The sequence below is a fragment of the Gymnoscopelus braueri genome, assembly GCF_963280865.1.
Source record: "Gymnoscopelus braueri genome assembly, chromosome: 13".
Taxonomy (NCBI): Eukaryota; Metazoa; Chordata; class Actinopteri; order Myctophiformes; family Myctophidae; genus Gymnoscopelus; species Gymnoscopelus braueri.
The window spans coordinates 5,589,555-5,691,288 of NC_137615.1; the positions used below are offsets into that span (position 1 = coordinate 5,589,555).

General features: G+C 43.6%; 2 protein-coding genes and 1 pseudogene across 3 annotated transcripts; 1 reads left to right on the top strand and 2 right to left on the bottom strand.

The window, feature by feature from the left end:
- Positions 1 to 10,417: 10,417 nt before the first annotated feature.
- grid2ipa (glutamate receptor, ionotropic, delta 2 (Grid2) interacting protein, a) lies at positions 10,418 to 98,713 on the top strand (the record flags this gene model as incomplete). Its single annotated transcript, XM_080448106.1, has 26 exons — positions 10,418 to 10,499; positions 19,892 to 20,145; positions 24,726 to 25,064; positions 25,967 to 26,121; positions 44,262 to 44,564; positions 47,584 to 47,669; positions 48,461 to 48,530; positions 51,993 to 52,310; positions 53,203 to 53,357; positions 54,163 to 54,336; positions 55,299 to 55,405; positions 56,848 to 56,998; positions 58,305 to 58,639; positions 59,671 to 60,036; positions 60,070 to 60,233; positions 62,098 to 62,702; positions 62,790 to 64,177; positions 65,969 to 66,056; positions 77,601 to 77,690; positions 79,573 to 79,769; positions 81,188 to 81,343; positions 82,120 to 82,206; positions 83,107 to 83,236; positions 83,619 to 83,737; positions 97,291 to 97,455; positions 98,633 to 98,713. 26 exons carry the CDS (start codon positions 10,418 to 10,420, stop codon positions 98,711 to 98,713), a joined length of 6,165 nt encoding a protein of 2,054 aa, XP_080304232.1.
- On the bottom strand, positions 66,973 to 68,853 carry LOC308098572 (NAD-dependent protein deacetylase sirtuin-1-like; the record flags this gene model as incomplete). The annotated part of the gene is made up of 1 exon (XM_080446983.1): positions 66,973 to 68,853. The coding sequence occupies one exon, from the start codon at positions 68,851 to 68,853 to the stop codon at positions 66,973 to 66,975; it is 1,881 nt and encodes a 626-aa protein (XP_080303109.1).
- On the bottom strand, positions 70,550 to 72,621 carry LOC308098573 (alpha-1,6-mannosylglycoprotein 6-beta-N-acetylglucosaminyltransferase A-like; annotated as a pseudogene). Its single transcript has one exon. The product of its transcript is annotated as an alpha-1,6-mannosylglycoprotein 6-beta-N-acetylglucosaminyltransferase A-like (transcript).
- Positions 98,714 to 101,734: the final 3,021 nt, after the last annotated feature.

Sequence of the window (101,734 nt, forward strand, 5' to 3'; positions counted from 1 at the left end):
AAGTTTTTTATTTGTATTCAAATATTAATTTTCAAATTCGAATATACATATTTCCCCCATATTCGAGGAATATTTTAAATAAATATTAATTTGCCAGCCCTACCCCACAGAGATCTGTGTACACACCGTGGCTCCCGTGGGTCTCCGTGGATCGTCAATATAAGGTAAAAAAAAAACCGATGTTTTAATGCTGGCAGTCAATGTGTTAAAGAGTTTTAAGCATATTTTGATTATCGCGATGATATCGTAAATCGCTGTTATTTTTTGTTCACGATAATCGTGACATGAAATGTTCACGTCGTCTCGTCCCTAATTAATAATTACCATTACCCCCCCAAAAAAACCACACGATATCTGGTCTAATCACGATATCGATAATCGTATGGATTTATCGCCCAGTCCTATACCTCCTCCGGGATGAGGAATGACTTTTAACGACAAAATGTGCACCGTGGAGACTGAGCTTATGGAAGGATTATGACGATGAACTGTGAAGATAGATGAGCTGTAGATTCTCTTCAAAGTTCTTGAACCGACGTTTTTCATTTTTAACCCTTCAATCCCGGGGGACGCTGCATCTCTGTAATTTTAAGATTTCTTTGGGCTATTCAAAAATAGCAGATCTACAAGCTCATAGCGCGGCACTCGGTGCCGCGCTATGAGCTTGTAGATCTGCTATTTTTGAATAGCCAAGTAAATCTAAAATGACATGGATGCGTTCCCGGGACTGAAGGGGTTAAAAAGAAAGAGGTCAAAGTGTGTATGACACATTTGTATAGAACAACCTCAAAAATAAACTTATTTTTGTGTGAAATGTTGGGGAATGAGTGTGTGTGTGTATGATCACCCCATTCGGATGCTATCAAGGCATTGAATGGGACATTATCACGTTTTATCAGACCATTGAATGGGCGAAGTAGGCGACATACTGACCTACCCGCCATTTATCAGACCATTCATTGGGTGCTATCAGGACATACTGACCTACCGACGGAGATGACTTAACTCTCTCAGTGCCACGCCCCGAGATATCCCGAGTTTTTCCCGAGTACCCTCCGTGCCAGCACGAGAAATCCCGAGTTTTTACTTTTGACTGCTATTCTGTTTATTTTTCATGATCACTTTAGCTTCCTGACTCCTTCAGACTCATTGGGTTCCGGTTTCTTGACGCAGATTCCGTTTCCGGTTCTCATTTTTTTCCCGCTGTCATTTTTGGCCAGAATAGGGAAAGTCACGGTTTTTCACACAGTATAAAAAACGAACGGAGAGGTCCACGTCTACTCTCTTTGGTCTGGGTGACGATCAGTCATCGTAGTCGTGTATCGCATCGTAATTTAGCCCGATCAACGATTGTCGAAAATGTCAACATCCGGTTATGACCGGATGTGACGTGAGCCTGTTTGGGAGGGGGCGAGTGAGCCAGCGAGGTCATCAATGTGTCGATTTGTTGCTCTCTACTGGTAGAACTGTATTATGGGTTTAAAAACCCAATCAGATTATTTATTTGAATGAAAAATTTAAAAATAAAAAAAACGCAAATTTCTGGCACTGGGGGAGTACTTTATGAAAATACTCTTGGCACTGAGAGAGTTAAAAAGTTACGTTTTGGTTTCCGACCATGGCGGAGGCGCGCAGTCTCAAGCAAACTGGAAGCACGTAAGTCGTAAGGGACCACCGAGCGAGCTAAAGCGAGCGAGTTGCCGTCCTCGAACGTTGCGACGTTCGCTTCAGCCTCCTCAGCGCCGTTGGAGTTATGTACCGATAGGCACAGAATCATAAATCATGTTGTGGGGACTGCTCTGCCTCCGGTATAGGTCAGTATCTCCTGATTACGCCCAATGAATGGTCTGATAAATCACAGGTAGGTCAGCATGTCGCCTACTTCGCCCATTCAATGGTCTGATAAAACACGATAATGTCTCATTCAATGCATTGATAGCATTCGAAGCCGGTGGTATGATTGTGGAGTGGTTCGGTGTGTGTGTGTGTGTGTTTGTTTTACTGCAGAGTCTCAGATAATAGTTGCATACTGCTGAAGAGTCCATGACTGACACATGCATACATTTACATCAGGGGTCTTCAACAGGGGGTCCGGGACCCCTAGATGGGGTCCTCAGAGTTACTACAGGGGGCCTGCCAAATCTTTGTGTGATTGGATTTTTTTTAATTTTTTTTACATTAACCACTTGAACCCTATTATTCATATTCTGAAGAGAACTTGAGCCAAAAATAGCAGATCTACAAGCGTGTAGGTCGGCTATTTTTGGTCTATGAAAACTATGAAAATACAAATGTGTACAGTATGTATGCTGGGTATTTATTTCTGAACAGTGTCACATCAGTGTGACACCGATGTGACGTTTCTGGCCGATAACGATGTCAACATTGCTGTTATGGTCGATAAATGATATTATGTTGAATATCTGTATAAGAAACGTTAAAAGTAAAAATGTTGTCCTTTCTGGAAAAAGGCATATAAACACTGAATTCTTTATTCCAAAACTAGGGATGCACCATATTGACATTTTGGCCCATATCCCAACATAAACGGTGTGAATGTAGTGTTTCTATTTGAAAAAAAATTCCCACCCTTTTGAAAAGCTTCCCCAGAAAACACGCCTTCATCACAAAAGGCTTTTTCAGCTTCTCACTTCAAACATAATTATTATAAAATTAAATATCGGCTTCACCCATTAAATCCGGTTGAATATCTTTGGCTATTCAAAAATAGCAGATATACAAGCTCATAGTGCGGCACCGAGTGCCGCACTATGAGCTTGTATATCTGCTATTTTTTTTAAATCATGAAACTTTGTGCAAATCTTTTTTCTTTTTTTTTTTTGCAGACATTTGTAACTCAAATCTTTGCTTCTGGGGTCCCTGGAACTAAATATTTTACAAATTTTCGCTTGAAAAAAATATATATTCCAAGATTTGCACATTGCACATTAATCGTGAAACTCTGCAAATCTTTGTGGAACAAAAATATATTGTTCCAGGGACCCCCCTGAAGCAAATATTCGAGTAAATGTTTTAAAAACAAATATATATATATTTAAAGATTTGCACACATTTTCAAGATTTTTCAAAAATAGCAGATCTACAAGCTCATGGCTTGAGCTTGTAGATCTGCTATTTTTGAATAGCCAAACTAATCTAAGATGACACAGATGCGTTCCCAATGTTATTGGGTTAAGTATGAAATGCTTTGATCTGTGGACTGACTGACTGAACCAAAGTGTGTGTGTGTGTGTGTGTGTGTGTGTGTGTGTGTGTGTGTGTGTGTGTGTGTGTGTGTGTGTGTGTGTGTGTGTGTGTGTGTGTGAGCAAGAGAGAAAAGCACACACGTGTGTGATTGCCTGGGCACTTTGTTGTCATTCTCAGCCAACGTGGGTCTCCCAGGCAGCATGACAAGTAGGCCAACACGACAAGAACACTCTTACTGCTGTGTGTCCGTTCACCCTGACTGAGTTTGCATCAAATAAATACTATTTTCTAATGATTCCACTGGTCTTGTGTGCAGTATTATGCCTAGTTTATACTTTGTTGGCTCAAAATGACAAATTTTTCGTTGAGCCAACACTATAGGCAAGGCAAGGCAACTTTATTTATACAGCACTTTTCATAAACCAGGGTAATTCAAAGTGCTTTACAGAATGAAAATACAGAGTGCAACAATGCACTTTAAAAATAAATGGAGATTATAATAGATACAATTAAAATAAGATAAAGAAGCATATAGATTATAACAATAAAGAACAAATACTCCCACCTTGGATACAAAAAAAATAATAAAAAGTGACAGCACAGCTCATTTAAAGCCCAGGCAAGACCTAGCTGTTCTTATAGCCATCATTGGGTAAGCAATGTTAAATAAATATGTTTTTTAACTTGGCTATGGTTGGGGATTGTCTAATGTAACCTGGAATGTTATTTTTGGGACAGTATATAGCTAACCTGACTGTCAAATGGAAGAAGCTTGCGACACACATTTTGTTTCACAGCCTACTTTCATCTGAGACTCCTGAAGCAGAATCGATGACAGACGGGCGTTTTCATTTTTTCAAGCTATTTGGCAGGTGATTGGATGATCCCGCCCCTAGCAGCCGCTGATTGGTTCTAACACGCAGCGGACCGGGCAGCTTTACTCCCTGAGCGATCCCAGACCTCCTTCCTGAAATCAAATGCAAATTAGATTTCCGGAGGGAGGGGGGGTTTACCAGGCTACTATACAGCACCACAGTGGTTCTAAAGTGGTTCTTTGGGTGGTTGTGGCACCTCAGCGGTTCTTCAGTGGTTCTTTGGGATAGTTGTGGTGCTATAGAGCGTGCCAATGTGTCATCACCACGGCCCCCCCGTGGCATTGGGCGTGGCATTGGGCAATGTTAAGTCAACCTGGTTTTTACCCCTCAAAGATGTCCACCGCTACCAGAAGACACTTGTTGACGCCCCCTTCAGGATTTTTGGCACGCTCTATATATAGTACCTCAGCACAATTACTGAAGTCCTACATAGCCCCCACACTGTTCTCAAGCACACTGGTTGAGAACAGTGTGGTTCTCAGTCCTTTTGCCCTGCATGTCAATATGTATTATTTATATGTATTTGTGTGAGTGTGTGTGTGTGTTTTTTTTACGAGTGTGTGTGTGTGTGTGTGTGTGTGTGTGTGTGTACGTACGTGTGTGTGTGTGTGTGTATATATATATATATATATATATATATATATACACACAAATACATGAGCCATTTTAGTTCATCATCAATAAGTAGCTTATTAACAGGCTACAGCCCGAGATGTATCTCCTGGAATCTCTAGGAAACTGAAAAAAAAACTACAAGTGACGTATAACTCTCAGTGCTTCTTTCCTATTGGTTGGCTCCCAAGTTCAAAGTTCATCATGCGGGGTGTCATGTTACAAAACGACAGATCTACAAGCTAACAACGCCTGGCATCGCAACGCGCTGCGACCTTGTAGATCTGTCCTTTTTGACAAGTGACACTGAGAGCAGAAGGGACGCTGGACCACAGCGCGAGCTTTGAAGTTGGTCGCGAGCGGAACGGTAACAATCCTCCTGAGAATAAAATAATATAACTGCGTCATCGTTGATTCATCAAGAAGATAGAAGAAAGCAGCTTAAAGAACGGGGCATTTTTTGAGGTGAGTGTTTAATGGCAAAGAATGTGGCTTTTGACGTTAGTAGCAGGGAAACTTTATTTGGGTAATTTGCGATTTTGTACCGTGTTTTTGTCGTGTATTCTGGTGGCTTTGGAGACGGTGATAATGGCTGTTATGGATATTAAGTATGTTAACAATATGAGGCTCCAATGTGGCAAAAACACAGACTTTAACTAGACGTATCTTGATGGGCACAGTTGCCCAAATGATAGTATTATTACAACCATTTTGTGTCTGTGTGTCAACAGAGTTTAAGAACCGTCAACCTGGCGTCCCTATTTTGGACATGTCAAGTGAAAATAGGGAAAAAATACCCTATTCAAGATCACAGCAGAGTATGTGACATGTGAGCAAAGATTTGAGTAACAAATGTTTGCTTTAAAAATTCAAAGATTTGCAAAAATGTTCACAAATGTTCAAAGTATAAAAGGTTAAAGTGGTTAAAATGATTGTGATGCTATATTAACACATTTTGCTGGGTACCCCCTGGAACCCCCCTCAAGGACCCCTGGGGGTCCCCGGACCCCACATTGAGAACCAATGTACTAAAGTATACATGGCATACACTTATGTATTCAAAATTCTGGCCCCACAGTGGTGGAATGAACTCCCCACTGATGTCAGGACAGCAGAGTCACTGCCCATCTTTCACCGCAGACTGAAAACCCATCTCTTCAGGAAACACTACCCTTCCTCTTCGCCTTGTCTGCTTGTTGTTAACTAGTTGTACGAACTCTTGTTTTATTATTGTATTGGATCTTGTTTAGTCGAAACACACTTATTTGTTTTAGCTCTTGCTCAATCTTTTTTGTCTCATCTGTTTAAGAAAGTAGGCAGCTGATATATTGCACTTTTACCTTAGCGCTAGGTTTACTCTTAGTTGCTTGTTTTTGCAGGAAATGCACTTAAGACTTCTGGTGATTAGTAGTTTCGCTCCCTACCTATGTTGAATGCACTTATTGTAAGTCGCTTTGGATAAAAGCGTCTGCTAAATGACTAATGTAAATGTAATGTACACAAAACGTCTTGAAGGTGGGGGGGGGGCAACCTGTGTTAGAGGGGAGTGGGGTAGCTAAACAGTGGAGTGGTCCTTTAAGAGTGGGGGGCGGGGAGTAGCTACACAGATGGAGCGGGGGTGGATTCATCACCAGCCTGGTGGCACATTCAGGTCAACGCTCACCTTGCCCACCTTAAGCTGCTCCCCTCTCTTCTTCCTGTGTGTAAATGCCCCCCCCCCACACACACACACACACACACACACACACACATACACACACCATAAGCCATTTATCTCTGCTGGCTATGATCAGGCCTTAATGTGGAACAATCTCACACATTGTTTATACCAGTGCTAAGAATTGAAAACACTCCCCAAGACCCCCATGCCCGTTAGAGATGTTTGTTTTTCAAAATGGAAAAGATCGTCCTAATTATAAACTGGCCCCTTGCTTTATATGTTGTGTGTGTGTGTGTGTGTGTGTGTGTGTGTGTGTGTGTGTGTGGGGGGGGGGGGGGTGTATGTATATGTGTCTTATAAAATCCTTATGATAAAATTAATGAAGACTGGATACAATGTATTAGGGGTGTGCCGATATATCGTCCCACGATATATCGCGATACGTTTTCGTGACGATATGTATCGTTTTGGGGGGGAAAAAAATTCGTGACCTTAAATAATGTCGTGACCTTAAATAATAATCAGGCATGCAAACAGCCCAGAGGTGAAAAGGGTGACATGTTTTTTTTTTTGATTCAAAACGGCTATTGTAGCTGAAAAGCTACAAGTTTGCATGTCTGAATAATGCAAAACAGAAATTTTTGTTTGCATTTGCTTCCCCCCCCATATATTTTCATAATAAAAAAAGTGCCATATATCGTATCGTATCGATGTCGTGAGCCCAATATCGTATCGTATCGTTTCATGAAATTAGTGTATCGGCACACCCCTACAATGTATGCGTTTAATTTGCGAACAAATTAAGTGCTGATACATTTTTGTCCTTCATCAGAGCATTGCAGGTCAACCCAGAAGGTCAACCCAATCACTGGTCGACCTATCACAGCGCAGCTTTTCATTATTACCCATCAAAATCATGTAATTGTCTCTTTTTTCATGTGTTGATTGATAATAAATGAAACCTGTTTTGTGATTTGTCAACCAGTGATTGGTTTTAGGCTAGTGGTGATGAAGGAGGTCTGGTTGCAGACAAATCCCAAATTAATTCCAGACGTGAGTGCTTGTCTGTTTCATTTTTTTTTACGATTATCTCTGTTTTTGACCATGTTTGTCTGTGTGTGTGCACAGCTAATCTTGTTTGTATTTATTTTTCATTGGGATAGTGCTAGTGCCGGTTTGCAGTTGCATGATCATCGTTTTGGCGTGTACGGTTGTATACGAATCTTCAGGCACCAGCAGGTACAATCACACACACCTAGCAGATCAGTCAAACACTATAACCGAAATAACAACCTACATTGAAACTGTAGGATAAACAATGAACCTAGCATCTGTTGAAATAACATGCGATCTAGATTACATTCTTAACAGAGTGTTGTAGCTACTTGGTGTGGGCAGCCAATGGAAGGGGCGAAAAAATCTGTAATTTCTTTAGATTTCTTTGTGCTATTCAAAAATAGTGAACATTTTTGAAAATCTTTTAATATATATATTTTAAAGCAAACATTTGTCCTTTGTCAAATGTTCATTTGTCAAACATTTGACAAAATGTCTTCTAAATCCTAACAGTTTTCTGAAAAAACTATTGTTGCTATATCAGGTTTTTTTTGACCGCCGATCCCCATCCCAGAAGCAAAGATTTGAGTTAAAAATGTTGTTTAAAAAACAAGGTATTTGCAAAAAAAAAGATTTTTCAAAAATAGCAGATCTACAAGCTCATAGCGCGGCACTCGGTGCCGTGCTATGAGCTTGTAGATCTGCTGTTTTTGAATAGCCAAAGTATATTGCCAATGGAAGGGGTGGAAAAGGGGGGGGGGAGATGTAACAATGTTGGCTGGTTGAAGAACAGGCGTGCTGTGGGCATTCTGGATCATTTGGAGGTGAACATGTCCAGGATGGCCAGCAAGCAAGGAGTCAAAGTTTTAGATGACTGAGACCCGGATGAGGATCTGCATGGGCTGACTCCTGTGTGAGGAAGGGTCTGATGAGCCTTTGAATGCAGTGGTGTAAAGTAACTAAGTACATTTACTTCAAGTACAATTTTGAGGTACTTCTACTTTACTGGAGTATTTCCAATTGTCTATATTTTTTACTTCTACTCCACTACATCTCAGAGGCAAATATCGTACTTTTACTCCACTGCAATTATTTGAAAACGTACTAGTTACTTTGCAGATATAAATTATTACATTATAAAACATACATTAACCATTTCAGCCCTATTTTATACCTAGGCTATTTGAAAATAGCAGATCTACAAGCTCACAACGCGTCGCATCGCGACACGTTTGTGAGCTTGTAGATCTGCTATGAAGTAGATTGTAGATCTGCTATGAAGTGTAAACCTACTGAGCGAGTGAGCACTGCAACGTGTGCCTTGAATGAGAGCTGACTGGCAGGCTCTTGGCCTGTTGGAACAGAAGCCACCAGGGAGTTGCTTGTAGATCGGCTATTTTCAGAGCGCAACACCCGAGCGCAACCAAGCATAAGATGACGTGTCTTTTAGTTCTATCTCTTCTCCAATAGTCCCCCACTAACATTTTAGTCTAGTTTTTATTTGTTGACTAAATTGTCAATATGTTTAGTCGACAAACATTTTTCGTCATAGTTTTGGTCGACGAAATCCACACTGGTGTCAGTGTGTGTAATGTATAACCTTGAGCGCATCCGCGGGGCTGTGTGTGTGTCTCTGTTAACTGGTGCGCCGTGCGGGGGGCTGAGGGAGGATAACACACAGAGCTCTATATTCAGAGAGTTCTGCGTCCCTGGCTGGTGCACACTCCTCACTTTCTGGGTCATGTCAGAATGAGGGCCCCATCCAGAAGAGCAACAGAGGGAGAGAGAGAGAGAGAGAGGGAGGGAGAGAGAGAGAGGGTGGAAGAGAGAGAGGGAGTGGGAGAGGTATTTATAGAGAAATGGGGCTTCGCAGTACCTTTTTCTTGCGAAAGAATCATTAATCCATTACGACCGGGAACGCATCTGTGTCATTTTTCAAGATTTCTTAGGGCTATTCAAAAATAGCAGATATACAAGCTCATAGCGCGGCACCGAGTGCCGCACTATGAGCTTGTAGATCTGCTATTTTTTAAAAAATCATAAAAAAATTGTGCAAATCTTTGAATATATATATATTTTTAAGCAAACATTTGTAACTCAAATCTTTGCATCTGGGGGATTCTACAAATGTCTTCTAAATCCTAATCCTTTTTTTTTTTTTTTACTGTTTTTTTTTTACTGGTTTACTGTTATTATCAGTGGTTCTCAAACTTCTTCATGTCAAGGACCCCCGAAATGATATGTATTTGGCCGCGGACCCCCATCTGAAAATATGTTGTTCAAGGGAACCCCAGAAGCAAATATTTGAGTTCAAATTGTTCACTTAAAAATATGTATCACGATTTTTTATCATTATCTTTTAATTTTCTGCTACTTTTGAATAGCCAAAGTATAAAATAATGGTTATAGGTCAAATCTATAATGACACAGATGCGTTCCCGGTCTTAACGGGTTAAAGGACCAAGTGGAGCCTGTGTCCCAGTTTTTTTGTGATCAGCGCGTGGCGATAGGTTCTGGCTGTGGGGCTGGACCATCTTTTACCAGGATGGGGAGTCTGACTTTCAGACGCTCTCCTCCTCCTCTCTCCTCCTCTCTCATCCACAGCTAGAGACCACCGCTCCTCTAGATCCAGGACACAGGGTAATATAAGGAGGAGGAGGAGGAGGAGGAGGAGGAGGAAGACCTACATTCAACCCCACAGATGTGACCCACGGAAGCTAGGCTCCATTTGCCCCGTTTCGACCGGGTTCGACGCGTGCTGCGGTACCGGGTACGCGTGTGGGGGTTACCGGCTACGCGTGCTGCCGGGGGGTACCGGGTACGCGTGCCGCGGGGGCTCTCGTAGGAGCCTTGTGAAAAGGCCAAAGGGCCTTGGGTCGGGTCAGTTGCCCCTCTCAGTGAGGTCGTGGTGGGGCGGCGGAGGGGTGTCACCTGGCACCCTTTGGCTGCACGGGGCGTTTAGGGAGGGAGGCTGGCTGGAACGTGCCCCGCTGCCAACCGGGCCAGGATGAGGCGCTTCCTGAGCAGGAAGGGACGCTTCTCGCTTCGTCAGAGCAAGTCCGGGACCCGGAGCGCCGCCAAAGACTTCTGTGAGTCTCCCTTCTTTCTTTCTTTCTTTCTTTCTTTCTTTCCGTCTTTCTTTCCAGTGGTGGAAAGTAACTGAGTACATTTACTCAAGTACTGTACTTAAGTACAGTTTTGAGGTATTTGTACTCTACTTGAGTATTTCCAATTTCCAATACTTTTACTTGTACTCCATTACATCTCGGAGGCAAATTTTGTACTTTTACTCCACTACAATTATTTGAAATCTTTAGTTACTATAGTTACTTTATAGATTTTGATTATTATTACAAAAAAAACTACATTAACCACTTCAGCCCTATATACATTTCGGCCATTTGAAAATAGCAGATCTACAAGCTCACAATGCGTCGCGATGCGACGCATTGTGAGCTTGTAGATCTGCTATTTTGTATTTTCAAACGATTTTTATACATTTGAAAACTTTCTGCATAATGACATTCTGCATAATGAGTACTTTTTTACTTTTGGTACTTTAAGTACATTTTGATGCCAATACTTTTGTACTTTTACTCAAGTCAATTTTGAATTCCGGACTTTTACTTGTAACAGAGTATTTCTACATTGCAGTATTGATACTTTTACTTAAGTAAAGCGATTGAGTACTTTTTCTTTCTCTCTTTATTGTGCATCCAGTTTTGACCTGATATTTGATGACCTTCTCTAAGGCTGTGTTCAGATCGGTTACAGCCCCAAATCCTAAAGTCTGGCCTAATAGTCCAGATTTGAATCAGATGTTTTTTTTTATCAAGTCTAAACCATTGGTTCTCAAAGTGGTGGTCCGGGGACCCCTGGGGGTCCTTGAGGGGCTTCCAGGGCGGTCCCTCCCCATGCAGCAAAATGTGTTAATATATTTGAACCCCTTCATCCATAATTTTATACATTGGCTATTCCAAAATAGCAGATATACAAGCTCATTTCGAACATTATCGAAAAAATCTTGAGAGTGTTTGAATACTTTTGCATTTATTTAACACAAATCTTTCAGATTTGAACCACCTGATAGGTGGGTTTTTGATTTCTAACGGTGTGTCTCTGGGTCTGGGTCACTCTGGACACTCTGACAACGAAGCCTGACTTTACTGTAATATACGTCATACATGGGCAACGTGCGGCCCGGGGGCCACATGCGGCCCCCACCATCACTTAATGCGGCCTGCAGGTTAATATCAGAATACTGATATATTATTGATTTCAGCTGTTTACAATTCCAAACATGCAAACATGACCCGCTTTAATTACTTCACTCTATATTAGTAGCTTAATGACTAGTATTAACATTCTATTGTCTTTTTTTATGTCCAATTTCTTTGTATTTAAGTTAACACAAGTATAACTAAATGCATTTGAAATTAAATAAAAATGTTACCAATTGAAAAATCAGGATTCCAATTCAAAAATAGCAAAAATAGCCGATCTACAAGCTCAAAACGCGTCGCACTGCGACGCGTTTTGAGCTTGTAGATCGGCTATTTTTGCTACTTTTGTGTGACATAGAATGGCCCAAATATAGCGGCCCTCTCCATCATCAAAGTTGCATCACCCCTGGTATACAGTACGTCATCATACCGCGGCGTCGCTCGCCAGAAATAGCAGATCTACAAGTGGCGCCGTCATACGAACAGAGCATAAGTTAAAACCCATTCAACCCGGGAAAACATGAGCTTGTAGATCTATATATCTATAGATCTATATATCGATATATATATATATATATACAGTATATATATATATATATATATATATATATATACTGTATATATATATATATATATATATATATATATATATATATATATATATATATATATATATATATTATTTTTTAAGCGATTTATTTTTACTCAAATCTGTGCTTCTGGGGGGTCCCTGGAACAACATATTTTGAGATGGGGGTCCGCGGCCAAATGCTATTTCACTTTCAAAAATACTCTTGGTCATTTTATCATCTAATCAGGCTTTTGTGAGCCCCTCGGACAGTTTTTAAGTTGCTTGATTCAGTATTTAGATATTTGATGTTTATTTTATCAGACACGCCCCCTGCCTAGACAAACCCATTGTAACTTCAAACTCCATTTTAACCATGTTAGATTCACCAAGAACACCTGTTCTTGGTTCTGGTGACTCATATCGCCCTCCTAATACGTGAGGGGGCCGTGTTTTTTCAATTACTTTTTTCATTTATTTTTATCATTATATTTAAAATGTTTAATTAAAAAAAAAATGAAAAAAAGTAATTGAAAAAACACGGCCACCTCACGCATTAGGAGGGCAGTATGAGTCACCAGAACCAAGGACAGGTGTTTCTGATGAATCTAACATGGTTAAAATGGAGTTTGAAGTTACTATGGGTTTGTCTAGGCAGGGGGCGTGTGTCTGATCAAATAAACATCAAATTACTTAAAAACTGTCTGGGGAGCTCACAAAAGCCTGAGTAGACGATTAAATGACCCCAAAGATGTTTGAAAGTGAAATATCCCTTTAACATAATGGTGACGGCCCTGTTTGCCTGCAGTCTGAACAAAGCTAAGATGTTCCATGTAGAAGTGAAAGAGGCTGAAGGTGTGGGCTGGCATCTGGGTCACAGGATTCCAGAGTGTCTTTAGGTTGGTTGTGAACAGAGGAGAGGAGCCGTAAGCAATTTGATATTCAGCGCTGGAAAGTAACTAAGTATATTTACTCAGGTGCTCTACTTGAGTAAAACATTTTGGTACTTTTACTTATTTTTTCCAATTTTCAATACTTTTACTCCTACTCCACTGCATCTCAGAGACAAATATTGCACTTTTACTCCACTACAATTATTTGAAAACTTTAGTTACTACTAGTTACTTGTTTTGATTATTATTAGAAAACATACAGTAACCACTTCAGCCCTACAGTATATACATTTCGGCCATTTGAAAATAGCCGATCTGCAAGCTCACAATGCGCCGCAATGCGATGCATTGTGAGCTTGTAGATCAGCTATTTTCAAAAGATCTTTTATACATTTGAAAACTTGTGAAATGGGACATTTCTGCATAATGAGTTTCTACTTTTGGTGCACCTTTGCACTTTCACTCAAGTAAATTTAGAATTCCGGACTTTTACTTTTAACAGAGTATTTCTACATTGCAGTATTGATACAGTATTGATACGTTTACTTAAGTAAAAAATATGAGTACTTTTTCCACCACTGCTGATATTTGTGTTCGTTGTTCAAGACCTTTTACCGGACCATTCCACTGTGTCCTGATTTGACCTAGTATCAACAAATTCATTTGTTTTTTTACGTTTCTCCAGCTGGCTTACTTACGTCATTTCTTTCTCCAGTTGGTTTACTTACTGTAGGTCATTTCTTTCCGGGGCTCTTGGGAGTTTGATTGTTAGATTTTTTTTAATTAATGTTTTTTCACTCCGCCACTAATCATTGATACTGATATAAATGGTAAATAAAAATGGTAAATGGTGTATTTATATAGCGCTTTTATCCAAAGCGCTTTACATAGATTGTGCAATACATTCACCCATTCACACACACATTCATTCATACGCCGATGGCGGAGGAAACCATGCAAGGCACCAACCTGCTCATCGGGAGCAATTAGGGGTTCAGCGTCTTGCTAAAGGACACTTCAACACTAACTTTGGGGGAGCCCGGGATCGAGCTGGGAACCTTGCGGTTGCCATCCGGCAACTCTACCCCTGAGTCACTGCTAATATAACTTTATTCTGTTGTGTGATCCTCTTCATTTTATGGCGGTTAATTCTGGTTTTGCATTCTTTCTACATTTACCCCCCTATTTCTTTCTTTCTTCAACACCTTGATAACAAGATAAGATAAGATAACACCTTGTCATTCCTGACAGGCAATTAAAAGAAGACAAATAGATGACGAGGGCTGTGAAATGCAAATTAGTGAGCTTCGGGCCATGTATGTCCAACATGCCAACATTTTTCATCTCATTTTCACAACTTCAGTAATTCTCCACAAAAACAAAACCTTGGGCCTATACTCTGCAATGGTGTCACTCTGTCACATGATAAAACACGCTGTCACATGGTAAACCACTGAAATGAGTTCTGTGCGAGGTGTTTATGAGGGCTGGGAGCGTGCTGATTTTACACTTGGTTACATGTTGAAAATAGCCGATTCACTGAGCTTGTAGATCGGCTATTTTCAGAGCGCAACACCTGAGCGCAACCAAACATAAAATGACTTGTTTGCACCACTGGCAAGGGGCCAGGGGCGCACAGAGAAATGATGTAAGAGTACTTATAATTGTATTATTTTTTAGCAGAGGGAGGGAGAGGTTGCAAACGAAGAGGCTGGATTTTAGGAAGGGAGTTTCTAGCACTTGTCTTGTTAGGAATTGACATCATTCTATATAAACTGACCCAGCTAATGGCATATCTCAGAGGTGGGCAACTTTGATGATGGAGAGGGCCACTATGTTTCCACACTCACTATACTGTCGGGCAGACACCTCTGCCCGACACCTCATGTTTGCATTTTTGGAATTGTAACAGATGAAATCAATAATATATCAGTATTCTGATATTAAAGTAATACTAGGTAACGTTTTCAACAAAACTAAAGTTAAATTGTATATCTTTTGCAAGTGGCAAAAGTTTCACAACACCCACTCCGTGAATTTCACCCCCGGAAGCCTTTTATTTATATATTTTCTATTGAACGTGTACGGGGGGGACTTTCCCGGGAAAATGACGTTCCTGGCCAACGTCATGACGTCGTGGCCGACGTCCTCAGGAACTACCGCAACGGTTTCCTGTTTGGCCAGGAACTACCGCGCTATTAACAAAAAGGAACCTCACGCTGATTTTAAGATAATGTAGGATTGGAAGATCGAAAAAGAACAGAAAAAGAAAGCACAGCTCATGGTAACTAATGCTCCACTGGCTAAGAGAAACGATCCGTAGATAGTATAAAACAATTAAAAGATCGCTTTTTGAAACGCTTCCGGCTTCCGGTGAAAACGAATGGAATTCTGGGTAATCGAGGACTAGGGAAATTGTATGCAGTGACGGTAGTGACCAGCAGAGGTTGCTAAAAATCGTTATTTGTGATTCTGCATTGTACAACTTTAACCTGCGGGCTCACAATGCGTCTCATCGCGACGCGTTGTGAGCTTGTAGATCGGCTATTTTCAAACATCAGCACTTTTACTTTAGGTATACTTTAAGTATATTTTGATGCCAATAATTTTGTACTTTTACTCAAGTAACATTTTTGAACACAGGCCTTTTACTTGTAACAGAGTATTTTTAATCTTGTGGTATTGCTACTTGTACTTAAGTACAAATATCTGAGTACTCCTTCCACCACTGGAGGAGGAGCATGGCAGTAGGTCTGTGTGCAGATATAAAATAAGTGTCCCAGTCTTCGGGGACACGCCGCAGCGCAACGGTAGGTTCTGCGGTAAAGAGAATGGGGACAGTGACCAGGGGACATCCAGCACAGTGGACCGACCAGGTGCCAGCGTTCCTTCTGAAATAACCTCCTCTTGTTCCGTCCGCGGTTTTGCTCTTACAGTATGTAAAACAAAATGTGGTTAATATAGCATCACAATAATTTTAACCTTTTACACTTTGGGCTATTCAAAAATAGTGGATCTACGAGTGCCGTGCTATGAGCTTGTAGATCTGCTATTTTTGAAAGATCTTGGAAATTTGTACAAATCTTTGAATATTCAAAGATTGCTTGTACATCTGCTTTTTTGAATAGCCAACATATAAAACATGGATAAAGGGGTTCAAATGTATTATCAAATTTAGCTGGGGGCCCCTGGACCCCCCCGCCCCCCCACTTTGAGAACCAACCGCCTTATATACTTGGTCTTGCGACATTGTCGGCGCAGAAATAATGAAAAGAGCAGATCTACAAGCTCACGAGAGACGGTATATTATGCAATGTGGCGTGTGGAAATATAGTGGCCCTCTCCAGCATCAAAGTTGCCCACCGCTGCTCCGTGGGGTGAGTAATCGATAGAGAACTAGAAAAAGTGCTCCGCCATGCAGGTCAGGTAGGTTATTGTGGCCTCCTGGTGGCGCTATAATAGGCCAATGTGAAAAGGGTGCCATTTATTCTTAGGCCTTTCACGGCAATCGGACACTGCATTCATGATTTGTGTCATTTTGTTCCAAAAAAGTGTTTTTGCTAAATTAGACCTGCTGGTGGCGCTATAACAGGCCAATGTGAAAAGGGTGACATTTCTTCCTCGGTCTAGTGGGAATATGCGTGCAAAATTTCACTGAAATCGCATGCTGCGTTCATGATTTGAGGCCTTTTATTCAAAACGGACCAATCCTGCAAACTTTGGAAGCCAACCTTAGGCAATCAGGATGGAATATGGGAAATCGGACAGATCCGTGTTGATCACATGACTATAGAGATACTGTGTACCGATCTGTGTGATGTTTGGACAAAATCAGTAGGAGAACTGTCAAAAAATGTGTTTTGCACAAATCGGCCTCCTGGTGGCGCTATAACAGGCCAATCTGAAAAATGTAGGTCAGAGTGGCTGAAATGGCATCCAGGGAGTGTGTGTGCACAGTTTCGCAGTGACTGGGCCAACGGTGCCGGAGATTAGCTGCTCACAGACAGAAGGACGGACACACGGACGGACAGGGTGCAAAACATACTCTCTCGCCATGCCTTTCGGCCTGGCAGACACAAAAAGGCATTTTGGGGGTGAACTATCCCTTTTAATGTGTTGCAGTGCCACTGCCAGCGTACCGAGGTCTATGTGTGATTTGGTTCTGATTTATTTAAGGCCTATTTCTCACCGCTGCCATGCATGGCCTGACAGCTTGTCCCATCTTCCAGCCTGTCCTATTTAGACCGTTTGGCCTCCATTTTGAAGCTCACATTTCGCTAAAGGTGACACACAGGCAAATAACAAGACACGGTTGCTTACAGTGGTGTAAAGTAACTAAGTACATTTACTCAAGTACTGTACTTAAGTATAATTTGAAAAATATATTTTCTGTTTATTAAAGAGCTGGGGGGGGGGGCATAATAGCACTGTTTACAGTAGCAATGGTTACTATTGAAATATAGAACTGACTGTATCACTTGCAGCCTCATTAAGGGCACATCTTGATCATAATTTATGACAATGTCTCCCCCCACTGGACAGGACCTGTCACTGTACATTAACATTATTGGGGGTCTTTCTGCACTCTTCAACCAGTTTACGCAGCAGTTGCCATGTCTGCTTATTGTAAGCGACTTTGGGCTTGTTTTTCTGTAAAGTCGCTTGTAAATATTGGTAGTTGCAGCCCAGGTTGTGTTTCTTTTGGGCTTGTTTTCAAAGTGTGTAGTTGCTTGCTTCCTAAACTCACAACGTGTCGCATCGCGGTGCGTTGTGAGCTTGTAGATCGGCTAATATCAAATAGCTGATCGATGTGTATAGGTTTAAAGTACTCTTGGCCTATAGGTCGCTTCTTTTGGCCTTGTTTTCATAAACACAGGTTGCTTATTTTTCTCCCAAAATCTGACAACTTGCGAAATAATACACCAAGAGATAGAACGTCCTGTTAAAGTCATTATTGTTCTAGAAGTATAGAACAAGATGTGCTTATTCTGCAGTTTATTGGTCACTCAGTACTATAGGTATAATAGGACACTTTACTCTGCTGCTGTCTTTGTTTTGGCAATACACAGTCTTAAAGGAGCAGATTCTAAACCTCACAAATAAGTTGGTAAAAAGCAAACAAACAGAGGAATTATGGATAACTTAGCTTAATTGTGGCAGTTGCCTATAGTTTCCTCCAATCTGCATTTACTCACAGTTGTGCACCTCAAAACCCACTGTGGCACCACATTGCGGGTTTGTTACCTTTTTTGGGCGGTGTAGCCATACTGTGATTGGCTCATTAGTACACCCCTAGCTGTACTGTGATTGGCTGACTCTATTGGCTGACTCTATCCAGCACTGTGATTGGCTAGCGAGACACATGATGACATTAATAACTTTAAGTGAGCTTCCATCACTGTGATGACCACACCGCCCACTTCACACTGGGTGTGATTTTTTTTCTTTTTTTACTTTAATGCGGTTAATTTGGTTAATTTGGTTCAAAAAATGTACTCCATGAAGTGTAGATGTCGGAGGTTTTTTATTTTTATTTTTTTGTGATGAGTTTGTGATGGCCGCTCGTCATTTCTCCTGGGTGCTTTAGCCCCGAGGCACCCACAGTATGGGCGCCCTTGCAGTGATGGTTTCACTACATGAAAAGGGGGATAAACGTGAACAGTCAACATAAATGTTGATAGTGAATGAGTATACGGGAATCTGCTGTTGATGATTGAGTGGGTCTTGGTTCAGTGAGGTGGTAGAAAACACTGTTTAGAGTTGATGGTACAGCGTCAGAGATATGCTCACTCCCTTTGGGATTTGGGCTGACTCGCAGTGTTGATTTCGTCGACTAAAACTATGACGGAAAATGTTGGGCGACTACCTTTTTTCACTGACGAAAACTAAATTAAAAACTAAGCTACGATGACTAAAACTAAGACTATAAATATATTGACAATTTCATCAACAAATAAAAACTAGACTAAAATGTTAGTGAGGGATCTAGTGGAGAAGAGATCAGAAGTAATTTTATGTTTGGTTGCGCTCGGGTGTTGCATGCTGAAAATAGCAGATCTACAAGCTCACAACGTGTCGCGCTGCGACGCGTTGTGAGCTTCAGCATGCAACCAAGTGTAAAATCAGCCGTCAAGGCACCGCCAAAATACATTTTAGTGGACTAAATCAACTGTAGATTTAGTCGACTATAATATTATGATATTTAGTCGAAAACTACGACTAAAACATTTCAGGTGACTAAAATATGACTAAAACTAAATGGAATTTGATTCAAAAGACTATGACTAAAACAAAATCAACACTAAGTCAACTGCTGTCAAATTCAACACTACTGACTCGTCACGGGGGACATTTTTAGATGAACCATCGCCAGAAGTTTAGCCTGGCATAACCAGACTAATATCACTGCGTAGATATTAGTCTGGAATCTCTGTGTGGAACCTGCATTTCCGAGGGGCAAATAAAAAAAATGCCTCTGGTGAAAAACCCGCCCCATATTTGCATACTGGTCAGAGGAGGGCTTGTTGTCGTGGCAAGCAATGAACTCCTCTCTCTGGACACAAACAGCAGTACCTGTTCACCCATTCAATCCGGGAATACATCTGTGTCACTTTAGATTTCTTTGGCTATTAAAAAATAGCAGATATACGAGCTCATAGCAGATATACAAGCTCAAGCGCTACGAGCTTGTAGATCTGCTATTTTTGAACAAAATTGTGACAATGTGTGCATCTCTCTCTCCCTCTCTCCCTCTCTCTCCCTCTCTCTCCCTCCCTCCCTCTCCATCCTTCCCTCAGATCTGGGCCTGCCCGCCACCAACCAGAACTGGCCGGAGGAGTTCGGCTTCCGGCTGGGCGGCGCGGGCCCCAGCTACATCCTGACGGTGGTGGAGGGCAGCTCTGCCTACCTGGCGGGCCTGCAGCCGGGCGACCAGGTGGTGGACATCGAGGGCCAGGACGTCACCAACCTCAGCACGCCCGCCCTCATCGCCCTGGCACAGACCCTCAAGACGGTGCCGCCCAGCATCGGCGTGGTGTCTCGCATCGAGCAGGTACCGATCCATTGATTGATTGATTGATTGATTGATTGATTGATTTGATTGTTTGTTTATTTACTGTATTTACCGGGGACTCAGTGTTGATTTTGTCGACTAAAACTATGCCAAAAAATGTTCGTCTACTACCTTTTTTCACTGACGAAAACGAAATGTAAACGAAATAAAAACTAAGCTACGATGACTAAAACTAAGCCTAAATATATTGACAATTTCATCAACAAATAAAAACTAGACTAAGATGTTAGTGAGGGACTACGATACGATAATACGATAATACTTTATTGTCAGTTCACACTCGCATTTGTCTTGCGACGCAGCAGCCATGTATGCAACAATAAACAGTACACACATTTTGACATGACACAAGAAAACAAAACAAAATACATTCATAAAGACATACAAAGACAAGAGCAATGTCCACCTCTCAGCCTACCCCTGGCCTATAACTCCTGATTAAGCCTCAATGTCATCTGATGGACAAAGGACCTCTTCAGTTTGACCTTATTGTATGAAGGAACACTGTATCTCCTTCCTGAAGGCAGCAACCTATATTCTCCATACAAAGTATGGCTAGTGTTTGAAGTGATATTCCTTGCCAACCTTATCATACTGTCATTATACGTAGATGTATAGAGCTTCTGAAGTGGTTGTCCAACAATCTTTGAACAAATGTTCAGTTGCTGCAGCAGTTGTGACTTTAAGGCTACAGACAGACATCCATACCAGGTGGTACTACAGTACTGCAGAACACTCATAATAACAGAAGTGAAAAACAAAAGAAGAATCTGTCTACTAGCACCAAAAGATCTCAGACGGCGAAGGAAATAGACTCTTTGCTTTGTCTTCTTACCCACTGATTCAATCTGGTCTTTCCATGACAGAAGGTGGTCAATTACTACTCCTAGGTATGTATACGAACATACCTGGTTGATCTGTTAGTGTTCACTATGAATAGTAATGGGGGATCTGTGTATCTCTAGTGGGGCACCAAAAACAATCTCCTCTGTCTTTTTTGTGTTAATGATAAGAGCGTTGTTATCACTCCACTCCACCACCTTATTTACTCTGTATTGGTGCAGTCCAGGATCACTGGAACTATCCAAAAGAGAAATCAAAACTGTATCATCAGAGTACTTTAGAATGTATTGGTCTGGTTTGTCAGTGCGACATTCAGACAGACATTCCTCAGTACGACAGCTGTCAGTATAAAGGGTGAAAAGTACAGCTGAGCTTACACAACCCTGGGGAGCACCAACATTAGTAGTTAATGCTGCGGAGAGGGTTCTGTTCACTTTCACCCTCTGTACTCTGTTAGTAAGGAAGGAAGCATAAAAGTGAATTAAGTATGGATTCAGTTCCAACTGTACCATCTTTGACACCAGAATATCAGACTGTATTGTATTGAAAGCTGAAGAGAAGTCTAAGAACAGCACCCTTGCATGATTCTTATTAGACTTATCTAGGTGTTTTGTAATGAAGTGGTCCAGTGTGACAACCGCATCCTCTGTACCGCAACCTTTCTTATAAGCAAACTGACAGGGGTCGAATTTGTCTTTAGTTATACTCACAAGATGTTGCAACAGTATTCTTTCCAGTGATTTCATGATCACTGAAGTGAGAGCTATGGGTCTATAATCCTTATGTTCTTTTGGACATTGGATTTTGGGTAGTGGTTTTATGTGTGAGGTTTTCCAACACAGAGGAATTGTGTGTGTGTCTACAGAGGTTTGAAATATTGGTTGCCACACAGGAGCCAACTCAGATGCAAAGTTTTTGAGGAGAAAAGCACTGCACTCGTCCGGCCCATTAGCTTCCCTTTACTTGTTAGTACACCGAAACACTTTTCTGACATCCTCTTCAGTGATGACAATTCTGTCTGAGGGGGCAGGTGTTGTATTTCAGTGCACTTAGAGGAATCGCCTAATGATTCGAATCTGGCAAAGAAAGTATTTAGGTCATTAGAAAAGCCAAGTACATTATCTGTCACAATAGGTTTGGTTGGGGATGACATTCCTGTCATGGATTTCATAGTATCCCATGCCTTTTTGTGATTTTTGGCTTTAAACGCATCCTCTAGATGCTGTCTATGTGTCAATTTTGCCTGCCTCATTTTTGTTTTTAGCTTTTTTTCCGTCAATTTAAGTGCACCGAAGTCTTTGTTTATGAAGGCTATTTTCCTTTCATTTATTACATCTTTTATGTCCTTGGTCACATATGATTTATTGTTCGGATAGATTTTAATTTCCCTTGTAGGAACAACCAGCTGTACACAAAAATTAATATAATCATTTGTAATTGTGGTTATTTCGTCCAATGGACCATCTCTAAAGGTGTCCCAATCTGTACAGTCCAGGCATGCTTTTAGTTGTTCCTTGCTTTCATTTGTCCATGTCCTAACTACTTTCTTCTCCAGCTTTCCTCTCTTCAGTTTTGACTTATAAACTGGAGTCATGCACACAACATTATGATCAGAGGTCAATATAGGCGGCCCAACCGTGGCAACATATGCGTTTGGAATGTTCACATAACACTTGTCCAGAATGTTATTTTTCCTAGTCGCATCCTTAAAGTAATACTAGGTAACGTTTTCAACAAAACTAAAGTTAAATTGTATATCTTTTGTGAGTGGCAAAAGTTTCACAACACCCACTCCATGAATTTCACCCCCGGAAGCCTTTTATTTATATATTTTCTATTGAACGCTGTCGGGGGGGACTTTCCTGGGAAAATGACGTCATCTGGCCGGAAAACGGAGGCGGAAATGCACTGGTTTCCTGTTTGGCCAGGAACTACCGCAACGGTTTCCTGTTTGGCCAGGAACTACCACGCTAATAACAAAAAGGAACCTCACGCTGATTTTAAGAGAATGTAGGATTGGAAGATCGAAAAAGAACAGAAAAAGAAAGCACAGCTCATGGTAACTAATGCTCCACTGGCTAAGAGAAACGATCCACAGATAGTATAAAACAATTAAAAGAACGCTTTTTGAAACGCTTCCGGCTTCCGGTGAAAACAAATGGAATTCTGGGTAATCGAGGAATACGGAAATTGTATGCAGTAACGGTAGTGACCAGCAGAGGTTGCTAAAAATCGTTATTTGTGAATCTGCATTGTACAACTTTAACATACTGTTCAAATCCCGGAAACACGGTGTCCAGATAGCACTGATTTAAGTCTCCAAGCACGATTGCTGGTGTCTCTGGGTACTGCAGTTGCAGTCCGTGCACACAGTCAGCAATGGTTTTTGCTGCTTGTGCAGCTCTTCCTGGCCCTTTAGGAGGCACATAAACTAGAAACAGTAAAATGCACCCAAATTTGCGGGGAAGATAGAAAGGTCTTAAAGTCATGCCTAGGATCTCCACGTTGGGATCGTCGCATATCCTAAGTTTGACGGAGAAGGATCGACACCAGAGATCATTTATGTACACACATACACCACCTCTGTCCAGTCGTACCAGAGTGAATCCGGGGACTTCATAGAGTGAGTCTGGTTTTGATGGCTTTAACCAGCTCTCAGTGAAACAAAACAGTGATGCCTCACGAAATTCATGATTGTACCTGGTGTATGTCCGTATCGTGCCTATTTTGTTGTGCAGGGAACGCACGTTGGCCAGAACGATAGAAGGGAGTGGGGGGCGGGTGAATCTCCTCCGTAGTCGGTTCCGAATTCCCCCTCTTTTTCCTCGTCTCCTCTTCCTTTTTCCTCGGATCAACTCCACGGGGATGTTATCCAACACCGGTAGGTGGACGTGGTTTGCCGTTGTGTTCGGCTCCGGCGGCCGTAATGCCAGCAGTGCAGCTCGGCTGTACACACAGGCGATCCTGGTCGCGCCGTCTTCACGCCAGATGTTTGTGTTGAGTTGAGTCTGTTCGACCGACAAGCAGGAGTTGATAATCCATAGGATCAGCAGAGCTATTTCTACTGCTCTCATCTTGTATATCATGACATGTAACGGACATGTAGGCACACGGACAATACAAATAACTAAACAATAAGGCATACAAGGCACTCTGAGGTCGCGGTGCTGCCGCAGAGCAGCGCACACGGAAGCTCCAGCAGCTCTGCAGTGCAGAGCAGGGCAGAGCAGGGCAGAGCAGAGCAGAGCAGAGCAGAGCAGAGCAGAGCAGGGCAGGGCAGGGCAGGGCAGGGCAGGGCAGGGCAGAGCAGAGCAGGGCAGGGCAGGGCAGGGCAGGGCAGGGCAGGGCAGGGCAGGGCAGAGCTAGTGGAGAAGAGATCCAGTAGAACTAAAAGACAAGTCGTTTGTGGGTTTGCACTCTGAAAATAGCAGATCTACAAGCTCACAACGCGTCGCGCTGCGACACGTTGCGATCTTGTAGATTGGCTATTTTCAGCATGCAAACAAGTGTAAAATCAGCCATTACGACGCCATCAAGGCACCGCCAAGATACATTTTAGGTGACTAATCGATAGAAAAAAGGATTTTGGGGGTGAACTATCCCTTTAACAAAATCTGACCATATCTGACTGATAATTCACCCTAAAAACCCCAGTCAGCTTTGCTTTGACCACCACCTCCTCCTCCTCCTCCTCCTCCTCCTCCTCCTCCTCTCAGACCAACATCAACCCGGGGCCGGACGGTCGCTTCGGCTTCACCATCGTGGGGGACAGCCCCCTCATGGTGGAGGACTGCTCGCCCAGCGGGCCGGCGGGCCGCTGCGGCCTCAAGGCCCAGGACTACGTCATGGAGGTGAACGGCGTCCCCGTCAAGCAGCACGAGGCGGCGGCGGCCATGATCAAGGCGGCCCAGGGGCGCCCGCTCCGCCTGGGCGTGCTCAGCATGGCGGCGCGGCGGACCAAGCGCCTGAGCAGCAGCATGAGGGTGCTGTCCCAGAGCGTCCCGGACCCCGTCCGGGACAGCCGCGCCCAGAAGGCCCTGGAGTTCAACCAGAAGGTATATGAGCTATATGTGTTCATCATGTGGTGGGAAAAAAATACTCAAATGTTTTACCTTAAAGGAGAATACCACTCATTTTCACGTCTTTAACACATCGAGTGCCATAAACGGTCCGGACCGTTTTTGAGGATACAAACGAGAAGTGCCGAAAACGGTCCGGACCGTTTTTGACCCAATTCTATTTTTATACGAGTGGCCCACGTGGGGCGCTAAAACGAAACTTTGACATCACCCAAGGAGTTTCTGAGAAGAAGAGGCTGGATGTGGCTCCATGTCAAAAATCCTTCCGGTCGGCGTTTTCAATGTTATCTCCTTGACTAAAAGCTTAATATCTCCATTTCTTTTTAACGTGGTGGAAACGAGCCGTTTTCGATCGGCGATCACGCTGTAATGGAGGATCGCGTTGGAAATATTATTGTTCCAGGCGTTAGTCGGGACCCTCCGCCGTCTCGCACGCACGCTTTGTTTACATGCACTTCCGCGTCGGGGCTTCCACTGCACGAAACGTATAACGCAAGTGGATGGAAGAAATGCAGGCACTCAACGTATAATATTTTAATAAACCTCTGGCACCCAATGTGTTAATACACCTTAGAGCTGTTGTGTGGAAATAAGAAAAAAGTGTCCCCCCCCTCCTTCTATGTTGCCTAGAACTGGAGAATTGATTGAGGTCATGTGATCAGTGACATACGCATGGTGTACTTTTGGCTCCGCCCCCTCAGCCAAACCTGAGCCAAACGACATCAATCAAACCTGACACACGCGTGTGTGTGCGTGCGGCCGTGCGCGTCAGGTTTGATTGATTGAAAACTTTATTAGTCAAACATGCAAACAGCACGGAGGGCTAAAAGGATAACACAGGATGTTTCCATTGTGGTCCTATGTACTCAACCAATCAGGTGGAGGAGGTGCTGGGGGAGGAGCCAGACGTGAAGGAGGAGCTGTTCGAGGTGCTGAAGCAGTACGCCACAGAGAGAGACGTGGACAGCCTGGCGGACGCTCTGCCAGACATCCTCATCTCTGACCAGCACCAGCAGCTCATCGACAGCATCAGGTATGACCATAGAGTTATAATAATATCTAGAGGGCGGATTGCCCCGCCCCCCAGCTATTGAGGCTATGTGTGTGACATCATCGTACCTGGAAGTTATGCTGGAACGCCTACTGAGTGGCAAACAAATACTTTCTGGCCTTGACAGCCCATACATCTAAACAGAAACGTCCTATCTGAATTAACCGATGTAAACTCACCAACATGGCAGCTCTACGGAAAGCTTGAATTATCCTCTTTCAATCTGCAAACACCGTAGAGATGTTCTGAGATACTTTCTGTCAATACATCCTGTGCAGGTGATTATTTTGTGTCAGAGTTTGGAAGCGCTTGTTTTCAATAACACAACGTCCTGCTTAGGGGTGGGACGATATGGGTACCTCACGATACGATATGTATCACGATATTAGGCCCACGATAACAGTATATATCACGATATCTGAAAATGCCGATATATTCCGATATCACGATATATTGCATGAAATTTCACCAACGATATATCACGATATCTGAAAATATCGATATATCGCGATATCACGATATATTGCATGAAAATTCACCAACGATATATCACGATAGTCCTTGTATTCAATTCATAAACACATAAAATAGCACCAAACAGTTCAAAATCATCATTACACAAATACAGAGACACAAAAACAACGTATCACAAACTTTAATTTTTTTTTTTTTAATATCGATATTTTCCGGGAGGATATCGATTATTTATCGCGGGAGAAAGTATCGCGATATATCGATATATCGATATATCGTCCCACCCCTAGTCCTGCTGCATCCTGCATTATGTGCAATTTAGAAACAGGTGGTACGCAGGACCGTTGAGTGATTTCCAACGAGCGCTTCCAAACTCCAATGTTCCGTGTTGCTCAATGTTTTGCCACTCAGTCTAGATGATGGGGCGTGTCCCGGTGGAAAAGTGATGCATGTGCATACTCGCTATTCATTTCTATGAAATTGCTCGGTGGCGTTTTGAAGCATAGACATATAAAGGTAGACGCCTCCTCCGGCTCTGAGGCGTCTGTATCTCGGGCGTGCACCAGCTTCCGCAGGGCAAGCGGGAAGCTTCTGCGTGTGTCACAGAAGGGGACGTTCGGTAGGCCAATCAGAAGCCGGTGGGGGCGGGTCTTTTCGTAAGAGGCAGCATTTTAAATGTGGAAGTGTTGCTATAGTACGATTTCCCAACACATTGTGTGATGTCTACACTTATAGCAACCTCTGATGCATCCAGAACACATTTAGCTTCATTTAGGCAAATGAAGCTCATCTCTCTTTCTCCACTATCTTCTCAATCATGAGTCGATCAACATTAAAACACGGTAAATTTGAATATTGTTTGACACAAACCCTAACCCTTTGTTCAAAAGTAAAGGGTGAAATATATATATATATATATATATATATATATATATATATATATATATATATATATATAGTGTAACCGGAACGCTCGCCCCAAAACACGCTCGCCCCCATTTTTCCACGGACCGCCCGCCCCCAGCGGTTCTTGTTTTTGTTTTACTGAGTTTAAGGTTAGGAATACGTTTAGGGTTAGCCGGTTAGGCCTAGTTCTACTGAGGTTACGTTTAGGAATAAGGTTAGGTTTAGGCATAGTTTTACTGAGGTTAAGTTTAGGAATAAGGTTAGTTTTACTGAGGTTACGTTTAGGAGTAAGGTTAGGTTTAGACATAGTTTTACTGAGGTTACGTTTAGGAATAAGGTTAGGTTTAGACATAGTTTTACTGAGGTTACGTTTAGGAATAGGGTTAGGTTTAGACATAGTTTTACTGAGGTTACGTTTAGGAATAAGGTTAGGTTTAGACATAGTTTTACTGAGGTTACGTTTAGGAATAAGGTTAGGTTTAGACATAGTTTTACTGAGGTTACGTTTAGGAATAAGGTTAGGTTTAGACATAGTTTTACTGAGGTTACGTTTAGGAATAAGGTTAGGTTTAGGCATAGTTTTACTGAGGTTAAGTTTAGGAATAAGGTTAGTTTTACTGAGGTTACGTTTAGGAATAAGGTTAGGTTTAGACATAGTTTTACTGAGGTTACGTTTAGGAATAAGGTTAGGTTTAGCCATAGTTTTACTGAGGTTACGTTTAGGAGTAAGGTTAGGTTTAGACATAGTTTTACTGAGGTTATGTTTAAGAATAAGGTTAGGTTTAGACATAGTTTTACTGAGGTTATGTTTAAGAATAAGGTTATTTAGACATAGTTTTACTGAGGTTATGTTTACGAATAAGGTTAGGTTCAGGCATAGTTTTGGGGCGAACTTTCTTGTATTCATATACTATGCATATTTAAAAAATGATATAGGCCTACTGTATACAGTAACTTGCCATTAATATTTTGCCATGCCATCATAGAGTTGGTCGATATGATGTTTGCATATCTATACTAGTATACATACTATATACGATACAGTATGTTTATGGATTTACTGTACATCTACAATCATGTGTTTTTTCTAAAACACAAACCTTCCATTATATCGTGGAAACCTCATATGTCCAAAACTGTTCTTTTCAGGATTCAAATTCAAAAACATCAAAAGTATCAGATCTACAAGCTCAAAACGAGCAGCAGCGATATGATTCTGCACCTCCAGCTCTGTTTGATTGTGGTGTGAATAATAATCCTTTGTTTACTAAAGACCCCCCCCCCCCCCCCCGGTTGGCATGGTGATGGTGGCACCTTTCATCACACGCTGTCTTCATGACATTTGAAGTCAGAGCCACAGGCAGGCAGGCAGGCAGGCAGACAGGCAGACAGACAGACAGACAGGCAGACAGGCAGACAGGCAGACAGGCAGGCAGGCAGGCAGGCAGACAGACAGACAGGCAGGCAGGCAGGCAGGCAGGCTGGCAGGCAGACAGGCAGACAGGCAGACAGGCAGACAGGCAGACAGGCAGACAGGCAGGCAGGCAGGCAGACAGACAGACAGACAGACAGACAGACAGACAGGCAGGCAGGCAGGCAGGCAGACAGACAGGTAGGTAGACAGGTAGGTAGACAGGCAGGCAGGCAGACAGGCAGACAGGCAGACAGGCAGACAGGCAGACAGGCAGGCAGGCAGGCAGGCAGACAGGCAGGCAGACAGAACATTGTGAGCTTGTAGATCTGCTATTTTAAAATGGCTGAAATGTATATAGGGCTGAAGTGGTTAATGTATGTTTTGTAATAATAATCAAAATCTACAAAGTAACTAGTAACTAAAGTTTTAAAATAATTGTAGTTGGAGTAAAAGTACGATATTTGCCTCTGAGATGTTGTGGAGTAGAGGTAAAAGTACGGAAAACTGGAAATACTCAAGTAAAGTAAAAAAAGAATACCTCAAAAGTGTACTTAAGTACAGTACTTGAGTAAATGTACTTAGTTACCTTACACCACTGCTGTATACAAACACTTTGTTGCTGGTGGTTTTTTGAGGGACGCATGCATGCACACACACACACACTCTCTCCTGACACACAAACACGCACGCACGCACGCACACACACACACACACACACACACACACACACACACACACACACACACACACACACACACACACACACACACACACACACATCCTTTGATTTGATCTGCGCAGGAAGCAATGATGTGTTGCTGTATCAGGTGAGTGTAATCGCTCAACACAAAACACTCTGTGTCTCTGATCGCATCGTGCAGATTGCCTCTGTATAATATTCCTATATTAACACATCGAGTGCCAGAGGTTTTTTAAAACAAGCCACCACGAGGACCCGGATGTAATCAAAAGGTGGACTGGAACAATGATATTTCTAGCACGATCCGCCATTGCGGACTGATCGCTCGTCGAAAATGGCCACGGTAAAAAGATATGGAGATATGGACCTTTTTCTCAAGATCCCATCATTGGAGAGGACGGAAGTGACGTTTTTTTTTGGACTGGATTCACATCCGTCCATTCCTTTTTAAAGGGTCCTAGGATGATTCCTAAGTTGCGTTAGAGCGCCCCCTTGTGGAAAATAAATATAATAAAAAAAACGTCTATAGCCGGTTTCGGCACTCAATGTGTTAACTGTGGCGTGATGATGTGGCAGTTGGCTTCGAGACACGGTTCCTCTCTCTCTAGCATCGATAATAATGTTTGCAACTTTTTTGCTATTTTTGTGAATTTGAACAGTTTTGGACATATGAGGTTTCCACCCGACAGAGACGAAAGGTGTTGTGTATGATAGACGGTACATCAGTGTTTGGGTATCGCTCATGGAGCGGTTATCACTTTCATACTGTCATGAGAATCATTGTGTTTGTAATACCATGCTGGACCATGTTGTGTTCCCTTCTGGTCCATTCTGGAGCACAACCTTCATAATTATGACAGTGTTGTCTTGCCTGGAAAGCTGCCTGTTAAAAAATGCATTGTAATGTTTGTTTAGCGAAGGAGGCGCGTGGTGAATTATGCATTACAACGGTGCTGAGAAAACAACAACAACAAGGATGAAATGAATGTTGGTGCAGTTTCATTTGGGTGTTATCATCTCAGATAGATTTCATCACATCCAAGGGATATTTCACTTTAAAAATCATCACACGCTGTCTTCATGACATTTGAAGTCAGAGCCACAGGCAGGCAGGCAGGCAGGCAGGCAGGCAGACAGGCAGACAGACAGACAGGCAGACAGGCAGACAGACAGGCAGACAGGCAGACAGGCAGACAGGCAGACAGGCAGGCAGGCTGGCAGGCTGGCAGGCAGGCAGACAGGCAGGCAGGCAGACAGACAGACAGACAGACAGACAGGCAGGCAGGCAGGCAGGCAGGCAGGCAGGCAGGCAGGCAGGCAGGCAGACAGACAGACAGACAGACAGACAGACAGACAGACAGACAGACAGACAGACAGACAGACAGACAGACAGACAGGCAGGCAGGCAGGCAGGCAGGCAGGCAGACAGACAGACAGACAGACAGACAGACAGACAGGCAGGCAGGCAGACAGACAGGCAGGCAGACAGGCAGACAGGCAGACAGACAGGCAGGCAGACAGGCAGGCAGGCAGGCAGACAGGCAGGCAGACAGAACATTGTGAGCTTGTAGATCTGCTATTTTAAAATGGCTGAAATGTATATAGGGCTGAAGTGGTTAATGTATGTTTTGTAATAATAATCAAAATCTACAAAGTAACTAGTAACTAAAGTTTTAAAATAATTGTAGTTGGAGTAAAAGTACGATATTTGCCTCTGAGATGTTGTGGAGTAGAGGTAAAAGTACGGAAAACTGGAAATACTCAAGTAAAGTAAAAAAAGAATACCTCAAAAGTGTACTTAAGTACAGTACTTGAGTAAATGTACTTAGTTACCTTACACCACTGCTGTATACAAACACTTTGTTGCTGGTGGTTTTTTGAGGGACGCATGCATGCACACACACACACACTCTCTCCTGACACACACGCACACACACACACGCACGCATGCACTTTAAAAAATATATTAATATATATAAATGTATTGTCTACTCAGGCTTTTGTGAGCCCCCCAGATAGTGTTTAAGTTGCTTGATTCAGTATTTAGAGATTTGATATTCATTTTATCAGACACACCCCCTTCCTATACAAACCCATTGTAACTTCAAACTCCATTTTAAACATGCTAGATTAATCAAAAACACCCGTCTTTGGTTCTGGTGACTCATCCTGCCCTCCTAATACGTGAGGGAGCCGTGTTTTTTAATTGTTTTAATTAAATTAATTAATATTTTTTCATTGTCCCCAAAAAATATAAAAAATAAATGAAATAATAATAAAACACGGTCTCCTCGTGTATTAGAAGGACAATATTAGTCACCAGAACCAAGGATGGATGTTTTAGATGCATCTAACATGGTTAAAATGGAGTTACAATGGGTTTGTATAGGAAGGGGGTGTGTCTGATAAAATGAATATCAAATCTCTAAATAGTGAATCAAGCAACTTAAAAACTGTCTGGGGGGCTCACAAAAGCCTGAGTAGACGATAAAATGACCCAACTGTGTTTTGAAAGTGAAATATCCCTTTAAGTGCAGGCGCACCATGACCAAGTTGAGCTTTAAGTATGTTTAGTTTAGGTAAGAGCTGTTTATTGTCTGTGACTTTCTTTGACTTTCTCCAAGCTGTTTTTGTCACTTTTGGTGGTCATTGGCTGCAGTTACATGGACATATGTATTCATTCAGAATGAACTCATTCCGAACTGTTTACATGGAACCTGAATAAAAGTATTCCTCGTTTACATGAGCCAAAGCATTCATTCGGAATTTAACTTTTGACATGTGCAAAGTGGTTTCTCGCCCTACGCCCGGGCATGGACCAGGTGCCGCCCGACTCCACTGTCCGGGGCGGAGCTTCCCCTGGTGGGCATGGAGAGGAGGCAATAGCCCCCTTGTGCCTCTGTGGCGGAGGTTTGCCGGCCGTAGGCAGGCTGGGAAGCAACGCACCGACTCCTGCCAGGCAGCGTTGTATGCGGTGCGAGCCTGCGTTCCTTTGTTTTCGCCGTTTTAATGCGAAAGTAGCAGATCTACAGTTTTTTTTTGTATTGGTAAAACTTAGGCTAGCCTACTACTTGTCACATTTATCATGTAGGCCTTTTTTTATTTAAAAGGCGTTTCATCTGACTGAATAGGTAAAGATTGTTCCTCCATCACAGGCTCAGATCCTCGGAGCATCCGTTCTCCTGGACAAGTCTGGGCTTAACCATTACAGTATAAGCTTATTAAATGACACTATTAATCATTCATTTTATCCCGCAGGAGCGAGCGCTTCTCAGCACCAACCGTGGCCGACGCATACAGAGACATAAATAGACTTATGCAGTCTTTGAATTAAAGTTAAAAATTATAACAATTTGAGATTTGATAGGTAATTTTCGGCGGAGGAGCGTTCGGAATAAAGTGTTTATATGGTAAATTCCGATTGGTATATACCGATTCAAACGGTATATACCACCCCTCCAAACCTGAATGAAAATTCATTTAGATCAGACTGGAATGGAATATTCTATTCCCATTGAGGTGTTTACATCAACATTTTTATTCTGAATGAATTCATTCATTCCGAATATAAGTGGAATATACCTAACCTGTCCATGTAACCGCAGCCAATGTGACCTGTTGTAAGCTTGTAGATCTGCAAGTTTTTGGTGAAGGGATTTTGTGTAGATAGCTTTGGGGGACCCCGGCCTGTAGATTTGATATTTTCGCTGATTATTTGCCCCAGAATAGTCATGCTATTTTACTCAAGTCAATTTTGATTTCTGGACTCCACACGCTCTCACACACACACACACACACACACACACACACACACACACACACACACACACACACACACACACACACACACACACACACACACACACACAGTCGGAACACACCTCGTAAACCTGGACCGGCCTGGTCCTGCCTCTACCCCCCTCCCTCCACAGATCTACCCCCCACCCCTCACCCCCCTCCCACAGGATGGGTTTCTATTTTTAAGCAGCCTACTTCTTTTAATAAATTCTCTCTTAGGTTTCTGACGCACTCGCCGACTTCTTAAATGGCTCAACAAACCCAGGGGTTAAAAGCAAGTGCTGGAAACGTTTGAAAGTATAATGCAGCAAAAATAATACTGCCTTAAATATAGTTATGCTTGGAATGTCATCATCATTACAGCTCGTTAAGTCAGTCGTTAGTTTAGTTTGTTCATCTGGTACGACTGTTGGTGCTGATGTGGACATGGTTCTAGCTGTTCTATTGGACTGTGGGGGCCTGATGCTGATGTTGCCTTCTCTTCAGTGGTGGAAAGTAACTAAGTACATTTACTCAAGTACTGTACTTAAGTACAATTTTGAGGCATTTCTACTCTACTTGAGTATTTCCAATTTTCTATACTTTTACTTCTACTCCACTACATCTCAGAGGCATATATTGTACTTTTACTCCACTAGAATTATTTGAAAACTTTAGTTACTAGTTACTTTGTAGATTTTGATTATTATTACAAAACATACATTAACCACTTAAAGGGGAATTTTGGACTAAGGTTTTCTTACCTTTTCTATGACGTTATGATATCTTAGGATGAATGGTACAGTAGAAAAATTTCATATAGTATAGTGTTCATAGTGACTGAACACTATACAACCAAAAAAAAAAAAAAAAAAAAAAACAGAAGTCTCGCTAGACGAGATTGAAATCTCGAGATTTCAATCTCGTCTAGCGAGACTTCTGTTTTTTTTTTTTTTTTTTTTTTTTTTTGGGACAGTGTTCGGTCACTATGAACGTCAGATCTCACCAAAAAAATATACAAAAAAAGCTATTAAAATATGTGATCTAACCTAAGGCCTATCCGCGCACCTTTTAAGCTGTGGCGGCTCAGGGGTGGAGTTATGAAATTTTTCTACTGTACCATTCATCCTAAGATATCATAACGTCATAGAAAAGGTAAGAAAACTTTAGTCCAAAATTCTCCTTTAAGCCCTATATACACATTTCGGCCATTTGAAAATAGCCGATCTACAAGCTCACAATGCGTTGCGATGCGACACATTGTGAGCTTGTAGATCGGCTATTTTCAAAAGATTTTTATACATTTGAAAATGTGTGAAATGGGAAATTTTGCATAATGAGTACTTTTACTTTTGTACTTTAAATAAATAAAATTATAATATCGGGGGGGGGGGGGGGGGGGTGATATTATCGGACATCTCTACCAGTGCGTCCGGTTTGGCCGAATGTCTTTACGGACACAATTGGCCGTGCTCGTGGGGAGGGAAGGCGAGGGAGCCATCTTTGTGCCTGTGCTATAGCGACTCCTACTGGCTGGGGGTGGTAGCCTGTCAGTGCGGGTGTTGAATGGGGAGAGTAGGACGGAGGCTGTACGTCCTCCCGGTTGGGGCTCCTCACTGGCAGGTGGGCCAGTAGGGTGCAACAGCGGCGGCAACACAGACACATGTGTGTGTGTGGGGAGGATGACTGGCTGCTCTACTGCTCCACTGTGTTTTATGTTTGGCTTTAAAAATACAGTGAAGCTGCCGAATACAATTAGACTTTGTTGATTGATGAGCTCGTTTGAAATAGTTTGACTGGGAGGTTCTGGGTGAGGATGACGGATGAGTTCTGCTTGCGGAACGAAGGGCTTTCTCTGCTTGTCATGCGCATGGAGGGTGTCAGTCATCTGGTCTGTTCCGACACACACAATTCAATTCAAAGGGCTTTATTGGCATGAGAGAAACACACACACACACACACACACACTCACACTCACACTCACACACACACACCTCAGTGGATCCCCACGTGCACACATCTCCAGAGCTGACCTGCCCGTGTGAATCCACTGGGACTCCCCTCCTCTCTCCTCTCCTCTCCTCGCTCCTCTTCCTCTCATTCTTCTCTCCTCCTCCTCCTCTGAGAGAGACGAGGAGGAGCCAGCTGGTCATTCACCGGCTCCTCTCTCACTATGGAATGGTGGATGAACTGAATGACACGGGTCGTACCGCGTACCGTACGCGCCGCATAACCGTAACCGTAACAGTAACCGCAAAGCCACGACGATGACCGACGTCTGGCGACCTCGCCGTGGCGCCCGGGCCGATGATGATGATGATGAGGAGGAGGAGGACGCCGATGAAGAGGAGTGGGCGCAACAAGCGAGTGTCACCGAAAAGGATGGAGCAACATCTGTCACAGCTGCTGCCTGAGGAAAAGAAAAGGGATGTGAGCCGCAGCTATTTGCATCCCTCTCTCTCTCTCTCTCTCTCTCTCTCTATCTTTCTATCTCTCTCTCTCTCTCTCTCTCTTTCTTTCTGGCTGCCTTCTGAGTCTTCAGCAAGTTTTTTTTGTGTGTGAAATCCAGGACACACTCTCTCTCTCTCTTATCTCTCTCTCTCTCTCTCTATCTCTCTCTCTCTCTCTCTCTTTCCCTCTCTCTCTCTCTCTCTCTCTCTCGTCTTTCTTTCCTCCTCTTCTTCATGTCCGGGAGAGTTGTGTTCTTGTTCAAACTAAATGAGGACTTGCTGAGGTATTATATATATAAAGCGGGGAGGAGAGGAGAGCGTTTCCATCGCTGAACCGAGAGCTCAGGCACTTCCTCGGAGCCCAGAGGAGAACCATGCGAAGGTATTATAAAAGCCACACACACACACACACACACACACACACACACACACACACACACACACACACACACACACACACACTAGTGTAATACTTTTCTTTTCCCTTTGATCTCCTCCTCCGCCCGCGTTCGGCATCGCTTCAATGCTGCTGAGTTGAATCTCAGGTTTGCCCTGTAGTGTAGACTGTAGACTGAAGACTGTAGTGTAGACTATAGACTGTAGACTGTAGACTGTAGTGTAGTCTGTAGACTAGACTGTAGACTGTAGACTGTAGTGTAGACTATAGACTGTTAGACTGAAGACTGTAGTGTAGTCTGTAGACTGAAGACTGTAGGGTAGTCTGTAGACTAGACTGTAGACTGTAGTGTAGACTATAGACTGAAGGCTGTAGTGTAGTCTGTAGACTAGACTGTAGACTGTAGACTGTAGTGTAGACTATAGACTGTTAGACTGTAGACTAGACTGTAGACTAGACTGTAGAGTATTTGTTGTGCAAATGATTTTTCATGTCGGCAAGTTTCCTTTTGTAAAAAAACAAAAAAGATTTAGAATTCAACTCTACCAAACTTCTTTGATTTCATCCTGATTGTTATGATTTAAATTGAAACCGTTTTGTAACCTGCACTGCATGTCCAAAGCATTTTGATCACTGATTTTCTCAGCAAGACTCCTGTCTGCCTCCCAGTGGTGGAAAGTAACTAGGTACATGTACTCCAAGTATTTTGAGGTATTTGTACTTTACTTGAGTATTTCCAATACTTTTACTTCTACTCCTCTACATCTCAGAGGCAATTGTTGTACTTTTACTACTACTTTTTACTACAATTATTTGAAAACTTTAGTTACTAGTTACTTTGCAGATATACATTATTACATTATAAAACATACATTAACCTCTTTAGTCCTATTTTATACCTAGGCTATTTGAAAATAGCCGATCTACAAGCTCACAACGCGTCGCATCGCGACGCGTTGTGAGCTTGTAGATCGTCTGTTTTCAAACATTTCACAATTTTACTTATGGTACTTTAAGTATATTTTGATACTACATTGCAGTATTGATACTTTTACTTAAGTAAAACATTTAAGTACTTTTTCCACCACTGTCCATCTATTAACAACAGATACATTGTCTTTGATTGATCTCTAACACCTCTTCTCCAAACATTTACTCTGTTGCTGTTTACTCCACAATGCTGCCTTACACGGTCTCTGTTGTTGCATAATGTTCCCAATTAATTCACTCATGGCTAATCAGAAGTGGGTCTTCTGCTGAATAACGGCTCCCAGCTGATTTCCATTGTATTTCATCCCTCTGTGTGTGTATCGTCCTTGAAGCACCCCTCCTCCCGTCCTCCTAATTATAGTCTCCCCTCGCCCTCCTTCCTAATTGAGGCCGTCCCGGAGCCTACATACATCCAACTCCGGTGGAGGAGGAAGCCTGGATGTTTTCTGCGGGCTCTGATCTGGCAGAGGGGACACAAATGTAGATGTGTGCCCTTGTTACACACACGCGCACGCACACACACTCTCAAACACACACTCACAGAGTTAAATTAACACACCGGACTTTGCTGTGTGAGCGTGTCCTTCAGTCAGCTGGCATGCATGGTGGCATGACGATGGTTGAGAGACTGTCGTGATGAAGACGTAGTTAAAGTAATACATTGCAGGTCCACAAATTTCGATCTTTAGCAACCTCTGCTGGTCACTACCGTCATTGCAGGGCTGTAGTGGATGCCTCATTACCCAGAATTCCATTTGTTTTCACCGGAAGACGGAAGCGTTTAAAAAAGCGTTCTTTTAATTGTTATATACTATCTGTGGATCGTTTCTCTTAGCCAGTGGAGCTTTAGTTACCGTGAGCTGTGTTTTCTTTTGCTGTTGTTTTTCTTCAAATCCTATAATCTCTTAAAAACAGCGTGAGATTCCTTTTTGTTATTAGCGCGGTAGTTCCTGGCCAAACAGGAAACCGGTGCATTTCCGTTTCCGTTTTCCGGCCGAATGACGTCATTTTCGCGGGAAACACGTCCCTGTCAACTTTCAATAGAAAATATGTTTATAAAAGGCTTTCGGGGGTGAAATTCATGGAGTGGTGTTGTGAAACATTTTGCCACTTTTAAAGTTACCTAGTATTACTTTAAAGGGATAGTTCACCCCAAAAAAATACTTTTTTTAAATGCGATTAGTCACCCCTAGGAGACTTGAATTCATGGATATTTTTTTGTTTTTGTCACATTCCTAAGACAATAATTTGATGTCCAGCGGACCGGTAGGCAGAGGTTCCGGTAGGAGACACAAAGGAGACTCTTTGTGTCTCCTACCGGAACTGCTGCCGGTCCTAGTTCATTTTGGGGGTGAACTATCCCTTTAAATGTTCCTGTTCCTGTTTCTGCGTCATCAGTGCCCATACCCTATAGGTGGGGTTGGCAAAAGGGCCTACTCTGTGTGGAGTTTGCATGTTCTCCCCGTGTCTCTCAGGGTAGTTAATACCCTCACATGTAGTAATCCTGGTCGCTATAACGCCGCCCCCCCAGCCGGGGTGCCTGATGGAGGAGAAGGGAACTGGTTGGAATAACATGTTCCTTCCACACGCTACGTCCAACCAGGGAAACTCCCCCCCCTGTCAGGTGACAAGAAGGTCAGTTGGCTCTCATGCATTGAAGGAGGCATGAGCTCGGTCCTGGCCTCCCTAGGCTGGTGAGGGGAGTGTAGCGCCCAGGATCGCTTAGAAAATTGCCACGGGTGAAAAATAAAGGTTACAATTTTTTTTTTTTTTTATGTTCCCGTTTCTTTTAGCGTTTCTTCAACTCTGCTCGCATGATGATGTATGTGTGTTCTTCCGTGGCCTACATAGCCTTTTATTATAAAGCTACACTAGTTTTCCGACAGGTACATGACCCTGGCCTAGTTCTCCACTCAAACTCTCTCTTTCTCTCTTTCTTTCCGTTTCTCTCTCCTCGCCTCCCTGTCTATATGTTTATCACATACAGTATATAGGTTTGTTAAGCATTCTCTCTCTCTCCTTCACTATCTCACTGCTTCTGTGGGTTTCTCTGGGCCGAGGTGGCAGACCACCCACCCACCGTTCTCTGCTAGTAGTTGACGCTGGTGGAAAAAGTACTCAAATGTTTTACTTAAGTAAAAGTATCAATACTGCAATGTAGAAGTATACTCTGTTACAAGTAAAAGTATTGGAATTCAAAATGTGCTTGAGTAAAAGTACAAAAGTATTGGTATCCAAATTTACTTAAAGTACCAAAAGTGAAAGTACTAAAATATTTGAAAATAGAAGATCTACAAGCTCACAACGCGTCGCAACGCGTGGCGATGCGGCTCGTTGTGAGCTTGTAGATCTGCTATTTTCAAATAGCCTAGGTATAAAATAGGGCTAAAGTGGTTAATGTATGTGTTATAATATAATAATTTATATCTGAAACTTAACTAGTAACTAGTAACTAAAGTTTTCAAATAATAGTAGTGGAGTAAAAGTACAATATTTGTAGTGGAGTAGAAGTAAAAGTATTGGAAATTGGAAATACTCAAGTAAATGCAAATATCTCAAAATGTTACTTAAGTACAGTACTTAAGTAAATGTACTTATTTTCCACCACTGGTAGTTGATCTGATCTCTGGTCTGTAGTAGAAACCGTTTCAGTTTCTCTCCTGCTATACAAGGTTTAGCCTCAGGGTGGCAGCGTAGAGCAGGCTAGTACAGTAGTGTCAGTGGAGTGTTGACCGCCCTGTGAAGAGGGTGCATGTATTAGAATCAGAGTCGTATGGTCATTGGGGCCAACGAGGCCATGGCCCGGTCTGTGGGGCAAGATCCGCCAGGGGAAAAAACTAAAAATCAACATAACAACATTAGCAGCCCCTCACCCTATAAGTCGTCTTTGTTTTCAATTGGGGCTCATTTGCATTCGGCCGAATTGTTAATGAGTGGCCATTAGAAAACCAGTTTTGCCGTCAAACCGGTTCTCCATTGCGCAGAGACATGCATGCACCTCTCTCCATTCAGAAATGTCATAGAAGAAGAACCGTCGTCCTAAAACACCCTGCTCCGGTTCTAAACCGGCGGCCTCGGTCCGCGAAAAAAAATTGGGCAGTGTGTTTTGGGACGAGCGTTCCGTTTTCCACACGGAATGGCTCGTTAATTCTCAATAGACTTATCAGCTGTTATTGCGCGATTCTGGCCCGGTCAACGTTAAAATTCCTCTGAAAACATAAGGAGCTAATGTGTTGGTCCTGTCCCTTCCCTTCACTGGCAAATTAGCAGGATACCCCAGAAATACATTAGAGAGAGAGTGTGTGTGTGTGTGTGTGTGTGTGTGTGTGTGTGTGTGTGTGTGTGTGTGTGTGTGTGTGTGTGTGTGTGTGTGTGTGTGTGTGTGTGCGCGTGCGCGGGCGGGCATTCGTGCATGTCTTTATTTAGTGTGTGTGTGTATGAGTGTACATTCGTGCATGTCTTTATTTAGTGTGTGTATCTCTCTGCCTAAATGCAGACGCCTCTCAGAGGACATGATGAGTGACGTATGAGACACCTTAGAAGTCGTGACTTTCACGCTTTTGTGGCACAATTAGACTTGCAGTATATAATTAAACAGACTATAACCTCTGGGGGGCCTCTGTGTCTCATCCGGTACCAAACACCAACCATGTAATCACAATGTCTCCGGACCCCCCCCCCCCCCCAGTGGGGGAGCTGCCCTTGTCCTGTCTCGCCACACAAACCTTGTCACATAAATCAACAGGAATTCTATAAAAAGCACAGTGACAAGACACGGCTGAATGTCATAAATCAATATGTCAGTTTAATGCCAGAGTAAAAAGTCATTGTCCTCCTTCATCCTCATCCATTTAATACCAGACAACTCTACCTCAGCCCAAAGCACTTAGTATTGGTTATACTGTAGCAGTTGTAATCATTGAGTTCATTCAATCATTCAAGATTTATTTATCTTCGAAGTCGGTAATTAAACTCATTTGCAGTGTCGTCGAGTAACACAATGCAATCAACAGCATCAGTGTTGAAATTAAATAGCAATTTAGGAATTGGGAAGAAATTAAATGCAAAGAAATATAAAAGTCACAGATAAGAAACCAAGACAAATTAAAACAGACAGACAGACAGACAAACACACTCAGTGATTTTTTGGGAATGTAGGTGTGTGTGTGTGTGTGTGCGTGCGTGCGTGCGTGCATGCATGTGTGTGCACGTACGTACATATGTGTGTGTCTGTGTGCTATAATTATGCATCTGCGTGTTCCTGTGCATGACGGGAGCTTTGGAGAGAGCTTCATAGTAAAAATAAAAAATAGATTTTCTTGAGGTGAAATAAATTAGCATTCCTTCCTTCAGGGCTGTTCAGGGCAAAATGAGGGAATCATCCCCTTGTTGCCTCTTATAATTATTGTCAGGTATTTCTAAACTAACTGGGCTAACAACAGTGGAAGCAGAGAACATATTCTCTCTCTGCCTGCCTCTGAAGCCCTGAGTCTAGCTGTTAACGGTGGGATGTGTCAGGATATAACACAAGTAAAGAGACACAACCCAGGAGAGATCACATCACTACCAGAGGATTCAGAGACACAGACACAAGAAACATCTTCCCTTTGTAGGTGTGGCAGAGAGAGAGAGAGAGAGAGAGAGAGAGAGGGAGAGGGGGGGGGGGAGGGAGGGGAGGAGAGAGAGAAAGGGGATGTGTGTTTGTCACTTCATTTGCAGTGGTGGAAAGTAACTAAGTACTCAAGTACTGTACTTAAGTGATTTTTTGGGTTGTTTTGTACTTTACTTGAGCATTTCCAATTTCCAATACTTTTACTTCTACTTCACTACATCTCAGAGGCCAATTTTGTACTTTTACTCCACTACAATTATTTGAAATCTTTAGTCACTAGTTACTATGTATATTTTGATTATTATTACAAAACATACATTAACCACTTAATACATTTTGGCCATTTGAAAATAGCAGATCTACATGCTCACAATGCGTCGCGATGCAAAAGATGTTTATACATTTGGAAAACTTAAAATGGGACATTCTGCATAATGAGTACTTTTACTTTTGGTACTTCAAGTACATTTTGATGGCAATACTTTTGTACTTTTACTCAAGATACATTTTGAATTCCGGACTTTACTTGTAACGGAGTATTTCTATATTGCGGTATTGATACTCAAGTAAAACAATGAGGGTATACCTTTTCCACCACTGATCATTTGTGACAGAATATTATTGGTGTATTAATATGCACAGTGTGTGTCTGTGTGTGATTCTTTTTCACGTGTGTGTTAGACGGAGAGACACACGGGGCACACACACACACACACACACACACACACACACACACACACACACACACACACACACACACACACACACACACACACACACACACACACACAAGAGTAGAAAGACTATTTGAAGAAGAAACTACAAGAAGTTATAGTCGCTGACAGAGAGAGAGAGAGAGAGGGGACGGGAAGGGAGGGAGGGAGGGAGGGAAAGGAAAGACAAAAGGAAAGCGAGGGAGTTGAATATGTGAGAGGGAGGAATAACAGGAGGAGGAGGAGGGGGTGTAAGACTGTGTTGCTCTCCTTGTCGCGTACAGTTAGTGGTGAGCTGTCATCCAAATGGAACCATCACACCTGGAGCCACTGCTGTGACACACGCACACGCACACGCGCGCGCACGCACGCACGCACGCACGCACGCACACGCACACACACACAGGAAAAACAAAGCTTTATTCTTCATAATACATCCTTTCTCTCTCATTCTCTCTCTCTCTCTCTCCATTTCCTTTCCTCATCTCTTTGGCAATCACGCACGCACGCATGTGTGTACACACACACACACACACACACACACACACACACACACACACACACACACACACACACACACACACACACACACACACACACACACACACACACACACACACACTCTTATACCTGCCTCAGCCCTCCTCCCCCCATGGGACACTATGGATAAGGATCTATTCTTAAACCAATTACGTGGATAATTTTGCGTCTGGAACAGAACACGATAATCGGAACATAGAGGAGGATCCCTCGTTGTTCACTGGAACTCTTTAAACAACACACTGTTGTCTCTCTCTCTCTCTCTGAGAGACCGTTTTATGGTTATATATCTACTTCGGGTGTTGCTCCGCTCTGAAAGGACTTTATTTCATTTTGGGTCTCCTCTGGACAGAGATGAGTTTGTTCACAATATCGTGTAACCTTCCCCTTCCCAGAGCTGTGCCTTCTGACTGGACTGTGGCTTCTATCCTCTGCTGAGACTGACCATAGCCTGCCTTCCTTCCAATCCAGGCTGAATCCCGACCCTCTAAGGGCTTTTACAGACGGGGAGCGACACAACGCCTGCGTTCTCCGCTTGGGATCAGCGGGAATACCTGGTGGACACACACACTGACAGACAGACAGACAATCGCTCCGCGTATAGTTAACGCCAGGCGTTAACAGCCTGAAAGCTATAACCACGATCCAGCTCTATGTCGCGTGCGAGAAACGAGCACAAACGCAACAATTTCACGGGATCGCTCCCACTTGCCGCTCCGCCCCTTCAGATTATCCGTGCCTCCAGTGCAGGATTAACGGAAGGGCTTTAGGTGCTGAAGCACAGGGCACCAACCTTGGGGCGGGGGGGGGGGGGGGGGCACCAAACGCCAGGGTTAAAGCGAAAGAAGACTGAACTATTACCCGGAAAGCGCCAAAATGTTGCCTGAAACGGGTCGTAGCACCGGGCACCACGAAGGGTTAATCCGGCCCTGCGTGCGCGGCGCCTCCCAACTAGTCGCCCGCCACTCGTCGAAAGTGAATTACTAGGCGCGTCGATCGCTCCCCTTCTGAAAAGCCCTTAAGGAAACCGAGCAGAGCTTGAATTGTGTGTGTGTGCGTGTGTGTGTGTGTGTGTGTGTGTGTGTGTGTGTGTGTGTGTGTGTGTGTGTGTGTGTGCGTGTGTGTGTGTGAACCCACCATGTTCGCCAGGATCTTCATCCCCAAGAAGCACCGGGAGCGCTTCGACGAGGTGGTCTCCCAGAGCCTGATGAGCCGCATCAAGGGGCGGAGCTTCAGCGACCCCAGCCGGAACCGGCTCCGCCGCAGCCGGAGCGACATGGACCACCCCGAGCGCCTCCTGGTGTCCACCCGCGCCAGCTCTGTGCCGCGCACCCACGCCGAGGAAGGAGGGGGCGGCGGCGGCGGCGGTGGGGGGCCCCCCACCCGCGGCATGCGCAAGACCACCTCCCTCATATCCGGGCACTCTGGCGCCCCCAACAGCACCAACTGTAGGTCAGTATATTATTGGATGCAGTGTTGATTTTGACAGCAAATCTGTATTAAGTTTTAGTCATAGTCTTTTGATTCAAATTCCATTTAGTTTTAGTCATATTTTAGTCATCTGAAATGTTTCAATTTTTGTCTAGTTATAGTCGACTAAATATCATGAGGTTATAGTCGACTAAATCTACAGTTGATTTAGTCGACTAAAATGTATGTTGGCGGTGCCTTGATGGCGTCGTAATGGCTGATTTTACACTTGGCTGCGTGCGCAAATAGCAGATCTACAAGATCTGCTATTTTCAGAGCGCAACACCCGAGCGCATCCAACCATAGAATGACTTGTGTTTTAGTTCTACTGGATCTCTTCTCCACTAGATCCCTCACTAACATTTTAGTCTAGTTTTTATTTGTTCACAAAATTGTCAAAATATATTTATTTCGTCAGTGAAAAAAGGTAGCCGAACAACATTTTTCGTCATAGTTTTAGTCGACAAAATCAACAAAAAGCAGATGTACAAGCTCAGAATGCGTCGCATCACGACGCATTGTGAGCTTGTAGATCTGCTATTTTCAAATGGCCGAAAGCAGCAGCAGAAGCAAAGATTTGAGTTACAAATATTCGCTTTAAAAATATGTATATTCAAAGATTTGCACACATTTTCATGATTTTTCTAAAATAGCAGATCTACAAGCTCATAGTGCCGCGCTATGAGCTTGTAGATCTGCTATTTTTGAATAGCCAAAGTATACGATAATAGTTAAAATCGAAAATGACAGATGCTTTCCTGGTGGGTTAATTTATTTGACTAAAGGGTTTTTTGCATCCTTGCATGCATTATGGCCTTTCAACCTGCAGGGGGCATTAATCTGCTATATTAATTTGTTATGAAACCCACCGGTTTGGGACATAATAACACTCTTAAAGAAATCTCCTCCCAGCCTATAGTTCCAGTGGTGGAAGAAGTATTCAGATATTTTACTTAAGTAAAACTAGCAATACCACAATATAAAAATACTCTGTTACAATTAAGTAAAAGGCCTGTGTTCAAAATGTTACTTGAGTAAAAGTACAAAAGTATTGGTATCAAAATATACTTAAAAGTACCAAAAGTAAATGTACTAATGTTTGAAAATAGCCCATGTATAAAATAGGACTAAAGTGGTTAATGTATGTTTTATAATGTTATGATTTATACCTGCAAAGTAACTTGTAACTACAGTTTTCAAATAATTGTAGTGGAGTAAAAGTACAATATTTGCCTCTGAGGTGTAGCGGAGTAGAAGTAAAAATATAGAAAATGGGAAATACTCCAGTAAAGTAAAAAATACCTCAAAATTGTCCTTAAGTACAGTACCTGAGTAAATATACTTAGTTACTTTACAGCACTGCCTTCCCAGATACTGTAGCTGTTGTTTGGCCTTTAATCTCAGTGTTTGCTTTCTGTATAGCTATACAAAAATAAATCTCTATTTACAGTCATCCACACTAAAAACCTCTTTGAAGAGGATACTGAGAGCCAAAGGGAACTGCGGTAAATGAAGTGTCAGTGGCGACCAGCTGCCATCTTTTCAGTGACTCTGGCTTACTTTGGTAAATAATGAGGCTGGTATGAGGGCCCTCTAGGGATGCGCCGTCCACATTTAAGTACATTATTATTCATGCCGTCCACATTTAAGTAGATTATTATTCATGCGAGGCTGTGAATTTAAAGTAGTCTGTTGTTGAATAGGACTGTAGTATTGTAGGTGGTCCAACCAAATTGGACTCCTGCTTATCCAGTGAGCTGTTTCTCTGAACCAGAGTTCAGGGCCAAACTACACCGTCCAATTAACCACTAGAACAAAGTAACTCCATCCCATACATCTGAAAGAAGAGAAAAGCTTTATTTCGAACAGGTTAAAAATAAGCATTATCGAGTCAAAATCAACAATAACAAAAGACAATATAGAAAATAGAAAGCAGTGGTGGAAAGTAACTAAGTATATTTACTCAAGTACTTAAGTACAATTTTGAGGTACTTTTACTTTACTGGAGTATTTCCAATTTTCAATACTTTTACTTCTACTCCATTACATCTCAGAGGCAAATATTGTACTTTTATTTCAATATACAAAAGAAATAATACCATTGAAAGATTATATCAAAAATAACTTTTGTTTAATTGAAAAAAGTTACACAGTATGAGTCTAAAGAAATGTTTGTTTTATCAGCTGGACACTTTGCTCAGTTAATAGCACATCTGGCTTTGTGGGGCAGCATAGCTTGTCTCACAGCATATCATGAGGATAACGTGTAAGCAGCATCTCAGCAGTCACAGGGGACATATATAGGCTACAATAAATCAATCAAGTAAAATACTGCAACGAAGAAATACTTTGTTACAAGTAAAAGTCCGGAATTCAAAAGTAAAATTACAAAAGTATTGCCATCAAAATGTACTTAAAGTACCAAAAGTAAAAGTACTCATTATGCAGAATGTCCCATTTCAAGTTTTTTTTATGTAGCCTATACAAATCTCTTAAATGTTTTCAAATGACCAAAATGTATATGGCCAAAATGAAGTGGTTAATGTTTGTTTTGTAATAATAATCAAAATCTACAAAGTAACTAGTAACTACAGTTTTCAAATAATTGTAGTGGAGTAAAAGTACAATATTTGCCTCTGAGATGTAGTGGAGTAGAAGTAAAAGTATTGAAAATTGAAAATACTCCAGTAAAGTAAAAAATCCTCAGATTTGTACTTAAATACAGTACACACACAGTACAGTAATAGAGTAAATGTACTTAGTTACTTTACACCACCGCAAATTAGCCCTGAGATTGTTCTCATAGTAGAATCGGGGCCAATTTGTTTATTTTTGTTTATCTTATATGACACAAACTAAAGATTTCCCTATGGTGGGACATATAGGGGACACATATAGGCTACAGTGAGATGGTGGCCTGTAGCGCCGTGCTGTCCTACTTCTAAAGTCCTCAGTCCCACCGCTGATGATCTCAGGTCGGTCTGTCTTTCTGTCTTTTTAGGACGGTGAGAGTGTGCAAGGGAAACATGAGCTTTGGCTTCACTCTCAGGGGCCACGCACCAGTGTGGATCGACTCTGTCATCCCCGGTAAGTTAAGTGTGCGTGCGTGTGCGTGCGTGCGTGTGTGCGTGTGTGTGCATGTGTTGTGCGTGTGTGTGCGTGTGTGTGTGTGTGTGCGCGTGTGTGTGTGTGTGCGCGCGTGTGTGTGAACTGAACGCGCACAAGCCGCACATGTGTGCGCTTGCATTCATGAGTGAGTGAGTTGATTTGTGTGCAGATGGCACATGCGATCCGTTTCCTCATGCTTACATGGTGTCCTATAGTTTCTTTCAGTGGTGTAAAGTGACTAATTACATTTACTAGCTCAAATACTGTTCTTAAGTAAAATATCCCCCAAATCACGAAGGCTAATTTGACCTTTGGGATACACACAAATAAGTCGGTGTGTCCAAAAACGTAGTTACTGTACTTTGGCTTTGTAGGGCAGTGTAGCACTTTGAGATTTGTTTAAAATATAAAGTGCAATATAAATAAAAAGTATTATTATTATTATTATTACCCATTCAATAAAGAGTCCTGCTTTCCTCCTGATTCCTTGCATTCCTGATCACCCCCCCTTCTCCCTCTCTCTCTCTCTCTCTCTCTCTCTCTCTCTCTCTCTCTCTCTCTCTCTCTCTCTCTCTCTCTCTCTCTCTCTCTCTCTCTCTCTCTCTCTCTCTCTCTCTATTCTCCCTCTCTCTCTCTCTCTCTCTCTCTATTCTCCCTCTCTCTCTCTCTCTCTCTCTCTCTCTCTCTCCTCTCTCTCTCTCTCTCTCTCTCTCTCTCTCTCTCTCTCTCTCTCTCTCTCTCTCTCTCCCTCTCTCTCTCTCGCCCTACAGGCAGTCCAGCGGACAAGGCCGGTCTCAAACCAGGCGATCGCATCCTGTTCCTCAATGGACTGGACATGAGGTTGAGTCTACATAATTCTCACCCCTCGTATACCTTTTCAAACTCAGTTTTCTCTTTTTTCGTCTGAAGTTCTGACGTTATAAAAACAAAACTACTAATAAATAATTCAAAATAATTCAGATATACAAGCTACAAGCTTGTAGCTTTGGTATTTTTGAATAGCCCAAAGACATCTAAAATGAGATTGGGAGCTCTGCTCGCTTCTACTCTTGATCGAATAAATAGTCAAAAACAATGTATTTCTCATTCACTCTGGGCTGACCTTGTTTTGTTTGCAGAGCTTCTGCAGTTATATAGACGCCTCACTTCAGCCTGTGTGTGTGTGTGTGTGTGTGTGTGTGTGTGTGTCTGTGTGTGTGTGTGTGTGTGTGTGTGTGTGTGTGTGTGTGTGTGTGTGTGTGTGTGTGTGTGTGTGTGTGTGTGTGTGTGTGTGTGTGTGTGTGTGTGTGTGTGTGTGTGTGTGTGTGTGGACCGATAAAAGGATAGGAGATGACAGCAAGGCTCTGTGGAAGAAGTGGAAGAAAAGGGTTCATGTAATAACGTCTGTAATTGGTTCTATACCAACAGCAGGGTTACAAAAATAATTCTGTGCCTTGTTGCCTCCATTTTCTTTTTTGCAACAATTAACCCATTCAATCCAGGAACGCATCTGTGTTATTTTCAGATTTTCACTTTCAGGGCGTCCCGCCATGTCAAAACTTGACTTTCAGGGCGTCCCGCCATGTCAAAACTTGACTTTCAGGGCGTCCCGCAATGTCAAAACATGACTTTCAGGGCGTCCCGTCATGTCAAAACTTGATGTTTCAGGGCGTCCCGTCATGTCAAAACTCTACTTTCAGGGCGTCCCGTCATGTCAAAACTTGACTTTCAGGGCGTCATGTCAAAACTTGACTTTCAGGGCGTCCCGTCATGTCAAAACTTGACTTTCAGGGCGTCCCTTCATGTCAAAACTTGACTTTCAGGGCGTCCCTTCATGTCAAAACTTGATTTTCAGGTCGCCCCGTCATGTCAAAACTTGACTTTCAGGGCGTCCCGTCATGTCAAAACTTGATGTTTCAGGGCGTCCCGTCATGTCAAAACTCTACTTTCAGGGCGTCCCGTCATGTCAAAACTTGACTTTCAGGGCGTCATGTCAAAACTTGACTTTCAGGGCGTCCCTTCATGTCAAAACTTGACTTTCAGGGCGTCCCTTCATGTCAAAACTTGACTTTCAGGGCGTCCCTTCATGTCAAAACTTGATTTTCAGGTCGCCCCGTCATGTCAAAACTTGACTTTCAGGGCGTCCCGTCATGTCAAAACTTTACTTTCAGGGCGTCCCGTCATGTCAAAACTTGACTTTCAGGGTGTCCCGTCATGTCAAAACTTGACTTTCAGCGTGTCCCGTCATGTCAAAACTTGACTTTCAGGGCGCCCCGTCATGTCAAAACTTGACTTTCAGGGTGCCCCGTCATGTCAAAACTTGACTTTCAGGGCGTCCCTTCATGTCAAAACTTGACTTTCAGGGCGTCCCTTCATGTCAAAACTTGACTTTCAGGGCGTCCCGCCATGTCAAAACATGACTTTCAGGGCGTCCCGTCATGTCAAAACATGACTTTCAGGGCGTCCCGTCATGTCAAAACATGACTTTCAGGGCGTCCCGCCATGTCAAAACATGACTTTCAGGGCGTCCCGCCATGTCAAAACTTGATTTTCAGGGCGTCCCGCCATGTCAAAACATGACTTTCAGGGCGTCCCGCCATGTCAAAACATGACTTTCAGGGCGTCCCGCCATGTCAAAACTTGACTTTCAGGGCGTCCCGCCATGTCAAAACATGACTTTCAGGGCGTCCCGCCATGTCAAAACTTGACTTTCAGGGCGTCCCGCCATGTCAAAACTTGACTTTCAGGGCGTCCCGTCATGTCAAAACTTGACTTTCAGGGCGTCCCGCCATGTCAAAACTTGACTTTCAGGGCGTCCCACCATGTCAAAACTTGACTTTCAGGGTGCCCCGTCATGTCAAAACTTGACTTTCAGGGTGCCCCGTCATGTCAAAACTTGACTTTCAGGGCGTCCCTTCATGTCAAAACTTGACTTTCAGGGCGTCCCTTCATGTCAAAACTTGACGTTTCAGGGCGTCCCGTCATGTCAAAACTTGACGTTTCAGGGCGTCCCGTCATGTCAAAACTCGACTTTCAGGGCGTCCCGTCATGTCAAAACTTGACTTTCAGGGCGTCCCGTCATGTCAAAACTTGATGTTTCAGGGCGTCCCGTCATGTCAAAACTTGATGTTTCAGGGCGTCCCGTCATGTCAAAACTCGACTTTCAGGGCGTCCCGTCATGTCAAAACTTGACTTTCAGGGCGTCCCGTCATGTCAAAACTTGACTTTCAGGGCGTCCCGCCATGTCAAAACTTGACTTTCAGGGTGCCCAGTCATGTCAAAACTTGACTTTCAGGGTGCCCCGTCATGTCAAAACTTGACTTTCAGGGCGTCCCTTCATGTCAAAACTTGATTTTCAGGTCGCCCCGTCATGTCAAAACTTGACTTTCAGGGTGTCCCGTCATGTCAAAACTTGACTTTCAGGGCGTCCCGTCATGTCAAAACTTGATGTTTCAGGGCGACCCGTCATGTCAAAACTTGACTTTCAGGGCGTCCCGTCATGTCAAAACTTGACTTTCAGGGCGTCCCGTCATGTCAAAACTTGACTTTCAGGGTGCCCCGTCATGTCAAAACTTGACTTTCAGGGCGTCCCTTCATGTCAAAACTTGATTTTCAGGTCGCCCCGTCATGTCAAAACTTGACGTTTCAGGGGGTCCCGTCATGTAAAAACTCGACTTTCAGGGCGTCCCGCCATGTCAAAACTTGACTTTCAGGGCGTTCCGTCATGTCAAAACATGACTTTCAGGGCGTCCCGTCATGTCAAAACTTGACTTTCAGGGCATCCCGTCATGTCCAAACTTGACTTTCAGGGCGTCCCGTCATGTCAAAACTTGACTTTCAGGGCGTCCCTTCATGTCAAAACTTGACTTTCAGGGTGCCCCGTCATGTCAACTTGACTTTCAGGGTGTCCCTTCATGTCAAAACTTGACTTTCAGGGCGTCCCACCATGTCAAAACTTGACTTTCAGGGTGCCCCGTCATGTCAAAACTTGACTTTCAGGGTGCCCCGTCATGTCAAAACTTGACTTTCAGGGCGTCCCTTCATGTCAAAACTTGACTTTCAGGGCGCCCCGTCATGTCAAAACTTGACTTTCAGGGCGTCCCGTCATGTCAAAACCTGACTTTCAGGGCGTCCCGTCATGTCAAAACTTGACTTTCAGGGCGTCCCGCCAGTGCTACTGACAGAGCGGCAAAACGTGACGCCTTTTGGGAGTGAGAACGGGTTGCCCTAACCGCCCTACTGATCCACTGCCGCCGCTAGTTGTCACATGCCGCCGTGTGTGTGTGTGTGTGTGTGTGTGTGTGTGTGTGTGTGTGTGTTCAGGACCTGCTCCCATGAGAAGGTGGTGTCCATGCTCCAGGGCAGCGGTGCCATGCCCACCCTGGTGGTGGAGGACGGCCCGCCCACCTTCACCCTGGCAGAGTCGGAGCTGACGGGCGGCGGCGGCGGCGGCGGCGGCGGCGGGGGGGGCATATCCAGGGGGGGCTCGCCGGCGCTCAGCTCCCTGCAGTGGGTGGCAGAGATCCTGCCGCCCAGCATCAGGGTCCACGGGCGCACCTTCGCACAGCAGCTGGAGCACCTGCTCACCCTGCAGGAGCGCTACTCCATCTGCAAGGCCCTGGAGAACTTCTTCCAACACAGGTGAGGATAGATGGAGCAGACAAATGGCAGTGGTCTAAAGTAATTAATGGTAAATTAAGTACATTTACCATTTAAGTACAATTTTTAGGTATTTATTTACTTTACTGGAGTATTTCCAATTTTCAGATACTTTTACTTCTACTCCACTACATCTCAGAGGCAAATATTGTACTTTTACTCCACTACAATTATTTGAAAACTTTAGTTACTTTGCAGATATAAATTATTACATTATAAAACATTAACCACTTTAGCCCTATTTTATACCTAGGCTATTTGAAAATAGCAGATCTACAAGTTCACAACGCGTCGCAATCTGATATTTTCAAAAGATTTAGTACTTTTACTTTTGGTACTTTAAGTACAAAAGGGTACTTCTACATTGCAGTATTGATACTTTTACATAAGTAAAACATTCGAGTACTTTTCCCACCACTGCACACGCACACGCACACACGCACACACACACACACACACACACACACACACACACACACACACACACACACACACATTTGAGGTACTTTCACTTTACTAAAGTATTTTCAATTTTCAATACTTTTACTTCTACTCCACTACATCTCAGAGGCAAATATTGTACATAGCCAATGGATCGCAATGCGACGCATTGTGAGCTTATAGATCTGCTATTTTCAAATGATTTGTATACATTTGAAAACTTGTGAAATGGGACATTCTGCATAATGAGTACTTTTACTTTTGTACTTTAAGTACACTTTGATACCAATACTTTTGTACTTTTACTCAAGTAATTAATTTAATTCCGGACTTTTACTTGTAACAGAGTATTTCTAAATTGCGGTATTGATACTTTTACTTAAGTAAGAATTGTGAGTACTTTTTGTGAGTACGTTGTGTCCGTGGTCAACAGGAACGTGGACACTCTGATCGTGGACGTGTTTCCCGTGTTGGACACTCCGGCCAAGCAGGTGATCTGGCAGTTCATCTACCAGCTGCTGACCTACGAGGAGCAGGAGCACTGCCAGAGCAAGATATCACGCTTCCTCGGCTTCAAGTCTATTACAGGTGTGTGTGTGTGTGTGTGTTAAAGACGTTAAACAGGAAGTAGATGGAGTTGTAAATCTTGGGATCACGTGATATCCGTGATCTCCTGCTCCTGTGTATCTGGGGATGAAGTGGTTGAATGTGTTAGTGAAGAGCAGTGGTGGAAAAAGTACTCAAGTGTTTTACTTAAGTAAAAGTATCAATACTGCAATATAAAACTACTCTGTTACAAGTAAAAGTCCAGAATTCAAAATTTACTTGAGTAAAAGTACTAAAGTATTGGCATCAAAATGTACTTAAAGTATCAAAAGTAAAAGTACTAAATATTTGAAAATAGCCGATCTACAAGCTCACAACGCGTCGCAGCGCGACGCGTTGTGAGCTTGTAGATCTGCTATTTTCAAATAGCCTAGGTATAAAATAGGGCTAAAGTGGTTAATGTATGCTTCATTATATCATAATTTACATCTGAAAAGTAACTAGTAACTAAAGTTTTCAAGTAAATGTAGTGGAGTAAAAGTACAATATTTTCCTCTGAGATGTAGTGGAGTAGAAGTAAAAGTAATGGAAATTGGAAATACTCAAGTAAAGTACAAATACCTCAAAATTGTACTTAAGTACAGTACTTAAGTAAATGTACTTAGTTACTTTCCACCACTGGTGAAGAGCGCCATCTAGTGGAATCACAAAAAAAAAAACTCGAAACGTCAAAAGACATCGTTGGCAGGGAATGAGTTGTTAACACGTAACATGACTGAGGTCTGTGTGTGTGCATGTGCGTGCTTGCGTGCGTGCGTGTCCGCGTGCGTGTGTGTGTGTGTGTCAGTCCCTCCCCCGCCGCCTCCTCCCCCTCCGCCCCAGGAGCCCGACAGCCCCAGGGTCCCGGAGCCCCCCCACCGGCGCAGCAGCTCCATGAGAGTGACCGGGACCACCTTCCAACGGAGCAGCGTGAGGGGGCGGAGCTCTGACGACCTGGTCATAGGCACACACCTGGGCATGGGTAGGCTCTGGACCATAGAGTTAAAAATAATAGAGAGGGCACCGGGATATCCCCTCCCATCCACTTGCATTGAGTTGCTCACCCAGCGCATGGGGCGAATTCACCCCTTCTTCCGGGTTGGAAAGTGTGATGGGCGAGGCCTATTTGGGGCTCCTGCGACGCGTTTCGGTAACGCGTTTTTTGCGTCACCTCGGTGCGCAGCCCCGTGCGCAAGCTCGTGCGCAAGCTCGTGAGTCGAGCCCATTGGTCGAAACCGTTTTCGCTCGTTCGTGTACCGTGGCCCCGAACTGCAGTAACTATGAATGGCCAGCATGTCCAATGCACTTCAATGCAACCACTGGGTTCTGGGGGCTTGCTCTGGACACCTTCATCATCATCATTCATTCCATACCTAGGTCCTAGGCATGAGTACGCTCTGGACATCATCATCATCATCATCATCATCATCATCATCATCATCATCATCATCACCACCAGTGGCGTAAAGTAACAAAGTACATTTTTTCAAGTACTGTACTTAAATACAATTTTGAGGTATTTTTACTTTACTGGATTATTTCAAATTTTCAGTACTTTTACTTCTACTCCACCACATCTCATTAGAGGCAAATATTGGTACTTTTACTCCACTACAATTATTTGATAACTTTAGTTACTAGTCACTTCGCAGATATTCATTATTATAGTATGAAACATACATTAACCACTTTAGCCCTATTTTATACCAAGGCTATTTGAAAATAGCAGATCTACAAGCTCACAGGCTTGTAGATCTGCTATTATGCGTATATGCGTATACGCATATATGCGTTCTTGGCAGGCAAGTGATGGATTTGAAAGATCGCATATGCGTTCTTTGCAGGCAATGTGTTAAGTGGTTAAACGTTTGATGTAATACATCACTATTACTGCCAGTAATACATGACATACTGAGCCTGAGTCTAATGTACATCATGTCCCAGGTGTCCGTTCGGAGGTGGTGACAGACATGGGGATGAGGCTGGCTCCAGGAGAGAGACAGTCAGGAGACGGTACCTCCCTCCCAGAGACCCCCAACAACCTGGCCAATGTATGTACAACGTTTTATTTGTTAATTGCCAGAGTTTTTTCAGAACAGTCTGTAGCCTCTGCCAGGGACGATTTTGGTACCTTTTCGCGTAGCCACAGAATATTTTTCTCCAGTATGATTGATCCCCAGATGGTTTCTAATCACAGATGAGATTCAGGTGTGGTTTCACAAATGTCAACGAGGTCATTGTGACCTTGTTGACATGTGTTGTTTGATGTTTGAAAATAGCTCAAAACCAGTAGTTTTAAACCAAAAAACAATGTGAATTGTTTGTCCGTTTGAATTTTAACATTGAAGTGAATGGAGCAGCAAATCTTTGAAAATTGTTATCTCCTAATTCGTTTAGGAAAAAAAAATTAAAAAACCAAAAAATTAGAGACATTTTTTAGATATTTCTTTTTTCTTTTTTTCAGGACGTTTTTAAACGTCTTTGGCAGGCAATAGCTGAATTCCCAAAGACGTTTTTAAATGTTTTTGGCAGTTAATGTGTTAACACATCAAGTGCCAGAGATTTTTAGACTGGTGACGTCTCTATAAACACCCTCAAAGGAATTATTAATTATCATTAATTATTTAAAACAGGGTACATCCAGTGCCAGCGTTCCTACCGTTTACGCTGATCTGTTTAGAGCTGTAGAAGCCTCCACGAGGACACGGATGTGAAACAAAGGGTGTCTGCACGATGGTCGAGGGTCCCGTCTAATGACTGGAACAATTATATATCTAACGCGATCGTTTTCACCACTGTAAAAAGATATGGAGATATGGAGCTTTTTTTCCCCAGATCCTGTCATTGGAGAGCACGGAAGAGACGTTTTTTGGGCCCTTGTCACATCTGTCCATTGCATTTTACATGGACCTATAGGATGATTCCAAAGTTGTGTTAGAGCGCCCTTTGTGAAAAATAATACAAAATAAAAAAAAAGTGCAAACAAGAATTCTCGTTTATGGCACTCAATGTCTTAACAGTACATGTACAGCAGTATAGTCAAAAGTTATGCTAAAAGGATAACACAAAAATTCCCCAGGGGCTTGTTTACCCTAGGGCATTGGTTCTCAAAGTGGGGGGGGGGGGGGCACCAGGGGGTCCCCAGCAAAACTAGTTAATATGGCGTCACAATCATTTTAACCACTTCAACCATACTTTATACTTTGGCTATTCAAAAATAGCAGATCTACAAGCTCATAGCGTGTGACGAAGTGACGCCGCTATGAGCTTGTAGATCTGCTATTTTTGATAAATCCTGAAAAGGAAAAAAAAAAAACCCCAGCAGAAGCACAAATCGGAGTTAAAAAATGTTCGCTTAAAAACTTATATTATATATATATTCAAAGATTTGCACATGTGCCGTGGGCACAAAAAGTTTTAAACCCCACGGAACTCTACCAGAGAAGGTTTTTGTTGAAAACTCTTCCTTCCGCTGTGTGTTCATGTCGTGCAGCTGTCGGCGGTCTACGCCGAGCTGGAGAACATGTACTCGGGCAAGAGGTCCAAGTCTCTGAAGAGTCGTCCTCCTCCCCCCCAGGACAGCTTTGACCTGGACATGGATATGGCCTGCTCGCCTATGGCTTCCCCCACTCACGCCATCACAGGTAACCGACAATCAGCAATCAGGGGTCATCAATATGTCCGTACACGGACAAATGTGTCCGAGGCAAAGACTTGCCGTGTAAAAAAGATAATCTAAAATTTGCCATGGACAAGACCATTATACTGTTCATATATGGGGGCGGCCATAGCTGAGTGGTTAGTGAGCCCGCCTAGGGAGCCGGAGGCCCTGGTTGCCCCAGGTACGATTCCAGGCCAGGCCAGCAAATGTGTCGATGAAATGAAATTTGTCCCTGAGCAAGACTCTTAACCCCTAATTGCTCACAGGCCCTCATTGGAAACAAGACCGCAAGGACTTTCATGAACGGACCTGTTAAAGGAAATTATCTTTATCCTTTCTTATTTTTATCATAAAGACCCAATTACTGAATGTCAAGTCTCCAGGTTATCTTCACAATATGTATGACACTGATGTACTATGACACCATGGCACATTAGAAGTCCAACTAGTACCAGTGGTTCTCAAATGTTTTATTTGCGAGGAACCCCTTAACTCGGTTCCATTTGTACACTCTCAGAGTTACAGACCTGTTATGGTCATTCAGGGCTAGCTCTTTATGTGTTTCTGGTAATATTATTGTCCGCTCATTTTGTATGTCCATGGCACAAAAAAAAATGTTTTACAAAAATGTCCACCACAAGCCAGCATGGCGATGAACCCTGCCGTCAATATGGAGTTCAATTCTTACTAAACGATTATATGGACGGAATCGAGTTGATGTGGAGGAAAACGTTTCACTGATATTATGCATTCATCGTCCCTCATGCAGCAGAACAACAGACCATGGAAATTCAGTGGAGAGGTACGTTCAACACATTTCTTTTTACTACTATTTCTCATTATAGTATAATTCTATTTCATGAAGGGAAGTCAGCTTAATTTAGTTTCCATGATCTAAAGCAGTGATTCTCTGGGCCCTATTTTGTGCATCTTAAAGGGATAGTTCACCCCCAAAATGACTTTTTTCCCCTATCGATTACACACCCCATGGAGACTTGAATTCATGGAGATTTTTTTAGTTTTTGTCGCATTCCTACGCCAATAACTTGATGACCGGCGGTGTCTCCGGTAGGAGACACAGAGAGTCAACTTCGAGTCTCCTACCGGAGACATTAGCATCTTTCCGCCGGTCATCAAATGATTGGCTCATTTTTTGGGTGAACTATCCCTTTAAGTACCAGGTCTTATGACCAAATAACTTCAGACCTGGAGGCGTGGCCAATGCTGTTAACCACTCAAAATAGTGGATGGTTAACAGCTTTTATATTATGATATCCCTTCCTTTCCAGCGGGTAGCCGCAAGGCTCCTCCGCCCCTTGCGTCCTGGACGGAGCCCCTCCCCAGCCCCCCGACGGGTCACTTCTACTCCCAGGGGCTGACCAGCCAGACCAGCGGCGAGTCCAACCCTTACATCAGCCTGGACAGCCCGCCTCCCTCGCCCCCGGAGCCCCCGGACTACCCGGCCAGCCCCCCCCAGCACCGCAGCGGCAAGCGGCGCTACACCTTCTCCAGGCCGCCGCGGTCCGAGGACACGGAGCGCTTCCTGGACGCTCTGAGCGAGCAGCTGGGCCAGAGGGTGGACATCGTGGACGACTTCCTGACCCCCGAGAACGACTACGAGGAGGTAGGGGTGTGTAGGGTGACCATACGTCCTCTTTTACCCGGACACGTCCTCTTTTGGGGGGCTGTCCGGCCTGTCCGGGGGGGGGGGGGGGGGTTTATAAAATCCTTCAAATGTCCGGGGTTTTGAGAGTTTGGGTAGCGTGTACTGTATTTGTGTATCAGTAGGTGGGGGACGTATCTTAGCAACAATGAAAGCGCTAAACTCTCATTGGTCGTGTCATGAGTAAATGAGCCAATGAGCTGCTGAGCAGACGCCAGAATCTAAGTGTTGCCATGTCCCCTTATTTACCGCAACTTCTGGACAAGATTTGGCTTGTTTTGCTGGTTTGTTTTTGGAGATATGTTTCCTTATTTCTCTCACGAGACTTGGCAACACTGCTGACGGGCTCCAGGCACACAGTGACAGCAACGAGACACACACACACTGGACAGCACGTACATCGCGCTGCCTGTCATTCATTGAAAAAACCTCCGACATCGCTGACATTTTTTGTACCGAATTAACCGAATTAAGGTAACAAAACCGAGTGCCGCGCTATGAACTTGTAAATCTGCTATTTTTGAAAAATAGTGAAAATGTGTGCAAATCTTTGAATATATATATCTTTTTAAAGCGATCATTTTTATCTCTGTTCAACTTCTGGGGGTCCCTGGAACAAAATATTTATCCACGGCCAAACACATTAAAAAAAAAAAATGTTAGGATTTGGAGAATCCCCAGAAGCGAATCTACAAGCGCTTGTAGATCGACTATTTTCCGCATGCAACCAACTGTAAAATCAGCCATTACGACGCCATCAAGGCACCGCCAACATACATTTTAGTCGACTAAATGAACTGTAGATTTAGTCTATACTATATATACTATAGACTATAATCTTATGATATTTAGTCGACTAAAACTAGACAAAAAATTTAACATTTCAGTTGACTAAGATATGACTAAAACTAAATGGAATTTGATTCAAAAGACTATGACTAAAACAAAAAACTAAAATTTGCTGTTAAAATCACCACTGGGTATAATGCCAGGATGTTGTCCAGATGACTTTCCCCGACGACGACGACATCCTGGACGACGACGACGACGAGATGGGCGTGGTCCAGGACGACGTCACGGAGGTGGACGGCGGCTTCGTGGCGCCGGAGCTCAGCAGCCCGAGCGACGTGCACAGCAGCTGCAGCGGCGAGGAGAACGCCTCCTCGCTCACCTACTCCTCCTCCTCCGACCACATCCCGCCGCACCCCGTCACGCCTCCCCCGCCCCCGCCCGTCCAGTTCAACGACCCGCCGCCGCCCCCTGCTGCCTCGCCGCAGCAGCCGCAGCACCAGCAGCAGCAGCCGCAGCACCAGCAGCAGCAGCCGCAGCACCAGCCGCAGCACCAGCAGCAGCAGCAGCAGCCGCAGCACCAGCAGCAGCCGCAGCAGCAGCAGCCGCCTCCTCCTCCGCCGCGGAGCTACACCCCCGACGACCACTCCCCCATGAGGATGTACGTGCCCGTCCGCCGCAAGTCGGGCCCGCCCCCGCCGCCTCCTCCCCGCAGCAACCCGCCGCCCAAGCGCCACTCGCTGCACAAGGTCAGTTTTGGTGGAAAGTATAACTTTTACCCATTAAGACCCCTCGACGCATCTGTCTGTGTGTTATTTTTTGATTTATTTTGGCTATAAAAAAATTGCAGATATACAAGTTTCATAGTGCCGCGCTAAAATCTTGAACATTTTTGAATATATATTTTTTAAAGCGAACATTTGTAAAATATTTTGTTCCAGGGACCTCCAGAAACAAAGATTTGAGTTAGAAATGTTTGCCTTAAAAAATATACACTGAAAGATTTGCACAACTTAAAAAAGAAAAAAGAAAATAGCAGATCTACAAGCTCATAGCACGGCACTCGGTGCTTGTATATCTGCTATTTTTGAATAGCCAAAGAAATCAAAAAATTACACAGATGCGTTCCCGGTCTTAATGGGTTAAAGACGTTCATGAAATAGCTTTATGCCAACCGTTTTGCTAAGTTTAGCTCATAAACAGGGGTGTGTTTTGGTTTAACCAATCACAGTGTCAGCCGACGGTCCCCGTCCCCTTCGGGCTATGGGATCTCTGGACTGCACTGATCTGACGCAGTACGTTTGCTTTCACAGGAAGTAATACGAATTTTACTTTTAGGGACTTTTGATTTACAAATACTCAAACATGGATTTGTGGCATCTAATGATAGATATGTCCTCATTATGCACGCTCTAAAAGTGTGAAAACGTATTTTTTATTTAATTATGTCCTTAAAGAGATTTTTCAGTTTTTGTCGCATTCTTAAGCCAATAATTTGATGACCGGCAGAGTCTCCGGTAGGAGTCAAATTATTGGCTTAGTAATGTGACAAAAACTAAAAAAGTGTAATTGATAGAATATAAGATTTTTTTTGGGTGAAGTACTTTACTCAAGTATTGTACTTAATGTGCAATTTTGAAATGAGTATCTTAATTTTTCTCTACTCTCTACTTATCTCTACTCAAAGATTGTACATTTTAATCCTCTACATTTATGTGATAGCTTTAGTTATTTGATACTTTGCGTATTTAGATTGTTCATACAAAGCATGCATCAAACAATGCATGGCAGTGGCAGTATTTTACAGCTACTGTATTTGAAAATAGCTGATCTATAAGCTCACAAGTGAGCTTGTAGATCGTCTGTTTTTGAAAATGTTTGACACATTTAGAAACATTGTAGTAGGCCTACTTTTACTTTGGTACTCTAAGTATATTTTGATGGCACTTTTCTTTACAAAAGATCTTAAATACATATACGTAACAGTTGGCCTACCTGGTTGATCCTGCCAGTAGTAGGCTATATGCTTGTGTCAAAGTTAAGCCATGCATCATGATGCATGTCAAACGGCGGTACAAACGGATTGTACAGTTAATTTAGCAGTGGTGTAAAGTAACTAAGTACATTTACTCAAGTACTGTACCTAAGTACAATTTTGAGGTACTTCTACTTTACTGGAGTATTTCCAATTGGCTATACTTTAACTTCTACTCCACTACATCTCAGAGGCAAACATTGTACTCCACTACAATTATTTGAAAACTTTAGTTACTTGTTACTTTGCAGATATAAATTATTACGTTATAAAACATACATTAACCACTTCAGCCCTATTTTATACCTAGGCTATTTGAAAATGGCCGATCTACAAGCTCACAACGCGTTGCATCGCGGCGCGTTGTGAGCTTATAGATTTGCTTTTTTCAAACATTTAGTTTACTTTTGGTACTTTTATTCAAGTAAATTCTTAATTCCGGACTTTTACTTGTAACAGAGTATTTCTACATTGCAGTATTGATACTTTTAACTTAAGTAAAACATTTGAGTACTTTTTCCACCACTGTAATTTAGTGGTATTGCTACTTTTACAAATAACAGTAACTCTTCCTGCATAAGGCTCATGCCAACAGAGAGGAGCTGCAGGCCCGTGCCACCATACAGGAGCTGAAGGCCTTCCAGGAGAGACAACAGGCCTACGAAGAGCAACAAGCCTACAAGGAGAGACAGGCCTACGAGGAGCAACAAACGTATAAAGAGAGACAGGCCTACGAGGAGCAACAGGCGTACAAAGAGAGACAGGCCTACGAGGAGCAACAGGCGTACAAGGAGAGACAGGCCTACGAGGAGCAGCAGCTGTACCAGGAGCAGCAGGCCTACAAGGAGAGGCAGTACGAGGAGCAGCGCATCTACGAGGAGCTGAAGGTGTACCAGGAGCAGCAGATACTGTATCAAGAACAGAAGGCCTACCAGGAACGCCAAGCCTACGAAGAGCAGAAGCTCTACCAGGAGCAGAAGGCCTTCGAGGAGGAGCGCCAGGCCTACCAGGAACAGCAGAAGATGCAGCAGATGTACCAGGGCCACCAGTCCCTGCCGGCACAGTCGTCCCCGCAGCCGACCCACTCCCTGCACCAGCTCCACCAGTCCCTGCCCCCGCTCCCCTCCCCGGAGTCCCTGGTCCACCACCAGGCCAACCACCCGCTGTACAAGATGCGGCAGCCGCAGCAGCAGCAGCAGCAGCAGCAGCAGCAGCAGCAGCAGCCGCCGCCGCCGCAGCAGCAGCAGGCGCTCGTGAGTCATCCCCAGCGGCGTCAGTCCCGTTCAGCCCCGACCGCTCACCAGCCGCTGGTCCCACAGGCCGGCCATGCCCTCCAGCAGGGGCAGCAGTACCCCGAGGGCATCTACCAAAGCCGTCGCAGCCTCAAGTCCCAGGCCCATCACGCGTCTGCCGAGATGCTCCAGCAGCAGATGCAACAAGCACAGGCCCATCACGCGTCTGCCGAGATGCTCCAGCAGCAGATGCAACAAGCACAGGCCCATCACGCGTCTGCCGAGATGCTCCAGCAGCAGATGCAACAAGCACAGGCCCACCACGCGTCTGCCGAGATGCTCCATCAGATGCAACAGGCGCAGGCCCACCACGCGTCCAATGAGATGCTTAACCAAATGCAACAAGTGCAGGCCCACCATGCGTCCAATGAGATGCTTAACCAAATGCAACAAGCGCAGGCCCACCATGCGTCTAATGAGATGCTCCATCAGATGCAACAGGCACAGGCCCACCATGCCTCTACTGAGATGCTTCACCAAATGCACAAAAACCAGACCCATCATTCTTCTATGGAGCTTCTCCATCAAGCTCACCAGATGCACCAGGGGAAAACCCATCATTCCTCAACAGACATGCTCCATCAAGCTCACCAAATGCATCAAGCCAAGGTCCACCACTCCTCCTCCGCTGAGCTCCTGCATGAAGCCCACCAAGACGCAGCGTCCGTCCCAGTTCAGTTCAGCCGGGACCCCCACGCAGCGCATCAGAGCCGAAGGAGTGTGAAAGGCCATCATCAGGCCCAGGAGAGACACCAGGACCAACAGGCGCACCCGGGCCTCCACCACCCCCAGCCTACCAAGCCCTCTCCTCAGAGACCTCACTCCATCCAGCACCCCCACTCTACCTCTCCTCAGATCCAACACATCCGCCATATGACCCCACAGCCCCTTCCACAAGACCCAAAGCAACAGATCCACCTCATCCACCGTCCTCAGAGTCAGGAGCCCCACCGGCCCCAGCCCCTGTTGTCCACGTTTCAGCCGTTGCAGCCTCACCAGCCCACGCTCTCCACGTTCCAGCCCGTGACCCAGCACCCGCAGCCGCAGCACCAAGCTCACACCTCCAGCCAAACCACCCGGCCACATTCTCAGCCCTCGCACCAGCTGCACCAGTCCCAGCCCCAGCCCCATGCCCATGCCCAGCCCCAGTCTCAGTCACACCACAAACAGCCCCACAGCCAGGGCCAGCCCCAGTCCCTCCCGCATACCCTATCTGACCCCTCTGAGCACAAGGAGCCCCCTCCGGCTCCTCCCCTGCCCCCGCCGTGCTCCCCGCCACCTCTGCCCAGGCCCTCCCTCCCTAGGATGGACTCCAACCACATGAGCGTGAAGAGGCTTCGCTGGGAGCAGGTGGAGAACTCTGAGGGCACTATCTGGGGACAGGTGAGCATGTGGAGCGAGCAAGCTAAAGGGGCACTTCACCGATGTTGCACCCAAATCCTGTTTTAAGGAAGTTGAGGACATAAACATGATGTGGGAGTGTGTTTTTCTTTTCAGTTTTTAATTGTTTTATTTTTTCCCCCTCTGACATCACAGAGGTGAATGTCAGTTCGTCCTGGACTACAATGGACTACAGCCCCCATGTTTCCTGTAGTTCCTGTAGTCACACGGGCCCCTCCAGCTGATGTCAATCACCTTATTAAGACTGCTCTGAAGGTGTCAATGACCTTGTCTACCAGCACCTCCACAGTGAAGTGCACCGTGGCACTCCCACAATAACTTAGACGATATGTAAACACCATCTAACAGCACTAATATCTGCAGACACAATACAAGTTACTATTTACCTAATACAGGTGAAAACATATGCATTATCAACTGAAGAAATACCAAACAAAAGCCACAAAAAGTTTACCTTTAACCACACCCCTCTCTCCTCCCTGACCACTTGACTAGGTATTTGACAGGTGATCTGCGATCTGTGATCTGACTGGAACTGCAGGAAACATGGGCTGTAGTCCATTGTAGTCCAAGGAGGACTGACATTTACCTCTGTGGTGCTGCAGGGGAAGAAAAAAAACACCTATGTATTATATCCGTTACTTCGTTAAAACAAGATTTGGTGCCCCTTTAAAGGAGAGATCCGGACATTTTAAGTGTTATCTTTGATGTGTCGCTTATCACTCACCATCCTTGAAAGGGACGTTGAGTTATTTCAGAGTCCCGTGTCGTCATTTTTTCGACCCCCTCCGTTGGCATAATGGGAGCGCGTGCCTAAGGGAAATTCGTCTATTATAACCGATGCAAAGTTATTTTTTTCTCTACTACTACTCATTGTAGAGTCTCATGATACTCAAACATGCACTGAAAGTTCCTGAGAGGCTAATGCTAATGCCGAACGAGCTAACGCTGGTTGCTTGTTTCTCTCCCAGAACCTGGCAACTCGGTGTTGCCAGGGAGAGAAATAAGCAGATAACTCAACGTCCCTTTCAAGGATGGTGAGTGATAAGCGACACATCGAAGATAACACTTAAAATGTCCGGATCTCTCCTTTAACAAAATGTAACCACGATTCTATGAATTCTGTATGACTGTCAGGAGGAATTAAATAGAAGTGAGCAATGTGCAATTTAGCAGATTTAAAGGGGAAATTTACGTTGAAAATAAATTTGAATCACTTTGAATGATAATTTCACTCAACCATCCCAGTGTATAGTGCTTGCCAACGTGTCGTCACCACGGGGGGCGTGGCATAGTAGCTGCAGAAATACTTGTGGAGGTCAATGTTAAAGGTAGGGTAAGTGATTTGCAATTATTCAAATAATTGCAAAATGGGTCTATGTTCTGATAGTGCTCGTTACTATAGAGTGTCCCGTCCATATAAGGAGTGTCCAATGTCTCTCCAGCTCTTAATTAAACAGAAAATGCATTTTCAGTGCTCTCTCCTGATTGGCTTAAAATGTGTCACCTACCTGAAAATGTACTATATTCTGTTTACTAAAGAGCTGGAGAGACCCTGTGACCGAACAAACGCTCTGTAGTAATGATTACTATCAGAATATACTACTTTAACCTTTAAAAAAAAATATATATATATATATATCACTTACCCTACCTTTAAGTCAACCTGTTTATACCCCACAAAGATGTCCGCGCTACCAAATGACACTTGTTGACGCCCCCTTCAGGATTTTTTGGTACGCACTGTATGACTGCATGTTTTTTTTCTTCCAGCTGGGTGAAAATTCCGACTATGACAAACTGAACGACATGGTGAAATATCTGGATTTGGAGCTGCACTTTGGGACACAGAAGAGTGCCGGTGAGTGTATATGTGGATGTGTGCATTTCAAAAGTGGCAATAAGCCATTGTACGTAGTCTGAACAACTCGCAATCGATTAATCATCCCCCACTTTTTGTTTTCGTTATGAATACATATCTTGTGTGGAGTACATTGAATGCTTTGATCAGCCTTTGTCAAAACTAGGCCGATTGAAGCCTGTTTGGAACAATGCACGTTGGGAACGCATGTCCCTCTGGTTATCGGATACCTGTTGTACCCATCGAACCTGTGGGTACCCATTGTACCTCAATCAGAGTACTTAATAAGCATTGTCGTGCCCTCGTTGGCCAACGTTAGCTTGTGTGATATCGTGTTCCCTTCATTTCTCCGCTCTCCTCTTCCTCCATGCCATCAGCGCTGCAGCATGAGTCCTCACTCTCACTTCCACAGGAGCTTGACACAGTGTTGATTTCGTCGACTAAAACTATGATGAAAAATGTTCGTCGACTACCTTTTTTCACTGCCGAAAACTAAATAAAAACTAAGCTATGATGACTAAAACTAAGACTAAATATATTGACAACTTTGTCAACAAATAAAAACTAGACTAAAATGTTAGGGAGTGGAGAAGAGATCCAGTAGAACTAAGACATGTCATTTTATGCTTGGTTGTGCTCGGGTGTTGCGCTCTGAAAATAGCAGATCTACAAGCTCAGCGCGACGCGTTGTGAGCTTGTAGATCGGCTATTTTCAGCATGCAAACAAGCGTAAAATCAGCCATTACGACGCCATCAAGGCACCGCCAAAATACATTTTAGTCGACTAAATCATCTGTAGATTTAGTCGACTATAATCTTATGATATTTTGTCGACCAAAACTAGACTAACAGTAAAACATTTATGATGACTAAAATATGACTAAAACTAAATCAAAATTTCGTGTCAAAATCAACACTACTTTGACATCTCATCTTCAGACTCGGAGTATACTTCGGCCCCATGGAAGATGTAGTGATTTGGTGCTTGGAACAGGTACTCACTTGTCTCAAGTCGCGTGCTGATTGGACTTCTGTTTATTTGACTGATTGAGCATCGACTGCCAACTTCGAGGTTGTTTCGGTTTTCTATTACTTCTGCAGCTTCTTCTTTAGGCACGTCCTCCATTGGCTCTGAAGACGTAGTTTTCTCTTTGTTAGGGCGCTGAGAATTTGGAAAAGGCTTTGGGGGTGGTACATCATCATCATCATCATCATCAGTCTTTGTGAAATTCTGACCTTCTGCCTCGTCTGATGGCTTGACTGAGTCTGTATTGCATGAACTATGTTCCTCCTGCACGTTTTTGCCAGAACAAGACATGTTGTCGCATGGGGAATGCTGCTCTGTGTGAGCTGGTAATCGAGAGGGCTTTTCTGTTATTTCATTGAGTATTAAGGCATTATAGCACAGCTGCTCAAAAACTCCGGCTAGTCGGTGACAAAGCTCATTAATGATGATGTCACAGTCTCCTAGTAGCTCCACGTCGAAGTTGAGCTGAGGCAGCGGTTCCCGATTTATCAGTATCTGAGGGACATCATGAGGAATGGAGTTTGGGATGAGAGCAACCGGTTGGACTTGAAGCGATGAGCCGATTACTATCAAAAGGTCCACCTCATCCTTATCCTGCTCCATGGCTCTGTGGAACGTTTCTGGAAGATCCTCTCCAAAAAAGACAATATCAGGCTTCATGATTGCCAAGGGGATATCTGGGGGACATCGTGGACAGCGGGGAACGACCTGGTTAAAGATGTCTTCCCTTACAGTCTCACAATCCACTTTGTGCTTACAGATGAGACATCCTGCGGTTGCAAATGACCCATGACACTGGATAATCCTCTGAACACCGGCCACGTGTTCTAACATATCAATGTTCTGTGTGTAATTGCGTAAGAGCTTCCCTTGCTTATCCAGCATAGATATGAACTTGTGACAGGGTGATGGCTGGAACTGACCTGGGTAAATCTCCTTCGCAAATTTGAAGAAGGGTCTTGGGTCTCTTCTGAAGTACTCGATATCAAACATTGCATGTGGGTCTGCAAGATCAGGGAAATCTACAGCAAGCCTTGCATAAATTCCATCCCTGGAACGAAAGTCAGGTATTCCACAGGAAACGGACACCCCGGCACCAGTCAGAACAAGGATCTTTTTACTTTCGCGGAGCAGTCTGACCACATCCTCCAGGGTGTTGATATCCTCGCGCTTCTTTCTTTTCGGAGGTTCTGAGATATGAATTATGATCTGCCACAATGTCATGTCATCTAGATCCGGTGGAAGTACAGTGTCTGGAAGCAAGTCTTTCAGGATGGTCCTCGGGTCAGTCTCTCTCATGGTGTTCCGTTGGATGAAACCGTAGGAAGTTGAGCTCGCATGTGAAGATCTGTCACCCTCCTCGTTGATGTTTTCCTCACCGTGCCCGAGAACATCTGGAGCCGCTCCCTTTCTTCCATGAAGAGCGCTGTTCTCATGTGGTTCCACGGCTCTGCTGTGGGGCGGTGGGATCAGCAGCAGCCCCAGTCCATTGTCTTCGCCTAGTGCCACCGCCGCCACCGGGGCCTGTTCTGCCACCAGCATCACCGGCTCAACCTCCTCCTTCTCTGCCACCTCCTGCTGCCTGCAATTGAGCTCAGCCTCCTGGTGCCCCTCGGCTGCCTCCGGTGTGTTTGAGACCTGTCCCGTCTCCGTGCTTTTCAGTCCATAATCTACCACCGCGACGATCCTGGACCTTTTCGCCGCAGGTTCGTCCTTATTCGAGGCACTTGAGCGGACCCTGCCAAGAGTAGTGCTCTCCATGTCCACCATAGGTTATCTACCAGTGTACTTAGTGCAGTATCCATTATCATAGTAGCTGGAGGTACTATGGTACTATGACATCATACTGATGACATCATGGATCTTCCATATACTGTATGGGGATATGTGGATTAATATCGATACGCTCTCTCTCCCCAAAATGCATATTGTGACTTCTTGGGTCAAATGTGATCAAACCTTAAATGTTTGATTGGACGGGGTACCCTTCCAGTCATCTCCCAGGCACTTCCACACCCCAGGAATTCTCAAACCCGCAAAGAAAAACAGTTAAAACAATACCTTCAACAGCAGACTTGAGCCACGAGAGGCACCGCCTCGAGGCGAGCGAGTCGCCGTGGCGAGCGGCGACTGAGCTCGGTTCGGGGCTCTCCCTAGGCTGGCAGAGGGAGAGTAGCACCCAGGATTACATAGGCAATTGGCACTGCGTGAAAAAATGGGTTACAAAATCGTGGGATAAAAATATAAAAAGAAAATCAAACTAGAAAATGTGCTCCTCGGAGCACAAGTCTCCGCCAGCAGACTAAACGGTTTTTTGAAGTGACACACCTATTTATAGAATTATATTTCGTCATGTATTCCTCTAGCCAATCAAAGGCATTGGTGTCAACATATTAATACGTATTAAGATTTCGGTCTTGTTGTGGGATCAATTCAACTCTAGTCCTCTTCTGTGTTACTGTTGTAGATGAGTATGCTTTCTTAGCTTTGGCCTTCTGCGCCTTTGCTTGACCAATGTCAGGTGTTCTCAAAGGGACACACACACGCACGGACGGGTGATTTGGACTAGAAGATACTGTTCCAATCAAGACTGATTGATCCTGTCTTACCTCGCTTCAAAAACGTAAACGGCTTTTTGAAGTGACACACCTTTTTATTATAGGATTGTATTTCGTCATGCGTCCCTCTAGCCAATCAGAGACATTGATGTCAACATATTGACACGTATTAAGAGTTCGGCTTTGTTGTGGGATCATTTCAACTCTAGTCCTCTTCTACGTTACAATTGTAGATGAGTATGCTTTCTTAGCTTTGGCCTTCTGCGCCTTTGCTTGACCAATGTTAGGTGTTCTCAGAGGGAAACACACACGCACAGACGGGTGACTTGGACTTACTGAAGGTACTGTTCCAATCAAGTCTGATTGATCCTGTTTTACCTCACTTCAAAAAGTAGGGGCTTTTTGAAGTGACACACCTATTTATAGAATTTTATTTCGTCACGCGTCCCTCTAGCCAATCAGAGGCATTGGTGTCAACAAATTGACACGTGTCACGTGGAGCTTGCCCAATGTTAGCTTGGCTAACAATGTTTGCTCACACAAAGCGAAAACATATTCTCCACCTTCGGCGGAGACAATAAATATGTGCTGCTTGTGCAGAATGATTGGTAAACAAAGGTAAAATCATAATGGACCTAAAGAGCTTGGAACACATATACACTATACTATATACTGTATATATTTGTTGTATTATAATCAAGGTTTATATAACAAATGTATATAATATAAAGTCATATATAATGTCTGACATTTAATTGTCAACTAAAATGTCATGATCCTGATAGCCCTAACATTGCCTAAGGCAATTATTAAAATGTAAAAGAGCGAACAAAGAACATGAACAGCTTTCTAGCTCCATTATGCTGCCTATAGCAGCAGGAGGCTATATACTGTATTGCCTGCTGGTGCTATAGGCAGTCCTTGCAGAGGGCTACCTGTCCCTTCATGTAGTCTCGGCAGGGACAGACACGCGTCAGTGAAGCATGTGCGTCGGCACAGCTGGACAGGAGTTGGTCCGACTGAAAGACGCAGTGGTGGCGAGTCTCGCTGTAAGCTGGAACCACCGTGTCGGCACTGGACTCCATCGTCCGACAGTCTACACCGAACCTCGCCAGGTCCTGGTGGTTCTTGAGGTGCTGAAAGAAGGAGGGCTCACAGATGAGCTGGGCCTCCTGGCACACTTGCGTACAGGACCTGCCCGGATCCGCCAGCTTCACCTGCAGAGCGCTGAGAGGAGGCCACGTCACCTTGCCGTGACAGAAGTCCTGGTTCTCAATAAAGGCATTCACTCTCTGCAGCATCCCCTCAGGGGTGAACTCGTAGGGCAGGTAGGGCTCAATCTTCTGGCTCATGATGGAGCGGATGGCTCTCCCCACCTCGGCAGGGTTTTCAATGTCGACCGTCCACACATGAGGCTGGCCGATGTACACCTCTGCATATGGATTCTGAGAAGTCAACTGTCTCCGGGTGGGCTTGTCCTTAAAGCTCATGGGCGGGTTGAACTTGGGGTTAATGTAGGCGCAGCCATTGGCTATGGCCTCCAGAGGAGCAGGACCCTCGGCGGGGTCGCCCAGGCCCACAAACACCTTGCTCTCTCGTAGGAGGAACTGTAGGTCTCGTCCGCTCAGAAGCCCATGGTTCTTCACGTAGTCGGGCATGTGTGTACCGGTACCGTGCACGGTGCCATGCAACTCCATGTATCTGTGGATGATGTCCAGGTATTTCTTCTTGTCCTTATAGTGTCTGTCCTCTTTTCCATACACCAGGGCCTGGTTCTGCCTCTTGATGTCACCGGCGCTGGGTTTCTCCTGCTTCACCACGAAGCCCAGGAAACTGTTGTCTGGAGTGTGGGGGAAAAAGGTGTAAAACTGCTGAGGGTTGAGGTTCCACATTCCCCACACCGTCTCGAGGCCTTTGGACTGCGCATAGTGGGCGTGGTTGAATGCTGGCTCGGTCCCAAAGGAGTCCAGAACCCGCATCATGCACTGGTACTGACTGACCCAGGAGGGTCCGAGGGTTTTCTTAAAATCTTTGAGTCCTATAAAGTCAGTGTATCAGTGTAGATCAGCTCTACCGCCTTGTCACCCTGAGCGGGGCAGCTGGACTTCCCCGTCCCGCTGCCCATAGTCTCTTTAAGCTCGGCCACGGAGGCGGAGATGTGGACGTCGTGTCCCAGCAGGTACAGTGTGGCGATGAGGTCACTCCACTGGACAAGTTCTCCCAGCGGGCCGCCGCTGAACGCATCCTCTGCCATCTTGAGGTTCGACAGCAGGCCCAGGTGCAACAGGATCTTCTTCCTCCGGCGCTTGGCGAGGTTCTGTTTGTCAGCCAGTGAGCGGACGGCGCTGATCCAGGACTCTGCCATGTGCTCGATTCTCAACCTCATCCAACGAAGCTCCTCCCTGCCGGACATCACCCGGTACAACTCCTCAAAGCTGGTCCTGATGTCCGTCGTCTGTCCTCTCCTGTCCTGGTCCTCGGCGAGCGTCTTTGTCCTCCAGGGTAAACGAGGACACCAGTGTTCTACCTCACTGAGGTAGATGAAGAAGGAGCAGGTTGATCCATCCACGCCGTAGTTGCTGTAGCAGGGGTCTGACTGCCACGTGTCTTTCATCCATTCGAGCTTGCCCTCGCAGTGAGGGAATCCATCCAGTGGGGGGAGCTCACACTTCTCCCGGTCTTCCAAGTTCACCTCAGCGTTGGCGGCGCTGGCCCCCGTGGACTCCAACTTGCCCTGCCACAGCATGATGTGATCTAACAACACAGAGGACCTTTGGGTCTCCTCGGCCAGGGCCTCGGTGTAGCGCTCGCCGAGTTCCAGGACCTGCCGGTGAAGCACTGCGCTGCTCCCGTGGCGGCTGGCCTGCCGCCGGGCGCTGAAGTGCAGCAGCGTCATGCCCCACATGAAGCCGAAGCTCAGCAGGAAGAAGACCAGCTTCTGGGACGACCGCTTCCACAGGCGGCGGGTGGCCATGGCCATACTACGTCGAGCGAGGAGAGAAAAGGGGGAGGGCGCTCAACAAAACACCACTGATTCAGATGGTTTAATACATATAATCGGTCTGGAAATCAATATACTGTAGTTCCTGTCTCCCTTACTTATTTAGATGTTCTCATCAATTCAAGGTCTGACTTGTTCCCGCGAGTGATGGGTTTATAACTGAATCGTTACCTAGGTTACTACACGGTTACCTAGGTTACTACCTAGGTTACCAACATCTAAGTAACCAACTAAAATGATGTATGTAACGCACCAAGGTTCTGCAGTTGAGAATGAAGCCAATGCGGAAGTTATGAGAACGCTGCAATTCTTATTAATGGTCCAGCCGGTGGCGCTAATTCTCCTACTGTGGCTGCAGAAAAACGTTCGTTCCATCAGTGAATGTGAACTTGACCCGACTTTACACTTGGGCTTTATTACCATAGTAAACCTTTGCATAAAGACTTTATGTTTTCAATCGCTAGTTTCAAGTCTTCTTTTGCACAGCATGATATGCGTTTTTTTGTAAATTATAAATAGCAGATATACAAGCTCATAGCGCGGCACAGAGTGCAAATTTGTGCACATCTTTGAATATATATATAATATATATATAAAAATAGCTTGTATGTCTGCTTTTTTGGAATAGCCAACGTATAAAATATGGATAAAGGGGTTCAATTGTATTACCAAATTTAGCTGGGGACCCCCTGGTCCTATTTGATGATAAAGCAGGGCATTCTTTTGGGGCTTGTGATTGGGTTCTACTGAGTGAAGACACACCCTTCGCTCCCCTTCACACCAATAGCACACTGTTTCCGGTTACACTCACAGGCATTTTCCCGCTGCACTAGAGGTTTCAAAATGGGTTCATATATGCATATCGGGCAGGTCAGCGGATTCGGAAAACCGGATCTCCATATATGCCCATATTATGGGCATATCGGTCTGATAGACAGTTCTGGACTTTGCATCAGACATCGCGCTCCCTCGGGTCCTCAGCGATCCGCACGCCGAGTTTGAGGTCGATCTGTCGGGCAGTTCTCGAGATACGCAAAGGATGTGTTCGGACGCACGCGCAGAGATTTTGCGTAATTTATAGCACGACTACGCCATTGGGAACGATGCCCATTGGGAACGATGCCCGTTGGGAACGATGCCCATTGGGAACGCATGCCCGTCCTGTTATGCATTACAGCCTGTACCCGTTGTCAGAGTACCTGTTGTACTGGACCTGTCTGTCTTTGCCATGTTTATGGCCATATATCTCTGTATCTGCCTGTCCATGTCCCTTTTATACCCATATATGGAGATCTTTGATGCCATCAATATATGCCCATACACGGCGATCTGAGTGACTTCACACCGGGCTCCGCGCGTAGGACAGTCACAAGATACACACGCACGCCGCACGCACACACACGCACGCACACGCACACACACACACACACACACACACACACACACACACACACACACACACACACACACACACAGAGACAGACAGACACAGATTACGTCATACGTGACGTGTCTGACATCATAGACCGGCCACATGAAGTCCTATCCAAAGTGCTTCAACAGAATACAAACATGCTAAGAGGTGCGACAGACAGTATACAGAGTATTGCCGTTATAACAGTCTCAACCCTTCGCTATCATCAGTTGCGTGCAATGGAGAGCCGGCCGGCCACAGTGGCCACGGGTGGGGGAGGTAATCGGAGAAGAGGAGGAGGAGGAGGAGGTGGTGGTGGTGGGAGCGGGGGAAACAAGGATTCAGGTGTAGGCAGTGGCAGAGGAGGTGGAGGTGCAGGCCACCACCGTGGCCGTGGAAAAAGAGACCATCACCGTGGAAGTGGACGTGGAGGCCCGGATGAAGGACATTACGTTGAACTGGAGGATGAAGATGATGGGACTGAGGAGGTGTTCTCCAGGAGGAAGCTGGAGTCCAACTGGGATCGGTACGCAGCGTGGGAGCGAGAGGAGGACACTGCTGACAATGACGACACTCCCGCACCGAGAGGAACGGACTACCATGTGCTGCTGGAGTCAGCGGGGGATTCTTTCACCCAGTTCCGTTTTGCAGAGGAGAAGGACTGGGGAATGGACTCCTCCAGTCAGATGTCAGCTGTGTGTGTGGACCTCCCAGCACTGGCACGGTCTCTCCAGGAGATCCCTCTCCATCAGAAACTGAACCTCCTAGAGGCTGAGCTGGTACATGTATCAACGCCGGTAGAGCTGCCCGTTTTGACCAGAACGCCACCAAAACCGGACGTGGTTTGCGAGGCCGCCGCATTCGCTCCTCCGCCCGCCTCCTCGGCTTTCAGAAGACTCGACGCGAGCCAGGGAGTTTCCCGGGCTACGAGCCCTTCTTCCCCTCGGCGTTCTCGCGAAGCGGCCGAGCCGCCCGCGGACGACGACGCGGAGCTAGACCGGCTCCTCGGTTTACGCGAGCCGCTGCAGTCCGCCTCCTCGGGAGCTCTTGTGGATGGAGAGACTTCTGCTCCAGATCGAGTCGATACGGAGACGCATGCATTTCCAGTATCCCATGGTCAACAACGTGCAGAGCCTGAAGGAGAAGGGAAGGAGGCGCTTCCAGAGGAGAAGAAGGAGGAGGAGGAGGTGGCTCTGCCTTTCGAGGCCACCCCGGTCAAACGGGAGATGACAGAGGATGACCTGGAGGACTGGCTTGACGGCATGATCTCATGAACATGTGGTGGAAAAAGTACTCAATTTTTTTACGTTTAAGTACTCTGTTACAAGTAAAAGTCCAGAATACAAAATTTACCTGAGTAAAAATACAATGGTATTGGCATTAAAATGTACTTAAAGTACCAAAAATGAAAGTACTCATTATGCAGAATATTATGTCCCCAAGTTTTTAAATGGACAAAATGTATAAAAATCATTTGAAAATCTACAAGATCTACAAGCTCAAGATCTACAAGCTCACAATGTAGTGGCGTAATAATTGTCGTGGTGTAAAAGTACAATATTTGCCTCTGAGATGTAGTGGAGTAGAGGTAAAAGTACTGAAAACTGGAAATACTCCAGTACAGTAAAAATAGCTCAAAATTGTACTTAAGTACAGTACTTGAGTAAATGTACTTAGTTACTTCACACCACTGCTCATGAAAATAATCTGTTATTTTCGTTGAGCCATAAAGTATAAATTAGGCTCAACATCCATGGACAGAGAACCTATCTGGTTTATTACACTGGTTACTTTATTCATTTCCTCCACCTCATCAAAAGAAACGCTCTTTACTAAAGCTACTACAATGGCCATTACTAGTTTGTTAGTGTCCAATAAATCCTTTAACAAAAGAACAATACAGACCAGAACAAGAAAATACAAAATACAAAGGATAAGAGTACAGCAACTATTCGCAACTTTTGATGTAACAAATAATACAAATAATAAGAATAAAACATGAAAAGCTCAACTGAAAACTCGTTAAAGTGCATACTGCAAGTACTAACTTAACCCTATAAGTAATGCAGTTGGCTAATTCACAATCTGCTGCCTGTGCAGAATCACTGGTAAACTTAAACATTCATGAAGTATACTCTACAGTCTACAGAACCCTAACCCATCATTTATTGGAGCTAGAGAGAGCTGTCCAGGTTCTTTCTTTGTTCCCGCTTTTAAATTGCACTGCATCTGTATTTTGTTAATACTTGTCCTAGTCATTGAATACAGTATCTCTCACTGTGCGGCTGATTTTCTAACAATTTTCGAACTGGCGTCATTCTTTTTAAATGTTAAACAAATTGCAGATCTGCAAGCTCACAACAAGTTGTGTTTCGATACGGTGCGACACGTTGAAAGCTAGTAGATCGTCTTTTTTCATTTTTTTAAAATCTCATCACTGATGTTCATGTCGCTGTACCCTCCAAGGGAGTACACCTTGTTTCCCAGTGAGTGAGTGAGTGAGTGAGTGAGCGAGCGAGCGAGCGAGCGAGCGAGCGAGCGAACGAACGAACGAACGAACGAACGAACGAACGAACGAACGAACGAACGAACGAACGAACGAACGAACGAACGAACGAACGAACGAACGAACGAACGAACGAACGAACGAACGAACGAACGAACGAACGAACGAACGAACGAACGAACGAACGAACGAACGAACGAACGAACGAACGAACGAACGAACGAACGAACGAACGAACGAACGAATTGGTTCATTCATTCTCTGCCACAGAAGCAGGATGTCCTTTTGGCCTGGTGGAGATATGTGCCCTACTGAGCGCACCTTTCAAGTGCTCTGATCTGTTCCTTTCTTCTCTATTCCAGTGTTGATTTTGACAGCACATTTTGATTTAGTCAGTCTTTTGAATAAAATTCCATATAGTTTTAGTCTTATTTTAGTCATCTGAAATGTTTTAGTTTTTGTATAGTTTTAGTCGACTACATATCATACGATTTTAGTCGACTAAATCTACAGTTGATTTAGTCGACTAAAATGTATTGTGGCGGTGCCTTGATGGCGTCATTATGGATGATTTTGCACTTGGTTGCATGCTGAAAATAGACGATCGGCAAGCTCACGCGTTGTGAGCTTGTAGATCTGCTATTTTCAGAGTGCAACACCCGAGCGCAACCAAGCATAAAATGACTTGTCTTTTAGTTCTACTGGATCTCTTCTCCTCTACATCCCTCCCTAGTTTTTATTTGTTGTTATTTGTCAATATATTGTCTTAGTCTTAGTCATCGTAGCTTAGTTTTTATTTTGTTTTTATTTTGTTTTCGTCAGTGAAAAAAGGGAGTCGACCAACATTTTTTGACGTAGTTTTAGTCGACGAGATCAACAATGCTGCTGAGCGCACCTTTCAAGTGCTTTGATCTGTTCCTTTCTTCTCTATTCTCTCTTTCCCTATTCCAACTCTTCCTGAAAGTGCAATGTTGAGAGCTTCTTCAAAGAAGAAGTAGTCGTGTGAATACAAGTTTATTCTGCTTGCGGTCTCTATAGTGCCTTTTCTGGAGCCGTCGCCTCAGCCGGACGCCTTCAAAAGGAAAGACGTCGTGGAGATTCTGTCCCATAAGAAGGCACACAATGCCTGTGAGTAGACATTATTTTCCTAATTAATCTAGGGCCTCAGAATCAAGCAACTGTTTTGTTTATCCTGCTTTTGTGTCCTACCATAACTCCAGACAGTGCGATATCAAGGAGAGATCAAGTTGTTGCAAACGAAAATGCATATTTAACCCAAGACCGGGAACGCATCTGTGTCTTTTTTTTTTGATTTTTTGGCTATTCAAAAACAGCAGATATACAAGCTCATAGCACGGCACAGAGTGCCGCGCTAGGAGCTTGTAGATCTGCTATTTTAGAAAAATCTTTCTAAATCCTAACAGTTTTTTGAAAAAACTTATGTTGCTATATCAGTGGTGCTCAGACTTTTTTATGTCAAGGACCCCCAAAATGATAATGTATTTCGTCGCGGACCCCCATCTAAAAATATTTTGTTCCAGGACCCCCCCAGAATCAAAGATTTGAGTTAAAAATGTTCGCTTTAAAAATGTATACATTCCAAAGATTTGCACAAATGTTCATGATTTTTCAAAAATAGCAGATCTACAAGCTCATAGCGCGGCACCTTGCCGCGCTATGAGCTTGTAGACCTGCTATTTTTGAATAGCCCAAAGAAATCGACTTTAGAATCGAATTAGACTCTGTTAACATTTAACGTATGAGATTAATAGTAGGAGATTTTAATAGGAGAGAGAAGGTGGGTTGCTCATCGCTTGAAAGGGGAATGACAGAATCAGACGCAGTGACGTATGAAGACGTTGCCCAATCCCCTGATTGGCTGACTGCAGATGGCAGAAGATTCCGATTGGCTAGTAGCAGTGGTGGAAAAAGTACCCAAATGTTACTTAAAGTAAAAGTATCAACACTGCAATGTAGAAGTACTCTGTTACAAGTAAAAGTCCGGAATTCAAAATGTACTTGAGTAAAAGTACAAGTGTTAGTGTTAGTTTGAGTCATATTTAGTCATCAGATTTTTTTTTGTTTTAGTCCAGGTTTAGTCGACTAAATCTTGATTTAGTCGACTAAAATGTGTGTTGGCGGTGCCTTGATGGCGTCGTAATGGCTGATTTTTACACTTGGTTGCAAGCTTGACAATAGCAGATCTACAAGCTCACAACGCGTCGCAGTGCGACGTGTGGTGAGCTTATAGATCTGCTATTTTCAGAGAGCGCAACCAAACATAAAATGACTCGTCGTTTAGTTCTACTGGATCTCTTCTCCACTAGATCCCTCACTAACATTTTGATCTAGTTTTTATTTGTTGACGAAATTGTCAATATATTTAGTCTTAGTTTTAGTCATCGTAGCTTACTCAGTGGCGGCCTTTCCTATGTTTCACCCGTTTCAATTGAAACGGGCCCCCAACCTCAGGGGGCCCCCACAAAAAAAATAAAAATATTCTTTTTTTCTTTTTTTTTCTTTTTTTTCTTTTTTTTTTATATTTTTTGACTCGCATCCCAGTCCGGGGCCCGCCTCTGGCTGGCCGACGTCCAAGAATTTCATGCAAGAAGAGGATGTAGATCTGATTGAATCAGGGCTCAGCTCAAGTGAATCATGTGAGTGAGTTGTTTTAGCTGTCTGTCCATGGTGGAAGTGCAGATAGCCTAATTAATTTAGTTCGAAAATGCATCATTATGGATTGTGGAAGCAAACCAACTTCAGTCCACAAATTATTTTTTAATAAAAAAAAAAAAAAAAAAAAAAACGTTTCATATGGGGCCCCCATATTAGCTATTGAAACGGGTCCCCAGATCATTAAGGCCGCCCCAGTGTCATCAGTGAAAAAAGGTAGTCGACGAACATTTTTCGTCATAGTTTTAGTCGACGAAATCGACACTGCCGACGTGGCAACACGGGTTGTCGTGTGTTTGACTCCGCTGCTCGTTGACCCCCTGACCCCCCACCGCAGCCATCCTCATAGCGCACCTGAAGCTGTCCCCGGCGGAGCTGCGTAAGGTCCTGATGACCATGGCCACCGACAGACTGGAGCCGGCCCACATCAAGCAGCTCCTCAACTACGCCCCCGACGCCGACGAGGTGAAGCGATACGACCGCTACCGAGACGACCCCGGCAAGCTCAGCGAGCCCGACCAGTTTGTCCTGCAGGTATATATATACATGTAGGACTCTGCCAGTGGGTGGAAAAAGTACTATTATATATTTATAATTTTTACTTAAGTAAAAATATCAATACTGCAATGTAGAAATACTCTGTTTTTTGATTGATTGATTGACATTTTTATTAGGCAAAAGAATGTAAAACAACACAGTTACATTTATAATGCTTTTGACTAAAAGGTCCGGCCAAAAAAGTCCTTGCGGACTTGTTTCCGTTGGGGTCCTTGAATTAATTTCATAGACATATATAGTAGCAACCAAACAGTTCAAAAATCAACATGAAAATACAGATAATACAGAAAAAATACAACTATGTACCAAAAAAAGGAGCATGAAAAAAAGTTAAATAAAAAATAAATGTACAAAAAAAAGGGGGGGGGGGGTGAAGCATGGAAAAATAACGATTATATACAAAAAATGCATGAGGAAATACAAAATATGTACAAAAAAGAGGAGGGGGGGGGGGGGGGGTCGTCTGTCTACAGGGAAACTGGTACTATCTCCTCTTTCGGCCTCCAGAAAGATGAGTTTTTAGGGCTGTTTTGAATGAGCCCAGCGAACTGCATTTTTTGAGGGATGGGGTTAGACTATTCCATTCCTTGGTGGCTGTGCTATAGAAGGAGAATTTGCCCATGTTTGTTTTATGGGTGGGTGGTACCAGATTGTTGTTAGATTGTTGTTTTACTTGTCTGTTACAAGTAAAAGTCCGGTATTCAAAAACTTACTTGAGTAAAAGTACAAAAGTATTGGTATCAAAATGTACTTAAAGTACCAAAAGTAAAAGTACTAAAATGTTTGAAAATAGCAGATCTACAAGCTCACAACGCGTTGCGATGCGACGCGTTGTGAGCTTGTAGATCGGCTATTTTCAAATAGCCTATGTATAAAATAGGGCTAAAGTGGTTAATGTATGTTTTATAATATAATCATTGATAATTGCAAAGTAACTAGTAATAAAGTTTTCAATTAATTGTGGAGTAAAAGTACAATATTTTCCTCTGAGATGTAGTGGAGTAGAAGTACTGAAAAATTGAAAATACTCCAGTAAAGTAAAAATACCTCAAACTTGTACTTTAAGTACAGTACAATAATATTACTGAAAGGTTCACATTCATTAACCCATTGATACCTGGAACGCATCTGTGTCACTTTAGATTTCTTTAGGCTATTCAAAAATAGCAGATATACAAGCTCATAGCGCGGCACCGAGTGCCGCGCTATGAACTTGTAGATCTGCTATTTTTGAAAAATCGAGGGGAAAAAATTTGGTTTTTTTTTAAAAAAAAATTTAGGATTTAGAAGACATTTCTAGAATCTTCTCAGGTCTTAATGGGTTAACTGGACCGTAAAAAGCATCAAACTCAGTGAATGTGAGTGAATCTGACGTGTGAGATGTTCTCCCGCAGATGTTGTCCGTCCCCGAGTACAAGATGCGCCTGCAGAGCCTCCACTTCAAGTGCTCTCTGCAGGAGAAGACGGAGGAGATGAGAGGAGGCTACGAGTGCATCTACAACGCCTCCATGGAGCTCAAGACCAGCAAGAAGCTGGCCAAGATTCTAGAGGTACGGTAGGCTATGTCCATCAAAAGTCCACTTTTATCCTCAGATCTCAGGGGTTTGATGATGGAGAGGGCCACAATATGTCCACACTCACTCCAGAGGGCCACACTGCATATACTGTCGGGCAGACACTCTCTTATCTCCGTATTTTAACTTTTTTCGTAAATTAATGCTGTACTTCGCCTTTCTATGTCACACAAAATAGCAAAACTAGCAGATCTACAAGCTTTTTTTTTTTTTTTTTTTTTTTATCTGCTATTTTTGCTATTTTTGAATTGGAATCCAGATTTGTACATTTTGCTATTTTTTTATTGGAATCCTGAAAAGTAACGTTTTTCTTTAATTTCAAATGCATTTAGTTATACTTATGTTAACTTTATGAACTTAAATGCAAATACATTGGACATAAAAAAGACAATAGAGAACTAGTCATGAAGCTACTAATATATATAGCCTGGCATTGGCCACTCTAATAACGTGGATTCACTCTCACGTTCCTCCCCGGTATCGGTGTCTGGACTTCGGCCCATAGGGAGCGAGTATGAGAAATCAGAAAATGATCGGGCCAATCAGTGATCTGCGTTTCAACTGCTGTCTGTACAACAGTGAAAAGCATTCATCATAGCTTAGTTTTTATTTAGTTTTGGTCCGTGAAAAAAGGTAGTCGGCCAACATTTTTCGTCATAGTTTTAGTCGACGAAATCAGCACTGTCTCTAACAAAGCAAAATATTGAATAAAGATGTCAAGAGTTATGGTTTTGCTTCTTGTTTTTCATTAGTTTGTGTTGGCGATGGGGAACTACTTGAACACCGGACAGCCTAAAACCAACAAGACTACTGGCTTCAAAATCAACTTCCTTACTGAGGTACGAGCAACATATTTACCAAATATCAAACAATGTGTATTTATTCAAACCTTCTTTGATCCTCCGATGCACAGGTTTGGAATAAAAAAAGCTTAGTAAGTTTGTGTCGTTAATATACTTAAAAAAAATGTTTTGTCATATTATTATAAATAATAATTAAACATAAATATCAGACATACCAGACAGTCTACAGTACATTTCTCAAAGGGAAAATGCCTTTATTCAGTCTGATGCAGTGGTGGAAAAAGTACTCAAATGTAAATGTAAGTAAAAGTATAAATACTGCAATGTAGAAGTACTCCGTTACAAGTAAAAGTCCGGAATTCAAAATGTACTTGAGTAAAAGTACTACGAGTGACGAGCTTGTAGATCTGCTATTTTTGAAAGAATCGTGAAAATTGGTGCACATCTTTGAATATATATATTATTTTCAAGTGAACATTTTTAACTCCAATCTTTGCTTCTGGGGGGGTCCCTGGAACAACATATTTTGAGATGGGGGGGTCCGCGGCCAAATACATAATAATTTTGGGGGTCCTTGACAATTATGAAAAAGTTTGAGAACCACTGACATACTAGAAACATACGCTTTTTAGAAAACTGTTAGGATTTAGAAGACATTTGTAGAATCTACCTCATTACATTACATTACATTACATTACATTACATTACATTACAGTCATTTAGCAGACACTTCTATCCAAAACGACTTACAATAATTGCATTCGACATAGGTAGGCAAGGAAACTACTAATCACCAGAAGTATTAAGTGCATTCTCTTCTAAAACAAGCAACTAAGAGTATACCTAGCGCTAAGGTAAAAGTGCAATATATCAGCTAGCTACCTTCAGGACTTCCAGGTCTTAATGGGTTAAATAATCTTGTTGCCTCCTCCACAGCTCAGCACAACTAAGACGGTGGACGGGAAGTCAACGTTTCTGCACATTCTGATCAAGTCATTGTGTCAACACTTTCCTGATGTGCTGGATTTCTCCAAAGACCTAACCACGGTTCCCCTCGCAGCCAAAGGTAGATCTTTTTATTTTATCTTTTACAATTCTATTCTTTCCACCTCCTGAACTCCAAATGTGCTTCTGAAATGCCATGTTCTTACATGGTTGTGTTTGTCAATAAGCATTTTCAGAGATGTATATCTTTCCTCTCTCCTGTTTCACTCTCTCCTGCAATACGCACGCACGCACGCACGCACGCACGCACGCACGCACGCACGCACGCGCTGTTAAGTATATCTTGATGCCAATACTTTTGTACTTTTACTAAAGTACATTTTTAATTCCGGACTTTTACTTGTAACAGAGTATTTCTACATTGCAGAATTGATACTTTTACTCACGTACAACATGTGAGTATACTTTATTGCTCACACACACACACATCTCTCTCTCCGCAGTGAACCAGAGAACCATCACGTCCGACCTGGACGACCTCCACACCACCATACAGGAGATCAGGGCAGTGTGTCAGAAGATGCCGGCGACCGCTGAGGACCGCTTCGCCGTGGTCATGAGTGTATCCTTCCCAAAGAGAGAGTCACGGTACACGTACGGTGACGTAGTCAAGTAACTAAGTACATTTACTCAAGTTCTGTACTTAAGTACAATTTTGAGGTACTTAAGTACCTCTATCCCAACGGATAGAAGGTCAAATAATCTGCCAGGTCTATTTGTCTAGAGGCAGTGGAGTAAAGTAACTAAGTACATGTACTCAAGTACTTTACTTAAGTACAAATTTGAGGTATTTTTTACTTTACTGGAGTATTTCCAATTTTCAGTACTTTTACTTCATAAAACATCTCAGCGACAAATATTGTACTTTTACTCCACTACAATTACTTAAAAACTTTTGTTACTTTGTAGATTCTGATTATTATTACAAATCATACATTAACCACTTCAACGCTCTATACATTTCGCCAATTGGAAAATAGCCGATCTACAAGCCCACATTGTGAGCGTTGCATCGCGTCGCATCGCCGACTACCTTTTTTCACTGACGAAAACTAAATAAAAACGAAATATAAACTAAATAAAAACTAAAGCTATGATGACTGAAACTAAGACTAAATATATTGAACATTTCGTCAACAAATAAAAACTAGACTAAAATGTTAGTGAGGGATCTAGTGGAGAAGAGATCCAGTAGAACTTGAAAAAAGTCATTTTATGTTTGGTTGTGCTCGGGTGTTGCGCTCTGAAAATAGCAGATCTACAAGCTCACAACGTAAAATCAGCCATTACGACGCCATCAAGGCACCGCCAACATACATTTTAGTCGACTAAATCAACTGTAGATTTAGTCAAAAACTAAAACATTTCAGATGACTAAACCATTGTTAACCCTATCCCTAACCCTAACCCCATATGACTAAAACTAAAATGGAATTTTTATTCAAAAGACTATGACTAACCCTAACCCTAACCCTAACCCTAACCCTAACCCTAACCCTAACCCTAACCCTAACCCTGGTGATTACTTGGTAAAACCAAGGGGGGTAATCACTAAAATTAGTAGGTGAGAGGCCAAAAAACCTCTTCAAAGAATAAAGGGAACAAAGAACCTCACACCCAGAGATAAGAGGGCACCTTAAGGCCTATTCCTTTAACAGGATATGCACACACAGAGGTATTATGGGACTTCAAGGTCCAGTCCTGTAATCAGGGCACTTCACACCCAGAGGTGAAAGAGTACTCCAAAAAAATCCCGTCCTGTGATTAGGAACCTCACACCCACAGGGGAGGGGGTACTTGAAAAAGTACCCCCCTATAAATAGGTAAACTCCAAAGGGATGAGAGGATTCTCCAAAAAAAAGCCCTCTCAACCCTACAAAGGGATTTAGGAACACAGAACAATCAAAAGACCACTTTAGAAAAAACTTTGCTGAATAAAGGCAAAATTACTCTAAACAGACTTTTTTTCAAATCAAGATGGTGAATGCATTAATTCCTTAAACCTGCTTTCTGAAGTAAGGACACCCTTACCGGAAGCGATTTACTGAAGTCTTTCTAACCCTACCCTAACCAGCTAGTACCTCACAATTTGAGAGAAAGTCTAACAAAAATCTCACAAGAGAGAGAGTAAAAACAGCAGCCATGTGCTCTCTAGGAACACACGGCAATAATGAAGAAATGAGACCACTCCCCTAGAAACCTAATTGGACAAAAGGCCAAACTAGCCACTCCCACCAACACACTGATAGGCCAAGTGGAAAAAAGCCACGCCCACCTCTCAGTGCATAAGAACAGAGGTTCGAACAGCACACAGATTAGAAGTAACACAGCCTGATGAAGGACAATCCGTCTGAAACGTCGCCAAGGTGAGCCAGCTAGGAGCAAGCAGATGACAGGGAAACTAAAAACCAGAAGAAACCTGGGCTTTGGTACAGACCAAACTATCAAACCAGAAATGAGAGATAAGAATTAGGACCACGGAGGAGATCACCAGAGCCACAGTGTTTTTTAGGCCTGGGGCCATGGACCAGAGGCCTAGAGAACCAACGTGAGTACCAAGCAGTAAGTACTGACAGGCAGTATTGAGCAGTGAGAACTTAGCCAGAAAGTACTATGAAAAAAGTACTATGCAATTGTACAGGCAGTGAGCACTGAGCACAGTGAAACCCTATAAGGGATCTAATACTTGGGTTAGTATTAATACTGAGCAAAACGTGTATACTGTTGAACTGTATGGGTCCCCCAGGGTTAGCCTGGGACTGGCAGTGAGTGCTGAGCAGTGGGTCCTGAGCAGTCAATACTGAGCTCCCCCTCTCCTCCTAACTTGTGGATTTTAGCTTGTGCAGGAAGAACTGCGTTTGACACTGGGAAGAAAATTACTTGATAAAGGGTAGCAACCCCTCGGGTTGTGACAATATCTTGTAAAACTGCGTGTGACACAGGGAGTACTGAGGCAGGAAGAACTGCTTTTGACACTGGGAAGAAAATTACTTGATAAAGGGTAGCAACCCCTCGGGTTGTGACAATATCTTGTAAAACTGCGTGTGACACAGGGAGTACTGAGACAGGAAGAACTGCGTTTGACACTGGGAAGAAAATTACTTGATAAAGGGTAGCAACCCCTCGGGTTGTGACAATATCTTGTAAAACTGCGTGTGACACAGGGAGTACTGAGGAGCTAGTCCATAGCCATGGATATTGAGCAGTGAGTACAGAGCACAGTAAGTAACACCACCTCCCCTCCTGGCGTTTGGATTAGAGCTTTTAAAAGCCTAAAACTTAGCCAGTTAAAATAGGAAAGAATAGCTAAACCTTCACCCTAACCATAACCACAATAGAGGGTGATTATGAATGTAAAGTCAGTGGAGACTCTTGTGTTTAAGACCTATACCCTAACCCTAATCTTGGTTAAGGGTGATCTGGAATGTAAATTCAGTGAGGGTGATTACTTGGTAAAACCAAGGGGGGTAATCACTAAAATTAGTAGGTGAGAGGCCAAAAAACCTCTTCAAAGAATAAAGGGAACAAAGAACCTCACACCCAGAGATAAGAGGGCACCTTAAGGCCTATTCCTTTAACAGGATATGCACACACAGAGGTATTATGGGACTTCAAGGTCCAGTCCTGTAATCAGGGCACTTCACACCCAGAGGTGAAAGAGTACTCCAAAAAAATCCCGTCCTGTGATTAGGAACCTCACACCCACAGGGGAGGGGGTACTTGAAAAAGTACCCCCCTATAAATAGGTAAACTCCAAAGGGATGAGAGGATTCTCCAAAAAAAAGCCCTCTCAACCCTACAAAGGGATTTAGGAACACAGAACAATCAAAAGACCACTTTAGAAAAAACTTTGCTGAATAAAGGCAAAATTACTCTAAACAGACTTTTTTTCAAATCAAGATGGTGAATGCATTAATTCCTTAAACCTGCTTTCTGAAGTAAGGACACCCTTACCGGAAGCGATTTACTGAAGTCTTTCTAACCCTACCCTAACCAGCTAGTACCTCACAATTTGAGAGAAAGTCTAACAAAAATCTCACAAGAGAGAGAGTAAAAACAGCAGCCATGTGCTCTCTAGGAACACACGGCAATAATGAAGAAATGAGACCACTCCCCTAGAAACCTAATTGGACAAAAGGCCAAACTAGCCACTCCCACCAACACACTGATAGGCCAAGTGGAAAAAAGCCACGCCCACCTCTCAGTGCATAAGAACAGAGGTTCGAACAGCACACAGATTAGAAGTAACACAGCCTGATGAAGGACAATCCGTCTGAAACGTCGCCAAGGTGAGCCAGCTAGGAGCAAGCAGATGACAGGGAAACTAAAAACCAGAAGAAACCTGGGCTTTGGTACAGACCAAACTATCAAACCAGAAATGAGAGATAAGAATTAGGACCACGGAGGAGATCACCAGAGCCACAGTGTTTTTTAGGCCTGGGGCCATGGACCAGAGGCCTAGAGAACCAACGTGAGTACCAAGCAGTAAGTACTGACAGGCAGTATTGAGCAGTGAGAACTTAGCCAGAAAGTACTATGAAAAAAGTACTATGCAATTGTACAGGCAGTGAGCACTGAGCACAGTGAAACCCTATAAGGGATCTAATACTTGGGTTAGTATTAATACTGAGCAAAACGTGTATACTGTTGAACTGTATGGGTCCCCCAGGGTTAGCCTGGGACTGGCAGTGAGTGCTGAGCAGTGGGTCCTGAGCAGTCAATACTGAGCTCCCCCTCTCCTCCTAACTTGTGGATTTTAGCTTGTGCAGGAAGAACTGCGTTTGACACTGGGAAGAAAATTACTTGATAAAGGGTAGCAACCCCTCGGGTTGTGACAATATCTTGTAAAACTGCGTGTGACACAGGGAGTACTGAGGCAGGAAGAACTGCTTTTGACACTGGGAAGAAAATTACTTGATAAAGGGTAGCAACCCCTCGGGTTGTGACAATATCTTGTAAAACTGCGTGTGACACAGGGAGTACTGAGACAGGAAGAACTGCGTTTGACACTGGGAAGAAAATTACTTGATAAAGGGTAGCAACCCCTCGGGTTGTGACAATATCTTGTAAAACTGCGTGTGACACAGGGAGTACTGAGGAGCTAGTCCATAGCCATGGATATTGAGCAGTGAGTACAGAGCACAGTAAGTAACACCACCTCCCCTCCTGGCGTTTGGATTAGAGCTTTTAAAAGCCTAAAACTTAGCCAGTTAAAATAGGAAAGAATAGCTAAACCTTCACCCTAACCATAACCACAATAGAGGGTGATTATGAATGTAAAGTCAGTGGAGACTCTTGTGTTTAAGACCTATACCCTAACCCTAATCTTGGTTAAGGGTGATCTGGAATGTAAATTCAGTGAGGGTGATTACTTGGTAAAACCAAGGGGGGTAATCACTAAAATTAGTAGGTGAGAGGCCAAAAAACCTCTTCAAAGAATAAAGGGAACAAAGAACCTCACACCCAGAGATAAGAGGGCACCTTAAGGCCTATTCCTTTAACAGGATATGCACACACAGAGGTATTATGGGACTTCAAGGTCCAGTCCTGTAATCAGGGCACTTCACACCCAGAGGTGAAAGAGTACTCCAAAAAAATCCCGTCCTGTGATTAGGAACCTCACACCCACAGGGGAGGGGGTACTTGAAAAAGTACCCCCCTATAAATAGGTAAACTCCAAAGGGATGAGAGGATTCTCCAAAAAAAAGCCCTCTCAACCCTACAAAGGGATTTAGGAACACAGAACAATCAAAAGACCACTTTAGAAAAAACTTTGCTGAATAAAGGCAAAATTACTCTAAACAGACTTTTTTTCAAATCAAGATGGTGAATGCATTAATTCCTTAAACCTGCTTTCTGAAGTAAGGACACCCTTACCGGAAGCGATTTACTGAAGTCTTTCTAACCCTACCCTAACCAGCTAGTACCTCACAATTTGAGAGAAAGTCTAACAAAAATCTCACAAGAGAGAGAGTAAAAACAGCAGCCATGTGCTCTCTAGGAACACACGGCAATAATGAAGAAATGAGACCACTCCCCTAGAAACCTAATTGGACAAAAGGCCAAACTAGCCACTCCCACCAACACACTGATAGGCCAAGTGGAAAAAAGCCACGCCCACCTCTCAGTGCATAAGAACAGAGGTTCGAACAGCACACAGATTAGAAGTAACACAGCCTGATGAAGGACAATCCGTCTGAAACGTCGCCAAGGTGAGCCAGCTAGGAGCAAGCAGATGACAGGGAAACTAAAAACCAGAAGAAACCTGGGCTTTGGTACAGACCAAACTATCAAACCAGAAATGAGAGATAAGAATTAGGACCACGGAGGAGATCACCAGAGCCACAGTGTTTTTTAGGCCTGGGGCCATGGACCAGAGGCCTAGAGAACCAACGTGAGTACCAAGCAGTAAGTACTGACAGGCAGTATTGAGCAGTGAGAACTTAGCCAGAAAGTACTATGAAAAAAGTACTATGCAATTGTACAGGCAGTGAGCACTGAGCACAGTGAAACCCTATAAGGGATCTAATACTTGGGTTAGTATTAATACTGAGCAAAACGTGTATACTGTTGAACTGTATGGGTCCCCCAGGGTTAGCCTGGGACTGGCAGTGAGTGCTGAGCAGTGGGTCCTGAGCAGTCAATACTGAGCTCCCCCTCTCCTCCTAACTTGTGGATTTTAGCTTGTGCAGGAAGAACTGCGTTTGACACTGGGAAGAAAATTACTTGATAAAGGGTAGCAACCCCTCGGGTTGTGACAATATCTTGTAAAACTGCGTGTGACACAGGGAGTACTGAGGCAGGAAGAACTGCTTTTGACACTGGGAAGAAAATTACTTGATAAAGGGTAGCAACCCCTCGGGTTGTGACAATATCTTGTAAAACTGCGTGTGACACAGGGAGTACTGAGACAGGAAGAACTGCGTTTGACACTGGGAAGAAAATTACTTGATAAAGGGTAGCAACCCCTCGGGTTGTGACAATATCTTGTAAAACTGCGTGTGACACAGGGAGTACTGAGGAGCTAGTCCATAGCCATGGATATTGAGCAGTGAGTACAGAGCACAGTAAGTAACACCACCTCCCCTCCTGGCGTTTGGATTAGAGCTTTTAAAAGCCTAAAACTTAGCCAGTTAAAATAGGAAAGAATAGCTAAACCTTCACCCTAACCATAACCACAATAGAGGGTGATTATGAATGTAAAGTCAGTGGAGACTCTTGTGTTTAAGACCTATACCCTAACCCTAATCTTGGTTAAGGGTGATCTGGAATGTAAATTCAGTGAGGGTGATTACTTGGTAAAACCAAGGGGGGTAATCACTAAAATTAGTAGGTGAGAGGCCAAAAAACCTCTTCAAAGAATAAAGGGAACAAAGAACCTCACACCCAGAGATAAGAGGGCACCTTAAGGCCTATTCCTTTAACAGGATATGCACACACAGAGGTATTATGGGACTTCAAGGTCCAGTCCTGTAATCAGGGCACTTCACACCCAGAGGTGAAAGAGTACTCCAAAAAAATCCCGTCCTGTGATTAGGAACCTCACACCCACAGGGGAGGGGGTACTTGAAAAAGTACCCCCCTATAAATAGGTAAACTCCAAAGGGATGAGAGGATTCTCCAAAAAAAAGCCCTCTCAACCCTACAAAGGGATTTAGGAACACAGAACAATCAAAAGACCACTTTAGAAAAAACTTTGCTGAATAAAGGCAAAATTACTCTAAACAGACTTTTTTTCAAATCAAGATGGTGAATGCATTAATTCCTTAAACCTGCTTTCTGAAGTAAGGACACCCTTACCGGAAGCGATTTACTGAAGTCTTTCTAACCCTACCCTAACCAGCTAGTACCTCACAATTTGAGAGAAAGTCTAACAAAAATCTCACAAGAGAGAGAGTAAAAACAGCAGCCATGTGCTCTCTAGGAACACACGGCAATAATGAAGAAATGAGACCACTCCCCTAGAAACCTAATTGGACAAAAGGCCAAACTAGCCACTCCCACCAACACACTGATAGGCCAAGTGGAAAAAAGCCACGCCCACCTCTCAGTGCATAAGAACAGAGGTTCGAACAGCACACAGATTAGAAGTAACACAGCCTGATGAAGGACAATCCGTCTGAAACGTCGCCAAGGTGAGCCAGCTAGGAGCAAGCAGATGACAGGGAAACTAAAAACCAGAAGAAACCTGGGCTTTGGTACAGACCAAACTATCAAACCAGAAATGAGAGATAAGAATTAGGACCACGGAGGAGATCACCAGAGCCACAGTGTTTTTTAGGCCTGGGGCCATGGACCAGAGGCCTAGAGAACCAACGTGAGTACCAAGCAGTAAGTACTGACAGGCAGTATTGAGCAGTGAGAACTTAGCCAGAAAGTACTATGAAAAAAGTACTATGCAATTGTACAGGCAGTGAGCACTGAGCACAGTGAAACCCTATAAGGGATCTAATACTTGGGTTAGTATTAATACTGAGCAAAACGTGTATACTGTTGAACTGTATGGGTCCCCCAGGGTTAGCCTGGGACTGGCAGTGAGTGCTGAGCAGTGGGTCCTGAGCAGTCAATACTGAGCTCCCCCTCTCCTCCTAACTTGTGGATTTTAGCTTGTGCAGGAAGAACTGCGTTTGACACTGGGAAGAAAATTACTTGATAAAGGGTAGCAACCCCTCGGGTTGTGACAATATCTTGTAAAACTGCGTGTGACACAGGGAGTACTGAGGCAGGAAGAACTGCTTTTGACACTGGGAAGAAAATTACTTGATAAAGGGTAGCAACCCCTCGGGTTGTGACAATATCTTGTAAAACTGCGTGTGACACAGGGAGTACTGAGACAGGAAGAACTGCGTTTGACACTGGGAAGAAAATTACTTGATAAAGGGTAGCAACCCCTCGGGTTGTGACAATATCTTGTAAAACTGCGTGTGACACAGGGAGTACTGAGGAGCTAGTCCATAGCCATGGATATTGAGCAGTGAGTACAGAGCACAGTAAGTAACACCACCTCCCCTCCTGGCGTTTGGATTAGAGCTTTTAAAAGCCTAAAACTTAGCCAGTTAAAATAGGAAAGAATAGCTAAACCTTCACCCTAACCATAACCACAATAGAGGGTGATTATGAATGTAAAGTCAGTGGAGACTCTTGTGTTTAAGACCTATACCCTAACCCTAATCTTGGTTAAGGGTGATCTGGAATGTAAATTCAGTGAGGGTGATTACTTGGTAAAACCAAGGGGGGTAATCACTAAAATTAGTAGGTGAGAGGCCAAAAAACCTCTTCAAAGAATAAAGGGAACAAAGAACCTCACACCCAGAGATAAGAGGGCACCTTAAGGCCTATTCCTTTAACAGGATATGCACACACAGAGGTATTATGGGACTTCAAGGTCCAGTCCTGTAATCAGGGCACTTCACACCCAGAGGTGAAAGAGTACTCCAAAAAAATCCCGTCCTGTGATTAGGAACCTCACACCCACAGGGGAGGGGGTACTTGAAAAAGTACCCCCCTATAAATAGGTAAACTCCAAAGGGATGAGAGGATTCTCCAAAAAAAAGCCCTCTCAACCCTACAAAGGGATTTAGGAACACAGAACAATCAAAAGACCACTTTAGAAAAAACTTTGCTGAATAAAGGCAAAATTACTCTAAACAGACTTTTTTTCAAATCAAGATGGTGAATGCATTAATTCCTTAAACCTGCTTTCTGAAGTAAGGACACCCTTACCGGAAGCGATTTACTGAAGTCTTTCTAACCCTACCCTAACCAGCTAGTACCTCACAATTTGAGAGAAAGTCTAACAAAAATCTCACAAGAGAGAGAGTAAAAACAGCAGCCATGTGCTCTCTAGGAACACACGGCAATAATGAAGAAATGAGACCACTCCCCTAGAAACCTAATTGGACAAAAGGCCAAACTAGCCACTCCCACCAACACACTGATAGGCCAAGTGGAAAAAAGCCACGCCCACCTCTCAGTGCATAAGAACAGAGGTTCGAACAGCACACAGATTAGAAGTAACACAGCCTGATGAAGGACAATCCGTCTGAAACGTCGCCAAGGTGAGCCAGCTAGGAGCAAGCAGATGACAGGGAAACTAAAAACCAGAAGAAACCTGGGCTTTGGTACAGACCAAACTATCAAACCAGAAATGAGAGATAAGAATTAGGACCACGGAGGAGATCACCAGAGCCACAGTGTTTTTTAGGCCTGGGGCCATGGACCAGAGGCCTAGAGAACCAACGTGAGTACCAAGCAGTAAGTACTGACAGGCAGTATTGAGCAGTGAGAACTTAGCCAGAAAGTACTATGAAAAAAGTACTATGCAATTGTACAGGCAGTGAGCACTGAGCACAGTGAAACCCTATAAGGGATCTAATACTTGGGTTAGTATTAATACTGAGCAAAACGTGTATACTGTTGAACTGTATGGGTCCCCCAGGGTTAGCCTGGGACTGGCAGTGAGTGCTGAGCAGTGGGTCCTGAGCAGTCAATACTGAGCTCCCCCTCTCCTCCTAACTTGTGGATTTTAGCTTGTGCAGGAAGAACTGCGTTTGACACTGGGAAGAAAATTACTTGATAAAGGGTAGCAACCCCTCGGGTTGTGACAATATCTTGTAAAACTGCGTGTGACACAGGGAGTACTGAGGCAGGAAGAACTGCTTTTGACACTGGGAAGAAAATTACTTGATAAAGGGTAGCAACCCCTCGGGTTGTGACAATATCTTGTAAAACTGCGTGTGACACAGGGAGTACTGAGACAGGAAGAACTGCGTTTGACACTGGGAAGAAAATTACTTGATAAAGGGTAGCAACCCCTCGGGTTGTGACAATATCTTGTAAAACTGCGTGTGACACAGGGAGTACTGAGGAGCTAGTCCATAGCCATGGATATTGAGCAGTGAGTACAGAGCACAGTAAGTAACACCACCTCCCCTCCTGGCGTTTGGATTAGAGCTTTTAAAAGCCTAAAACTTAGCCAGTTAAAATAGGAAAGAATAGCTAAACCTTCACCCTAACCATAACCACAATAGAGGGTGATTATGAATGTAAAGTCAGTGGAGACTCTTGTGTTTAAGACCTATACCCTAACCCTAATCTTGGTTAAGGGTGATCTGGAATGTAAATTCAGTGAGGGTGATTACTTGGTAAAACCAAGGGGGGTAATCACTAAAATTAGTAGGTGAGAGGCCAAAAAACCTCTTCAAAGAATAAAGGGAACAAAGAACCTCACACCCAGAGATAAGAGGGCACCTTAAGGCCTATTCCTTTAACAGGATATGCACACACAGAGGTATTATGGGACTTCAAGGTCCAGTCCTGTAATCAGGGCACTTCACACCCAGAGGTGAAAGAGTACTCCAAAAAAATCCCGTCCTGTGATTAGGAACCTCACACCCACAGGGGAGGGGGTACTTGAAAAAGTACCCCCCTATAAATAGGTAAACTCCAAAGGGATGAGAGGATTCTCCAAAAAAAAGCCCTCTCAACCCTACAAAGGGATTTAGGAACACAGAACAATCAAAAGACCACTTTAGAAAAAACTTTGCTGAATAAAGGCAAAATTACTCTAAACAGACTTTTTTTCAAATCAAGATGGTGAATGCATTAATTCCTTAAACCTGCTTTCTGAAGTAAGGACACCCTTACCGGAAGCGATTTACTGAAGTCTTTCTAACCCTACCCTAACCAGCTAGTACCTCACAATTTGAGAGAAAGTCTAACAAAAATCTCACAAGAGAGAGAGTAAAAACAGCAGCCATGTGCTCTCTAGGAACACACGGCAATAATGAAGAAATGAGACCACTCCCCTAGAAACCTAATTGGACAAAAGGCCAAACTAGCCACTCCCACCAACACACTGATAGGCCAAGTGGAAAAAAGCCACGCCCACCTCTCAGTGCATAAGAACAGAGGTTCGAACAGCACACAGATTAGAAGTAACACAGCCTGATGAAGGACAATCCGTCTGAAACGTCGCCAAGGTGAGCCAGCTAGGAGCAAGCAGATGACAGGGAAACTAAAAACCAGAAGAAACCTGGGCTTTGGTACAGACCAAACTATCAAACCAGAAATGAGAGATAAGAATTAGGACCACGGAGGAGATCACCAGAGCCACAGTGTTTTTTAGGCCTGGGGCCATGGACCAGAGGCCTAGAGAACCAACGTGAGTACCAAGCAGTAAGTACTGACAGGCAGTATTGAGCAGTGAGAACTTAGCCAGAAAGTACTATGAAAAAAGTACTATGCAATTGTACAGGCAGTGAGCACTGAGCACAGTGAAACCCTATAAGGGATCTAATACTTGGGTTAGTATTAATACTGAGCAAAACGTGTATACTGTTGAACTGTATGGGTCCCCCAGGGTTAGCCTGGGACTGGCAGTGAGTGCTGAGCAGTGGGTCCTGAGCAGTCAATACTGAGCTCCCCCTCTCCTCCTAACTTGTGGATTTTAGCTTGTGCAGGAAGAACTGCGTTTGACACTGGGAAGAAAATTACTTGATAAAGGGTAGCAACCCCTCGGGTTGTGACAATATCTTGTAAAACTGCGTGTGACACAGGGAGTACTGAGGCAGGAAGAACTGCTTTTGACACTGGGAAGAAAATTACTTGATAAAGGGTAGCAACCCCTCGGGTTGTGACAATATCTTGTAAAACTGCGTGTGACACAGGGAGTACTGAGACAGGAAGAACTGCGTTTGACACTGGGAAGAAAATTACTTGATAAAGGGTAGCAACCCCTCGGGTTGTGACAATATCTTGTAAAACTGCGTGTGACACAGGGAGTACTGAGGAGCTAGTCCATAGCCATGGATATTGAGCAGTGAGTACAGAGCACAGTAAGTAACACCACCTCCCCTCCTGGCGTTTGGATTAGAGCTTTTAAAAGCCTAAAACTTAGCCAGTTAAAATAGGAAAGAATAGCTAAACCTTCACCCTAACCATAACCACAATAGAGGGTGATTATGAATGTAAAGTCAGTGGAGACTCTTGTGTTTAAGACCTATACCCTAACCCTAATCTTGGTTAAGGGTGATCTGGAATGTAAATTCAGTGAGGGTGATTACTTGGTAAAACCAAGGGGGGTAATCACTAAAATTAGTAGGTGAGAGGCCAAAAAACCTCTTCAAAGAATAAAGGGAACAAAGAACCTCACACCCAGAGATAAGAGGGCACCTTAAGGCCTATTCCTTTAACAGGATATGCACACACAGAGGTATTATGGGACTTCAAGGTCCAGTCCTGTAATCAGGGCACTTCACACCCAGAGGTGAAAGAGTACTCCAAAAAAATCCCGTCCTGTGATTAGGAACCTCACACCCACAGGGGAGGGGGTACTTGAAAAAGTACCCCCCTATAAATAGGTAAACTCCAAAGGGATGAGAGGATTCTCCAAAAAAAAGCCCTCTCAACCCTACAAAGGGATTTAGGAACACAGAACAATCAAAAGACCACTTTAGAAAAAACTTTGCTGAATAAAGGCAAAATTACTCTAAACAGACTTTTTTTCAAATCAAGATGGTGAATGCATTAATTCCTTAAACCTGCTTTCTGAAGTAAGTAGGGTGACCACCTCCAGACAGGTCCATTGAGGGACAGATTAACCCGTTTCGCGGGACATCGCGGGACGCATGCACGCGCGCGCAGCGCGCGTGCATGCGGACCACTCCCGCAAAAAAAATTTTTTTGCGGTTCTGGGCGGATTGGGTTCGTTTTTTTCGCGGTTCTGGGCGGATTGGGTTCGTTTTTTTTCCAGTTTTTGGTTTCTTTCTTTTTTTTATAAAATAAAATCTTTTTTTTTTTTTTTTTCCATAACTTTGATTTTCGGGACATTGCCCTGCTTGTGCGGGACGCGGGACAGAGGGTCCAATTTCGGGACTGTCCCGCGAATTTCGGGACGGGTGGTCACCCTAGAAGTAAGGACACCCTTACCGGAAGCGATTTACTGAAGTCTTTCTAACCCTACCCTAACCCCATATGACTAAAACTAAAATGGAATTTTTATTCAAAAGACTATGACTAAAACTAAATCATAATTTGCTGTTAAAATCAACACTGAAAAAAAAAAAAAAAATAATCAACACTGCATTGTAGCTCCTTGACTCACAGCATGTGTAGAACTTCCTGGAGAACAAGCACCCGGCGCTCCAGTCTCTGGAGGCCCTGCAGCAGAGGTCCGTGGACGAGTTCAACAAGACGGCGCAGTACTTCGGCGAGGACAGCAAGACCACCAACTCAGAGGCCTTCTTTGGCATCTTCTCCGAGTTCATCAGCAAGTTCGAGGTGAGCGTTTTATTGTCTCACAGTATAGATCCTGTGAGTGTTATTAACCCGTTAAAACCGGGAACGCATCTGTGTAACGCCACTTTAAGCATTATTTTATACTTTGGGCTATTTAAAAAAAATGGCAGATATACAAGCTCATAGCTATGGACTTGGAGATCTGCTATTTTTGAAAAATGTTGAACATTTGTGCAAATCTCAAATATGTTTTTTAAAGGGATTTTTTTTTACTCAAATCTTTGCTTCTGGGGGTCCCTGGAACAACATGTTTTGAGATGGGGGGTCCACGGCCAAATACATATCATTTTGTAAAAAAGAATTGTACATTTGTAGAATCCCCCAGAAGCAAAGATTTGAGTCGCAAATGTTCGCTTTAAAAAAATATATATTCAAATATTTGCAAAGATTTTCATGACCTTTCAAACAAATAGCAGATCTACAAGCTCATAGCCCGGCACTCTGCGCAAAGGCATCTACCTTTAAACTATGGGCCGATGACGTAAGCTCACTGCCGAGGCAGTAATTGTGACGTCAGATGGCTGACAGCAGGTTCAACCAGATGCTTCTTCTCTCAGAGATGATTCAGCTGTACATGGCAACTAGTTCATTAGATCATTGGAACACACAGGGTTCTTGCTTTACATTTCCTGAAAAGTAGGCACTTGATATCCAATTTTTATATATACCAATACATTTGTACTTTTACTCAAGTAGATTTTGAATTGCGAACTTTTACTTGTAAGGGCGCGGTCACAACGCTCTTTTGTTTTACCTATGGGGCGTAATCTGACAATGCTTTTTCAATCGCGTGGTTTGATGCTCTTGCGCATCTTTCTGTGTGTCGCACACCCGTGCGTTTATTTGAAGCAGATAAATGCTCGAGCCAGATGCTGCTTTTCCCCCTCTGTCCAATCGTGTGAGTCGAAGGTGGCTACGGGGGAGGGTCCTGAAAGTGAGTGACAGGTGGGTCACTGGTTATTGGCACAGAACGCTCTGCAAGCTACTCCGTTTTTTACAATGCGCTGCACAACCTGAGTTTATCAGCGGGCAGCCATGTTTTGGTGTGACCGTGCCCTAACAGAGTATTTCTACACTGCAGTATTGATACTTTTACTTAAGTAAAACATTTACAGTGCTTTTTCCACAACCTTTTATGCTTTTTTTTTTTTTTTTACAGAGAGCCCTCACCGACCAGCAGGTGGCAGAAAACCCTAAAAGCCCCATGGCTCCACTTATGGCCTCGCCCCTGGCCTGGTAAAACACACATACTGTACACACACACACACACACACGCACACGCACACGCACACGCACACGCAAGTTTGAACAAAAAACAAATGTTTTTATGTGTTCATGTATTTTTCTATTAAAGTTATAAAGCTATAAGGGTCAGGGCTGCGAAGCTTTGGATCAACACAGGAATCAGAGAGATGGATAAAATATGTTTCATTCATAAATATGGTCAACTGAGTGTGTGTGTGTGTGTGTGTGTGTGTGTGTGTGTGTGTGTGTGTGTGTGTGTGTGTGTGTGTGTGTGTGTGTGTGTGTGTGTGTGTGTGTGTGTGTGTGTGTGTGTGTGTGTGTGTGTGTGTGTGGGCGTGACTAAAACTGAAATCCGGGAACGCATCTGTGTCATTTTAAGATTTCTTTGGCTGTCCAAAAATAACAGATCTACAAGCTCATAGTGCGGCACCGAGTGCGCTACCGAGTGCGCTATAGATCAGCTATTTGTGGGGAAAAAAATCATGAAAATTTGTGCAAATCTTTGAATTTATATATATGTTTTTAAACATTTGTAAAATATTTTGTCCCAGGGACCCCCAGAAGCAAAGATTTTAGTTGAAAATACATATTTTCAAAGATTTGCACACATTTTCACGATAAAAAAAAAAAAGCAGATCTACAAGTTCATAGCTCTGAGCTTGTATCTTGTATCTAATCTAAAAAGAAGTCTGAAAGAATCGCATTCAAGCATCCTCCGATATCGTAGTTTCCATCTCTCTCTTCTCTAAGCCTGAGTTTCATCCAAAATGGGTGTCCAATCCATAGATGTTGGGTATGAAAATGTATCAACACAAATCTATAATATTATATCAATGTATAAGACATAACAAAAATAAGTTTATGAAACATGCTATCCTGAAATAGATATTTTAACGTGACTTAATGAGAGATAATGGTGGTGAGTGGCGTGGAGAAGACCACAAAGGGACATTTTTTTCCTACTAGTTTACATGTGTATTTTTGTAAAGCCACACCCGCCACGTTGAATGTAAAATCAGGTCCATTGACTGACTGGAGTATATTTTCTCAGCAGAATATTCATACACCTATACTGTCGCTTATATGCAGTCCTGATGGTACTTTGTAAACATGTAATAATGTCCCCATGCCTCCCAAGTGTTTGTATATACCTGTATAAGTCTGTTCTAAGCCATCTGTATGACATTTTCTAAACTGTATTGCACTCGTTTGATGTTGTATTTCATAATGCTAATATGAGTCTGAACTGGGGGGGGGGGGTTAAAAATCATTGCAAAATGCACACATCCCTTCATTATTATCAGTTTAAAATCATACTGTAAATCACTGGTATATTTTTCACAACCGATTTTTGACGAAATTTTCTTTAAAGGAGGAGTTCACCCAAAAAATGATTTATTTTCTATCAATTGCACACCCTATGAAGCCTTGAATCCATGGATTCTTTTTTGTTTTTGTCGCATTCCTAAGCTAATAATTTGATTCCCGTCTCCTACCGGCTGTATCCGGGGGATTCGCGGGCGCGAGGAGTCCCCCCCGACGCACAGCCCCCCTAGGTATTAAGGACTTCCCGCGCGCCTGCTATTTTTAGTCGTGAGTGGTTAACCCCATACACTTTCCAGAATGTCGCAGGCACCGGAAATTAAAACTCATTTCCTGCCAATCGCACATAAATGCGTTCTATTAAATAGCACACTTGTCCGCCAAATCGCATAAATGCGTTCTATTGTTTAATTGTGGTTTAATAGACGATCGCGCTGTTTTCTATACATTCCGAGATCAGTTTCGCTTTCCACTCGCCTTGTGTGTACCAACGATCTGAAATCCTATCCTAAGCTAAGCATTTCCTGTTTATAAACACAGCCAGACCAACAAACGAGCAACAATTCTGTGACCGGTTGAAAAGGGTTATAAAGCGCAAATCGCTGGCACAGGGGTGAGTACACTATGAATAAACTGTGGCAGTTAATGTGTTGTTGACCGGAAACATTATTTACTTATTTATTTTAAAGTTAATATACATACCAAAATACCCCCCCCCCCCCCCTGCCGTTTGGACCCCGCACAATTAGTTTTTGAAGCGGCGGCACTTTCCAGGGTTTTGTTTTTGAACTGAATTCTGGGAATCGAAGTTCTTAAAACAGTCCATAGACAGGAGCCACCAGTGATGTCACCAAACCATAACTACAACCTATGTCACACAATGCAGTATGATTTTAAGAGTTCAAAATATTTATATAAGAGGCACGCACAGTACTGTAGCTGGACTTGAAACACTGTTTTTTTTTAATTTATTTGGCTATTCAAAAATAGCAGATCTACAAGCTTGTAGATCTGCTATTTTTGAAAAATCGTGAAAATGTGTGCAAATCTTTGAATATAATTTATATATTTTTTTTTAAAGCAAACATTTGTCACTCAAATCGTTGCTTCTGGGGATTCTACAAATGATCTTTCAAATCTTTCAGTTAAAAAAAAAAAAAAAAAGTATGTTGCCATATCAGTGATTCTCAAACTTTTTCATGTCAAGGACTCCCAAAATGATATGGATTTGGCCGCGAACCCCCATCTCAAAATATTTGGTTCCAGGGAGCATGAATCAAAGATTTGAGTTAAAAAAAAATCGCTTTAAAAAAAAGATATATTCAAAGATTTGCAAAACATTTTCACGACTATACAAGTTCATATGAGCTTGTATATCCGCTATCTTTTTGAGTAGCCAAGGATATCTAAAATGACAGAGATGCGTTCCGCGGTCTTAACGGGGTCAACGGCAGTGGTGTAAAAAGTACTCAAATTCTTTACTTAAGTAAAAGTACCAATACTGCAATATAAAAATACTCTGTTACAAGTAAAAGTCCAGAATTAGAAATTTACTTGAGTAAAAGTACAAAATTATTGGCATCAAAATGTACTTAAAGTACCAAAAGTAAAAGTACTAAATATTTGAAAATAGCCGATCTACAAGCTCACAACGCGTCGCGATGCGACGCGTTGTGAGCTTGTAGATCTGCTA